Below are 144,077 nucleotides of genomic sequence, written 5' to 3'. Positions count from 1 at the left end.
TAATACCTATTTTAGTAAATTATTGACAAATGTATGAAAATTACAGTACTGAATAATTTCAACGTGTAACTACTGAAAATCAAAATATGTGATGACATTTCACAATCTGTATTAAACTATCATAAATGTTCAACTTCACTGTATTTTTGAAATATATAAACTACTTCATGCAGTAACACACTGCTTAGAATTGGTTTTAATATACCTACTGGCAACTGAATAACAAGTTATACTGGTCAACACATGACATCCAGTCAAATATCAAACATTGGTCCCAGTCGGAACAAATCTCGTGCTGCCAAGAATACCAGTCAGTCGTGTTGTCTGCATCACACCATTGCATTTTGGGACACGTGATATTGCCTAGAAGACTATGCATCGTCTTCACTTCCTGCAGTAATGCATTATGGGTACCTTCGTCGCATGCTTTTGAGCTATCTATCAAACATTCGTATGTTTCTTCTAGTTTGCTGAAAATATAAGATAAAATTTAATGGCTGCCTTCGGTTAAGTTACACCAATATAAGTTGACAAGGTGGGCAAAATGCATTGCATAACCTTTTTAAGGCTGAACAATCTGACTTCATTTTCATTAATAGCATTAATCAGTACCCGGTGTCCATGCTTACTTAAAGATAAAAACTTCATACCCACAGATGTCGGAGTTTTCTGTTGAGAAGTAAGTAAAGGCTCCGAAATCTTCTAAGCACATGTTAGCCTTATTGACATCGCATGATCTATGAGCATCAGGTCGTGAAACAGAACATAGGGCCTGGTGTATATTATCGAAATAGACTATGGCGTCCGATATGACTGTCTGTCGTCTGGTAGAGCATGATGCTGCTCTGTATGTCCAAAGGTCCTTGAAAGGTGGATATGTCCTAGAAATAAACAATTAGATAAAATCTGAAAAACAACTAAGCAATCAAAAGTTATGCAAACGATATGAGCATTGTTTATTATTATCATTTGATCCGCGTATCGCTTGAGTGTTTGTTTCTATTTTATTTACTTTGCTCTACTGTTTTAGAAAACTGGTAATACGATGACCAATTGAAAAAAAGGTAAAAATAAAACTTGTAGAAGCAAAGCAGAAACACCACAAATTGATACTGTATTGGAATGATATAGCTGACCAAGTGCGTCACATCATAGGCGTAACCAGGATTTTTTGGAGGGGGGTGCGAGTTGACAAGGGGGGTAGGTGTGGGAGGGGGTAACCCCCTCCCGCAGGTGGGGGTATGGGGGGCCTCCCCCAGAAAATTTTTAAATTAAGAAGTCATTTCGTGCGATTTGGCGTGTATTTGAAAGTTTACTGATGGGTAGATATGTGACTCATTTTGCGCTTTTTTTCTGTGAATGTACATAATGTCTTTTAAGTTCACGCAGGTGTGGGTATTGGGGCGGCCCCCAGAAAATGTTTAAATTTAGAAGTCATTTCTTGCGATTTGGCGTGTATTTGAAAGCTTATTGATGGGTAGATATGTGACTCATTTTTTCGCTTTTTTTCTGTGAATAGTACATAATGTCTTTTAAGTTCCCGCAGGTGGGGGTATGGGGGGGCCTCCCCCAGAAAATTTTTAAATTAAGAACTCATTTCGTGCGATTTGGCGTGTATTTGAAAGCTTACTGATGGGTAGATATGTGACTTATTTTTTTCGCTTTTTTTTTCTGTGAATAGTACATAATGTCTTTTAAGTTCAGATCAGTAAGTTAATTTAAAAAAAAAAATATTTGACAGATGTGATGTGCATAGAATAAGGTCATTGTTGTTTATGAAACAAAGTTTACATCGTACCATCTATTACAAATGAATGTAAACTTAAACTGTTATTTTTATATATTTCATTCCACTATTGTGAAAAGGTATAAATCTATACATAATCATTTTTGCATAAAAGTAATCCTCTGGGTTTTCTAAACATCATATAATAAGATACAAAGAATAATTACATGTATTTGACACAGCTGAGAATATTTGGCAAGTAATGCCTACTTTTCATTTGGCCTGCAATGTGTCTTTGGAGCCCGTAGACTGCCCGTATCCTCCTTTCCGTGCAGGAGGCGGCAGAACAATTTTTGTTCACGGGCTCCGCAGCCTCTACGATTTTGCTTAGTGAAAAGTTATACAAATTAGAAAATTCGAAAGCCCGTAACACGTAGACGTGTTGCAGATGGCATTGCAAATCCCTGCACGGGCATCTCTAGGAGGCCTTGCGCTGATCGTGCAGCCAACGCGCGATTTTTCGTGGATATGTTGCCCAAACGAAATCGTACAGAGATTGTAGACTCGTGGGACCTTTGCACGGCCCTCGCACAGCCGCAAGGTTGTCGCTAGCTGCCCGTGCGGTACCCATGAAAACGCACGAATACTAAGCAATCATCGTTCGGCAACCCTACAGCGGCCACATCATCCACATTTTTTCAGATGGTTATATATAAATGGCAATCTCCGACATGTTTTCATTATTTGTCGGAGAAATGATAGTTTTCCTAAGACTCAGAGCGGCATACCTGCGGTTGCAGTTGAGGCAGGTCAGGAGAAGAGAGCAGATGATTACAGGCCTGGTCGTTCTTGATGAGCAACAGGCCCGACAGAGGCACAGGAAGAGGACGGTATGCGTGAAACCCTTGCTGCTGAGCCGGGCCACCCTCGGACACTTGGACATCCTGATGCAGGAGTTGATGCCGGAATCCTATGGGGACTTCTAAGCTTACCTCATAATCGAGCCTACCATGTTTCGGGAGATGGTAGACAGACTGACCCCCAGAATTTCTAAGCACGTAGACTGCCGTCCAGGCTTTTACCTTGTATCTTCTTCGCGCAGCCTCTTCATGCACGGAAGCAGTACGGCCTTCGTACGATTTCCATACATAGAACCAGTACAAAAATGGCACGATGCTTGTATATAATGTGAACACATACGCCGTAGCCCATAGCCATCTACGATGCCCAAAAATCCGCAAGGAATTATCGCGCGCCGCCCGGGTTAAATGTGAATTAGGTGTCAGCTATAGAAAGAAAAGAAATAACGCACGACAAAATAAATTTTCTGTTTTAGCAGCTGTAGCATGACACTGTATTTTTCTTACAATATATCTACAATTAAAAAAATATACTGGAAGCAAAAGGCACAGCTGTAAAATTTGATTTCATATGCAGTTCATGTAAAAATTACAAAATAACTTATGTTAGATTTATTTCTCATCAGGTTAGTTGATAGATACATCCAACCTTCTGTAAAATCGCCAGATTCAACATTGAAACGTTAGATCTAGGTAAAAAGCTGCCGGTGCTCAATCCATTGATTTTTGAGATATAGACGGTAATCAACAGACTTTTTATAAAGGTTACAGCGTCAGTATTAGTAAATATCTGTAAATTGGCGAGCGTAGCGAGCCGAAAAAAATCAAAGACTGGGCTTTCAAGGGTATTTTGGTGTTATGAAAAATGCAAGCTTTGCCGAAAAAGGGGGGTGCGATCGCACCCGTCGCACCCCCCCTGGTTACGCCCTTGCACATACAAAAAGATCCGCATATCTAAATATGGAACAATATTAAGGCAAAAATTGCATATTGCCTTCTTGCGTACACGTGTCTCTGTCTGACAAGTTGACTGCTTGATTTTGACATTCGGAATCCCATCTTGCATTCTTACATGTACATGCCTTTATTTGATATTCAGTTTGATTTGATTTTGCCTGCTTCATATATTCGTCTCGCTTTCGGACATGCTGTAATCTGATATACTACTTCATCATACTGACTAGTGGTTCCGTACATCTTGCCTTCTTGGACCGTCAATGTTGTATACTTATTAACGAAGATAACATCTAGCTATCGGACATGCTGTAATCTGACATACTACTTCATCATACTCAACTAGTGGTTACTTACATCGTGCCTTCTTCGAGCGTCAATGGTGTATACTTTTTGGGTGAAAACAACTTAAGCGGTTCCTTAACTATGTGATTGCAAGGAGCTGGGTTGTGAAATAATTTCAGTGCATTCTTAAATTCTTGTTCAGGTGGAGATAACCCCTTTTACGGAAACACACGAACTGTACCGAGAGTGTTTAAGACTACACGTCCGTAACCGCACTAAACACCAATATTTCTATTTGAATCCAAGTAAAATGAGTATATTTTCCGAGACTCTACCTTTAATCGATATATAAATAGCGCGCTATAAATAGCCTACAGAACAGAATTATGTCATCATCTGAGTACTAGTCAAAATAATTACACGTTCATACATGTATATTGTTTTATATTTGTGACGCTGACGGCAATCTAAATTGGGATATTGCCCATATGAAAAATATCACAGTATTTCCTAGATCGCGTCAAATTAGTTGACCTCCGTTGCTTATTCAAAGAGACATGATATTGAACATTTTGAGAAATGTGAGTACACTTTTAGCTTATAATTCAGTTAATTTCAAATGTAAACAAACGTTTGACCTCACCCAACCTATTGTCATGATATGGGCTGATTAAACACAAATATTCATTACATTTTCTGGAGAGTTTACGTAGGGGAGGCGTGGCAAGCCCGATCCAGTGCTAGATAACCCGTCCTACCTCCTTCCCTCTCCCATCACCTTCCTCCACTTGGGTTGCAGAGTTTCAGACGAAATTCCGAAAAAGATTTGTGCAAAATATTTAAGTGTATGTTCGTTTGCAACGCCATTTTTCAGAGTAACAGCGGACAGTTAACCTAACCAGTTCCTGGATTCTGTACCAGTACAAACCTGTTCTCCACAAGTAACTGCCAACTTCCCCACATGAATCAGAAATGGGGACGAATGATATCAGACACGTCATTTATCAAATCGTCACGGAGAACATACGCCCCGCCTGGGATCGAACTCAAAAACCCAAAATCATAGATTTGTGCTATGATCCCTACTATAAGTATGAACTAAATGATGAGTTTTTGGGAGAAACTGCTTGATTTGAAAGAATATGACTTTTTCTTATCTGAAACCTGCCATGAATATCTGTCAAATTTCTTTGTGCCTTTGAATTTTGGTGTTTGCAGTACCTGATAGCCTATGTATTTTACAGGATTTTTTTCTTCTTCAAGCACTGTGGTCAGCATTTGTCTCACGTGAACTGTGGAGACATTTGGATATTGTACCTGAAAGTTCATCACAAAGTGCGGGTGTTTTTGATATCTACAAGGTGTGTATGTTTTATATAAATATGTTAAAGCCTTTAGATAATTCTTAAAAGAACGAACGTTCTAAGCATTTTGCATTCGTTAAGTATGCGTTGTTAAATATTGCTTTAATGACATTTTTAAACAGCATTTAGTTTTATTATGGAGAAAAAAACTAAAAATGGCCGTACTGAAGGATAATAACATCAAAATATCATTTTATACCCCCGCTTCGAAACGGACGTATTATGTGATCACTAAAGTTGTCCGCTTTCTAACTTGAGCAGTTCTTATCCAACGTTACAGTGTATCTTGGTATCATAACTCGGTAAAGTTTGACAGTCAGCTGGATTATCCCAGTGTCTGTTGTATCACGCCGATGGTTTACTTAATTAAACTAAACTAAAAAAAAAATCTGACAGACTGATGTAAACTGTTACTTAGGTACTTTTTATCCAATGTTCACCAACCTTGCCACAATGTTAATGAGCATAAAATCTCAGACAAATTCGATAACCTAATAATACTCTAAGGCACTCTGAATAATAGCCCTTTAACAAGAAAATCGCAATATTGGCAGTGTCCCTCGTTTATCATATCCAATCTTAATCAAACTTAGGCATAATGTTTAGGGGCATGTTATATTGGCCAAGTTCAATAACAAACAAATAGTCCTCGAGCTCTGGAATCCGTCAACATTTAGAAAACTGACAACTAGTCTGCTGAATAGGAATAGTACTCAAAAAGTCAAAAGTAATGTTTTGTGACGGTGTATATTGTGACAGTTTGGCTCTCATGTTTAACTAGTATTGAGAAAATAAAAATGATTAACCAATGAAACATTTTAATGTTAATGAAAAAAAATGTACAGCTTAATTTCTTCTATTTGTATCACATTTCAGTTCTAGCGCCACAAGTTTCTATATATCTTATTCACTAAAGAGTGTTTTTGTGAAACAAAATCTTCTGAAATATGAACGGCGTCACTGTGGAAGTGTTTTTTTAATGAAATCACTTTCTAACTTTCGAAAAAAAAATGAAATAAAGCTGGAGGCATGTAACTTTAATTACTATTTTCTTGCTTCTGTACCGGTTCTTGCTGTTCTTCGTTTCTTAACATGAACTGTATTAGAAGAGCCCGCATGCATTTTCTAACTTTCGAAAAAATAGAATAAAGCTAGGTCTGTATTAAATTTATTCACTCAACGGTGTTTCTGGTTCTGTACCGGTACTTAATGTTCTCTGCTCCTAACATAACTGAATTAAAGTAGAGGCTTAATGACTATATGTGATACAACACACCGAAGTCACTATATCAGGTATAAAGGAATCAGTTCGGCAAAACATGTTCTTTATGATATGAGTTCCGTATTACCATGTCCCATTTATTCTTTTTATTCCTCCAATGAAATGAATCTTCATATACACCATCAGCATGAAGTGGACATTTGCATATTATCGAGACTTCTATGTCCGGTTATTTATTCTGGAGTTATTGCCAATGTGAGGGAGACTTTTAAGTTTGTCCTTTTTCAGTATGAAGACATGTTAGTTTTTTAAACTTGTGTTGTCGCTTTCTGATTAACTCTCCTTCCTGTTATTTTCTTCAGAGCAGACGGCAACAGAATTGGGAGGTTACCCAAATCTAAAGATGTTGAGGAGTACAAGAAACAACAAAAAAAGCTATGAAAAACAAATGAAATAAAAACAACGTGAAAATTATATTGAATCATGGCCCTGGGTTCCAGACCGTTCGACAACAACGAAAAAAAAGGATTTTTTAGCTCACCAGAGCACAAAGTGCTTAAGGTGAGCTATGTGAATGACCGGCGTCCGTCGGCGTGCGTCTTGCGTAAACATTTGCCTTGTGAACACTCTAGAGGCCACGTTTATGACCCAATCTTTATGAAACTTGGTCAGAATGTTAGTCTTGATGATCTCTAGTCAAGTTTGAAAGTGGGTTATGTGGGTCAAAAACTGGGTCAGTAGGTTTTAGATCAAAGAAAATGCTTGTGAACACTCTAGAGACCACACTTTTGACCCAATCTTTATGAAAATTTGTCAGAATGTTAGTCTTGATAATCTCTAGTCAAGTTTGAAACTGGTCATGTGGAGTTAAAACCTAGGTCAGTAGGTTAGATCAAATAAAACGCTTGTTAACACTCTAGAGACCACATTTTTAACCCAATTTTTTTATAAAACTTGGTCAGAATGTTAGTCCCTTGATGATCTCTAGTCAAGTTTGAAACTGAATCATGTGGATCAAAAACTAATCCCCAGGTCAGATCAAAGAAAAGCAACATTTGTGTACCAATGTTTTTGAAACTTGGTCAGAATGTTAGTCTTGATTATCTTAGTCAAGATTGAATCTGGTCATGTTAGATAAAAATATAGGTCAGTATGTCAGATCAATGGAAAACCTTGTGAACACTCTAGAGACCACATTTATGACCCAATCTTTATGAAACTTTGTTAGAAGTTAGTCTTGATGATCTCTAGGTCAATTTCGGTCAAGATCATGTTGGATCATAAACTAGGTCACCTGTCAAATCAAATGAAAAGTTTGTGAACACTCTAAAGGCCACAGTTGTGTCCCAAATTTATGAAACATAGTCAGAAAGTTTGACCTGATGATTTCTAGGTCAAATTTGAATCTAGGGCATGTGGGGTCAAAAACTATAAACGACAGTGTCTACTTGTAGTAGGGAGCACAATGCCTAACTTTATAGTGCTGCCTCACTGGAATATCACACCGTATACACGTGGGATGATACCCCACCCAGTCACATTATACTGACACCGGGCTGACCAGTCCTAGCACTATCCTCTTAATGCTGAAACGCCTAGCGAGAAAGCTTCTAGTACTGTTTTTTACGTCTTTGGTATGACGCGCTGGGATTGAACCCACGACCTCCCGCACTCAAAGCGGACCTCTACCACTAGGCTACCGAGGCGGTAGGCCACAGTTGTAACTTAATCTTTATGAAACTGGGTCGAATGTTTGTCTTAATCATTTCTAGGTCAAGGTCGAATCTGGGTCATGTGGGGTCAAAAACTAGGTCACCCGTCAAATCAAAGGAAAAGCTTGTGAAATCTCTAGAGGCCACAGTTGTAACCAAATCTTAATGAAATTTAATCAATATGTTTGTGACGATCTTTAGGTCAAGTTCAACTCCTGTCATGTGGGTCAAAAACTAGGTCAGTAGGCCAGATAAATTCTTTTGAGTGATATATAGGGCCATGGCCCTCTTGTTTTTGCTAGATATCTGGAAATTAATGCTATGTTTCTGAAAAATGCTTTGAAACTTAATTCTGACAGACTATCATGAAAACATGTGAGAAATAGTTGTTTTTACTAATTTTACGATGAAAATCGAAAAGCGTTTGTTACGCTTTACTCAATGTAAAGAAAAGTATTTTTGGAGGTCAGTGCCTTCAATTTTATAAAAGACAATTCAACACACATTTCTGTCGGGATCTAACTTTATGTGATGGACCTTTTTATCTCCGAGACTCGGACAAAGTATATGATACGCGAAAAAGGTTCTGCAATGTTGCTTAAATGAGCATGCATATCTTTAACAGTCTGCAAATAAAAGATAGATTTTAAGAAGTTATTCATTTATATCATACTGTATAACAATAGATTTATGCTATGTCATTTTCAAAGAGAATTTATATGTGTTTCCTTTTATTTGTTAACTATCTGTTTTTGTTGGCATAATAAACAATTATGAATATAAAAATATAAAGATGACGTATTTCCTTAACTTTTTGTTTCATCAAATCTAGAATCTGGTAGTATGAAGTAATCGAGAACAAACTTTACCTTCTGAATAGATGAATTACAAGGAAAAGACAATTGAAACTCCAGATTCTTTAATCTTAAATGTGTACTTAAAGTTCCCAGATGCATGTACAAAAGTGGAAACATTATCAAGTGAATGAAGCCTTGTGCAATAACGCCTTCACGATGTCTTTTAAGTTATTTGTTTGTAGGTTCCAAAACTGCTCACTAGAGCTACGCAGGCCATTGCTAGTTGACATTTTTTAATCCCCCACCATGGTGGTGGCGGGGTTTGGGGCTGTGCGGCTATAGGAATGATCTCCGTCCGTCAGTCCGTCCGTAACAATCGTGTCCGCTCATTATTACTTAAACCCTTTGAAGGATTTTCATGAAATTTGGGTCAATTGATCACCTCATCAAGACGATGTGCAGAACTCATGTCAGCAATGTCGGCTCAAGATCAAGGTCACAACTCTTAAGATCAAGTTTTTGAGCCTTCCGTTTTGTGTCCGCTCTGTATCTACTTAACAACTTGAAGGATTTTAATATGACTTGGCTGTAATATTCACCTTATCAATACGATGTGCAGAATTCAAAATTCAACAGTGCCAGCTCAAGGTCAAGGTCACAACTAAAATGTTCAATATCCTGTCCCTTCCTTTTCTGCTAAGCCACTTGAAGGATTTTCTTGCAATGTAGCCAAGTGTTCACCTTATTGAGATAATTCGCAAAACCCATGGGTCAACCATTCATGTTCAAGGTCAAGGTTATTATAAAAATACTTGATATTCAATACTATCAACCTTTTCACTACCCATAGCACGGTGGGGGATATAACTGTCTTTCAGACTGCTTCAATGAAAAGCGGAAGGAGATATCGAATTCCATCCGTCAGATAATGTTACCTCAAAAACCATAAATTCGTCTTAAATAGTTTTAGAAACTTCATACATATTAGCTGTTTTGTCTGAACGATTAATTTGCAACAAATATAGGGAATTTAAAGAAAGTACATGTAATGAGGGAAAGTCTAACCACGAGAACCAGAACTCTCTTGAATAATGTGTGAATTTTGTCCTTGTTTCCCGTTTAATACTTTCGACATCTAAAGGCATTCAAGAAAGTACGTGAGGAAGTACAAAGCGTAAGAACTAATCTCTTATTAGTTTTTAATTATCTCCCTTATTGTACTCTAGTTATTTTTCAACTAATGTGAAAAATCGTTTTAACATTCCGCTGAAGCCATAACATTCTTGAATCATATCCCGTCGCTGTACTTTTACATAATTTTTCATTTGTTGAATAAATAATAACAAGACTCCTTACACACTGATAAATAGTGAAAAAAGAAATTTACAGAGTTAAAGACCCTAGCTTGAAATGTTTCAAAATGATTACTCCCCTCCCCCTTCCCGTAAAATCACTAAACTTTTATTTTAATGCCATATGACAACTACTTTTTAGTGGGGGGGAATACCACACTCCCCGCCAGGCAATATCTCGAGCACGGGCGGTCGCTTACCAGTCTTAGGTAATCTGGACGGCTACCTCATATGACGATCCGAGTGGGTCTCGAACATACAATGTTATGAGGCCATTGATTTATGTATAGAGAGAAATTGTATGTAGACACAAGCATTTCCATTCCATATATAGCCCATTTATCATCAAGACCTTTCAATTTTTGAGACAATAGACTATACATGTACATTTTAATGACGGTTTCATATTTAATATTAACCATTTACAAACCTAAGTTAATGTTAACGTATACCTGTAATGTGAACCAAATAACTAAATCTTCGCTCTTTTTAGATGTGACAAACGCCGACAAGCCTTCAATAGTTCATTACCAGATGTTTAATCCTTATGTTCATTTTCCATAATGTTTATCTTGTTTTAGAACTAAAAAGAAACCGGGAAAAAAAACTAAAAAAAAAAACTAAAAAAAAAATAATGAGTCGTCAGCTCGGTTCGAACTCGCAATATATAGCTTACAAGGCGGGCATTGCATCCACTACACCATGATGTAAAAGCTATTTATAGATTGCGAAATAAAGATATATAACATGATTAACAATTTAAAGGGCGGCTTTCAATGATGAAAAAAGAGTTTTATGGATCTGTTATAAACTTTTAATTCTACTTTTAGAGAACGGGAAAAAGACTTATAACATACAAGAATCTTTATTTTATGCAATAAAATAACATGTGTACAGGCTTGATGATACACCGAACTTTTCAAACTTGATTAATGGACGCCTCGACAAATCAAACAGGTTTAAAGGTCCGGTTACCGGACACGTAGCCACGATACGCAGTGTCGTATTTTTCCGTGGTTTAGCGGAAGCTCCCGAGCACGAAGCGCCCTCTGGTGCGAGAACGTGACATGCTACATTGCATGCTGCGTTATGCTATGTTGTATTCGGCTTAGTGACATGTGAAGTGCAAAGGTAGAAAAAAAGGTAGAAAAAATCGCAATACGTAAGCGCATCCGCCAAAAAATCGCAATACGTAAGCGCATCCGCCAAAGTTTCAAATGTTTCATCCACACAATGCAGGAACCAATTTATTTCTTATCGTTTGCAAATATACAACACAAACGCATGCATAATGCACGATGTAAGTTTACCACCTGCCAATGCATCGAATGCTGCATGTCACATTACATCATGTCCACATGTTGAACAATTCTCCTCTTTGGCGATCTTATCAGTACATCTACGGCACATATTCTGATAAGCCACCAGACAGCGCAACTGATAAATCCTATTCCTAAACTTACATTGATTTATATAGGAAAATGATACATTTACCATAGAAAATGTCATAAATTACACATTTCTATTTATTCTATCATACCATCCCTGATATTTCCTTAAAAAACAATTCAATACCTTTACGATGGTATATTTTTCTTCAAAATAAGTCAATATTTGGTTGCTTCTAAATTTGTTTGAAAAAAGTCTCTCGAATTCAATATACTCCCTATATATATTTGGCAGAATTACACGATAACCCTATTTTTACTGATTATTTTTGATGGAAATATTAAAGTTAAATTTCCATCCCTGATATATTTGGAAAGTTCCCGCCATGCACATTCTAGACATATACTTTATTATAAAATAAGTTATTTCTTTCTTGCTTCTAAATTAGTTTAAAAACAGAGTTTCAACGCTTTCTGTATACTGACAAAAACGTGCTAAGTTTTACGATAAGATAGAGCCGTATCGGAATAGGAATACATGATTGTATACTTATTTAACAGGGTTTAGCATGATTTTTAGGTGCGTTCCGTCTGACAAATGTTCTTTTAAAAGTTTTTTTCTTTTTGAAGTTTTCATGGCATTTTCCTTTGAAAATACTGAGATATGTTTTTAAAAATTCGAAAATAAAAGTGAAAGCAGCTCTGTAGTTGCATTACAGTAATAACCAAAATATTAATGCAATATATTTATTATGACTTATTTTGACAAAATGACTGGGTGTTTCAGTAAATTAGTTTATTTAAACTTTATTTAATTAATTTATTTATTAAATTTAAATTTAAAGTGTCATTTTGGTCAGGTAGCATCCTGTTTCTTGTATACATGTATATCATCGTGGCACGGGGCAGCGTATTGTATTGACAAAATATTATCATTATAAATTTTATGGTCATATGCCTTAAATCAATGTACGCAGAAATTAAATTATGTTAATTATATTCTAAAGGGACACGTATGTTGCCATCCGAATCACGGCATGTATGAATGAAAGGTATAACATCGTGACACGTGCCGATGTATGACATAAGTATTTGAATTTAAATGCGTGATTTATGTCAAAGTAGCGGATTCTATCAGTGAATTAGAATTAAAAGAAAACTGACAAGATATTGGCTATGATTTGTAGGGTTTTTTTATACGCACCTTGTAAAATGTCCCAATAATTAAATGGAATAACCAATTGTAAAAAAACTTCGCAAAGAAAGAGTTGAAATGTTCCTACATTTTTCGAAATCTAAATGGCTATAATTTTTGACAATGTAGTACTAAACTTAAATGCCTTTCAAAGAATTAATATGAGATTACAAAATTGACAGCAGTATTCTAGTGCGTGCCGTTTTACGCCAAAACGATGTTTATCTCTTAATTAGATGTAATTAACAGTGGACAGATGCACATGTGTTTCATAATGAATGGGGAATCGACAACTAATAATTACCACCTGTGTTCATTTGGGCCAACATTTTAGGTTTTATTATTTTTTTCATGTTTTACCCTTTATTAAAAATAATAAGTAACAAGGAAAGAAAATAATTCTCAAATTAAACTATATAATATAATTACGTATTGTCCGTAAGTATTGACCTGGCACTCATGAATATTCCGTATGTTTTCGTAAATAAATTTTCGGTGTCAAAACCTAAACAATGATATAACTATTGAAATGCTAATTATATACCATCATGTATCATGCGGACAAAGCGGTTTGCCACTAACCGCAGGGTAGTGTGTTCGAGTCATCTGTCTGACAAATTTTTTTTATATATATTTTCTTTTAAAGACGGAAAACGTGTCACACTTATCATGATTTATCAACGAAAAACTCTACTATGGTGACCATTCTTCTACGTACGTAAAACCGTTCTACAAAATGTCGTTAAAAATCTTCAGGACCGGGCAAACATTCATAAATAATATAACTATAGATACAAATACAAGCACAAGGAATTATATTTTATGTTTCATCGTAAAAAGCATTAAAAACAGCAAATTTTAATGTGTGTCCATAACATAAAGTTTGTCAGTAATTAAGTTTTAAAGCAATTTGAAGAAGAAAATGAAAAACCCGCCAGTGAAATGACCACGGAAGAATTTAAAACAAGACTGAAATCACTAGGAATCACTACAAAAGTTACTCCGCAAAGCTACTGATGCTTATTGATAAGTGTGTGTTAAGATGATGCAAAGATAAGGACTCCGAAAATAAGGGGAATGGTGTTGGAGATGATACATTATAAACAGATGTGCAGATATTGTATATAATGTACCTAATTCAATATTATCAAATTTCATAAGAACTCTATGTTTTATCATAGCTGCATGCGTACATTTAAAACAGGGTATAGCCATTCATCCATACATCATACACATGTATACTTTGATTTGTTTGAATACCAATACATGATATTATTAAAAGATGTGCAATGAAATTATTGAATAAATTTGGTAAACTTGATAGATCTATCCGCTTATCATTCAGTCTGAAGAATACATCAGTTATTCCAAAACAATCTGATTTCTGATCTGATAATAAATACTATCACAAAACATATCACTATCTTTTATTGAAATGTTTCCTCTCGTACAGTTTAAATACTTTTGTTGGATTAAAATTTCAGATCAGAAATCTATAAATCTATAAAACGAATAAATTTCTAATGAAACACTTGCGTATTAGGTGCGAAAAAATATCCATTGTTTCGTGCAAAGCACAGAAAATAAATTGCTAAACTATTTTGTTTAAAGAAAAACATCAGTCACAACATTCACATTCCGAATAAAGAATGCTATTCATTTATATTAATTGAATGTATATAGACAATCAAGCATGTAAGAGATGATGTCTTTTACTTGATCACTGTTTGAGATAAGAGTTATCAAAGCTCTAAGGGGAGAAAACGCTAATAGCGAAACTGACTTAATCGTAGTATTTGCACACTTCCTTCCCCTGATAAGTGAGGAAAATTTCTCAGTATGAAAAACAAGATAAATATTGTAGACTTATGCAGAAGGTCACATGTAACTATACTAGTATGATATAGAGATATGGGCATATAAGAATGCAAGATGCATTTTCAAATGTCAAAATGTTGATGCCACTGTGTAAAATAATGGCTTACATGAGTACGAAAGCAACATACAATTTTTGCCTTAATATTGTTCCATATCTAAAATATAGCAATATGGGTATACTGTACATGTACCATATTATTACCTGACATTATTGATTTGTTGTTTAAATACTTAGTAAGTTATAACTGAAAAAAATAATCATAAGTTTGCGAAAGTAGGTTTTAGTTCACGACTATAGTATTGCTAAAATGATAACAATCAAATGAAGAAGTCGATGATGATGATGATGATGACGATGATGATGATGATGGTGATGATGATGATAGTGATAGTGATTGTGGTAGTAATAATGATAAAAACGAAGTTGTCGACGATAATGATTGACTAATAAATAGTTTCGCACTTCAGTTAATAAACTTTCTGAAATTTCATGACTTCTCAAAATAAAACACGAGCTCCGCCTACGGGTGTCATCGCTCGTCTGCAACTGCTGGGCAGTATGTAAGAAAAGTGTTATAGTACAGAATTTCTAAGTACAAAAAGGGCCGTAATTCTGGCAAAATGCAGGTCAGAGTTATGGTTCTTGGCCTGCATGGTAATCTAATGCTGATTAACAAGTGTGCAAACTTTCAAAGCTGTATCTTTTATAGTTTTTGAGAAAAGGTGGACCTGAGCAAAAATTTTAACTAAGAAACTCAAATTTTCGAAGTACAAAAAGAGCCATAATTCTGACAAAATGCATATTAGAGCTATGGGTTTTTGGCCTACTAAGTGATCTAATGATGATTAACAAGTGTACAAAGCTGTAGCTCTTATAGTTTTTGAGAAAAAGGTGGACCTAAACAAATATTTTAACCAAGAAACTAAAATTTCTAAGTACAAAAAGGGCCATACTTTTGACAAATTGCATATCAGAGCTATGGTTCTTGGTCTACTAAGTGATCTAATGATGATTAACAAGTGTACAAAGTTTCAAAGCTGTAGCTTTTATAGTTATTGAGAAAAGGTGGACCTAAACAAACATTTTAACCAAGAAACTTAAATTTCCAAGTACAAAAAAGGCCATATTAATTTTGACAAAATGCATATCAGAGCTATGGTTCTTGGCCTACTAAGTGATCTAACGATGATTAACAAGTGTGCAAAGTTTCACAGCTGTAGCTCTGATGGTTTTTGAGAAAAAGTGGACCTAAACAAAAGTTTTAACCAACGCTGACGCCGATGATCAAGTGATGACAATACCTCGTAGATTTTTTTCAAAAATCAGATGAGCTAAAAATATATTGTCATGACAACACCTTGTTTCCTTATAAACGATTAAAGTTACCGATATTCGACGAGAAAGGAAAATCTTTAATCTACCTGCAGACAACCTCCTGGTCTTTTAAGCTCATGAAGGGGAAATTACTGTAAAACTCTATACTCAGAGTTACTGTCCCTGCCGTCTCACTTAGATTACATTCCTCTGATTCTGAAAGAATTTTTTTTAACAGCAACATGTAAGAAATATAATTATAATAACAACGATTTGGACTTCAACGAGTAGAGCCAAATAGTGACATATATCTCTCGCTATAAATGTGCTATCTTAGTAAACATGAACAATTAGCTTGATCGCATATACGTAGTTGAATATCTCCATTAACTTAGTATCAGAGTGACCGAGCATTCTGTAATTATTACCAAAGAATTCGAACGTAATACTGGTGAATGATCAGTACCAGATCAAGCGTTCTACAATTACCAAAAAAAGGCGTATTATATACTGTTGGCAGATCTCAACCAAATCGAGCGTTCTGCAGTCACCAAAGTATGCGTACCTGATACTGCTGACAGATCTACACCAGTTCCGGTATTGTTGCACATAGTTTGCTGCATAATGGAATAGAAATCATCTACTTCTTGCATATATAAGGTTGCTAAACTTGGTAAAGATTGATCTGCTAAACACTGGCGGTACAATGATGTCACTGTACAAATAATCGTGTTGAAATCTGGGTAAACAGAAAAGTACTCTAAAAGGTTATTTACTTCACAGACACTGTTTGACAAGAAACCGGTCTCCATAATATAGTATCGAGTTACAATCTGTATTCGATTTCTTTTGCTGTGAAACTCTATTTGGAAAACTGGTTATTTCTTTTTTTAAAGCCATTTTTCAAAATATACCTGTATTCTTATTCAGTCTTGTCTTGGCTACTTGCCCAACATTTTTTAAAGTTTACTTAAACAAATAAAAGTTAAAAAGGTATTGGAATGACACATACAGATAATGTCACGGCTCTCAATGATCTCATATAGAGGTAAAATTCAGTAGCGCACCTTAACATCAAAGAAGTTTCAGAGGCCCAAAACTGTTGGTATAAACAACGGTAAAACACTAAACTGCTTCTTAAATTTCAGATTTTGTTGAAATTGTCAAGTCTCAATCATAGCATCAACCTACGTTTATGTGGAGAATTTTTGCCTAACTGGTATTGGTAATTTGAATGATTTTAAAACCTTGGTGTACAAATATAATAAATATAGTAAAATGGATATTCTTGTCTATACTAAACTATTACCTGAGTAAGCTAGTATGCCATTAAATATGTTGTATCCATATTGCATTTTACATTGGCTGACACCTAAATACATATCGTCATCAAGCAATGTTAGATTATGGGTGCAATTATTCAACAACCACTCCATGTAAAACTGAGCTGGAACTTTCTGTACAGAGTTACATGCGTGCAAATGATCTTTAAAACATGAATAGATATTGTTCTGCTCTCTGAAAATAAAGGAAATGCAATATAACCTGAACAGATCTGCCATAGATGTATATGTTTATATTGTTTAAATTCGAATAAATTATATAGTAAATGTATTAAACTGTTGTTTGAAGTATACAATATATACGTATGCGTTGTAAAAAAATATCTGTAACGTATTCAATATATCAATGAAAATATCTTTAATCTTGGTATAAAAAGTTGAATATTTGAGCAGCCATATGTTGTTTAAGGTAGTGGACCGATAGTGGCAATCGACCAGTTACATATTCTCTGTATGCAATTTCGGCATTCTGTTTAAAATTTACGGAAAGTTATGTGGGCGTTGAGCTATATTAATGTCTGAAGAATGCCGAATTGCTTTCCAAGAATGCATTATCAACAGGGTAACATATAGGAAACAAAACGTAAGAAGATTTATGTATGCAAGTTCAAACTTCGTACATATCTATTTAATGCGAGCAAAATGCTACTACAGCTTATATGCCTTGGAAAGTTTTATTTTGTAGTGTTTGACTCTAAACAAACAATATAAAATTTCAACAACTGTGTTCAGTACTTACTGACAACGATCTTCGAGCTCATAAGCGTACATGATACACTCGTGAACAGCATTTGCCGAATCACAAGTATGGTGCTCGATATTACAGGCTTCCTGGGAACCAGACGCACCAAGCTGGCTGCACTCAAACCCAACAAGCTCTTCAACCTCCTGTGTAAGCTGCCTCACTCTGGATAGGTTGCTTGTTAAACAAGCCCCAGTATGGTACTGAGCACATGCCAACATGTCATATGCTACCCTGTAGTGACAACAAAATAGACAGTCAATGATATTTTGTACAGATATGCTACAAAATTGATAACTACGTTTATGTAAAGAGCTCGTTCAAGTATCACATCTGCATGGGCACACTAAATATCAGAAGTACCAGACCAACAGCAGACCTGAAATACCGATAAGTCATAAGCTTGTATCAACACAAGCTAGCACACACCATGATGTCAAGTTTTGCTACAGCCATTACTTTCTGTTCATGCTATGTACGAATGATTCTAGTATACACCACTGATATTATATGTCAAAATCTGTCTTTTCGTTTTCAGATATTTGTATTTAAAAGTATATACTTTACATACGAGCACACGGTTTGCCAAGATGACCTCATCAAATTGACATCAACAGTCAGTTTACTCAACAAGACCGTGTCCACACATCTCTCTGCCGTGTCAACTTCACATACAGGATTCTGATTAGCCACTGCTGTAACCCACTTACAGTCAAAGGTATCGTTGTTTAAACAAGTATCGGACAATTTATCAAGACTAATACTAATGACTTGTTGCCACGTCAACAAACTTTCAACGCTGGTTGCCATAGAGATTCTTTCAGCAGCCGCTGTTTTTAATGTTGCATTGTACATACTGAAATAAATAATCATTAATTAACCATCATAACATTCTACCTTTTCTCTAGGGTTTCGCATCTACAGTCACAGAATTACAAATGTTAAAATATTTAGTTAAGGTTACGGAGTATTAACATCTCAAGTCAATAGCATTTAGAACTGATACAGAATACAGACAAGGCCTTTTGTATTATATTGAAAATGTACAACAGTACTGTCGCTTTTCAGCTCTTTGTATATATTTTACGCTCTACATGTATGCTTTCATAAATAAATACTGCATTGCAACTCACTAAATTACTTAATTTTCACTTAATCTTTATATACAAATGTTGAAAACTGTAGCAACTTTAAATTGGAAATGTTTGATAAATCCAGCAAAGCGTACATTAGATTATAAAGCAAACCTGCACATGTCGTTAACTGAAGTCCATTCATTAACTGTCAAAGCAGCCAAATATACTGGAGCGACCAGGTCACGAGGTAAACCGGAAGTCATTCCTCCAGCTATTGTTCCGGTTCCACAATAAGCAGCGGAGAACTGATAAAGCTGCATAAATCCATCAGACAGCGATTGTGGGATGGCGTTTACGTCACAGAGCTCTGTATGGTTAGACGCACATGCTAACGAGGACTTCACACCGCTTAAGTATAAATAAAAAGTGGTCAAATATATTTTAAAGCAGAACACCCTTTTTACATGGTCCGCAGTAAATGAGCATGCAGGGTATTGTCGAAAAAGAACAAGGTATTAAAAGAAGCTAACAAAGACGAGGACTAAACATAAATCTAAATTAAATTGTTGTCCTCTCTGTATTTGCCTAACATTTATAATGACGTTCTACTAGCATGTAGATACATTTTACTCTACTTTGAAATATTGTTCTTCGTCATCAAGATGTTATGTAATGAGGTTATTTATTCATATTGAAAAATGTTTCAGATATATTTTGTATCATTTCAATTACAGCTGTAGACAAAATTGAAGATAAATGGATTGTTGAGAATGTTCAACTACACGTTGAAACTATCGAAGAACGTTAAAAACGACCTGTTTAGACACAGAAGAGCATGTTGCCATCTAACATCACCAACACCCTGCTGAAGTTAGATGGAACGCTTACCTTTACATCAGTTTTCTTACCTGCAAATCAAGTTTGACTCAATTTCTATGGCAACTGGGTAATCGATTATTCTCATACCATCCTCTATACACTGGCTGGCGATGTCAAACCTACATGACCTTTCTGAACACCAAAGGTCAGAGGTCAACTGTATCTCATCCGCTACCAAGGCAACCAAATACCTTTGGAGACCAGTACATCGTTCTTGTACCGGAGAAAGGCAGTTAAGTGCAAGTGATGTTTGCCTGAAATTGTTTGAAAATTATCAAAGCATTACTCACTGGCGACACTTTCATGCATATATTTTTTCTATAAAAATATTTATATAATGCTTCTGTCAAAAGAGAATTTATAGACAAGTGGTAGTATACAAACTTCTCACAAACGATAAAACATAAGTATATCGACAATGGAACATCAAAGTCACAAATTAAAATCTATAGAAAGTTAAAAAAAAAGAGCTAAAATCTCATTTATCTTTGGTATCTGTTTTGAACAAACATTTAAACAGAACTGTCAGTCTGATGAAACGTTTTCTTACCTGCATATATCGCCAATGTGGCCAGAAGTTAATACTACCATAAAATCTTTTATACATGACTTAGCTTCATCGACATCACACATCTGTGACTCTCCATCTGAAACAAAAGATATAGCAATCATATCCATAGAAAGATACTTTGAAAGCATTGAACGCAACCAAGTTATTTTGGAGTTAAGTTTTACGCATTCATGAATCAAAGTTAACAGAAATTTAACATGGTCATGGGCTGTTAAGTTTTGTCTGAATAGTTCGCAGAGAGTAACTGCCAATAGCAAAGCTGAGAGCAAAATAGAGAGGGAATAGTCATCTACTTTTAATGTGATCTAGAGTAAAAGGTTTAGAAGATCGGACTAATCACTACTTAATGTCGTTTATCTGTTTTGTTTAAATGTTCCTTTAAATAAATTTTCCGACATTTTTGTGTCATAAAAAAAGAAATCGGTCATTTGATATGTAAACGAAGAGTAACATGTGTTTAAGTAAAAAAAACTATACCCTTACTGTTTTTGCAGGACTTTTCATGCAGTCTATTCAGGAGTGGTATATATGGACTAACTACAGATGATAAGACAGGACCAATGTGACTTCTGCAGTTTGTATAATGTTCTATATCACACGGATGTTCAGATGTAAGATTGCTGGAATAAAACAGAAGAATGTTCAATAACTTCAAAGTTCACAATGAATACAGGAAGAGAGAATATATTCGCTAAGCTAAAAGCAGTTTTTTTTTACCATTCTTACTGATAATGTTTGAAAGTCCACAGCACAGTTTTACCTTGCCATACGTACTTTTCATTTTCGATAAATTCTCATGTGTACATTTAGCATGCATGAATGATAATGTTTCTTTGATGATAACGAAATAATAAACTGTTCAGCCTGCAAAGAGTGCAGTCAATTCTCCCACGTTGTATATTATATAATTATTCTAAGCTACCAAAATTCTTACCTGCAATGCCTTGGTCCTGTACCTTCAAAGGCGGCGTCTACGTACTCTTGAAGGCAGCGCTTCCATTCCGTTTTATTGCAAGTGTTAACAGCGTCTGGATTCAGAAGATAACATGTAAACAATATATTAATGTTTTAGAAACGTTCTATCATGAAAGATGTTTTATTCAAAGTTTAATGAAGTACTCATTTTTTAATAATCGGTCACCTAGGTTTTGGGAATATTCTCTAAAACGAATACATAGACACGATAAACAATTATATAAAGGGTGTGTTGTAAATTCGTTCCTATTCGTTTTGTTACCCTAATAAACTGAATAGTGTCGAATGGATTCTGCTGCACATCTTGCATTTATACTGTAATACCTGTTTGGTATACAAGAATGTTATCAAATACAAATTGGCATGTAGACCGTAAGCTAGATTTCACATTTAAAAAGTGTGTCAAGTTTGGATAATGCCATTTCGGAAAAAAATCAAACTGTTGAATATTTTACAGGCTAGCTTTAACATTTCGTTACTGATATTGATTGAACTTTCTCATTTTCGGATGAACATATCTATAAGCTACTTAAGCCAGAATCATGAAATTATTTAAGTGACCAGTATATGTAAATTGTATAATTAAGTGGATGGGGGGAGTGAAAATATTTGCCTTTTCGAAATTGGGTGATTTCAAAATATGTATGTTTTATAGAAAAAGAATCCAGTTTGTCCGGAAATTATAATATTTCTATTCAATTTTCTAAATCTGATATGTGTTCTTGTTTGAATGTTTGAATTACAGCGGCACTTGCCTACTCATTTGAAAATAAAGCCTATGGTGAAAATATGAACGAACTTTTTAAACACCCTTTACCTATACAATCACTGTCTAATCCTGATTTTTTCGTGAATTGAAGCTATATTCTGCAAGTTTCAGAAATTAACTTTACATTTAATAAGGTCGATTTTATGAGAAAAAAATGTATTTTCCAAATGTAACTATCTGGAAAATTTAAAAATGTATCTAGAAATTTTATAAAATGTTTACATGGAAATATTGCATTTATCCTAACGCAGACATTTTGGAAGTTTTATAACAATCAATTTACAAATAATGTCAAAATTATATTTTCTAAAAATGGTGTCAAATATGTCTGAAAATTCAAATCATTTTGAATACTTAGAAAAATCACATGACTACGGTGTCCCGTTAGTGCCATCATCGCATATTTTGAGCTTGAAACAACGAAAGAACGGTGAAGATGTTGAACAGTCAAAATAAGGAAACTACAGTGACGAAAGTCAAAACCATGATGATGAAATCACGAAACTACTATGCCCCTGTGATAACTTGATGTTTACAAACATGACTATAAATATATTAAAATGAAACATAGGGAATTATACATTTTTCTAATATTTTAAAATCTAAATATTTCTAATTTCTGTACCAATTACAAATTAGCTCAGAGGTAAAGCATACTGTCCATGTGAAACAGATCTTTTTCCGTGTGGGTTCGAAACCCGGCATCGACATTTATTTTTTATTTCATTTATGCATAAACAATTTTGATTCCTTCATGTGCTCTGTGACAACACGACAGAGCCGATATGTCAGATGAGAAAGGTTTAGCATCATATCAAAGATGATATTTATTAAATGCATGCACTTAAACGAATAATGAACATAATCGCAAAACGGTTTTCTTATGTCCAATTGTTATCTGTATTTTACTCGACTGAGCTATGTTTCAGTATATAAGTGCATTTTATTTGACCTGGCGGGGCGGAGTTAATCTCTGGCTTATGCAAATTATGGTAATCTAAAAATAACTAGCAAAATAGGTAGAGCTACAGAGGTAACAGTGTAAGGTAGATGGCCAGTGAATAAGAAATCAGGTTGCCGAATATACTACATACCCTGCACAATAATGCAGTGGACCGTCGCGAAACCACGCCCCGCCAGGTCGATTAAAATGTACAATACTAACTGGACAGTTAAAATGAAACAAATACTAATAAAAACTTGTCAACTAATGTGCAAGCATTATGAACTTTCATTTTATCAGTTTTCATTAAACAGACTCGTCCTCGCGTTTCGGCGGGAATCATGTTATCACTGGGGATTAGTACGTTGCTGAAAAGCCGAAACAACGAAACCATAATTGTGAAATGTCGAAATTATTTCGTATTTTCATCATCATAGCATAATATCCCGTTAAAATAACTACAACTGTACGGGATCGGCTATTCCGGTATTATTCGGGTATTTCCGGCGTTTACCAAACTCGAAGTTAATAATTGCATGATGCTTAATTTAAGTTTTATCAATAAAAAATCTAATGAATTAATTATGATACATCTTTATTTATTTTCGGGATCAAGTAATTTAGATGCTTTTCAGCATTTTAACATTTTGGCTTAAATAGCACAGTTCAATTAAAAAAAAAAGATACACATAAAGTTTAATAAGGATCTGTTCATTTCAACTTCAAGATTAAAGAATAGCTGAGTTCCGTCTCGTCAGATATCAGAAGAATTTTCAGAATCTCCTTTCAAAGGTATTTTTAAACATCTTTTTCATAGATTGGCGCGATAAATATTTAGGGAAAAGGCGTGCTACAGTGTATTAAATTATTTACCAAACTCAAAACTACGATTATGAAAGAATTCAAAAGTACGATGGTGAAAAGTCGAAAGTATGATAGTGAAAAGTTGAAACTATACGATGATGAAAGTGGAAACAACGAAACCATGATAATGAAAAGTCGAAACAACGAAAGAAAACACGACGGTTTAAAATCAAAAGTACGATGAAGAAGGTACGAAATAATTTCGACTTGTCACAATCGTAGTTTCGTTGTTTCGACTTTTCATTGTGGCCAGCTTCTTCAGTAGCCGTTAAACCTTCAACATGTTTGAACATTTTTCTCCTTTAAATTCAACGGGCGTTGGCATTTATGGTTTAACTATTTTTAATGTGCTTCTTACAGTCTGACTAACACTTGTATGATCCGAATGTAGAATGTTTGCTAAAAGTATATATTCGTTTACTGTACCGTACACTTGTAAATCCAATAATTAATACACGGTAAAGTTTCAATATTTACTTTCTTTTCTGAATTGGGTCTAAAGGTCTTTTTGTCGGACGCCCTGTTATAAAACCATATGGGGATTACACACAGAAATCTAAAACTCGCTAGAGTTTAAAACATTCGTGATTGTTTTAAGAATTAAATGAATGCACAAATCTTGAACCAAAATTTAAAAAAAAGATGGTTTAAATTATGTGCAATTCATGTTGCAAACATATAGTAACTTCGGCTAAAATAATGATATACACCCGTATTCCTAAGACGTTTGCTTGCTTAGTCAAATAATTAACGAAAGAAACATGTATATGGAATTAACAGAATTAACAAATTCTATAGTATACTGTCAGACCTGTGTTCAGCAGACGACCAAGAGAGATGAAACAATGTGGCTGCAAAAGGTGGGCGGCTGTTAAAGACAAGTTAAACGTAACACAAAATGTTAATTTGGGAAAATATGTGACTGATTGCTTAAGGCAAGTGGCTGTTTAATATAGGTGGCCGCTAAGAGAGGTTCGGCTGTATATATGCGGAGTGTTGTAAATTTGTAAACAGGCGAGCAAAGTATATTCTTTCAACTGATTTCAAAAAAAATTAATTTCAAACGGTCATGCACGCATTAGCGCCAAATTTTGGGTTACACCAATTTATTACACATGAAAAGAAAATTTATATACGCAATGTCAATATATAGTCGTAAAACTTTAATCAATATTAGCCGCTAAAATGTTTTCATTTTAGATATCATAAAAGCATTAGATGCAAAAATCAAAACTGCGTGAAATTAAGTAATTGAAATGACCTGGTCAGTGATTGTTGAAATAGAAAAAAATAAGTGCCCTTGCATTTTAGAATATATTCTGTCTGTGTATTTTACCAAAAGGTCTTTTTGTTATTCGTAAAATAAGCGAAAAGAGATTTATATATATACAGACACCCATTCGAGAAGACCTGAACGCACTGTAGACGTTTTGCTTTCAAAACAATTATTTCAATGTTTTCAGGATTAATTCGCCTGTGCGAACTTAGTGTGCAGTCGGTATGTTAATAAGATTACCTTTATCCAATCTGATCTTTGCACTTAGTGGTAGAAGAAAAAGTTTTAATGTGTTTTGACTTTGAATACAGTTGTGTATTTTCTCATTTTTAAGGTACTGGACCCGTAAGTGCGTGCATTCGACAATTTCCGTTTGATTATGTTTACCCTCTGTGTGATTTCGGCATGTCCCGGCTGGAACGGAAAGCTACGTGTTTCTTTGAGCTACAGCGACGGCCAAAGAATATCGAAATAGGATACAGAAGTTACATAATTTGCCAACTATTGTTATGTGTCCACTATTATATTTTAATACTGTCATAAGATTCTTTGATTATCAAACTGTTTTCCTTACGTGTTATCACTGTGTTCCTAGCTTTGCAGTGTTCTCAATTTTATATGATTCGTTGTAATATCTTCTTTAGGCTATTTTTGTTATTTCAAGTATTTCATTTCATGCAGAATTTTTTCTTAAGTAATCAAACGCTTTCTGGTACTTTCACACGCTTTTGATTATTATTATTATTATTATTATCGTCATCATTATTACTACTATACCTTGATCTGTGATGTTTTATTCTATTCAAATGGATTTTGTCTAGCTTCGTGTCATCCACGATGAAAATTTTACCACAAAAGTCTTCAATGTTTTTGTTTTTATTTTAACTAATTCTCTAAAGTCAAAACCTATTGAGTCACCAGTCATTGAATGTTAATGAAAGCGAAATACGGAAAAGTTTTGATTTCTGTCAGTATTTATTTGTTTGTGAAATACAACTTGTGTTTTATATGAAGGTAATACTCGGTGTCACTGAAATCTACTTATATATGCACTTTATCAACTTGAAGCTTAATAACTGGTAATTCTTTAAAATCTTACCTGAATTTGCTTCGGCTATATTCAGAAATGTCCCAAAAAGCACAAAAATTGAGAAATTAAATATCTTCATTTCACCAATGTTTTCCTATAATTTTATTATCTTTATTTTCTATTTTATTCCTGTTTATTTCTCATTTTTGTTAATTCACACGGTAGAGATGAACTGATATTCCTTTACGTTAATACGTAAGACATCTTCTGTTTGTAATACGCCCTGCAAAAATTCTACTAGTTGACATTTGTGCTTAAAAATAGCACAGGCGTGACCGAACGGGTAGATCTTTAAATTGACATAATATTTGAAATTATACATTCATGATATTTTATCCGTTCAATGTCCAATATTGTAGTAGTTTTACTGTCACGATTTTTACTAAACAATTACTTTTCCTATTTTAATTGGGATAAACGGACGAGAAATAATTTCTGTGGTCAATGTATAGAGGTCTGTGCTGACCTAGTCGTTTAAAGATATTGTTTTGATAGAGCTGGTTACATAAAATTGCCAAATATAAAAGCAAGTTTTTTTGGCAATATATATGTTGGTAAAATATAATGTAAGCCTTATATAGTATTAGTAACGACAGAAATTACAAGTAGCCCTGAATATATGCAGGTTGACTGTGTTGGTCTTTTTCTCATTTTTATACCAGTTACTTTTTTAATTGTCCGTACGTCCATAAGAATGGCATAAAACGCCGTCTAATTACAAAGTACTGCAAACGAAATGATATTCCAGTGATATAGTGCTCTTCACGATTAGTTTGCCACATCTAGAAATTCCGCAAACTTAACTACCTTTTCATGTAAAATCGCTAATTTTCATTGGGGACTAATTTTGCGGGACATGTTCTTTTTTAGGGAGTCAGCGGCGCAGTGGTTAACAGTTTGCACTATTATGCCAACGATCTAGGTTCGACTGTAGGTCGCGGCTGATATACATGTTTAGTGATAGTTCGTCTACTTAAACAAGTTCTGCTTCCAGCAGTATCGGCTTAAACTGGATGCTTGGGCGGAGGAGATAAAGTTGACACATGTCGTGTTATCGAGATAAGTTGTTCGATCCAGTCCAGTTTGGGACTTCCGCCGACTAACCAAGCTCAGCATAAAAACTTTCCCATTACCAACATCTGTTCTTATAGTAGGAGTTTCCATTGGTGAGAAATGGACCGTAACAAAAGGAAATTGAGAGTTGTCTTCGAAAGAAAAAATTTCATACTTCAAAATTCAAAACGTGGAATGGATTTCACACTTCCTACCTTCAAGTGCTTTTTTTTTTTAATTCTGTGAAACGTGAATCTGTGAGTTATTTATTTATTTATGAAATGATAAACTGCACGATTTCACACTTCGCAACTTCACGATTTTTTTCATGTCATGAAACATGAAATCCTTAAAGAATGAAATGAAACACACTGCATGACTTGAAGTATGACATTGTGGATGCCACGATTTCTTGAAAATTCACGAAATGTGAAATCGAGAAGGATGAACTCACAAACTTAATGGTTTCACACTTCACGACTTGTAAAACTTTCAGAAAGCGATTTCAGTTTGAAACCGTGATTTTTTTTTTATTTCACGCTTTTAAAAAAAAAACAATGAACGTGAAATAGTGAAGTAAGAAATCATGAACTTCATGATTCATACTTGACGACTTCACCATTTCTAAACCTTCATAAACATGAACTCGGGAAATATGAAAAAATAACAGTGCATGACCTCACACTTCACGACTTTCATATTGCACGATTTCGAGTTTTCAAAATTTGTAACGTAGCACTTGTTCTGTGTACCTGAAGCACGTCTTGAACACAACACATTACAACAGTTCTAACATTTATTTTCTACGAAGAACAATGCACAGTAACTTATAAATGTTCAGTCTAATTTCATGAATATAATCAAAGTTCAATAAGTCTTTTAAAACAGTTCTGTTTACTGATCTATTTAACAACATTTCTTAATTATAAATATATTTCAAACTAGCTCTTAACAATGCTTATTAAGTTTCAGCTCATGAGAGCGGGAACAAGTCCCTTAGTCCGCCGCTTGGGCAGTCTCTCCCCTGATCACAGAGTGTATTGAGTTTATAAAGGATTATACAGGAAAACATAGCAGACACATTATCTAATTTCCCGATCACTTAAGGATACCTACAAGTTCAACAAGCCTTAAGCTACTGAAGATTGTCAAATCTTGTCTGACTTGTCCATTTATGAAATGTACAGTTTTCATCTTCTATAATTTTTTAAAATCTTAAACTTCTGAAAGAAATACCCGAAATAAAATACAAAACACCTGAGCATTACACTACAAATTCCTTCCTTTCTTCACGAAAAACAAACAATTAAAAAAAAGGTTGAAATGTCTGAATGATCAAAATAAACAGTAAAATTATAAAAGTCTAAGAAATCCAACTAATATGGACTATAAAGTTATATATTGGGGAATTGAATAATGTGTCAATATAACAGGGCACACCAATCAAGGAGACAGGAGATGTTCCTTTAATTGTTCGTTCCCTTGCATACATCAATGAAATCAAATAAACAGGAATCCCTACTTGTTTAGGTTTCAGAAATTAAATCATATGATAGATTAACATAGCTTAAACATACAAATAAGTTATATCTTGAACACAGAATTCATCATAAAAGTTACACAGTAAACATCATTTCATATGTGTATGTAACATTCATTATTCGATATAGTCCTATTCACAGTCACACATTTGTAGTAATGAAATTCATTTCCATTCTTCATATTTAGAATGTGCCACTTTGCGTAGGGATTCCATTTAATGTCTGTGTTTTCACGGATATTCTGAATCAATAGGTAGAAATACATCAAATTCTGAAATTAGAAAGCACAATTAAAATTCTGTTTATCATTGCGTGAAATTCAGATATGCGAAAGCATATTAATTTGTATTCTAACACATTTTGTTCTGTCCGATAACATGTTTTGTAGTATCCTTTCTATTAAAATAAACATTCTTTGATATTATATTAAGATGCATGAATATGTGATTTCTTAATCATAAGCAATGTACTAGTCTAGGATGAAAATCTTCAATTGATAAAATACAACAACTTGTTTAAAAAAAAAAAAGTGATAAAAGAAATAAAGTTAAACAAATGCAATGAGAAATTTTCCATTGGTGTTCCCAGTTGTCTGGCGGAATTGACATCTATTGCACATAACCATTGATTCGGCCATAGTTTGACGTTAAACGACCATGGTATCAGCAGACGGTGGTTCTCAACCCGTAGCGTCTTAAACAAGTCCACTGCCATCGTTCATCGTTTTGTCAAACGATATCCACCAAAGGAGATATTATCATGATCGTTGATCGCCAAAACTTCATCGTACCATATCCAACTCGAAAGTCGTGGTTTCATTCCTCTGTGTACTAAAATGTTCTAAAGATCTGCGATTTAATGTCATGTAACTTTCTGTTGTTTCAGCTTGCCATTCGATAATATGCATTTGATTTAATTATTATGCTACTGTGCATGCTAAGTCCATTCACTGCGTTTTAATTTGAATAAAATAATTTCATAGTAAGAAATTCAGTGAAATATCTCTCCTTTTCTATCAATTTTTAATGTGAATGTTTCGTTTAAATACCACTGTTTAATCTGAATAGCCAAGTTCTTATTATTTCGTAGAAAGTCACTGTTAACGAATGTTGTCTTAGAACTGTCTTTATTTCTAAATCCTTTACCGGAATATTCGCATGAACATGTGAGCATAAGCTATCAAGCCTTTTTAATCTTCATAGTTCTTAATATTAAGTACAAGCTTGTATAAATTTCTGTAAAGTCTATAGTCTAACAAACGGACAAAATCAGTATTTCACACAAGAGAAGAAACGCTAGCAAAACGTCAAATATTATACCGTATGACACCTTAAATAGAAATAAACAAATTTGCAAGCAAACAAAACACATACTGAAATCAATATTTACACAAATTAATGACAATAATCAGTTATGCTTCTACATGCATAACAATGATGGAGTACAACATCTCTTTTACTTCGCGAACAGCTGAATATTTATACCCATGAATGACCACAAACTGTTATTTTCAATATAAACAGTCTACATACTGAACCTAGTACAGTGGCGATTTTAACATTCATACATAATCCCTGAGTCTTTTGTATTAAATCAACTCTACACCTAAAGGGATTTTTATATTATATCACAACACATCGTCTTCTCTAGACGCGGTTGACAAGCCTGCCTTGAGGCTACAAAACAAATATATCAATTCAGCTTTATAATTAATTTAAATACTCAAATCAATATAACTGTACTCCGATGAATTTATATACAAAACAATGAAAATTAATAATCTAATAGTCAATAAAATTGCTCCCCAAAAGTGCCTTAAATAAACGTGTACTTAAACGTTCAACCCGTGCGAAAGCACAGCATCTCTATAGTTTTAATTACTAGTATCCATATCGAAAATGGACACATTATAGAGGATACACCATTTAATATTATTAAAATGGTTTCAAGGAACTTAAGCTTCCATAGCTTTTCTTTTACAATTACAATATAATAATGCACCATTGGTATCAATAAAATGACTATTTACAAAATGAAATATGCATAAACAACAAAAAAATAGGATCTTTATATCATACAAATATATACATTTGAGGTTCCCTTGCGTTTCTTTTATCATTTTGCTATTTTCAGCATTTTTCAGCTAAATAATCGTATCCTAATAAAATTTCTCCATGATTCCTTACGAATCTCAGCTGAATATAAAAGTTTGTTATGTACATTTTTGTTTAATTTCATCTCAAACTCTAAATGATGAATAAGTTTAATTTCTTGTTTTTAAAACCGAAAAAGCTTGTATTTTGTAAGAACTGTGTATGAAAATAAAGGTCTTACTGTTAGCGGCATCACATCATTATCGGCGTGTCATGGTATAGTGGTGGCACTTGCACATTGATCTCGCGACAACCCATTGTAGAAGTCCGTCATCCTGTCTGCGGCGCCATAAAAGTGCTTGTAACGTAGCACTTGTTCTGTGTACCTGAAGCACGTCTTGAACACAACACATTACAACAGTTCTAACATTTATTTTCTACGAAGAACAATGCACAGTAACTTATAAATGTTCAGTCTAATTTCATGAATATAATCAAAGTTCAATAAGTCTTTTAAAACAGTTCTGTTTACTGATCTATTTAACAACATTTCTTAATTATAAATATATTTCAAACTAGCTCTTAACAATGCTTATTAAGTTTCAGCTCATGAGAGCGGGAACAAGTCCCTTAGTCCGCCGCATGGGCAGTCTCTCCCCTGATCACAGAGTGTATTGAGTTTATAAAGGATTATACAGGAAAACATAGCAGACACATTATCTAATTTCCCGATCACTTAAGGATACCTACAAGTTCAACAAGCCTTAAGCTACTGAAGATTGTCAAATCTTGTCTGACTTGTCAATTTATGAAATGTACAGTTTTCATCTTCTATAATTTTTTAAAATCTTAAACTTCTGAAAGAAATACCCGAAATAAAATACAAAACACCTGAGCATTACACTACAAATTTTTTAAAAAAAAAAGTCGTATAGCATGAAAGCGCGAACTTCAAGATTTCATACTAAGTCTTGACGATTTCAAACGTGATGCTTTCAAGTTTTATAAAATTTAAAAAAAAACATGAAGTTCTGAAGTGTGAACTCGTGAAGTACATGATATCATACTTCACACTTTCCCATTTTATGAAATTTTAAACAATGTGTGAAATCTTGGACTCAATGATTTCATACATCACGTTTTCAAATTTCGCTATTTCACTGTTTATGAAATTCTTAAAAGTCGTAAAGTTGCGAAACCTGGAATAGTGAAATTCCTGAGCCTATACTTCACGTTTTTGAAAAAATCGTGAAGTGTGACAACGTGACGTTCATATTTTCACATCTCATGGAAAAGGTCGGGAAGTCGTGATGTGTGAAATCGTGAAATTCATGATTTGATACTTCACAATTTTCAAGATTTAAGTAGCAAAGTGTGATATGAAGACACCAGCGGTCTTTCGTACCTGGCAGTTTAAGTTTGCGACTTGGGCAAAACTGTTTTTCAAGTAATGTGTGAATGTGTATTTCAAATAAATATTTTTATGAAGCAATATCTTTCACTATTTAAATGTTCAAATCTATCCTTTCTTACTTTCAATCCAGGTTATAAACTAGAATACAGTATAGGACGAATCGTGACACACACACAATGCAGTACTTTCCGATGCTATGATGCGTGTTCTATGTAGAAAGCATGTAATCATATGACATTTTTGAAATAGGTGTAATGCACCATCCTTAAAAGCGAATTTTACTTTTCTGATCATTTTATTTGTAATATACAGTTGCAGTTTAATTAAACCGTATTCTATTGCTTTGATTTTAAATTAATTAACCCTTATCATGCTGGACAAGATTGATTCTACCTTTGCGATCAGTGTAGATCATGGTCAGCCATTCAGTCAGTATCTTTTTTGTATGCACCCGTTTTAACAGTTAATGGTACTATCCAAATTGAAAGATGGACAAGTTCACTATAGAAATTTAGCAGGGAAAGGGTTAACACTTGGCGATACATATTAAAATAGTAAAACCGACTAAATACGACACAGACATACATGCAGCCAATTTACTTAAATAGGGGAGGTTAAAACTAGGGTTTAACTTTTTGTACTCGTTTAACTAAGTAGTGCATAAAATTGAGGCGGAGAAGGTTAAAACCAGGGTTTAACTTTTTTTCTTTTTTCAATCATGATCGTTTAACTAAGCAGTGAAATGGGGAAATGCCATTTACAAAAATAAAAGTATGTTAATGTCTATAAAAGTCATGTTCGTGTTATAGAAATTACTGCCTGGTTAATTTTATTAATCTAGTCGAAATTTCGAGATATTTTCGAGAAGCTAACTCGATATTTCGAAAATTCTAGCTTGAAATTTCGGGTTACTAACTTAAAAGGATTTTAAAGGATTAAAGTATTTAAAATTACCAAAACAACACATTCTTTACTAGTTTCGACTTTTATGTCCTCATCAGAAATAACAACGTACAATACAAAAGACGTCACGAAATTTCGAGTTAATAATTAACAAACACATGTCACTAATGGTCTTCCGTATGATGTGTAGTGCGGACCTTTCTGTACCCAATAACAAAGAGAAAAACGAAACTTTGAACAATTAAAAATAAATGTAATCAAATCTTCTAATAAATACTAATATGATTGATATATCTATTTATGTAAGGATTTCATTGAAATTTTAATTAAACCCTTTTGCAGTAGGAAACAATAAAAAAGTAGAAAAGTTTTGCAAACATTTGAAATTTAACTTGTCTTTTCGGTGCAAGTTTTTTTTTCTTAACAAGCCATCTTAAAACTGTACATCTGGTTTAAAATATAACACAAGTCATTCGTTATTAGTAATAAACTTAGGTATGTTAGGTTAAAATCGGGGTTTAACGTGACTATAATGATTCATCCGTTATATTTAGATATTAAACAAGTGCATTCAATTTACAAATGAATAAAAATGAAAAAGAAAACTTTAAATAGTATGTCTTCTAATGATTAAGATTTAATAAGAGGAATGGCATAAAATAGGTCAAAGCGAGACAAAGTTGTAAGACTTAACCAAAAATGTCTTAAACCAAGATTAACTTGTTATAATAATTTTAAAATTTTTAGACAATATTTACCATACACTTAACAAATAAGACATCACTTACGCACTCTATATTTTAAAAAGACTTAAAACAGATTTAATTATTCGTTTCTGTAACAATTAAATTTCAGTTCAACACAAAATCACATCTTGTAACGTGCAATAACCCATTTGTCAAGTAAATCGTCATGATTTTTAGGAGATTTACTCTCAGAACCTTTGTCGGACTATTACATCTCTGACCACTGCTTTGTTAGTTGTAACATTGAACAGTGCCGTCCTCCCTTGATCAGGAAAGAAATCAAATCTCAAAATTGGAAATCTGTATCCAGTGACATATTACAAGCAGAATTCGGGCAATTAAACAACATTGTAGTGAACTCGTCCAATGTCAATGGTCTTGTGTCTGAGTTCACTAGAATCACGTCAGACATTGTTCAAATATATATGCCCCTATAAAGGAAAGAACTATTCTCTGTAGACCAACAGTTCCTTGGTACTCAGGATACCTAAAACAGCTGAAACAATACAAACGATCAACAGAGAAAATCTTTATGAATGACAAATCTGACATGTCGAAGAAAGTATATAGTGGTGCAAGAAACATATGTAGTGCTGAACCTTCTAGGGCCAAGGATGAGTACTACCAGAACAAGATTGGAGAAGCAGAAGTAAACATCAAAAAGCTATACGCTGTTACATCAGATTTACGGGGAGGTCGAAGAACAATCCGCTCCCATTACACACAAGTGCAGTATCTTTGGCAAATGACTTCCTGCGATACTTTGCCGATAAAATAATCAAGTTGAGAAATGATCTTGACAGTATACCAGTTGAAACACCCAGCAATGGTAATTCTTCCTACTCGAATCCACCTGTGATTATGAATACATTTACTGCGTTCACACCACTTTCCGAAAACGATATTTTGAAACTTGTATATGCCTCAAAATCTACAACTTGTGAACTTGATGTGATTCCAACTAAAAAATTAAAGGAGCATTTTTCACAACTTGCTCCTGTTGTGACAGAAATTGTAAATCGATCACTGCTATCTGGTGTGTATCCTGAGGAATGGAAAAGTGCTGTGATAAAACCTTTGTTGAAGAAGAAAGGTCTCCCACTTGAACTGCAAAACTATCGCCCGGTGTCAAATTTAACATTCCTCTCCAAAATTCTTGAAAAAGCTGCACTAAACCAAATCAATAAGCATATTGAAGCTAACAATCTCCTCCTAGCTTACCAAAGTGCCTATAGAAAATATAACGGGGTTGAAACATCAATGGTCAAAATGTATAATGATCTTTTGGAAACCATAGATAAAAATCAAGTAACAATCGTGGTCATGTTCGACTTGAGTGCAGCGTTCGATACCATCGATATCCCGATACTGATTAAAATCCTTCAAGATGAATGTGGTATACATAGCACTCCCTTGAAATGGATAGAATCTTATCTCACGAACAGAACAATGAAAGTTTTAGTCGAACAGTCAGCTCTGACACGGAGTCACTGAGGTTTGGTGTCCCGCAGGGTTCTTGTGCCGGACCGGTGATCTTTACCCTGTATATATCGGCTCTCAACCGAGTGGTGCAGAAATATCGAGAAATAATGGATACGCGGATGACCACAAGATTGCGTTAAAAATTCAAGCGGGAAATTCTCAAAATGAGACAACTGTTCTTCAACAACTCGACAGTTGTCTAAATGAAATCATAAAATGGATGACAACCTTCAAACTGAAAATGAATCAGTCTAAAACTGAAATAATTATGTATGGAATCAGACAACAGTTAGCGAAATTGAACATCACTAGTGTAAACGTTGGTGGGTGTAATGTAAAATGCGTCGATCATGTCAGAGACCTGGGTGTAACCATGACCAACACACTCAACTTTGACCATCACATCCAGAAAAAGTGTCAGATAGTTCATGTACAGTTACGAAACCTTAGAGCTATAACACCTCACACAAAAGTCAACTGAATCATTAGTGCATGGATTGGGTCATTCCCACATTGACTTCTGCAACAGTTTATATACCGACATTCCAGCTTACCAAATCAACAAACTACAGCGAGTCCAAAATCATGCCGCTAGAGTAGTCATGAATGCTTCCTTTGAACAACCAAGTGCTGAACTTCTGAAAGAATTACACTGGCTTCTAGTTAAGGCTGGAGTCATGTTCAAAGTCCTAATAATAGTCTTCCGTGTCATCAATGGTACAGCTCCAGTATATCTGAGGGAAATATTTGTACCTGCTCGACAACGGTACAGACTACGCTCACAAAGTGACACTAACTTTAACACCCCTAGACAGCGAACAAAATTAGCAGACAGATCTATGGCCGTCGTTGGTCCCAAATCGTGGAACGATCTACCTAGCTATCTGAAAGACATTCAGTCTGAAGCCAGCTTTAGATCAAAACTGAAAACACATTTGTTTAGTCAGTTTCATGAACAATGAGTATACTCTGTTAAAATACAAAATATCAGTAGTGGTATAAAATAGTATTTACACATGTCTTAATCTCTAAATCTAAGTTCTAGAATCCTGTTCATATTTTGAATGTATATATTTTAAATGTGTGACAGCAGGGACCCCAACTAGATCATGAAGATGTGTGCAGTGGAGTAAGAATTCAATTTTTCTTCAGTGAATGTGAAATGATAATAATTAATATTATATAGATGATAATAAGTATTACTTTAATGTTATAATAATGATAACAATAATAATAATGATAATTATTATTATTATTATTTTATTACATAAAAAAGGATGATTAAAGATAGGTAATAATATTTAAAATAATAATGATAATAAAACACAAGTGAAAAAGTTCACGAGTTTTTTTGTGCTGACAAACAATTTTTTTCTAATTGGAAACTGGTTTTTTTGTATTCATGTAATCAACATTATTTGAACTTAAAATTATTGTGTTCCATCTATACTGAATTTTCATTTTCAGTATGTTGTCAAAAGTGACATTTTCACGCGTTGCTTTGTAACTTTGAAATGCACATACTGTTTTCAATTTTTAGACAAATGTTATTTACAGTGTTCTGCAAGCTTTAGATGAGTGAAAGTCACAATTTTCTGAAATATCACAATTCAATTCTCCAGACAGACTTTGAAAAAAATAAAAACTTGCATATTTCTTTAAGTAAGTTTATCATTATTTTATTATTGTGAAAATAAGTTTCTGATTATCTGATTATTGTGTTTGATCAACAAATATTTTTCTTTACACAGAAATGCAAAAAAAAAAAAAACTAGTATAACTTTAAAAGTTATCAATTATATATCAGTTTAAGATAAATTAATTTGTTTCCCCTTCTCACTAATTGAAACACTTGTTAATTGGAACCATACTGTGATGGTGATTAGCCCCCAACTGTGCTAGTGAAGACAGAAATCCCTTGGCCCACTGCCAAAATCTAGGCCTTAAAGGCCTAGATTTTGGCAGTGGGCCAAGGGATTTTTGTCTTCACCAGCACAGTTGGGGGCTAATCACCATCACAGTATGGTTCCAATAAGCAAGGGTCATTGTTTATTGGAGAGTCAGTCTACCGTACAAGTGTATCAATTAGTGAGAAGGGGAAACAATGTAGTTTATTTTAAATTAATGAATAATTGATAACTTATAATACACTATATTTTTTTGTGGCATTTCTATGTAAAGACAAATATTTGTTGATCAAACACAATAAATTAATATGAAATTTATTTTCACAATAATGAAACAATGAGAAACCTACTTAAAGAAATATGCAAGTTTTTATTTTTTTCAAATTCTGTCTGGAGAATTGTGATATTTCAGAAAAATGTGACTTTCACTCCTCTAAAGCTTGCAGAACACTGTAAATAACATTTGTCTTAAACTTAAACAGAATGCGCATTTCAAAGTTAAAAGCAAAGCATGAAAAAAGTCACTTTTGGCAACATACTGAAAATGAAAATTGAGTATAGATGGAACACAATAATCTTATATTCAAAAAATGTTGATTTCATGAATACAAGAAAATCAATTTCCGATTCGAAAAATATTGTTTGTCAGCACAAAGAACTCATGAAGTTTTCACTATACCTGTGTTTTATTATCATTATTATTTTCAATATTATTACTGTATCTTTTATCATCCTATATGTAATATATTAATAATAATAATAATAATGATTATGATGATGATTATTATTATTATAACATTAAAGTAATAGTTATTATCAACTATATAATATCAAAATAATAATTATTATTATTCTCTTTCCACATTCACTGAGGAAAAATAAATTTCTTTCAACTCCACTGCACACATCTTCATGGTCTAGTTGGGGTCCCTGCTGTGCTAATTGCCCTTTAATCAGTTACTGTTACATAATCGCTGATAAGCAGCAGATAAGATGGGAGTTGTATATTGGATTTGGGGGGGGGGGGACACTTATATACTAGTGAATTAGCCTTAAGTATGTTATCATTATAAATCAAAAAATATTATTTTTTCAATTCACGAGAAATAATCTTAATCACGAACTTCATGGTGGGCCTGCGTGTAATTGCTCTAATTTTCCCTTACAACGCTATAGCAGCAGTTGGGAGTGTATATGTTGGTGGGGGGCTAATATATGACTAGCCTTAAGCCAATTTGGCAGTGGCAGGTTTGTTCACCAGACTGGCTATCACATCACAGTATGGTTCCAATAAACAAGGGTCAATGTTTATTGGAGAGTCAGTCTACCTTACAAGTGTATCAATTAGTGAGAAGGGGAAACAATGTAATTTATTTTAAACTGATATATAATTGATAACTTTTAAAGTTATACTAGTTGTTTTGTTTTTTTCTTTTTGCATTTCTATGTAAAGAAAAATATTTGTTGATCAAACACAAAAATAAGATAATCAGAAACATATTTTCACAATAATGAAATAATGATAAACTTACATAAAGAAATACGCAAGTTTTTATTTTTTCAAAGTTTGTCTGGAGAATTGTGATATTTCAGAAAAATGTGACTTTCACTCATCTAAAGCTTGCAGAATACTGTAAATAACATTTGTCTAAAATTGAAATGTGCATTTCAAACTTACAAAGCAAAGCATGAAAAAGGTCACTTTTGGCAACATACTGAAAATGAAAATTGAGTATAGATGGAACACAATAATTTTAAGTTCAAATAATGTTGATTACGTGAATACAAGAAACCCAGTTTCCAATTAGAAAAATATTGTTTGTCAGCACAAAGAACTCATGAAGCTTTCACTATGCTTGTGTTTTGTGTTTTATTATCATTATTATTTTCAATATTATTACTGTATCTTTAATCATCCTTTAAGTAATATAATGATAATAATAATAATAATAATTATGATTAATCTTATTATTATTATTATCATTATTATAACATTAAAGTAATAGTTATTATCATCTATATAATATTAAAATAATAATTAATATTATTATTATTCCACATTCACTGAAGAAAAATTAATTTCTTTCAACTCCGCTGCACACAGCTTCATGGTCTAGTTGGGGTCCCTGCTGTGCTAATTGCTCTCTTATCAGTTACGGTTACATAATCGCTGATAAGCAGCAGATAAGATGGGAATTGTATATTGGATTTGGGGGGGGGGGGGGGGGCACTTATATAGTAGTGAATCTAGGCCTTTAACACTTTCAGTTGCTATTGTGACTATATACTATGGAAGCTTTTGAGGGTCATTTAAAATTAATACTTAAATTGATTCTTAATATTAAATAATTAAAACTTCACCGTTTCCAAAAGGCAGTTACATAAATTGGCGCTTTAGCGGCAACTGTAAGGGATATTAAAGAAATCGTTTATTTAGAAGTTGACTACCATTGATTTGGACTATCCAGTAAAACTGACATTTTTATCAGGAGTTGTGCTATCGCCATTACCGTAGGAGAACCGGAACATAAGCCCGGAACTGATCAAATGTTACTTTCATGGAGGCTTGGAGTATACAAAAAGAGTTTTACATTTTTATTTTTGTTAACCGTGCAAAAGTGTCCTTAAGTACTTAAGCATTTAAACCAATAAATGTCGTTTAAAAACACAAAAAAGTATTAACGTTTGCCCTGATATGTTTTGCAATGTGCAAGACGTAGCGCAGCTGCGGCTTCCGTGCAACCTGATCAGTGCCTATACTGTTGAACTATTCAATCCATGACGTTTAGAACAAAACTTTAAGAGAATTTGCGTTGGACAGCGAACTGTGTAGACCACGGATGGATGCACAGACGGACGGACAACACGACTTCTATATTTCTCAAACTTTGTCAGCCGTACAAGTCAGGAGAGCAGATATCATTAATTATCATCATAAAGTTACCATTTGTGTTTCCTACTCTCTTTTTTTTCTTCTGTTTGGTCCGTATATCCTGCACAAAACTCTCCTCGGTCTTCAAAATTAATGTTTGATTCTGTAATGATAAATTATGAATATCACACTGTTATTGATTGTATACAAGTAGGAGCCGGGGCTTATTATGTACAGACATGAAAAAGGGTAGTGATCTGGAACGTCCGAAACCACATACAAAATAACAAAGAAATTCGCGCACATTTAAAGTTTTGTAAGTTTAAGGTTTTCAAACAACATAAAAAGTTTAACGGGTCACTCGTAACGGGTCAATGAAAATGGCAGTTTTTGAAACTATATATCAAGTTGTAAGTGCTACACACTTGGGATATTTTTGGTAATATTTATTTTATTTTTTTATTCTCAACTATATAATATACCCCAATATAATCGTAGCGTTGAAAACCGTATGAAGCCTACATAAAACAAACTCATTTTACCTGGACAATATTGTTCTGCATATTGTCCGTGCACGTACCATTTGAAAACTGTTGCCAGATGCATGTGCCCGCTTCTTGTGTTCATTTCACTTAGTATATGATATTCAAATATTAAGTTTTGATTATCTATTGTCAATAATCAACTTTAATGTATTTAACTTAAAAGGCCCTATAGGGATTCCATAATACACTAATAGTCTGTTGTAGAATGTATCTCTGACGTCTAACTTTTTGAATAACAAAAGAGGTGAAAATATACATATTTATTCAACATCTGGATGAGTTGCCCTCCTGCTTCGAAATATGATAAAAATTGCAAAGGCTTATTAAATGTGTCACTTTCTAAAATGCCATACCCGAATACACAGTCTAATGTAAGAGACTGTCCGAAATAAATATAATTTATTTATTAATTCGTATTTTGTGACTTCTTCAAAATAAGTTGAGACATTAAACAAATATACTTATGTGATTGCATTTACTGATCGGTGTGGTGAGCAATACATACAAGGGGATAAACTTCGAGGCGACCGACGTTTTACCTACAGCTTTTTGTCTTCCCTTGCTACGAACCGATTGAAGACAGCGAAATCATCGAAAATGTGGAAAAGTTGATAGTTTGTTGGCTTGTTTTTATTTTTTTTTAAATCTACACAAGACGTATCAAGAAATTTGTGAGTACGTTACTTTCAATGAAATAAAGAAGACACACACAAATCACACTCGGGTTACCTAGTGTGCAAATGCGTAGTCATAGTAACATCCTGATAAAATAACAGCGTTTATGTACATAACACATGTAACTGAAAACACCCGGGTGGTGGTATCAAACGCGGAAGTTTGTCCAGTGTGATTTCGGTGACCCTCCCATACTGAATCAATTGGATGGTGTTAGACATAATTGTCGTGTTAAAGCGTTTCAATAAAGCGTTTTTTAAAAAAGAGTAAAGAGATTTCAATAAAAACTAAATTTTGAAGAAACTTGTTTTGTACATGTAATAACATTTAATTTTTATTAATGCGCGTTGTGAATTTTGCATGACACGAATTACCACAGATGATTACTAGTAATGACAAAAATATTTAAAACAATTAAAAACGAAAATGGCTATTTTGCGATTTTTACCACAAAATTGACCATTGATCTTTCATATTAGCTTTTCCTTTTTTATTTCTTTTATATAAACCCTGTATTGCTGACTTTCCCTGACATACATACAATAAAATGAAGTAGCACCTGCGACTAAAACAAGATTAATTCAATTAAACATTGAACTTTGACCTGCAGTTATCAAGGATGACCTTAACATTTGTTGACTGAGTAGCATGTTACAATTAAGTAAATAATGATCAGTAATGTAAACTAACAAATAAAGATATAAAAATAAACTGATAATGTCTTTTTGTGACCTTTACACAAATTTGACATTTGACCTTAAATTACGTGTTATACCTTGATTAATTTTTAATGAACTAATTGTTGACATTATTTATCTCACAACTTATCAAACAGTGACAAAATTGAAGATGTGAATTTTATTATACCCCCTAATATTCTGGAAGCTGTTATAACCACCCATTTAACATTTACTTGCACATACAGCTTGGCCAAGTGAAATATGATTTATATATACTATATATATACAAGATATAAAATATTCTTTCTATTTCTGTATAAACTTTTTGGCCTCATGTTCATGGGCCTTTGAACCAAGGATTTTTATCTACATTATTTCTATAAGAGGCCAAGTAATAGCAATAATTATCCTTAATATGCACGCCAATATGAGCCGCGCCATGAGAAAACCAACATAGTGGCTTTGCGGCCAGCATGGGTCCAGACCAGCGCGCAGTCTGGTCAGGATCCATGCTGTTCGTTTTCAAAGCCTATAGCAATTAGGGAAACCGTTAGCGAACAGTATGGATCCGCAGTCTGGTCTGGATCCATGCTGGTCGCAAAGCCACTATGTTGATTTTCCCATGGCTTGGCTCATATACTTTTACATCATCGAAACTGTAATGCTTTATATGTATGGGTATATCTCCTGTTCAAAGGGTCTCGAATCGGGTCGAAAACTATAAAAAAATATTGCCGATATATGAGTTTGTACAGTGCCTGATTATATTTATAAACTGGCCGACCCTCTTGTGCTATTTAAGGCACCCGGTCTGGGTTCCTCAATGTAGCCAACCTATACCATAATTATATAGTACAGGTGTAAAGTTATATCAATGTTTTGAGGCTATAATCAGGTGGAAAACCTTCCAGACATGATCGAAATAGTGTACAAAATGCGAAATGTGAAGTGTGAAATGTTACATGTGAAGCGTGAAGTGTGAAATGCAAAATATGAAGTATGAAGTGAAGTGTAAAATATGAAGTGCAAAATGTAGTGTGAAGAAATTCGATGTGTGAATTGTGAAATTTAAAGTGTAAAATGTGAAATGTGAAGTTTAAAATGTGAATGAATATCAAGTGCGAAGTTCGAAGCGTGAAATGTAAACTATGAAGTATGAAGTTTGAAACATGAAATACGTAGTATATTCAGTCATGATTCTCTTTAAGCTGTAACCTGATAAGCCCAAGTTGTCTCTCTGATAGCAGACGGCTAGATGATAGTTAGTTAACATTAAGAGCTGTGAGTATACGCATTGTATTGTTAGATATTAAAGTGACCATATAACATTGCTGGCTTCTTTCATCTGTTCCAAAGATATTACAAAATATGATGTGAAAACTTTGAAGTCCCTACCAGTCATTCGTAGTGCATTTTCGAGATAAAACTCCACTTCAATACGGTGCATACTTAACAACGTATGTTTCCGGTGTATTGAGATGCAATAAAGCAACAAGGATGTATTCTATCAAATCATGGCTAAGTGTAATTATGTTGTTTTGTCACACGAAGTATTCAGTTGGTAAGTAGATAATTGAAACTTTGGATAATAACTGTAAGTGTTTATTTTATCTATTTCTTTTTCGGAAAAAGTTATGTTTTACGACAAAAGTTTAAGAAATATGGCGACTTTTAAGTGTCAGAGGCGGAAAAGGAACCAATTAACATGTGCTCCCCAATTTGTTGTATTTTTTTTAAAAAAAATTTCGAGTCAAACACACACGTGTAGCTACACTTAAGATTTAAAAACGCCTCATAATATGATCCAAACAAGCGCTTTTGTATGTTGTTACAAATATGCATAAGACATATGGATAATAAGGTTGTATTTTCCTGTGCTGCACGAAGCGTGACTGACGGTCTTGAAGCTCGTAATTGGATAGCTCGATATCCTATTCTGATAAATTCGAATATACATCGTTTTTGTCGTCAGTTTCGAATTTCATATATCCATTTGAGCCGTGCCATGGGAAAACCAACATAGTGGCTTTGCGACCAGCATGGATCCAGACCAGCCTGCGCATCCGCGCAGTCTGGTCAGGTTCCATGCTGTTCGCTAACAGTTTCTCCAATTCCAATAGGCTTTAAAAGCGAACAGCATGGAGCCTGACCATTTACCCTGATGTCCCCTGAATGCCCCCTATACAGTGTTCATTTGTTTCAAGGTTTATTTACCTAGATGTCTCCTACACAGTGTTGAATTGTTTCACGGTTCATTTACCCGCATGTCCCCTTTACAGTGTTGAATTGTTTCATATTTCCAGGTGACAGTTTTGAAGAACGAGCCATTTCAGCAGTGTCACTTGTCGAAAGAAATTTACATATCAACGCCTGCATTCAGAATGCATCAACAAAAGCAAAGCAGTTTTATCCAACAGGTACTAGATATTATGCCGTGTTATGGATCAGCATGTATTCAAGGGACTGTTTTATAAATAAAGACTTGTTGCCAAAAGATAAGGAAAACAGGTTTCCGTACCGGTTGAATAAAGAATTAAGGTGTCAGAACTTTAGTCAAAGGGATCCACACATCCGAAGTATATTCATCACTGTTTCAAACATAATTAATGATGCTTTGGCTATATTTTTCTCGCAGCCATATAATCAGCTCTTCCGTGGGGTAGCCATGGACTGGCCATATGCTGACAGAACCAAGTTTGTTGAAGAGGGTTTCTTCAGCTGTTCTACCGATGTCAATCCAGCGCTTAATTTTGCCAGTGGAAACATTCTCTTAATCATTAAAGAATTGCGAGGTGTGTACATAGCTGATTATGTACAAGAAAAGTTTGCCTACCAGAAAGAAGTGCTAGGAACTACTGTTAAAATGTTTCTGATAGAAGGAAAAGTTTCAGACGAGGCGGAGATAAACACGACTATGTCTAAATTACCTGTTAATAGGGCTCTCCATCCGAATAACCCAAAGGAAATTATGTATGTTCGTCAGGTATATTCACCGTCTAGAGAAGAGATAGACGCTGTGATAAAAGAGCAGGACACCCTGAACGAGGCGTATTGTTCGGCTGCATGTCGTGTTAACTCTGTCATGTTACATATCTGTAGTCTTCTGGCTTTACTACATGCAATATCAGCAGTGTAATCATGTGGGCCATATAAAAGGTCGTTATAAGGCCTAAAAAGATGTTTGTTTCTGGTATCCCGACCTACCCTAATGTTTGGCCCGACCTAAATGTTTTTATGGCCTTGGAGAATTTTATTTTCAGCTTTTTAACAAAAAGTTGCAAAACTGCACTTTTTATGCTTTAAACATGGTCAGTGATGTTAGAAATCAACTTACTGATGCTCTAAAGGCATAACCCTCTTATTTATATTCATTTTTTGACACAAAAATAATTTCCGAAAAGTCTCACTTAATAAAAAAAAGTAAAAAAAAATCCGACCTACCTACCCTAAATGTTTTTAGCATGTTACCGGAAAGAAAGATTTGTTTAGGACTAAAGATAAAGCAAATAACTTCCTTACTTTAACAATGTCAATTGCTTCGCTTCAAAATCATGCCGGCCAGATAAGGAAGTTAAATTAGCTTGCTTTTATAGTATCCGATACTAAAATTTACGGAAACGTTTATGGGCCTCGCAATGTCGCGTTAGATAACGCAAATATCGACATATTTTCGCGAGAAATCAACATATTATCACAACAAAGCGATATATTTTATTGACTTATTGCATTCATTTTTTCAATGTTTAATAATTTTTCTCGAGATCCGCGTAAGCTATAAAGATATCTCGACATAGTATGACGATATAAAACGCCCCTTTCTTGATTTACTAAAGTTCTCGTAATATATTCTAGCATAAAACTGCTGTTCTTGTCACTTTTGGGGGTGTATTAACAAGAGAGAAGACGTGTGTTAACAGAGAGATTTTCGCGCTCACGTGCTGTTATAACACCTTTTTATATATGCGCGTTCCGTGGCAAAGCGTAAACGTATTACGGCTCCAAACGAATAATTCAAATGGAAATGACGTCAACGTGAAAAAACAACTCAGATATTCCCGCGCATTTCATGGAAATTTAACCCTAAGACTGCCAGAGGGCCACTTTTGTGGCCCGGCTAATGCACTAAAATTGCCAGAGGGCTACTTTTGTGGCCCGAAACCTGCTTAGTTTAGGATCGATATGGAACGTTTAATTCAGTATCTTATTGCTAAAAAGAAGGTTTGATGAAATGTAAATACTTGTTATTTTGTACACTTACTAACGTCATTTGCGCCGTGACGTCGTCTACGTGATGTTTCCCGCCGTAAATTTTCAATTACGTTGGTAATTGAATTTGTTTGTACAGTTTTATCTGATACTGTATTTCTATAAAAAATGCGTGGAAAGAAAATTTTCGATACACTGGGCCCTCGTTTTGCATGAAATACATAATGGTTAACGTATGTAATTTGTATGATATATATTGTACGAAATGAATTTATCCTTCGTTCTGAATGGGCTTTGTGCTAATGCAGACAGTTTACTGAGCTTCATCATTGAATCTAGACAATGAAGTTTGTATAAATATGGTATATTTTCTACCCTGCAATTGTATAGCACACGTGTGAACGTTTCAGTTTGCTCAGTATAAAAGCATTTTTTCTTGTATGTTCGTTGTCTCGTTACTTTTCTCCGTCCAGGAAAGACAATTCACTTGTTTCTATCTTCGATTACTGTTTAACTCCCCTTTCGGAAATTATCAACAGACGCACAGTCAGTGAAAGAGAAAGATTTTTGCAGGGAGATTGAAATAGTTAAAATATACGATAAAGTAGAGGATAGTAAAATTTGGTTGATAACACACTTCGTTACAACTAATTGCATGTATGTTGGCATACTACCTGCTTGAAAGATTCAAGCTTGAGCAGAACAATACGACGAGAGTATTTGGAAAAAGGAAAATTTATAATAATTGGAATGTATGTGGGAAGACGTTACACACGTGAACATTTATAACACTATAAGTTAACTTTTCCAAAATGGAGAACATATGGATGGAAGTGTTTCCACCGGAAAAGATGAGAATAATCGAAAACATTTGCCAGATCGTTATGTCTAGCCTGTTTGTTTAACGCCGTTTTTAACAGTAAAATCAGTCATGTAACGGCGGGCAGTTAACCTAACCAGTGTTCCTGGATTCTGTACCATGTCAAACCTGTTCTCCGCAAGTAACTACCAACTTCCCCACATGAATTATCAGAGGTGGAGGACTAATGATTTCAGACACAATGTCGTTTATCAAATAGTCACGGAGAACATGCGCCCCGCCCGAGGATCGAACTCGCGATCCAGCGGTCCGTAGACCAACGCTCTTACCTACTGAGCTAAGCGGGCGGGCTGTAGTTTATTTCATGTTCATTTTCGTAATGAATTTGATGAGAAAAATTGTGACAGAGACGAAGAAGTAACACATTGATATTATGTTGAATCATTCTGTTATGGATTGTAACCAGTACCCCGATTATCTGCGCATAGGGTTTGTGACAATATTGGGAAGAATAGTGGGGAAGGGGGGGGGGGGGGGGCAGTACACAGCAAAATAGGTAACAACATAACGAAACATCGGTTAATTACGACTTCTCATTCCCCGAATTCCCTCATCTTTAACACTTGATAATTGATTAGCGAATTTGGTAACATCGAAAAACTCGTGAAATAAGGAATGACAATTTTAGCAAATAAGTAATGAGTTCTAACGTAAGTTTCTGTTTGAATTCCGTCGACCATTACATTAAAATTAAATTAAAATCATGATTATAAGAGTATAAATGAGGGGAAAATAAACTTTGTAATGTAGGCAAACACAATGTTTTAACGACTTTTAAACCACATAACAAATTATTTCCAATACACACACGCACACACATTTACTCGTTGTGTATCAAAAATATTCAAAATTTTGATAAAATTGGTTGTGAGTTTATGCAATGATTAAAAACCGACACTTATATAGAGCAGATGGTTAAAAAATGCAGATTGTCTAATGAGTTTTTGAACGCTTGTGATAATATACTGTCTATACTAGTATGCGGCACATTTGATTCGTACACATGCCCAGGCTTCGGCACACAGGCGCTATTCAAATATTCATTGGACAGACTAATAATAAATCAGAACTGAAAGGATTCATTTCCGTTATACATGGGACTGATCAATAAGCCAGCCAGAGTACTTCTTAGTTTGGAAATATGTTTACCCGCACCATAATCCAAAACGTTTTGAAATATCTACATTTTGTAACCGTTGAATAAGACACCTTATTAAGCAGTTTCTGTCCTGTTCTATATTGTGACAGTTTTTTTTCACACCCATAAGATTAGCCCGTGAACTTTTGAAAATATACTGACGAGATAAAGAAACGCCTCATTGAAATTTGGCGTTATTTTTTTCCTAACGCTTTTAATTGTTGTGAAATATAGTAAATCTACTTAGACCACGATAATCCGTAAATAGCCAATCGCAAAGCAGACTTGTACCCGTCTATATTTCATATACAACGGTAGCGTTGTATATATATCGGGGGGAAACTTGGGCAAAAAACGCGTGAATTTCGTGTCAGTTTACCATCTAACAATACAGGCTAACGCCGGAGTTAAATGACCTTGCAACATTCTTACCAGTTATCAATGGGATAAAAAATAAGATTGACTTGGAGGTAAATTCAGTTGATAACGTCTAAATATTAATATCGTAAAAATGTCCCCATGTTATTGGATATCAATAAAAGGGTTCACATGACTGAAATACAATACTGGAATAACTATACCTATAATAATAAAAATCAAATTGAATTACAAGAAACTCCATATTTGTAGTGTAGAACCAACTGGGTAAATACGTAATTTACACATTCACTGAAACGTTTCCAACAGTTGTAACTTTTTATGTTCACTTGTTATAAAATAGATATGTTAGCACGATCCTTACATTTGCAAATAACTGGATCCAGTTATTTGAAACTTAAACAGGCGATGCAGCTAACGGTCGATTAACTTTATTAGTACATTTCGACAGTTTAGAAAACTTAGAAAAACAAATGTACTTGTTAAGGATATAAACACTAAATAATTTTTACAGTAAAACTAAAACATTGTATTTAATTTAGTGTTTCCCACCCACCAAAACTAGTATCTTGAATAGACATTTAACAGGCGGTTAGTTTAACAGCTTAATGCAGGGGTCGTGGGTTTGAGCATCATTGGGGCCACGACCATGACTTCTCATATGGTACCAGTACTGATTTTCCCAGGAAATGGACTCGAGAGTGGTTACAATAAGCTTAAAGCTTTCATCACAATCGCGCTAAACAAATTAGTATATTAAACTAAACTAAACTAAACTAAAGTAACAGCCCGTTAAAGTTTCGAACAACTGGGCCCTGTTAGAAAGTAGCACAACTACATCATTCTTACAAGAAAGGCACGATATAAACTACGAGCATCTACGCACTAACTATATCGTGATAAACAAAATAAATAAATAAACACCGACACTGGTTCCTGTTTTTATAAGAACAAAAAAAAATGAATATAACCATAATTATTTTGTCACTTTATACCGATTGTTGAAAAGTGATTTCTAATAGAATCTGATAATTTGTATGTGATTATGTATATTACCAGTAAGCACTAGTCCATACTTAAAATACCAGATTACTTCAAACAACAGTATTTTTTTTTGTATCCAACATGTTTACGTCCGATTTGCTGTCAGCCTTTTTTGCAGTTTCGGAACCTGGCTATCTTCTTGAATCAACGTATCTACCATCGTGTTTTGCCAACATGCAAACTCCTCACAAAAAGTAATTGTTCAGCACTTCAGTTTTGAGTATTTTTGAGAAATCCATATTTAACTGTTTAGCATTTGCGATTGCAAATGACTCAAAGTGTTAATGAACGTCAAATTTTAGTAAATCCGGTATTTGAGTAAAACTGAATTTATACAAAATATCCTGCATTCTTTCATATGCCCTACTGACAAATAAGCGCTAACGGTACAAAGATAATATCAGTCTTATAAAAACACGTTTATCCTAATTTCTATAGAACGCGTGGGACAGTTTTCAATAATTGCAGTTTTTATGTCACGTGGTCTAAGTCGGATAGACAACTCGTGCCGTTGTCTACGGGATATATACAACTCGCTTTGCTCGTTGTATATATCCCGTAGACAACGGCACGAGTTGTCTATCCTATACATGTACTCTGACCGAAAAACACATTGAACAAAAACTCGCGCGATTTCATTCAGCCAATTGTTCACTTCTTGTACCTGGTCATGATTTTCTCGTGCAGTCCGTGCATGTAAACCATGTGGTTTGATTGAACGATTTTTGCACATGTACATGTGTAATACGACACACAACCATATTTTCAGCTATTCTCTGAAAAAAACATTAGTTTTCGTAATGCCGAGGCTGAATTCTGAAGAGAGGGCTCAGGTTTTGGCTATGCTTGAATGTGGGCGAACGCAGGAACAAGTTGCTAGACGTTTTAACGTCTCTCGTTCGACAATTGTGCGTCTTATTCGACGTGTTAGAGACACGGGAACATCTATCGATAGACCACGTTCAGGTAGACCGCGTGTAACGTCAGTACGACAGGATAATTATATACGTCAACGTCATTTACGTGACAGATTTGTGACGGCGCAATCTACGTCACGTATAGTTGTAGGTAACCGTGGACGTCCAATTAGTCGACATACAGTGAGAAATCGACTCAGAGAACGCCGAATTACCTGTCGTAGGCCCTGCCGCGGTCTAATTTTAACGTTACGCCACCGTCACCAACGTCTTATTTGGGCCCGCAACCATCGCGGCCAGCGTTGGCAGAACGTAGTGTTCAGTGACGAGTCGCATTTCAACTTGTGGAACGCCGACGGACGTATCCGTGTCTATAGACGACGCCATGAACGCTACGCAAACAATTGCGTTTTGGAGCACAATCGTTACGGTGGAGGTGGAGTAATGATGTGGGCAGCAATCAGCCATAGGTTTAAATCCCAACTCATCGTTTGCCAAGGTAATCTCACAGCCAGGCGTTACATCGACCAGATATTACGTCATGTAGTTGTCCCTTTATTCCGTCAACGTCAAGGATTAGTCTATCAGCACGACAACGCGCGACCTCACGTTGCACGCGTCACCAGGGACTTTCTACAGGCTAGAAACATTAATGTTTTACCTTTGCCGGCGTGTTCACCGGACTGCAATCCGATTGAACACGCGTGGGATTATCTCGGACGGCGGTTACGCCAACGTCAACCCCAGCCAGCAAACGTCCGGGAACTGGTAGCAGCGCTGCACCAGGAGTGGGCCAGAATCCCACGGTATCTGTTACGCAACTGGTGCGGCTCTATGAGACGTCGCCTTGCTGCTATGGTTGCTAGCAGAGGTGGGCACACGCGCTACTGATTTTTCTAATGCAATTTCTCTGACCGGGCTATTAAAATTCAAGATTTAAGCATAATGCGACAATGAAATGATTTCTTATTGACCATAAATTCTTGTAAAGCATCTAATTTGCGAATGGAATTGTTCTTTTCTAATTTTGAATCACGGTTAACGAAAAATTGTATACCGAGTTTGAATGAGGCGTTTCTTTATCTCGTCAGTGTATTTCTAACGGGAACATTACGTCAAATAGTATGATGCCAAATGCAATCAAAAGCGTACAGCTACAAAATAAAGAATCAAAATTTACGAAAAATGGTGCGTTTTTGCATTGCATTCAAGGAGAATAACAAAACAAAACAAAAAAGTAAAAATGTTGAGTACATTTCACGCCGACAACTTAGGTATTAACCAGAAACCCATGGTCATAACCAAATATAATAAATACATAGGAGGTGCTGGCCTCAATGATATGCTTTCAACTTCTTATTCTGATCAACGAAAAACATTGAAAATGAGGGAAAGGGTATTTTTATCTGCTTCACAGATTTACTATTAACGCTTAAATTTCATATAAACAGAATACTGACCGTCCATAAAGTAGGCTAAAATTCATCGAAGGAGTTGTCAATTCGCTTTCTTATGAACATCTTTGAACCAGACGACACTTTGTTCCTCGGGGTGAGGAAATGCTTGAAGAGAGGGAAACAGGAAGAAGGCACCGTTTGCTCGAGGCGCAGGGTCGGACGACGGCACCGAGCATGATTCTCGTGCACAGTTTGCAGAAAAGAAGTTATCCTATGTGTGCTCACCGCCACAGATGCGTCGAGGCTTACTTATTCCTTACCATAGGAACACACTGAGAGTCCCTTAAATATTTGTTTTAAATTATACATTCTACGTTTGCAAACATATTTGTTTACGTTTTTACTGATGTCACGACATCGAATCCCTTTTCACTGGAAGATCACACTGTAATTTTATGGCATCGTTGCAGCTGCGTCAACGGCACTGTCGTCCGTTCCTAGTATCAGCAGTTGAGGTAGAACGTATTCATTTATTAGGTTTTCCACATTTTATGCTAGAATAGCTTTAGCGCATGTTCATTTCGTGATATAACATCTTCAGAATCCCTACGGGCTCGGGCACCAAACAATCCCTAGGGATTCTGCAAAGGTTATAACACGAAAAACATGCGTTATCCCTACATAGTAATTGTGAGGTGACAGATAGCAGACAGTGTTACAAACACATTGGTCCGTCAAATGCAATGCTACAGATATTTTATATATATATAGGTTTCTTGGTGTTCATTTATGAAATCCATAAAAATAGAAAAAAAAAATTCAAAGAATTGCTTCTCTTTCACAACATCTGACGGACGTCTGTTGTGAAAGTAAAACTGTGGATATTTTACTGTGAGGTTGCTTTCTTTTTTAATTTTCTTTATCTGTTTAATTTGTTTGCTGTTGCTGTTTTGGAAAAGAATATGCACTCAGAAAATATTTATAAAAATGTGTTATGTGCTAGTGATATGTTATTTGTTCACAGACAAACCAAACTGTGTATGTAATTATTCTCTGCTTCATACCATCTGTCAACGAGTAGCATTAAAGCACTTACAAATTGCCGTAAACCAGAAATAAATTTTTAGTCTTGCTATAACTAGAAGCTTTACCGAGTCCCTTTATAGAAAGGCAAATGATCCGCCGAGTGAATAGTTGGTGCCTAAGTACTCGTAAACTGCCTATACACAGTGAATCTGCATTTTATTCTGGAATTACTATACGTTTTTATTTTATATTTATGTTCATTGTTTACTCTGCTTGACAGTCCGCCCGCTTAGCTCAGTAGGGAGAGCGCAGATCTACGGAACGCGGGGTCGTGAGTTCGAGCCCTGGGCGAGGCGTATGTTCTCCGTGACGATTTGATAAAAGACACTGTGTCTTAAATCATTCGTCCTCCACCTCTGATTCATGTGGGGAAGTTGGCAGCTACTTGCGGAGAACAGGTTTGTACTGATACAGAATCCAGGAACACTGGTTAGGTTAACTGCCCGCCGTTACATAACTGAAATACTGTTTAAAAACGGCGTTAAACCCAAAACAAACAAACAAAACTCTGCTTGACGAGACCCAAGATCCACGCATACATACTGAATCCTTAATCCAACCCCACCTTTCTTACGCCCCTGGTCACTGTCATTGAAGTGACTTTGTTTACATATAGTCGGGTTAAGTCGAGAACTTGCGTTAGAAAATCAAGAATGGGATGGTTTATATCGACATAATATGTCGAGATATCATTACAGCTTACGCGGATCTCGAGTAAAAATGATTAAACATTGAAAAAAGGAATGCAACATGTCAATAAGATATATCGACTTGTCGTGATAATAATGTTGATTTCTCGCGAAAATATTTCGAAATTTGCGTTATCTAACACGACATTGCGAGGCCCATAAACGTTTCCGTAGAAATTAGAGCTTTGTCACGGCATATTATCCTATGGTGGCATATTTCTGCCATGAGATAGCTAGCTATCGCGATACTTTAAAAATTATCTTGATAAAGCGAAGTTTTCGAAAAAGAATTTCTCAATAGTGGAAGGTTTCCTGGAAATATTATTGCGATAATTTACATTATTTTCTCGATACCTTTTGTGTTAGTGCCCTACGGAAACATTAATGGGCCTCGCAATGTCGTGTAAGATAACGCAAATATCGACATATTTTCGCGAGAAATCAACATATTATCACAACAAGTCGTTATATTTTATTGACATATTGCATTCACTTTTTCAATGTTTAATCATTTTTTCTCGAGATCCGCGTAAGCTGTAATGATATCTCGACATATTATGTCGATATAAACCATCCATTTCTTGATTTTCTAACGCAAGTTCTCGATTTAACCCGACTATATGTATACAAAGTCACTTCAATGACAGTGAGCAGGGGTGTAGGAAAGGTGTGTTTGGTTAGGATTCAGTATGTATGCGTGGATCAGGGTCTCGTCAAGCAGATTATACGGATACACAACGAACATAAACATAAAATAAAATCGTATAGTATCTCTAGAAAAAAAATGCGGATTCACTGTATAGGCAGTTTACGAGTACTTAGGCACCAAATTTTCACTCGGCGGATCATTTGCCTTTCTATAAAGGGACTCGGCAGAGCTGCTAGTAATAGCAAGACTAAAAAATTATTTCTGGTTTACGGCAATTTGTAAGTGCCTTAAGGCTACTCGTTGACAGATAGTATGAAGCAGAGAATAACTTCATACACAGTTTGGATTGTCTGTGAACAAATAACATATCACTAGCACATAGCACATTTTTATAAATCTTTTCTGAGTGCATGTTCTTTCAAAAAAAGCAACAACTAACAAATTAAACAGATAAAGAAAATTAGAAGAAAAAAAAACAGTCTCACAGTAAAATATCCACAGTTTTACTTTCACAACAGAAGTCCGTCAAGTGTTGTGAAAGTGAAACAATTCTTTGATTTTTTTCTTCTATTTTTATGGATTTCCTAAATGAACACCAAGACACTTTTATATTAAATAACAAAAATGTTTTTCATAAAGTAGATCTAGGTTAAACATGGATTTCGTAATAAAAAGTAAATATTCAAATTAAAAAAAAAAATATAATGATTATGTTTTATGAATGTATTTTATTAAAGAACATTCGAAAATAACAACACTTTCTTAAACTAAAAATATAAACAAGTTTTAATATTTTTATGAAGTACATCTAGAATATAGTCGAATTTCTTTAAAAAGGTGATTAAGGGAAATAAATAAATAAAATGTTGAGTTTTTTATGAAGTAGATTAAGACTGCTTGGGTTTCCTAAAATATCTGTTGCATTGCATTTGACGGACCAATGTGTTTGTAAGGCTATCTGCTATCTATGTCATCTCACATGGATTAGGAACTTACATACTATAAGTGGTCAGCTTGAATAGTGTATACTTTTTCATCGATAATTTTTGCATGTTTTATTCATGACAGGAAATATGGAACATGTTTTTTTGTGTGTATATTCATATATCTTTTGTATGTTGTCAGAATTCAAAGGAATTATGGTAACGTTACTGTTGTTTTTAGGAACCGCTTTTTTAACACATCGCGCTCCCAAAAATTGCAAACTAAGTGCTGATTTATAGTTGTAAAAGTACAGTCTAACCTGCCCTACGGTCACTTTATATTGGCGGTAAGCCAGGCTTCTAGGAACAGGGTCAGTGCAACAATTTCCGAAATAATGTCCAAAATTGCGTTTATTCTACTGATTATACTTTCAGCTAGTTCATTTGTCTTACTAGCATGGTGTTGGAAATGTCCACCCAATATGAAAATACTTCGTACGGGCCTGTAAACCCAAATTTCATATTTCAAAAGAGAGCAATTACTATATATTACGAGAACTCACTTTAGTAAATCAAGAAAAGGTCGTTTCATATCGACATAATATGTAGGTTTCTCCTTCTCCTTCCCATCACGTAGCTTTCTTCTCTATCTCACTCCCAGCCTGTAGCTTTATCCTTCTCCTTTCCATCAGGTAACTTTCTCTATCTCATTCCCTGTAGCTTTCTCCTTCCCATCACGTAGCTTTCTCTATCTCACTCCCTGTAGCTTTCTCCTCATCACGTAGCTTTCTTTATCTCACTGCCAACCTGTAGCTTTCTCCGTCTTCTTCCCATCATGTAGCTTTCTCTATCTCACTCCCTGTAGCTTTCTCCTTCTCGTCACGTGGCTTTCTCTATCTTACTGCCAACCTGTATCTATCTCCTTCTCATTCCCATCACGTAGCATTCTTTATCTCACTTCCAACCAGTAGCTTTCTCCTTCTCCATCCCATCACGTAGCTTTCTCTATCTCACTCCCAACCCGTAGCTTTCTTTTTCTCCTTTCCATCATTTAGCTTTCTTTATCACCTTCCCATCATGTAGCTTTCTTTATCACCTTCCCATCACGTAGCTTTCTTTATCACCTTGCCATCATGTAGCTTTCTCGTATTCCTCTTACTTCTAATTTTCAAGGGAACTGGCCCAATGTTCAGAAATATATCAGTATGAATGGAACTTGCGCACGTTGACAAGACATTCATGCACCTGTTTTAGGGTGATAGCCTTTTATGTTTTACAGAATATTCAATACCAAAATCCGGAAAACAACCTTTGGACTAATTTGGCACAGGTAACAAATATTTTACACTGCTTTGATCTAAGCAGAAATTAGGACAGACAAAGCTTTGCGAGTACATTAGTACGAAAAATGACCAGGATGGGAAGGAGAAGGAGAAACCTACATATTATGTCGATATGAACATTTACCATTCAAGTATTTATCAACGCTACCCAGATGCACAAATGTACTAGTATCACAAGTACGGGATTTGTTGTTGGATAAAGATCAAATTCCTATGGTATTGTTCCCAATTTGCTTTTCTTCTTTTTTTTTGCACAATATATCCTGTCTTGTGATAAGTATGGAGCTGGACATTATATAAAATCAGAAATATCAAGACTTTTGCTGTGTCATTTGACCTTATCATCTGCAAGGGAAATACATGTATTAAGACTTTTACATTTACCATTCAAGTATGTGAATACACTTCACATGCCCTCCTGTACCAACAAAATCAAATTCTTTCAGTTTGTTATCGTGTTCTGTGTAGTTTTAGCCATTCATTTATGACCAAAGAATAGATGTTAGAAGTTCAAATATCTTACACGGTATGCTATGTCCCGTAGACAGATAAATATTTTTTACATACCAGAAGGGGATTCCTGGTGATTTCACCGGTGCTGGAAAACTCCTTCTTACACCCCGGAACTTTCGTGCCGTAAATGACGTATAACGAACTACATCTGCGTTGTAGATTTGTGTAGTAATAATTATGTTTTACGTAAAACCAGGAAGGTCTAATACTAATAGTATCAGTTGTTCCAAGTAAAACGGGATAAAAATCAAATACCTTGATAGTTTCTTTTAGTTCCATATAACATATTTCTCGATTCAAAAAACGTCATTAAACGAAAAAAACATAACGTTTCACAGCAGATAATAAAACAATACCGGAACTATTTCGATGTTTTCGTCTATGTAACGTCATGACGTACTTCCTGTTTACGAACGTAAAGTTCTCGCGCTTTGTTACTACGCTATTATTAGAAAAAAGTGCTGTAAGAAAAGCATTTGTTTGAATTTATTTTTACTTTTATTTGTCGATATGGCATGCAAGAAAAATATTCAATCACTGGTGGTAGGTACACTGTTTAAGCGGTAACTCGGCGAGCCTCGTTTCCGCCAAATATTCCCATCTGCCCCTACAACTAGTCAAAGAATCTTATAAAATTTTTGCTATCTGACTGAACACAGAGCAAAACCGAAACACTCGTATTTTTGGGAAAGGAAATACAGCTTTAATATCATTTGTGTCATCAAGTTATCCCTTTTGTTATCAAGGTAGATTGTTGCAGGATTTATGCACCTCGCAATATAAGATATTGATGTTATTGAGAGAAAAATATCGAGTGTATTTCACCTACTTATAAATAAAAACTTTACATGGTATATATCATATTGTGTTATCCATTAAGCGTCTATAGTAGAAAGTTCATACAAAATATGTGATTTTTATTGCGTAGGATTTTACTATGCACGTGTTTTCCTGCGTTTCATACACTGTCTCTCAATGTTCTGATAGAGTTTCGTTATTGCTACATTCAATTCGCTCTGTGTGTTGTATTGTCAGTTATTTCCGCATTCACTTTCACCACGTTCCATTTCCTCCATCTTCATGTAGGCGTCTCCATACGCTTCACCAGTCTGGCAAGCCAAGGTGGTGAATCTGTAAATATTCGTCATACATAATATACACTTTGTGACTGGCAAAAAATCTTAAATGATAATCGAGAGAGTTTTAGCCAATTTTATAGGGAATCGATCCTACCGATTTTCGTCGCTTCGAAGTCGGGATCGATCCCTCTACAGTAACATGCGATATACCGAATGTGATATATACTTTCGAATTTAAAAATTTGTACTTCCAACACGTGCACAGAGCGTCTGACTTCGGACTTTTGGAAGAATACGCTTTTTCCTTGTGACATAACTTTTGCGTCTTGCACATCAGTACAAATATAGGCAGTGCTGTTTTTTATTCCAAAATCTACCTTTAAATTGATAGGGAATCGATCCTGCGCGAAACGACGAAAATCGGGATCGATCCCTCTACGGTAACATTCCATATACCGGATGAGATATTTATTATCGAAAAATGTGTCCTTCTATTTCTCATTAAACAATCGAGCATTTTCATCATTTTTTTTCAATAGTTGAAAGTGCGGATGGAAATATGTAACTCTCGGGTAACTGTTTTGCGGTAATGAGGCCCGGTTGAAGATGCGAATGAAAATATATGGATCTCGGGTAACTGTTTAGGCGGTATCGAGGCTCTGAGAGCCATATATTTCAATCCACACCAATTAATGGTAGATTCTTCTTCCTGCATACCGTATTCTTCAATTAAATATAACGAATGATTTCCTTTTAAGTACTATTCCATCGTAGTAGCGTATGAATTTACGCATTCATTCATAAATTACAGTATGTGAGTCATCTTAAACCCAGAGGGTAAGTTCACATCGGAGCTCTAGGGAAGGGTAGGCTGTTGTGTAAATGATATTTACCCCCAACAGTAAAGTAACTGACCAATCAAAAATTGGGCCGTGGAAATATGTAAAACTTTTTTCCCTGCACATTAAGCGCTGTGATAAAAGAAGGAACCAGTAAACCCTACCTCGCCATGGAGTTTGCGGAGTTCAGGTCTTCAACAGGGAAGGTACGATGGTGTACTAACTTATACCGTTCAAGCGGATTATCGAGTACAGAGTCAGTGTCTACTCTACCCTAGAGCTTCGATTTGAACTTACCCCGAAGTGTATGACAAGTTTTTCCAGCACCGGCAAACCTGTCTGGTATGCAAGAAGTTTCTTTCCAGCACCGACAAAAACACGGGAAAATCCTGTCCAGCATGCAAGAAAAGGCATTGCGTTGCGCATAACATGTGCGACTTCTCTAATTTTAGAAATAAAAGTTCACGTACTGAGCTGTTACAATGTAACTATAATGTGAGCCTAAAGATCTACTTTTTACTCTTAACTCGGCTTTCCCTCTACTATGGAAACACGTGTGCAACTGTGAATAATCATTGAAAAAAATGTGAACGTTACTTTTCTATATTTCAAAAAGAGCCATGAAAGGAAAATTAATCACAAAAAAAAAACAAAAAAAAAACAAAACATTGTACGATAAAGATGAATGTAGAAACTGTGTTCCGTCGTTCATTAAAAAAAAAAAATTGAAAATGTCCTAATTATCCTAATAGTATTCAATACCTAAACACATCATAGTTTAAAAGTTCTTTTGTTTTCATATCGACATCGTTTCAAATATTATAGGTAAAACTATATTTTTATTTGTTTGTCTGTACTTGAGTGCGCGTTGTATGCGTCGTTTGCATTCATTTTTTTTTCAACACCGGCAATGATTATAATATCTTAATTAACTAATTATAACACACACATTTATATATATTTAGTATTATTTACATACTTGATTGGAAGTCTAGTGTATTTTTATCACGTCGGTACCGTACGAGGAATGTCTCGAACAGTCGCACACTTATTTATACAGTTCAAATTATTTGAATATTGATTCAGTCTCCTTCAAAATATGAAGTATAATCATATTATATTAAAAATGCAATAAAATGTTGTTTGGTTTTTAAAGTTAGATCGACATAATTGTATGTCATGTGGCGACTCTCTAGAACCATTGACCTTCCGTTTGCCAGCCGGATGCTTCCTCACATATAATAATTCAACACCCTAACGAACCAGCGACGGTGAAGGACAAGTGATTCGAAGTCAGTGACCTTAATCACTCTGCCAATGAGACCCCTAAACACAATTTAATAGGGTCTAACTGTAAAAATATTCTAGATTCAGATTAATGTAAACATTACCCAAGCTGAAGGCACCTTAACAACAAAACCTTGCAAAGTATTACTTTATTTCAGGATCACGATTATTTCTATATCTGTAAAATATTCATCACAATTTTATGAAAGGGATAGGTTTCAAGTTTGTTAAACTGTCGAGACATTTCAAAGGCAGTGCACGACACTTTGGGAAGTTCCTTACACAGAGCGTGAAACGGACTTTTTTAGTAAAATATTAATGCCTCTAGTTTGATTCAATAGAACTTTGTGCGACTTTTTTTAGGAAATATCTTAGTTTTTAAATGGTTTGCTAGGCTGAACAAGTACTATCATCATAATATTTAGTAATTTGTTCAATGTATTTCGATTTACTGAATTAAAAACATTTCAATTGAATATTTCTTCTCGTAAAACCTGCGTTGTAGTCATTTTATCACGTTTCTTCGGTCAGTCGTATAGCACCCAAACCAACGATAAGTATTTATTATTTCGGCGGGAACTTTTGTTACGTTAACGTCTTTAAAGTGACGTCAACTCGAAAATTACGTCATAATATGCCAGTAAGATTGTTATGTTTTCATTTCCATAGAAACAATAGTATGTATATCTGCTTGGAAAATAATAACATTGACATCAAATAAACGGCGTAAATGTTCAGTTCAGATCGGCCCAAATCGGCCCTTGGCACTCAACGTAGTAAATAACATCGGCCCAAAATCGGCCCTTGGCACAGAAGTGGTTAAAAAGCTGCAAAAATCTTTGAAGATTTATGTAATGCGTCATATGCGTTTTAGTATCAAATACTTATGTTTTATAGGAAATAATGCGCGACTTTAGAAGCGCAATATTATTCCGCGAAACTGGTCATTTACTTGACATGTGTGCAGAAAAACCCACCGTGAGGAGTAATCTTGAAACTGGTGCATATATCAGAGCTCTTTGACATCAGAAACATTTGTATAAACTCTAGTGCACGTTGAATTATGCACAATGCGGTGTGAAAAATGTGTAAACGATATCCATTAAATAGATGTTTGTGACTTACGTTTATATCATTGTATAGACCTTTTTACACAGAGCTATTTGCTTAGCAACGGGAAACAATTTCCGCGCATGCGCACTCTACGTAGGGCTAAAAGACATGACTGCACAATATAAATTACGTTAGAGATATATTGTATTTTGATCTATCCGATCAATAATGAGTTTGTTTTATAGTAAATATCCACCGAAAGACAAAGGAAAATATATAGATCTTTGCAAACCCACAGCTTTAACTAATTTGCATTATTATTAAATACACGTTTCTATTCCCCGTTAAGTTACACTGGTACCGGAAACGTCAATATGTTTCCATATACTGACGCCTGAATTTCATATCGGGTGCGTGACGTATTTCAGTATCTGTTCTTGCACTATTTGTTTCTATTTAGTTCAGTATTGTCAATCCTATTCAGACTATTGAACAAATTTATGATATTTACATTATATTTATACGTGTAGATGTGTATGTAATAAAAAGTTTATTATCTTTGCATCGGGAAATATGCCCGATACAAAGTTAATAACCTATAAGTATTGATGATTTTGGATTAATGGACTATTCATTCGGCAATTTTGATCTCGACAAATTTAGGTTAAGAAAAATGAAAAAAAAAAGAAGATATTTTCCATGAATTTATGAAGTAATAACAAAGATTTTGTTTTATTTCCTAACGTGATCTCCCATAACTTACCACGTGTCGCAATTAGCTTATATGAAACTTGAAATATAATTAAAAGTTGCATTCATTCATTCAGTATTCAAAAAAAAAAAATGATCATCATCATCATCATCATCTTAAAATTGTTATTTTTATTTTAATTGTTTCTTCGAATTCTAAAGTTTTTTTTATTTGACATTATCAAAGGGGTTCGAATGGTGAATGCAGCGGTCAGATTCAATAGAGAGGGGGCGGGTAGCGTGGAGGGGTGTTCTACACTTATTCTTTCTCTGTTCTATTCTTTGCGGAATTCAAGTTTATCATAATTATTTTATTAAATCACGGATAATGACTTCTTGCACGATACATTTTCGATATGAAAATGATCTAGCATGTAAACATTAGAAATAAAAAAATAGAGATTTATATCAGGTATTTTCCTTCCGTGTGTAGTTACAGTCCTTGATTTGATTAATATCTTACGAATTGAGATGTTTTGTAACAGTTACACTTTCATCGTTTTAAAAGGAAATGTCCATTAAAGTTCCAAAGTATATTCTTATAGATTTTGAAATTTGATTCACAAAACAGCTCTGCCACGTGATATAATTAATCTGAGTGCGTTCTTTTAATGGCATTGATGACCGAAGGCATTAATGTATATCACATCAAAGCCATTTTATTCGCTTCAGTAACTTTTATGGTCCGCTCTAATTAGGGGACACTCTCGAATTAACTTACAGTCTTGATTACCCAGGTGACCTAAGTGTTATCATGTCAATTGCATAATAGTTACGCAATGATTTTCGGTATATCAGCAACTTCAGTGGCATGGAGCCGCGACTCCAAAAGTATGTAGATGTCATTTAAGGCGAAGAAAAATATATATAACACCTATTTGAAGTTGTGGAAAAAATAGATATAATGAAAATTATGAATTTTTTAAGTGTAAGTTTTATATTTGTAAGATGTTTGGAAGACTGGAAATGCTTGTTCTTTTCTGACGAAAATAAGAATAAAGCAGGCTTTTCAGGTAAGATATGATTAATTAACATGCATGTCTTTAATTAAGAAATAATTGATAGCAAAAGAGTGCTTTAACACTATTTATGCACGATGGGTGGTTATACGTCGGACGTAATAATTTCACGAGGGCGTAGTCCGAGTGAAATTATTTGAACGACGTATTACCATCCGAGTGTATAAATAGTGTTAAAACACGCTTGTACTATAAATTATTTCGATTCTAATATGCCCTTAATCTAAAACAGTGATAAGATATAGAAGCGCTCTTTTTTGGTCGCAACAAAAACGTTGACGTCACCGCACGTTAATGTGACGTCATTCTAGCGTAAGAGTGTTTTAACAGAGGCAAGCATAATTATTAGAATCAAAGTATACTGTATAATAAATTACTTGACTGAAATTATCTTTATAATGGCAAAACACTTCGTAATATACTGTTAATTTTATGTAGGTTTTCTTATTGTAGAGAGTTCTTTTGCCACACTTAAAGAACGCATGCCTGTTAAAATCAAATTAGCGTAGCAACCAACAGCTTGTGTAAAGAAATCTATTATCAGCATGATAAGATACCAGTTGCGGGTTGTTTTATTATTATTTTTTTTTTACTATTGGGGAGTCATTATTCAGCATTTTTTTACGATTTGAAAATACCTGGACTTTAGCACGATAGGTCAGCTTTTCATCTACGAAAAACTATTTGCACTCGGAAAAAAAACACAAATTCCATAGGAGTCCGTAACGGAGCAAGGGTATATGGGGATCATTGGAACTTCGTCAAACCGTTCAAAAGGTCATTTTTGATTTTGTCTTAAAATGTCATCATATGCCTCGGATGAAAGATATTTTCGTATATGAGAGCTGCAGACCTAGACATTTTGGAAATATATTCAAAATGAATTTCGTTAATAGATGTTGATTCTACGAGACGCTAATATGTTTTATTGAGTTACAGGTGAGGAAAGGAAATCTAACAAAAATATACGTCAGTTTGCGAGTTGCATTTAAGTTTCCCGTCCAGACAGTCGCACACTGGGTAACATCATATTTGAAAATTTGGTGATGGTTAATGGGTTTTATGTTGCCCTTTGTGCATAATATACCTGTTTATTTTTCATGGACCCCTGTTCCAGTAGAGAGGTCGCGACGTGAACAGGATTTTAGTATTTAGTCGTGCGCTAGTTGTTTCCCTTTGTATTCTGAACGCTATTTGTAATGAAAAAAGCGTGAACTTCGTTGTTGGATTTGCCACGTTTGTATGGCCATTTCCACTGGCACCAGAACAGAAAGAAAATGCCTCTGTACATGTTATACTTTACCCCTAGGTATAGACTAGCTCCTAGACTATGATATATCTTTTTACATTTTTATGATTGAATGCAGTGAACTGAGCCAGTCTATATCCTATGTCCAATATGATAATTTCAACATCAGTCCTGTGTGAAAATCTCTAAAATAGACTGGCTTTTGTCTCTATGAAATTGAATTTGTCAAAAAAGGAAAAAATATAGAAATACAGTTATTATCAGTCTAGTGACTAGTCTACCCTAGATATTATTAAGAACCATGGTCATGAACGGGAAAATATACTGACCCGTTTCAATCGCGCATTTCATACCTGCAGTTCGGTAAATGTGTACTGTGGATATCAAACAAGTGGTATTTATCTTCCATTGTGTACCGGTCACATTTCTTCAATACATCTTATCTTAGAAAAACAACGCGTAGTTTATAGTTATTTCAACGTTACGCAAAAACTTGCTTGAACTTCCCTGTTGAAGTTCCGTTCTAGATTACAAAACCATTCTGATATGTAAATCAATCGTCATTTTACTACACGTGTTTTGCTTAAATGTGAAAATGCAGCATAAATGTATAAAATGAATAAAATAAACAGAACAGATGCAGACCAATGTACGTTTTCAAATTAAAGATCATATACAAGATGAATTTCATTCATCATTTCGAGTTTTAGTGTAAAATTTTGATTTTTTTTAAATTCTGATTTTGTTTGTTTACATATCGCCAAACATGTGCACACTGCCGTGACCTCTAGACCGGATGTTCATTAGGGAAGGTCAAGCAAGTTTTTTTCTGTAACGTTGACGAAAGCATAAAATATGTTGATAATCTCAGCAATATGGAATATTGAGACAATGTGACTGGTGCCCGATGGAAGATAAATTATCGCTTGTTCATTATACTAGGTACCCATTCACCGAACTACGCGTTTAAGTTGAGAATTGTACGATTGAAACGGGTCAGTATATTTTCCCGTTCATGACCATTGTTCTTATAGAATACCTAGGGGAAAGGTATAACATGTACAGAGGCATTTTCTTTCTGTTCTGGTGCCAGTGGCCATTTCAATCCTCGCCAGCAATGGAACAACATAGACTTTCACTGAATTTATCTTGCATATAAGCTATGATTGCGTGGTATTCATTTAGTATATGTAGAAGTTGTTTACTACAAGATTTAGAGAATGCAAGTTGATTCCGTCGTGAGAAGTTATCCACAACCTCAAGGAATATGATTGATAGGTCTATAAACATCTTCAGAATAAGGGTGTGGACCAAGCAGCTAGCGTGGCTTTTTGGAATGGTTATGGTCAAGGTGCATCTTCATTGACGGCAGCTCTTAGACACAAATGAATGGTGAACCGGGTGAGTCGTATTCTTTAATCATATTCATTAAATTCAATTCAGTGATAGAAAGAATCTAAGTAATATTGTAAGAATGATTGAAAATGCGATCAAATTGTAGTCAACAGGTCAATGGTTAGCTCCAAGAGGGAACTGTAGGCCAGGTGCTAAAAAATGTAATGTCCTATTTGCGCCATATGTATATGGGCAGAGATATGTACCATAAGTACCATTAGATTGGGCGTGCACATAATGTCTGGTCTGCCAGTGCTGTTGAAAGTGCTGCTTGCATGTTTAATTTGAACACAAGTAATATTTTTATATTGTGAAAGCAAGTGTAAACATTCAAATATTTATTGATTATTTTCCATTCTTTAGCCCGTTTTATTTTATCTTTATTTTATTTTTACAAGTTCACGCACCCGGCTAGCTCAGTTGATAAGAAAAAAATATATATATGGGCAAATTATTAATGGGGCGCTGTGAGTTGTTTTTCGTTCTTCATAAGTTTTCACAGCGGCGCTGTGGGCTAAAGCATTGAGCTATTGTACACTTTATTGTACCTTTTGGTGTAATGACTGAAATGTCAGCATGAATGCTCGGTTGCGGATTTGTTTTCCATATGTTATTTTAGCTTAAAACGGGGGAAAAATATATATATACTGCTGCCCAGTACGACAGTACGTAATGATAAATATATAGGCTGATTATAAGCGTGTAAGCGTGCGTTAGCAGGGATATAAATCAGCACGGCCCTGTAGCCCTTGGCCCCTAAATTGTAAAATGTTGTATAAAATGCCCATATACCAAGTGTGTAACATTTATTTTGGACAATCTGGGCCCCTGGATAAATATAGCTAGTTTATATCCCTGGTTTGGCAGAAAACTTTCTTCTTAATCTGTACAGCTATGTACTTCTGTTGTGGGGGCACAAGTACATGCTTTATATTGGTTTAGGGGTATAATAATAACCCTTGACTGCTAGAGGGAGCCTTGACAATAAAAAATGTCGGCTAGTTGTCGTCTGCGACGGCGGCCTTTGACAGGCCTGCACTTATATACTTCAAGGTAAAGTAAGCTTCTCATCGGCCGTCCCCAACGTCGAGAGTTGCAAAGTAAAAAAAAAATGTCTTTGCTAAACCTCTAACAACCAGGGTCCCACCAAAGAGGACCCCCTTGAAGAGTATCCGTCTGTTTGGTCAGTGCAGGTCTGTGATTGGGATATAACTATATACGCAGTAAGTGTACTGTATCCTTTTGTCCTTTGAACAAGTAGGTTTTAGTTAAAAATAGCAAAATTCGTACAAGAAAATTTTGTTTATAGCTAATTTGAGTTCCGCACATAAGGGCATGGCAGTTTGGATTCATGTTTAATCGGTATTTTTGCATGATTCGGGCATAGTATCTTGACCTGTCCAGTTAGCATTCAAGTGCATTGTCATAGGTAGTTTTAATGTTCAGCTCTTTCATTACTGTTCGTGCTAATTTAAGGAAAATACTTCCAGAGCAACATGAAAAGTTAAAATTGTAAAACAAATTGTGGTTGTTATATGGTATCAGAAATGATATGGGTTACTACACTTCCATGGTACGCATGTCTGACAGCCAGATCGTATCTTCCAGCCACCTTACAGGTCCTTTTCTTTTCGTGAGTTTTGTTTTCCAAGGAGTATCACATATAAGATCATAACCATCCGCTGTGCTGCTGTTTCATTCATATTTTTCAGCGGCATTGGCTAAATAATTGCCATGACAGATTCCATCGACTGGCACAACGGTTCACAAATTTCTTACTGTCGCCATGTTTCCAGTGATTGTCTATATGGGTTGTACACCTGTGGTGTTGATGTACGTCCGATCAAAAATCTAGATGAGCATTCATTTAACAGGATGATTCGTATCTGCAGCCATTTATTGCAGTGAAACATCTCTATTTTAGAAGAGGCAAGTATCTTATATACATGTTTATATACAAATAAACAACCAAATGGTAATAACTGTCTAGGTCGGATCGCCCCTGATATATACATTTTATTTATTTAGCTGTTAAATGAAACATTATCATGACCATTTTTCTAATCACATTAAAGGGGCTTGCCTCCATGAGGACACCAAAATGCTTTAATTTTGTAAAATTGGAAATATTTATGAGAAACATAAACGTATGTTTAAAATCTACTTTGAACGCTTATAGAATATTAAATAATTTTTACCCCCTTTTTTTCTACATCACATTTAAATTGCTCTGCTATCGTTTATGTTTATTTCTCTGTATGTTTAACATGCTTAACAAATGTTCCACAAATGCGGCACATTTACATTATCAATAATGAAAGTACATTCTCGTGTTTAAAAAAATAATAATAGTAAAAATTGAGGGGTGTCACTTTAAAACAGACGTTTACATTTATACACGGTAGAATTCGACCATTTTGTTCGGATGAGTTAGGTCCATGCTTTGGAGAATAAATTTTTAAATATCGTCAAATCATAGAAAGTAATAATTGTTTTACACGAAAATTAGATGTAGCATATAAAACATTTTTCATTCTACAAATCCATTGTCAATTTACTTATATTTATAAATATATGGAATTTCGAAAAGGGCCTGTGTGAGGGGGCCACACTTTGGTCATTTCAGCGCCTTTAAAACCTCATCATTGTTTAAAAAAATGTTACATGTCTTCGTTTGGTGCATTTGCAACAATGTACGAGCGCTTAATATTTACAAAACTAGGTTAAATATCGTTTCTGACTATTGTTTAATTTTATTTATGTCCAAATGGCATTAATTTTTGCAGGGGGACAAATCTTTTAGAATATTTAAGTATCCAATTCTACGGGATAAAAAATGGATTTGACAGATGGGTTGTTTATAGGGATGTTGTTTTTCTAATATACTGCTAAACCTTAAACGAATTTCTACTTTGATATGATATAACGCTCATGCCTATATTTATGGAAACTGTTTATAACTTTAGCGTGAATCAGAAATCTTTGCTGCTGCTGTTCATCTATTTTTCAGGTTCCTGCATAGTAGATCTGTTTCAGAACATAGAATACGCCATAAGGGAACATGACAATAACAGAAAGTGGTATTCCCACAAACCACACACAGCTATGTAGTGACTGGTTAATAATTTGGTCATGTAATAAAGTTTACGATCATTCTTTGAGAGGATGTATCAATAAAGTTTACGATCATTCTTTGAGAGAATGTACCAATAAAGTTTGCGATCATTCTTTGAGAGGATGTATCAAAATAATGACTCATGGATTATGTGAGATTATTGCTATGAGAACTACTTTAGAAATGAAATGGAATACACATACGTTCAGGCACTTTAGTGCTAGTGCTGTTAGTAAATGTTGTTCGTAAATGTTATGTTGAACGTCAGAAACTCAAACTGATATATCTGTTTATTTACATGTTAACGTTATTATTTGTCGCGGCTTTATAACGTTTTCATTGAATATTGATTCTAATTTGAAATGCACGAAGGGAGTAAAAGAGTACCAAGGCCATATGCATTAATTTTAAAGTAATAGTATTACTCGGAAGTAATATTTTAATTCAGAATGGTATCAAGTAAATTGAATAAGTGTTCTGTGTAGTGAAGGAAATAGCCTATTAGCCTTGGTTAAGGGTACGCCACTTTGAAAGGCTGTCGACCACCGACCATGGTTTATATTTGTTCGAGGAAAATGTAATGAGCCTAACCAGCGTTGGCAGAAGCCTTGTCATATTTTGTCGGCGTATAGGTCTTAATTGTGGGTCTGCACTTGTGTTTTAATGAATGCTTACGATCTCTCGGCCGAAATTGGCTAGAAGCCACTAAATAATTCGGTCGGGGACTGAGGGCCAAGGCATTTGTAGAATACTGTTTAAATATGAGTTCATTATAACTAGTCGGGTGTGCTGTCTAAGTCACTGTTTCATTGCCTGACGTCGAAGGTGCACCTCAATTTGTGTCATTAGATGACGTCATAGGTTGAAGGCAGTAGGATTCGGTAGTCTGGCGACTCGACGTGATATCAGTTTTTCAGTTACTTTACTCAATGGCTGGTGGCTGGTCTGCTATAGACATCTGGGTCGCATGTTTTACTCGCCCCCACTATACGTGAATTTTCATTTGACTGTACATGCCTTCGTTTCACAGTGCGGACCTATCTTCAGGACCTTAGTTGCATAAGTGGTCAGTGTCATGAGTAAAGTGTATCAATATTATTTGTATGTCTCTGTCCCCTGCATCTTTCCATCATACGGTGCATTTAATTATGACAAACACTGTTATTTCAAATTAATTCATAACACTTTTATATAAAGTGTATATAAAATGCACTTACATGTACTTTGGTGTCCTTCTGCTCCCACAAGTTTGCAAAGTTAGGCATGGCAATTATACGAAATAGTTACAGAAAAATGATAATCATAGAGTATTGATATATATTTTTAGCATGCTTTAATTCGTTCCGTTTTTCAGTATTTCGAGGAATAGTCTGAGCATTTGAATGTGTTAGACATTGGCTACGGAAACACGTTTCCTCGTGTCCTAGTTCAAATCGGGGAAGGTTTTTTTTTCGTGGGCGGCTCGTATTCCGTTTGAGAAATATACAATCGAATTTGTTCAACGTGACAAAATGTAGCGGCTTTAACTGTTTTATTTAATATACAGATTCGATTGTGGCACGCATATTAATTGATTTGACGGCATCTCGTATAGCATTTGTACATACTTGAATAACATTTACATTTTGATGCCGTATGTTTGCTTTTCTATTATCAGAATGTAAAATTGTTGATTACTGGTTTCTGTTATAAGCAAGATACTTTTGTTATCTAGTAACTTTATGTACAGTTAGTATTTTCCCAATTTTGCAGCCATCGCTGGGGATAATTGTTCTTTCAATTGATTCAAATTTTATCTTATTTATTTAATGTATTTTGTTTGTACCTTTGCAGTGTCGCTAGGGCAAACGAAATTAGGTTATTTTCAATATACATCTTTAGCTGTTTGTATAGTATTGTGCATTTTAAACATTATCTCACCTTACCAGTTGCCATGAGAAATCTTTCAATAAAGTCGCCGCCTTTTCCCTAAACTGTGTTGTAGTTTTCATTTATACTGATAATTTAGTTGAAGTGGGTATGACAGACGTGTATGGTCGGACGCTAACTCATCGGCCAACGAAATGATGATATTATCTGTCATTAAAAAAATTATTCTTGTTTTCTTTTAAAATGACTGATGATTTTGCGTCTTGCTAATGGCTGCTGTCATTCCCTGTTATATACGGTCCATTGAGAAAATAAATGCAACAGTCAGACTTGAACACGCAGTAAGCATTGAAACAAGTGTTTGAAGAGCTGTTATATATCTTGTAATATAATCACATGTATATAGTATACCATGCGAATATGGTAATCGACTGTACATAAAATTCATAAAGACAATTTATGAGTTAATGTAATGCGTAACGTAATACATAACTTAGACATTATAATGATAATTTAATGCATTACATCGGAAACATATGGTAGTATGATGTATATGTCTGGGATCATTGATGGAAGGCAATGAGACGAAGTATGGAGGTGTTAAAACATAACTCAGTCTTTTATAATTATTGATTAATCTCCTTTTTTTCTCCTCCCCTTTTCTGTACTTATTTTACAACTTTTTCTTTAACTTTCTAACTACGGAATATACATTTTAAAACATAACCTGTTAAATGATGAAAATGAGATGGAATGCAGTGTTGTACATCAGGCTTAACTCTGTCTTGAATACTTCTAAATTAATCTTGATTTTTGCGCAAAATATCTTCCCATATAGTCGATATAATGCTTGAACTCATAAAAGATAAAAGGTAAGGATAGATTTCCAGAAAGCACAGAGCACCCCAAACACAGCCATAGCGCCATGCTTCACAAAGTAGGCCCACACCAAAAAGAAGCTGTAACTGCAAAATGTTGTAGATGGGTTAAAACTGGGTCAGAAATAGCAAGCCTTTTGCTGGGTCTTCTGCAAGAGGAATACTGAAAGTTTTACATTTGCCATTAAAATTAGCTCAAAATGCAGTGCCTTTTTATACCATCAAAATCAAATTCCTTTAATTTGTGATCAGATGTGTTCTATGTAGTTTTAGCCTTTTATAAGCAATGAATAAATGTTAGAATATCAAATATCTTACACGGTATTATGTTTGCCATATGAGGACGGATCAATACATAATTTGAGTGTCTGACTGAAAACAAAGCAAACTCTAGATTGCCTACAGAAACAATTTAATATATATTAAATGATATGGAGGAAAAAGTATCGACTATATTTCACCTTTTTATAAATAAAAACTTTACATAAAATGACATGTGTCATCTATTCGATGTCTGTATTAGACATTCAATAGAAAACACATATGTGTGATTTTATATTTTAGGTTTTTATCATTCGTGGGTTTCCCAGGATTTTATATATTGTCTCTTGTAAATGTTCTGATAAAGTTTATTTATGTCCACTTTCTCGTCGTCATATTGCTTTCCAATCTACTTCTTTCCACATTCACTTTCACCACGTTCCATTTTCTCCATCTTCATGTAAGCGTCTCCATACTCTTCACCAGTCTTACAAGCCCAGGTGATGAATCTGTAAATATTTACCCCACATAGTACACAGTTTTTGACTGGCAAATCATATTAAGATAAGCACTTTATATAATGACATCACAAAGTTCACAGATCTATTAAATAAAGACTGGTTAAATATGGCACAAACTTCGGACCGCAGAATTATGCAAGTTTTGTTTTAGCAAGGTATGAGCAATACAAATAATTATTCGTTCTATCTTCCATGATGCTATTACACATTATTAAAGTCAGTCTATTTTTTCATTTTTTCGTTCTTACAATCATACCTGAATTATTTTTTTTACAAGACGGCATAATGTGCATTAAAAATACTTAAGCATTTTATATCGGCGTAATTCAAACCCAGTTTGGTAATTTATCACTTTTACCTTCATAAAAATTTCGAAGTCAATACCTTTAATTCATTGCTAACAAAGAAACGATACTATCAAAGTCGTAGTAAAATTAGAAACAAAATAACCACCTACCTAAGGAAGACTTCAGCGTATTTTCGCGGTTCGTTATTCATCATGTTAATTGCAAAGTCCTGTTGCTCACGTTCACTCATGTTTTCAAGCTGCATTCCAAGGCTCTGCATCATAGCATCATCAGTCTTCTATAAAACATGAATATTTAAGATATAGTATACCTCATCAATATTCATGAGCAATAAGGCCATTTTGATTGTTCAATGGAATAGTAAGTGCTACATGTATATGGACTATGTTTTTACTGTAAGAATCGATGGCATAGTATATTTGAGCCGTGCCATGAGAAAACCAACATAGTGGGTATGCGACCAGCAAGGATCCAGACCAGGCTCCATGCTGTTCGCTAACGGTTTCTCTAATTGTAATAGGCTTTGAAAGCGAACAGCATGGATCCTGACCAGACTGCGCGGATGCGCAGGCTGGTCTGGATCCTTGCTGGTCGCATACCCACTATGTTGGTTTTCTCATGGCACGGCTCATTTTAATTTCTACTTCTAAGTTAAAGTTCTTACTGCTCCAGTTTGTGAATTAAAAGAATTAGAACCACTTTACCCTTTCACTTGGATGATTGTAAGAGGTGACCAAAAGGTGCTTACACTTGGTCTGGCTGTATCTCAATTATTCCAGCAGGTATAGAAGTTTTGATTCTATACCTCATATTATATTTCGATCTAAGAATATGTGACTAAGTCCTGCTACATGCAGTGTAACCAGTACTGTGTTTGTGCCCCAGAGAAAACGAAAAATCAAACAACTTACTGCGGGTATGTCATCGGGTAAACTGGTGAACGGATATACATTAACTTGGCTCAACTTGCTGGTTGTATTCATATAGTAGAATAATTTGTGGTGTTTATATGGTGTTTTGTATGATTGTAGTACAGTTTAGTATAGCATGCGTGAACTGGTGTAACACTTCGACATTTGTTACAGCCAAAAGTGCTTAATGTCGAAAAATGAATAGTTTTGTAATTGTTTTATATATGTAGGACAGAGCTATGAAATGAAGAATCAAGAAATCGAAGGAGGGGAGCATACGTGACTGACCACAGAGTCTTAATGCTGAAGAAGTCACACCACAGCCTCTGTCCGACTTAGCTTGTTTAAGTTGTTACCTATTTTAGCTCGATATACGTCCGTGTGTTAATAACGACATTCATAGTAAACAGGCTGATATGTACACTCCGCGGGAATATACATTACTAACAATTTTGAAAAATGTTTGAACATTAGGGTATATACTTAATTGCTGAAGTGCCTCTTGCACAGATGTATAAATGTGGTGTGCAACACAAGGAAAAAGAACTAACTTGCCACACTTCACTTCCGTTTCTCCTGTAAAACTCATATTCGGCAGCCATCATGAAACACATGGCTTCCATAGCTTGTGTAAACTCAGACTGCTTCTCCTGAAACGTAATAATAAGTATTTTGAGGAAAAAACAATACACAAGAAAACCTAAATGTTATCTGTTTGACATATATCTGTACATTTGTTGATAACTATAATTCTGGTTAAAGTTTGTTTGAATGGGCCTTTTCTCTTGAATGTAGCGGGCCGGAACACACGAGGCTCAATAGGTCTGACAATATTTACTCGAGTCATCATCCTAGATTAAGATACTGATATAATAACAACTCTGTTGTATAATTCCGAGACAAATGAAAAGTATGAAATCATCCGCCACCATGGCCAGTTTACCTTGAAGTCCGAGTACATCATCATCATATCGGCCATTTCTAACATCATCTTCTGTTTCATCAGATCTTCCACACCTTGCATTTGCTCCTCGTTCATTTGGTTATCTCGGTTACCCTGGCCGCCGCGGTTTTGCCTGAAGTGGAAATAACGACTCTGTGTGATAAGCATTACAAGTAGTTCATGTAATTTAAGATACACTATTCATTAACATTAATCTTCAACCGTTGAAGTTTTCACTATTTAATTTTGAAATGTCGTATTCTATTCAACAGTACACTGTAAAATCATTTAATTTCGTGGGCATGAAATTTCGTGGTTTTGGTCGAAACGGCAATTTCGTGGGGATATGAATTCGTGGATTTAAACTTTTGAACATAAAATGAATTGGAATTTTACGTGTTCGTTGGATTAAATTTCGTGGATTGACCCAACCACGAAATCCACGAAAATTAGTCCTCCACGAATATTAATGATTTCACATCAGTCACTCTTGTTCGTCCTTGCTTTTAACGTTATCATATTCCAAAACCCCTGTCTTTAAAGTTAAGTTTTATTACATTGACACATGACAAATTTGTACCTAAAGCTCAATTTTATTACTTAGATGCTAAATTGGCGATGGCGCTACATATAGTTTAGACATGTCTATCTACCAGTCTAATCAACTTACAGAAGATTCTGTAGAAGAAGCAACATCACTCCTCCCATTATGCCTTGCTGTCCGCCCATTCCACGACCCATCTGCTGTCCTCTACCGCCCATCTGACCACCCATGTTACCACCCATCTGCTGTCCCATATTTCCGCCCATGTTTCCTCCCATGTTGCCGCCCATATTTCCAGAAAGAAGGCCCATCTAGAGAGTTCAAAATCATACTGATGAATTAAGATAAGCATATAACTCGGAATACAACACTCTCTGTACACACAAGAAATCAGCTTTGATTGTGAAGTTTTAGATAAGACAGTAGACCCCGTGATAACAATATGCAAGTTACTTTTGCTCCGTGGGTCATTTTTGGCATTTCCGGCCTTTACGGAAAGTCATGCGCGCGTTGAGAACATAAATGTCCGAAGAATACCGAACTGCCTAAAGAGAATACGTAATCACACGGAAATTCCCGAGTGTCATTAAGGGTCTACTACCTTAAACTTAAGTGTTTCTATGAAAGAAATATAAAAACAACTGATGGAAAAATTAATGGATAAGTAATCATTAAAACAAGCGTTCTATCCACATTTAGTAAATGAGTTGCGTAGTGTCAACGACTTTTGCTATTAACATACCAGCTGTCCCATGCCACCCATCATTCCATTGTTGCCCATCTGACCCATGCTTCCCATGTAATTGCTTTGCATTCCATGGCCCATGTTGCCACCCATCATATTGCCACCATGGGCGCTTACAAAGGCCAACAGGCCCACGAGAACTGCAGCGGTCAGCATTCTGGATCCAAGTTATCTGAAGATGGATAAACATTTATTAGTTCATTCGGTACGGTTAGAGTACGTGTATCAAGGTGACCAACCCATTTGACTTTTCGATATCGTACACAGGTGGAAAATCGCTCGATTCCAAAAACAGTTTTTTAGCTCGACTATTCGAAGAATAGTCTAGCTATTCTACTCACCCTGGCGTCGGCGTCGGCGTCGGCGTCGGCGTCGGCGTCGGCGTCACACCTTGGTTAAGTTTTTGCATGCAAGTACATACAGCCATCAATTAAAGGCATATAGCTTTGAAACTTATTTTTTCTTTTTCTAGGTCAATTACCAACCTCTCTGGGTCAAGTCCCATAACTCTGACATGTATTTTGAGCAAATTATGCCCCCTTTTGGACTTAGAAAATTTTGGTTAAAGTTTTACATGCAAGTTACTATCTCCAAAACTAATGCAGATATTGATTTGAAACTTCACATGTGTCTTCGGGGTTATAAAACTAGTTGATAGCAGCAAGTCCCATAACTCTGACTTTCATTTTGGCCAAATTATGCCCCCTTTTGGACTTAGAAAATTCTGGTTAAAGTTTTGCGTGCAAGTACATACAGCTATTTCTAAAAGGCATGTAGATTTGAAACTTATTTTTTCTTTTTCTAGATCAATTACCAACCTCACTGGGTCAAGACCCATAACTCTGACATGTATTTTGAGCAAATTATGCCCCCTTTTAGACTTAGAAAATTTTGGTTAAAGTTTTACATGCAAGTTACTATCTCCAAAACTAATGCAGATATTGATTTGAAACTTCATTATGTGTCTTCGGGGTTATAAATCTAGTTGATAGCAGCAGGTCCCATAACTCTGACCTTCATTTTGGCCAAATTATGCCCCCTTTTGGACTTAGAAAATTCTGGTTAAAGTTTTGCGTGCAAGTACATACAGCTATTTCTAAAAGGCATATAGATTTGAAACTTATTTTTTCTTTTTCTAGATCAATTACCAACCTCACTGGGTCAAGTCCCATAACTCTGACATGTTTTTTGAGCAAATTATGCCCCTTTTAGACAGAAAATTTTGGTTAAAGTTTTACATGCAAGTTATTATCTCCAAAACTAATGCAGATATTGATTTGAAACTTCACATGTGTCTTCGGGGTTATAAAACTAGTTGATAGCAGCAAGTCCCATAACTCTGACCTTCATTTTGGCCAAATTATGTCCCCTTTTGGACTTAGCAAATTCTGGTTAAAGTTTTGCGTGCAAGTACATACAGCTATTACTAAAAGGCATATAGATTTGAAACTTATTTTTTCTTTTTCTAGATCAATTACTAACCTCACTGGATCAAGTCCTATAACTCTGACATGTATTTTGGGCAAATTATGCCCCCTTTTGGATATTGAAAATTCTGGTTAAAGTTTTACATGCAAGTTTCTAACTCCAAAACTAATGCAGATATTGAATTGAAACTTCACATGTGCCTTCGGGGTTATAAAACTAGTTGATAGCAGCAAGTCCCATAACTGATATGCATTTTGGTCAAATTATTCCCCCTTCTGAACTTAGAACTCTTTTGATATTTAACCTTTTGGGGTAATATTTTCCTGCTTCTGGGACAATATTTCGAATAGTCGAGCTTGGCTGTCTTACGGACAGCTCTTGTTTTTCTTATTATTTCCTTATTACATGACAGATTTTAATAAAATGAAAAGCGTCGAAGACAAGAAAATGGTTGCTTCCCTTGCCTTGAAGCGCCTGCCAGACATTTCTTAATTCTTTCCGAAACACTTCGCGTGTTTGAAAACAGTATTTATAAAGTCTAGCAAAAAACACACTCGTTTTTCTGACTTTGACGCTTTTTATTTTATTAAAATCCATCTACGTAAACAAAAATGTTACATGAATTGAGAGATTTTCCCCGTGTGTACGGTACTGAACAATCACATGGGCTGACTTGGACCATCTGGTTGATTTCCCATTAGACTTACCTAGTCCGTCAGTAAAATTTGCTCAAATTTAACAAGTTTGCCACAATGATATAACTGCAGAATAAGATGTTTTATGTGCATTTAGTAAATACACAATACAACTTCTTTGTTCAACAAAAAATAAAGATATCTAATCCTTATCATGCTGGACATGATAGATTCTGCCTTCGCGACCTGTGCAGATCATGATCAGCCTGCACATCCGTGCAGTCTGACCATGACCTGCACTGTTCGCCATTCAGTCAGTATCTTTTTGGAATGCAACCCTTTTAACAGCTAATGGTATTGTCCATATTGAAAGATGGACAGGTTCATTATAGAAATTTAGCAGGGTAAGGGTTAAACGTCCGGAATCAAATGAGCGGCTCAGTTATAGACACGCCTGCCGTTTATATAGCTTCGACCTTTGGCACACTGATCAATATTTCGTGTAAAAATAAAATTCGCTGCAACAAAACAAAGTTGTTCCGTATGAGGCTAATATATTTTCTCTTTTAATTTGATAAAATTACTCAAAGTTAACAATATAAAGGAACATGACTGTAATGATTTCGTTTTAACCTTGTGTATTATTACCGAACGAATGTTTTTAAAGAACATTAACATTTTTTAATCAATATTTATCGGATACAATAACAATTTTTTGACTGTTGAACAAATGTTGTTCTTCGTATTAACAGATAACAGATTAAATAAATATATTGAATTTATATGTTTATATTAATGCACACATGATAAAATGTTTCATTTTATGCAACGGCAGTCAGCTGACCGTGTTCCTGTCCTCTGTACTTGTACTGACTTGTTCTTGGGGGTACATGACAAAATGCTTTAATAGAACAATATCTTCTAATGGATGTTTACTTTGATCTGAAGTCCACTGGTCCTACACTGTGTAAATAAAACTTAATTCATGCATATACTTTTCATAATTATTAAAAGTTGAAATGTCTTGAGCTTTTATTGTTAACTGACCTTCCTAAACAAATTCAAACTTTCGCATATGAATGCAAAGCGTTTTAACAAATAAATACACAGATTTGTTACGACAGAGTTCGTGACCAAGTTGGACAATATTTACCACCTTCATTTTGTAGGTGTCCCAAATTTTAAACCGGTCAATATTTGGTATTTTCTCTATTGCGTATTCTGAAATTAATTTACAAAATTTTACATTGATGCGCAGTGGACCGTTGCAGGCGGCCATGCCGCTTAGTTATGAAACAAGTTCGGGAGATATTGTTCATCCTATAGGCATCATCCGAAAAGTAATAAATATAAACTTGTTACTATTCTAAAAGTACATTTACTGACATAATAAATAAATTGCAGAAACAGAACTATTTGACTACGCGTATTCGTTTATTCAAAAACAGAGGAACACATATCGTATAAAAATAGTCCATGAATTTTGAGAGACAAATTCTGTAGAATATCATTTTTGTTCGTTATGACCAACATATTGAACTTTCAATTTTTCCAATAATCGGTATTATCGATTTTTGACACATTAAATAAAGAAGGATAAATTCGATTTATTCGTTATATCTTTTAAATTGTTTAAAAAAAACGAATTTGCTTCGGCGGCAATCGTTGATTTAATCTTTCCTCTAAATGATGATATAATTTTAAAAATTGTAAGTTTATTATTTCACTTACCTTTTGAACCATTTATGTTACCACCCTTTATTTTCCATTGAAGTCAATAGTAAAAGTCTAATTTTGGACAAAATTTAGGGTCATTTTCATTAATATATCGCTCAAAATAAGGAAAACGGAAAAAATAATTGTTTTTGCTTCGGTGCTGTTGCAAAGAAAAATTAGTGCTTGACTCAACTGTGAATAAATAAAATTAATATTTTCATTATTTCGCTTACCTTTTGCGCTTTTTATACAATCACTATTACTTTTAAAATTGAGACTCGGATCGGCTCGGAAATTTCCGAAGTTTCCCGAATGCGAGAGGTAATATCTAAGCAGACGACTCGTTTAATTAAACCTGTACACTTTGTGATCTAAAGATAAATGTCTATGTCCGAGTCATTTAATGTTTTAGATCATCATTATTTATCAGTTTTTAGCTCTCTTTTTTTTATAGACTGATTTAAACTTGTTGAAACAAAACATCTTATCATCACATATTTCGGCTGAAAGAAGGAACAATAGATATACACAGGATTTTTAGTGAAAAAAATACACCTACAAGGATGAAGTTGTGTGTTCTTAAAAGAAAGAGTCACTTTGATTATTTTATTTGTTTTCTTTAGACCTTCAAAATATCGTTCATGGATATATAATTATATTTGAACCGTTTCATTAGCATGTTCACATGTACATTAGAATCTCCACAACTAGAGAGATAAAAAAAATGAAAATGTGTATAGCAGACATCTATTTAAATTATCAATTATAAACCAAAGAGCAATAAAATGATATAATATAATAATGTAATATAATACTGTATTTTATAGTTCTTTGTTTAAACAAACTATTCTTGCTTTCCGAATCGGGCGTATAATTATATATCTGATGAATTTTAAGATGTTGTGTAAATTATCCACTTCTCAAACAACATAATTGACAAATCAATAATTTTTCATTTCCAATAAATTGTTTTGTCAAAATTGTTGAAATATTTAGATATTCCAAACAGGTACAATAAATCAAACACAATTTTGCGTACGCACTGTTACTTAATTAGTGATCCATTGCTTGTTACTTTTATTACCTTTTGCGGAAATAATCTAGGAACCATATTAGGGGGTAATAAATTGTAATGATGGGGACTGATAGCGGGTATTTTGCACCTTTATGACACTGTACGCAATACACAAGTTTCGTTGAAAGAAAGGAAACATTTAATTGCAGCAGTAAAATAAAAATCCATAAAATAGTGATAGTAATGTTTTATTTACTTAAACAAATTATGCTTTTCACCGGCTACTTCAATTTTAGAGTTTAATAATACCTCGCAACGAATATATATTCTTTAATAATATGCTGATGTTAAAATATATAATGCGAAGTAACATAATCCAAAGAACTAAAAATACATTTATTTTTATAGCTCTTTGCATAATCCTACTGCAAAGGAGTAAATGACATAATTATGTCAAATCTAAAGTCACTGGCTCCCATATTTAGGCTAAAACTGATCTTTCTTTAAGGTAGTAGATGTGTAATAGAGTACCTCCTTTTTGAAGAGTATTCAATTCCTACCATAAACCCACATTTACTGCAATTCTCATGGGGGCGTAGGTTCAAGCCCTATTGGGACCAAATTTTTTTCCCCATATTTTCGATTTTTTCTAGTAAGTTTTTACTTCTTTCAAGACTTATGATAGATTTATTGTACAAAAATGAAAAAAAAAATATTGCTAAGCGATTTCTTGCTGTTCGAAGTGAATTTACTACTTAAACAGAAGGGGTAGAGTTACACATCTGTAAAAATATTGAGTTACATGTGGTAAAAGTTCTTTATTTTGCTTCCACTCTTTAGATTACATATCGTGGAAGAAATTTAGGTAGGTTTTACATCTGTCCCAAGGTAATTTTTGAATGAAGTAAGCAAAATTCAAAACAGAAACAAAGGATTCGACCTTATTTTTTCAACGTTGAAATTAGAATTCTGTATCATTAAATCCGTTTACTTCAGGAACACTATATAAAATGATATCCACATTTTTATTTTGTGTTTAATAATTGTTTAACTATAGTTTGATGATTCTTTTATTAAAATTAATGGTAAAATGAGTTCTCTGCAAACATTTTATATAGCGGCCATCACTTTGAAATTTTTCTCTACTTGAGCTAGAGGAGATACCACAAGTTATACAAAATTTAGAAAAAACGGCATGGTAAAAGTTGTTTAAAATTTGCAATACATTGCAAAACACGGTCATCTTTAAGAATATACCAAGCAAATGCCGTTTTGTAAACATTGCTATTACACCTCCACTACCTTAAATGTGAATATATGATGAACATATAAAGACGAGTTTTTGTTTCTTGACTATCTTAAAAATGTCAAAAAAGTATTATGATTATAAGGAAGTTTACCTCCGGTATCGCGTTACAAACGCCTTTCAATTCTAAATGCAACTTATTCTTACATGTTTCCATAACTTATGAAAAAAAGAATAGTAATTTTCTGATATATATGAAAAGATTCTCTTTTTTTTTTAATTTCGCACAATCTGGATTTAATCATCTCATAATCATACCTACGCATATTGTTATAGAAATAAATGTGGAAGGAACGAATAAATCTATCGGCATATAATTATTGCTTTTTATATCCTTTTTTGACACTTTAATTAAAACATGAAAAAGAAAGCGTTTAAACCAACGGTATAATCAATAAATGATGAAACTGATTTTATTGTATGCAAAAAGCTAAAACCTTAATTTTTCAACGCAGACAGTTTATGCATGTGCTTTTATCAATTAAAAAGAGAAAAAGAAGAATTATTCAAGTTAGTTTTCATAGAATAAAATGCGTTTTATACAAATAACGAAAAAGAAGGAGGTAGATAACGTGTTTTTAATAATTTAATATCTATAGTTATTTTAGTTATAGCATAAAGAGAGAAAGAGAGAAACGTGGCTTCGCCTACATATTTACTGATGTTTTTCTACCACCAGTAAAACAACTGTCCTATTGAGATATAGCTTAAGGCAATAAATATCGATTTTATTGAAAACATGGTTTATGGACCCCGCTAAATTTCGGAGATGGACGTAAATGTACGGAAGATAACGATCAAAGTTACAGATTATCGATTTTTTCAGCAAGGCTTACCAGCGGCCGCGTTTAGTACAGAAAGTTCGATATGATTAAAAACTAGTGAACCAGTTCAGCAAAGCCTAAATATCGCAAACGAACACCATGCAAAATTGTCTGTAGGGCCGTAAAGTTGCGGTAAATATCGCCGTTGTGTATACGTATACTTTCGCACATGTAGGTGACACATCCCATAGTAATGGGTGCAAAGAAAGAGCCGAACTGCGGATAGTTTTGCGAGAATGCGCTTGATTGAATTTCTAGAAATGCTCGTAAATGAAGGCTGGTTGTTATATTTCATAGTTACGTGTATATCTTTTCCTTTATTTTCCTAAATGAATTCATCACTACAATTATCTTACATTTTAAAAGCTATCAAGGTTAGTCATAACTTTTATCAGTCCCTAGTTGGTGGGATCATATGATTTGCCTCCCGTCCGTTAGTCCGTCAGTCTATAGGTCAACAAATTTGGATCCTGCGATTACTTTAAAAGAACAAGAAACTTGTTGATAGACGAAAAATGGAGAATATGTACCCCTCTCTATTCTGTTACTTTGGCAAAAAGAAGAGGTTGCTAAGGCAACAAATAATAAAAAAAAATGACCAAAAGGTGGATTTTGCGATAACTTAAAAAGTGCATGAGGTTCTTTCATAAAATTTGGTAAATATGCAGACAGCTAATTTGTCCGTCCGTCAGCTAATTTTCTTTCCTTTGTAGTCAAAATCGTTGACTCTGTCATAACCTCAAAATAACAAGACAATTTTCGAAAGCAATAATTATTTATAACATCCCTTTGTCCGCCTGTTTTCTGTCAATCCGTCAATCACAAAAGATAGATGGGTCTGTTGTTAACTTTCAAAGTACAATATTTTTTTCAATGAAGCCTGGCTTATTGGTGATAGGTTATTTCAACTTATTTGGAGAGTATGAAATTTCTTTATGAAAATGTGTTTCGACCTATTGCAGCAAATACGACAAATGCCCCTTCAAATACCGGTAGTAGACTTTTATTGTTTGCCAATTGCCGTATCTATAAATGTAAGTTGACGTGTATACATTTAAGCGAATAACAAAAATTTAATTTATACTTCTAAACATGTCTTTCCCTGAACGTTTTGAAAGACTCGAGCTTGTAAAAATGGATTATTTCTGATCAGAGGTGCCTGAGGATTGCTGACAGTTGGTAAGTACTTATTGAAAGGTATTAAATAAATTTCTCATATTGAACAGTAAATATTTTGCTGAATATAAAATCACCATAGCCTAAAGACATAAACACTAGCTCTAGTTGGGGCTGTTGTCCTTGTTATTTTTTTAATGAATTAATTCCTCCAGTTTATAGTTTATCTATGGCTCATATGAGGCATAAAATACATATATTACAAATCAATGCACATCCATTCACAAATTGAATTATAAGAGACAAGAAAATAAAAACCCTAGGAAGATAATAAAGAAATGAAAATTTTTCCTAATAAAACTAAGACAATCATTTCATTTTGTATTTTACAAGTGTTTATAGAACTTAAAGGTACCATGAACCACTTAGCATTCCAACAGTTGGGATAAACCAGTGTAGAAGTTAATCCATCATCACCATCATTTTTATCATTAACTAAACACTATCATTCTTTATATTTCGTATTGTGTTTTAATCCTTTGTGTTATCGCAATCAGGAAAAAAAATCTATAATTAAAAAAATCAAATGTTTGCATTACATTTTTAAAAACACATAGGCAAATTACTTTGTTTGTTTTCAAACAAAATATATATATTAGATATTAACAATAATACATGTGTAGAGAAAGACTTACCTTCACTCTTTGCAGGTTAAGTAAGAAATGTCGCTCAGTACCTAAATAGTACATACAGCGGTCCTTGGAGACTGCATAGCAACGCTTTAACCCGACCACAACTTGTTCAAAAGAGGTTGTGGGATCAAGTCACGAAAGACTCAGTAAATATTTGGTTTTCTGAAGGAGTCATGAATGTTTAGAAAAGTCGCTGAATGAAATTAAATTTGCAAATACGATTCAATAAATCGTGATGTTTGGTTTTGGTATTACGGTCAGTCCCAAATATTGGCACTAGCATATCAAAATTATATAATAATAACACTTCTTGCTTCGCTGACGTTTAATAAAGTTACTTGAAAATAAAATGAAAGCATATATTTTATATATCCCTTTAAAGCATAATATTTAATGTATCCCTTTATGAATATATTTTATGTATCCCTTTAAGGCATATATTGTATACTAGTATATCCTTTTAACTTTAAGATATTTTAATAAAATAGTAGATTGGGAGCTTTCTCTATGTTTGATTAATGAAATATTAACAATACATAGAACTGAAATAGAAATGTTCATTTAAAGGTCCATTACTAAAACCCGAGCGAGTATTATATCAGTTGTTCCAGATTATATGAAAACCAGAGTTTGTAGCTGAAACTTCCTATTTACTGAAAATATGGCCCACTGCATCGGCTCTGACCAAATAGTCATGAATATGTTCAAGAATAACTAACAAATAAATAAAAAATGTTGCCTATGTCAAACCGAAAGTATGCTTTCCGACTGCTTACGAACCCGTCAAGCATCTTCGGACTTTTTCGGAAGAATCCTCCGAAACGAGGCTATAATTTATTATATCATATGCCCAAACGATAACGTGATTTTTACAAACTTAGCACATGAATTTCAACAATTTTGTAACTCACAAAAACTTCATGAAAATCATTCTTATAATAAAGGTAATATACGGCGATACTACAAGTTTTCATAAGGACAATTCAGACCCTTCCCGAATAAAAGTGTTTTTACAACTTCGTCTGTAAACTTTTTCAGTTAATCTCTTTTCAGTATAATTTTTAGAATATAAATGAGTAACTGTCTTACACTGCAGAAACAAAGTATGATTGAAATTTACCTAAATACACTTATTTATGTACACATGGCTACATTAATTTAATAAGATTTTAGACATTAAACACATTGTCTTGGCCTAATATATGTCACTGTCAATTTTAAATTTAGATTTTGTACATCTCATATTTTTCGTGCAAGTCGTGCCTAATTACCATCATGGAAATACAGATTTTGTTGCGCGTCTTAAATGGATATTCGTTTGAAACAATTTTAAAATCACGTGATCCCGAAGAATTTCCGACCGATTACGGAAAAGCGATAAACACGGAAGTAGGACAAAAATGACCCCTTCCCCCCCCCCCCCCCCCCCATGTCAGTCTAAGAAAATACAGAAACAATCATTTGTTTCTCTGTACATGTGTTGATTTCAAGGGAATATTGCACGGCTATCGTAATGTTTAGTACTATATTTCAAAATGTGTAGTCTTTTTTTAAGATTTATGTCTATTCATTTGTCTTTATTTTGCACCTTTAAATACCAAAATAATACAATAATATCTTAAAACTTTATACAAACATCTCCATTTTATAAAACATGAAAATTAGTGCTTACTTGTCTTAATATAGTAATACTTCTTTCTTTCACTATTGACGAACCAGTTAATTTTCAGAGCAAAAAAAAAGATGTCGAAAGGTCATAAAACAAGAAAAAATTCACGACGGCACATGCATGTATATTTGTTTTTTCATAAGGCCTAAAACATTGTTTGTTTTCGGTATCCCGACCTACCCTAAATTTTTGGCCCAACAGTAAATGTTTTTATGGCCTTTTAACAAAAAGTTGCAAAACTACACTTTTTATACTTTAAACATGGCCAGTGATGTTAGAAATCAATTTACTGATGCTCTAAAGGCATAAACCGCTTATTTGTATTCATTTTTGGCAGAAAAATAATTTCCGAAAAGTCCAACTTGATAAAAAAAATCCGCCCCCCTTCCCCCCAAAAATACTGACCTACCTACCTACATTTTTGGAACATGTTAAGGGGAAACAAACAATCTTTTTTAGGCCTAATATCATATTTTACAACGGTTCTAATAACTTGAATCATTTGAGATTAATTAAGAGGACTTGAAGATATCTTTAGTCAATGAGTGAATTAACTGTCCGGTTCACCTTTATCGTAACAATGTTTTTTCATTTCTGTTTACATATAAGACAGCTCCATTGATATATCACTCTTAAGAATCTAAGGTTGGAAAAGGGAACTGTTTTAATTTCCAAACTTGTTTTGAATTTATCGTTTAAAACGATTTGACTAGAGATTTTTTCTACTGTAAATATCAGATATTTCGGACATTATACAAAAAGGTTGAAATTTCAATTTTGATTTAGTTATAAAACGTTGATGATATATTGATTTGCATAGAAGCAAACTGCCCTTGTAAAAAGTTTGTAAAATCAAAACAAATATCGAAAACTTTTTTCATAGGTCAAATTTTATATAGGGAAACATACATTTTAGCCAAAAAATTGACAGTATAAAACTTATCTTCAAGAAGTTCATACCACTGCCCGTAGAGAGCTTTAGACTCATGTGAAGCTTATACATGGATGCGACATACAGATTTGATGCATAGTTTTTTGTGTGTGTTTTTTTTTAATCAACAGTTTCTGGATATTTGAATTTTTATATTGCAATTTTGTCAGAAATATGGAAATTACCTTTGTTGCTAAGTATCATGACTGTATCACTGACACAGCGTACAGACATTCCTTATTGACATACATTAAATCAACGGATATCAAAGCAGCTCTGTCCCTTTGGCTGATGCATTAAATAAAACACAGAACAACCTATACCTTGTACAAAACAACAACATGTACGGTGAAGAGAAAACAACTTGCCAAATGCACAAAATAATATAACTTCCCAAATATTACATAACAATGTATAAATTGTACAGAGAAACTTGTATATTCACAGCATGGCTTCAATATGCCAAAGAAGGGGTAGATTTGTGCAATTTCCTGTAGTCGGAAAAATTCGGATCACTCTACAGCCTTGCTGATTCTTTACAGTAAGAGTTTATTAATTTCATGTACTTTGGGATGTTACTCTGTTAAAATTGCTAAATATGTATATGTTGTTCACATATCGACACACTTAACAATATCAACGAATATTCATAATTGTTTGCAAGAAATTGGAGAAAATATACAAACATTTGAATAAATAATGACAGTAGCTTTGGATTGATATTCTAACATAATCAAATAGATCTGGGCCGATTTATCTTCTGCTCTGTGTATTAAAAACGTGACTAAATGGCTGAATCTGCATTTTAAAAGAGTCTGACATAAAGGGAAGTTTTTACATCCACAATAATTGTATAAAGAAATTCAATAATCTAATGAAGTACTGCTGGGTCTTGTCCACCTGTGATTTCCACGTCTCAGAATGTGAATAAACAAAGCCCAAACTGCTGATTAACATTTGCAAACTGGAATTATGTTTTCAGAACAACCTTGCACCGATCTCTTTCTCGTACAGTTTTCAGGATGTGGTCGTAGATAGACACACATGCTGCGATCCGTAATGATAATATCATCCTCAGGTTGTACGTGTGGCCAAGCTTCATTTCCCGTATCTTTTCCTTCTTGATTCCACTGTCCGGTCCAGTAACCCGATGCTAAAATACAAGTTATTAGAAAGTTATTAGTTAAAGCGGCCATACTTGTTCTTAGCGTTCTTGAAAACGTTTAAAGAATGTCCTTGCGTTAAAGTGGCCTTTGACTGAAACATTAGAACATAGGTAGGCCTATCCTGGTTTCGAAAGGCCCGCCTTTGAATTGTAACGAAATCCGCGGTAACATTTATTCAGTTCATGATATTGGTGTTCTTGCTATAACTGCGAACTGTCTACCGCATTCGAAACTTTGCCCTTATTCAATTCAATAATCGGTTGCCAATTTTTAATACTCATAAATCTATTCATTAAGTGATGAAATTGCCTGGAGAATCAGTTCAGTCTAACATTTATATATTTACGAGTTGTCTGTCTGAAATACAGTGCGTATTCTGACAATTGAATATAAAACGAATACAAAACCCTGTATTCTACCATTGGATACAAAAACATAACAAATGGTGGGACTACTTGCTTTCGTCGTGACATCAAATATGACGTCAGAAATAACGTAATGATGGCGCCTCGACTTTCGGGATCATTGATTTCAATTCATTTAGATTTAAAGATTGAATACTGCTTAAGCCGGTGTTAGGTGGTCGTGGGCAGTGTTGCTTTTTCCATTACTGCCCATGAACAGACTTAATCAAACCGAGTCTGCAATTTTCACTATTTGCCTTGTTCTCGGTGCTTCCGAGGGATCTACTTTCCAGATTTTATTTACTTCACAACAGCGGGTGTTAAGTGCTGTGTGGCGGCCGTAAAAAGTCGCCCCGACTTCATCTCAGTGTTGTTATATTTTCTGGTCCTTCGGGATCATTGATTTCAACTCATTTAGATTTGAAGATTGAATACTGTTAAGCCGGTGCTAAGGGGCGTGGGCAGTGTTGCTTTTTCCATTACTGCCCATGAACAGACTTAATCAAACCGAGTCTGCAATTTTCACTATTTGCCTTGTTCTCGGTGCTTCCGAGGGATCTACTTTCCAGATTTTATTTCCATTCGTCATAAATCTCACCGTTTCAAAAAAGCTTTTAAAGAATTTTATAGTAAATTCAGGCTAATATAACTCTTGGAAAGGTACAGATGGTAAATTATAATCAAATTAACTGTTTCTACAATTTTAAACACATGACGGACCGCAGCAGAATTACTCCTGTACGTGGTCGGATATTTCTTATCAAAGAAAAATGAAATAAAATTATTTTGATAACCATGGTGAAAAACATTACCTTTACCCAGATTCAAATTCATGTACTTTTGCAAATCTTTACATTCGCTGGAACTCTCAATTTCAAGCATCTTTAAATGAACTGTCCAATGACAAAAATCCTGAAATGAGAAAAACACAAATGTCGAGATAAATGCCATAATCAATATAGACGGCTTGATGAATGAAGATAACGCATTCCCACCATCTCCCAGGCATATTCCTCACCCTTTTGCAGATTTTATCAACACGTCCCCATCACCTTACCATATGGTTTAAGAATTTTTAAAATTACACACGAAGCATAAAGTAAAAGGTAGAATTTTTCAATTTGATATTTATCCCCCTTTACACTCAAATTATCTAAACACAGTGATATTCTTTAGCAAACTAAAGGCGAGAGGTTTGTCAGCCTTAACAGAATTGAGCAGAATGGATTTGTCAGAGGAGATGACCTGTGTCGTAATATATGTTTCCAATACTTTTATTTCAAATTTAAATTAAAGTGTATTCGGATGTTCTTCATTTTTCAAGTATTACGTCTACAACTTTACCCTTCTGAAAGTACAGCAGTAAATTTTCATTTTGTCGTAGCCTTTTGCTTTTGTATGGAAAAAAAGGTTATTGTTGTATAAACAATTTTGGCGTACCGATATCAGGTTAGTGACCACCAATTATTTTCCCATAGGCTTCCATTGTAACGTTATGACGCGTACGACCTTCCATAAATCGAAACATATATCTACAAGTCTTTTACCAAAATAAAGATAAATAAGTAGATAAATAAATAAAACTAACTTTTATAATCAAAACTGAATCGATTCGACTATACGATTTTTCACTGGATCTAACTATATTTTAAATAAACACCAGGCAATGTATTTTTATCGGAAGGATAATTATAGTTGAACGTGTGGGGGGGGGGGGGGGGGGGGGGGTTCTTTGCTGTTCAATCTAGATATTTAAAAAATCGATTTTCTGGTACTCATGGAAAGCAAACCATTTATTTTTACTGTAAAGAATGTGAATATAAGGACTGAATGCGTCTTCGTGCGGGCGGGTATAACATTAGGACTTCTTGCAAATATTTTAATTTTCAAATAAGAGCCGTTTAGGTTATTTGCGTTGATTTGTCCAGTGCTTCCCTTGGTAGTTTTGCTTTGTATGATGTCTATCCCTGCATGTTACATTGGGTATCACAAAAGTTCTCAGTTATGTAAATTCAGGTTAGATTTTTTTTTCAGCAAACGTCGTCTAAGAACGAATTCATGACGTGGACTAACCCATGCCACGTGACTTACGTTTGCAAATCGGATTACTTGATAACGCATCATAGATAATTTATCAATATTAAAGATTTATGCAACACTCTGCCTCAATTTGTTTCACTCAGCTGATTGTGCAAAGCTGAGTGAAATGTCAGACAAAGTGTTATCCTTAATGACGATGTTTACATTTTTAAATCTCTGTGAAATTTGTTATGTATAAACAATTGATTCACCGACTTGTATGGCGAATGTGAAAGTGCGCAATTAATGGAATATCCATCCATAAATAACAAACCACCAGGACGGAATATCCATCCATAAATAACAAACCACCAGGACAGGAATTTGGTAAACTTACCATTTGAAATTGACTTAGAGGTTAGGTGACTCTTAACCCCAAAAAAATGCCAATGTTCCAACAAAAGGGAATTAATGAAATTCTGAAACTTTAAATCTTAAAAAAGAAAAAGGTCCGAACGACGGCGACCGTTTCTTTTATCAAGGTAACAAGTACATGGTCTTGACTAGTAGTCTTAACTCATCACTTCTGCATAAGACACAATTGTATCTAGTTTTGTGCCGCCCACCGAAAAAGTACATTTTTATTACGTACCACCGCTTCCGAGAACGACATTCCGTCTTCGTAAAATATATACAATCGACTATTTATTATTTTCTTGTATATTTTTGAACAGTTCGTCGAGAAAGGGTCGCTTCTTCCTTTGATATCTGAAAGGAAATATGTGTACAATTGTTAATAGTTAACTATTCTGTTGTATTTCGATGTAACAATGTTAAAGACCCAAGACAAAATAAGTGTGTTCTTTTTTGTTTCCATGGTAGTAATTATACAAGCATTGCAGGGGAAGATGAACCTTATACTGGATGGTATACATGTTTTGTAACAGTATCAGAATAATGCGTTTCGTTAATTTCACAAGTTGATCGTCATGAATCTTTGATATTGAAAGTCACATGAATGGAAATTGAGGTAAACGCCACATTTGTAGTTAAAAGCGTAAGAGTAGTTCGAGTTGTAATACCTGGTTATGACAGTATGATTTGTATATGTGACTCAGTCATTAGAAAAAAACAACCTTTTCCTGTTCAATGTAGTAGTGACCTCTGTATCTTGCTCTAGGTATAAGGCTGTCGCTTGGTGATTGAAGCTGTTGCATAGACATTAAAACAGAAAGGTAAAACTGCTGCATACTATCATACGGACATGGAAAACGGAAAGAAAAGGCTGATGCATGGACATTGAAAACAGAATTGTAAAACTGTCGCATGGGCAAATAATTGTAAAATGAAGAGCAGTCATCATGGAAAAGAGATACTTAACTCAGTAACTTCGTTATGGTCTAATAAAGGGATAGAGGAGACAACTTTTTTTTGAAAAACGAAGAACAGTACTCTTACTTTTGAGTTTCGAAACTGCTAAATGATGACATTGGTCGTTACCTTTTTCGTATATTGTATTCTTGCATCCATTTAAGTTCGTTACTGTTTTACAAGTATTGTCGCCGCCGTGTCCATTTTCTTCATTTAATTCAGCATTTCCCTTAGATATCTTGAATAAAACAAAGTTATTGTCCTTAAATGATGCTTTGTAATAGTAAATGATATACAGTCTATAACAGCAAGCACATTAAAGGAAACATTCTGATTTAGAACATGTAGTAACAAATATATGTCTGTACTACCAAATAATTATAATTATCATTTCTTTATAGTATCAATTATGTTTCCATAGACAAACCAGCGTTACTGCATACTGTGAAACTTTTTTTTTTGTACAATGTAGTTCATATACTGAACATACGGCTAAAATACACTACAAAATTTGAAGGGGTTTTCTATTAACTAATGTTCCTTCGTTCATTAGTCGTCAAAACACGGACGATACTAGTTAGTGACTTTGCTAACAATGTTGAAGACATTAACCTTTAGCCTGCTGGCGACCAGTGATCATTGTCTGCTCTTTTTGCTTTTCAGTCAGTAATTTTTAAGTCAACACACCTTCAAATAATAAATGGTATTGCCCAAATTGAATGATGGACCAGTCCATTTCAGAAATTTAGCAGGCTAAGGGTTAAATAAAATCGATAGGATGATCCTTTGGAAGAAGTAACATCGATTACTTCTGTTCATGGGAGATAATTTAATGTCCGGCAACCCTTTCTTCCAGTAGTATCAACATGAGAAAGAAAATTAATAAAATGTGAAATACCCCTCATACCCGCTAACACCAGATTCAATTGAATTATATTATGCAAAAATATTCTGTGGGCTCCATGATCCCTAATGACCAGAAAATATAACACTGTGTCCAAGTACGGGAAGATATTTTACTGTTGTGTACTTAAAGAACTTAAAGACTGCTATAATTGAGATACTAGATAAAATCTATAAAATGTATGCATAGAAATAAAAACGCCTAGAAAACGTTGTAAGTGGTACAAGTGACTGTTCATTTCTTATGGTCTGGTGGATTTTTTACTGTTATAATAATTGTTAATTTGACAGTACCCATTCTTAAAAAAAGGACGGGGTTTCTGTTTAAACCTTAATTATACCGAAAAATGTTTTACGAAATTCTATGTAAATAGTAAAACTATGCATATTAGCAAAACATAAAGACGCGAAATCACAATATCCTGTGAAATATAAATTTAAACGGTACCGTTCACTATGTTGTAAAAACGACTGTTCAAATCAAACTTTCTGTATGTCTTATTTGATTGGAAGAAAAAGAATGATGTACCTACGGTATCGATAAATTTTTGAGCATAAATCGTGGCTAGCACAACTGCAGCTCCAATAACGAAACTGATCAAAATAATAGCTGCAGTTTTCACCCTCGACCATCCGTGAACTTCATGCCAGACCGACGACGGCATAGTTGATATTCTGCGTATCATCTTATTCCCCTTACGAGTACGTCTAGGAACTGCGGTATCTATGCTGTCTCTATCTTTTTGTGACATAGCATCATTTGCATAAATCACATGCTTTTGATTGTTTGATTTCAGCTCCTGTTTTCCTTTTAACACTGTTGATGTCACTGTAAAATCCAAAGGTCCGCATCTGTCGTTTAGCGGCCTGCTTTGATCGTGAACAACGCCATGGTTGGAATATGAGACGTCTTTAGACAGATTGGTATAATCACCGTATCGGTCACTTTGTGCGGCATCTAAGGTTTCAAAGTCGGTCTCACAGAAAGTCGACTCAGAAAAATTCGATACAACTGTTGCTCTGTTCACGTACAGCTCAGAATTCGGCATACTGTCAAATTCAATCCTCGCGTTTATATAATGTGTGTTAGCCATTTCAAAAAATCATAAAGCATATATATGAAATACACAAAACGGCAATAAAATAATCAGATAAGACGACTAGTCATGAGTATTAATCACAACTTTACTCATTTCCTCGGTCAGTCATATTTTTTATTCTCGTTAGATTTCATAAGTACCGGAAATGAGATGCTTCAGTACAAAGACTTGCACGGAAATTCATGGTCATGCAGCTGAAACCTATCTCCTATTTTCATTTCTTTATTTATAATATCCAGATTTCATCATCGTAATATCGACTTACAAATTGTGTGGGTAAGGCTAAAGTATTGGTAGTAAAGATATGGGAAAAAATGACCCTGACTTAGAAAATACATTTTATTATTTAATGAGCCTGACTTTGAAAACACGTTTAATCATTTATACGTTCTTTCCTTCAGTTATATGATTGGCAATACCACAGACAAATAATTTAACAGTCCGTGCGTACAACCTTGAACAAAAGTTACAATATGCATGTGTCTTTTAATATATAGTGTTGAGTCTGATTATATTTTTTTCACAAAGCTAATAAAAAGTGAATCGAAGTGAAGTGCATAAAATTATCAATACGTGGTTAAGAGATATACCGTGGAAAAGTGCGAATTGAAAAGTGAAAATGACAAAAATGAAATGATGATTCAATGTGATTTTTGCGATGGTTGGTTTAATCCTCGTTGTGTTGACGTTGACGGAGACGAGGCTAGTAATTTGTCATCTTGGAACTGTACTGGGTGTATAAACATTATGACCGAGAACCTTCTCTATCAAGAAACGGTAAGAAAGAGCAAAAAAAAGAGAGAACTAAAATGTATAATATAATAGGGTGTAACGATATATTGAAATTTACTGTATCAAAATATATAAGTATGACGATACAGTTATCATATCGTAGGCCTGTTTCACAATACTAAAACGATACAGTAAAACAGGGGAAAAAATGAATGTAAAAATCTATATGATCTGTTTTAAATTAAGTAACTTGACACAAATTTTCTGGTGCTATGGAAATGAATTTGTAAAAAATGAAAAATCTTTGTCTATGATAGGGCGTTTGTAATTATTTACTTGCTGGACATGCGACTAAATGTTCAGAGAAAAAATAGATGTGTAAACAGTCATTAAAAATTAGATTACTAAAATTTCTCTTTTTTTGCGTGATTGCTACAGGTCTGCCAGCCTTTCAAAGACGAATAGCACCAAAAAAGGGACGGGGACAAGACTTCCTGGTTTCTAATATTGATGAGAAAGTTTTAGATGAAAAAGTGAAAACAAAACGTCATCGGATAGAAGGGTACAATCTTTTTCGAGAAGGCAAAGTCTCAAAGCTAAGTTGTGTGACATCAGAATCAGGGAAGTACATATACTTCAAGGCTGTAGCTATACCCTCAATGAAAGACAAGGACTATCATGTTCATAGGTGCCTAAAAATGGTGGAACTACAATGAAATGGGCAACGTGTACGTGTCCAGCTGGTAATGATGGCGAATGCATTCTATAACTACAAATTTGAAATGTGCATATCTACTATAATATCCGTGACTGTATTACATAAAAAATGTAAATATCATAACTTAATTATAGTTGACAATTATTTAAGCGGAAAACACCACTTTTTATTTTATGCCTAATGTTGACAGTTATTCTGTTACAACAACTAGTGCAGTATCAAGTGAAGCAAAGTAATTTTTAACAAAGTCTGATGTTTATTCATTTTAGCTGACAGTTTCTACAGCAAGATATTGGCCTTTTGATATTTGATACTGATAGTCCTGTCACAAAACAAAATACATGATATTATGCAGTCATTGTGATACATGTGCATATTACTTTTTAAATAATACCAGTGAAATTAACAGTCCAGATCTTTTCTAACATTGGACACAGAGATATTGGTACAGTGTTGCGAAGTATGTCGAACTATTTTCACTTTCCTGACTGCTCGTTCCACATGAACACGCACGGCGGCTATATTCTTTGCTGCCACAAGCTGCTGGGAGGTGAACTGAGCTTGGTTTTCAAGAAAGGGTGGGTCATTAGAGATAAATTCCTCTCTTTCAAGTCATCGCCAATGCCAAAACTTTCATCAGCTGTGACAGAATCACCCTCTTCTAGAATATCATAAAGTCCACAATGCCGTACAATTTGTTTTGTCACTGCACCTACCAGCATACAGATTTGAAATGAAGGTTATCTGACCACTATATGCATGATGTTTGTATGAACTAATAGTTCTCTTTGGCACACAGACGCGGATGGCTGCTCTATAAAATTTTCAGTACAGTTGATAATGACTCTGGATAGTCTGTTTTGAATGAGATGGGCATTGTTGTTGTTGTTTTTACATGTTCACGATTTGGCCATATTGGGAGACATCTCAATCTATCATACAAAAAAAAGCATCCATGTATTCACTATCTTAGAAATATGCCCTTCTGACAAATGGTACAAGTCACCAATTACTTTCTCTGGAAGTCCTTTCCGCAGTCTTATCAATGTGAGGAAAAGTTCTTCCAAAGGCAACAGAGATCTTGGTGGTCCCCTTTTCGACACAAACTCGTATGGCTTTCCTTGTGATGTATTTTCTGACCCAACATAGTATAGGAAATTACATTCCGGCTGTGGCGATGGATTAGCTTCAATGTCTTGAAGACTGTCATCAATTGTAGGCGCACTTGAATTGCTAGTGTCTAAGTTCATAGGTTTATTATTCATCTCGACATCTTCAATGACAGACTCCATATTGTCACTTGGTCCCGCATACGAATGGTCTATCATAAATGTACTGCTAGATACACATTTTTTCACATCGCTTTATGTTAGTTTTGGTGTCTTGTCTCTGAAAAGCTTGCGACGTGGTCCTTTTCGATTAACCCATGAAAACAGCGTAGGTACAGAATCTTTTTTCATTCGCCTGCGTACTTGCCCTGGCACAGGAATTCCAAAGCAGCTGCCGTCAAAATGGACTGAACATATTCCGGTGTGCTTATTTAAGTTAAAATCCTTAGAAATGTCTCTACATATGTTGCTTTAGATTATCGTCTTTCGGAAATGAATGAAAAGAAATGCTCTCTGTTGTGTTTGTTCTCGTGTCGTTGGTGCATAATGGCACACAGCAATGATGAAACATCTGAAAATAAAAGTGTTTTCTTTAAATGAAGCAAACATTCTTAGTGAAAAGGTGTAGGGATATGTCATAATGCTTACTGGTTCATTATATGTTAAATCTTAATTATTCCCACTGCTTCCGGCTATTTTATTCAAAAGTGTGCCGCCTTTTATGCTAGAAACACGTTTGTTTACATTACCCCACTCACTTGCTCAATACAGAACATAATGAATAACCCCATTGGCCGCCATTTTGTTTTTCAACCACCTGCTGACCGCTAGGTGGCACTAAACAGGAAAGTCGCGAATTTGTTTTTGCTTGTTTGTTTTGGGTTTAACGCCGTTTTTCAACAGTATTTCAGTCATGTAACGGCAGGCAGTTAACCTAACCAGTATTCCTGGATTCTGTACCAGTGCAAACCTGTTCTCCGCAAGTAACTGCCAACTTCTTCCCTACATGAATCAGAGGTGGAGGACTAATGATTTCAGACACAATGTCGTTTATCAAATAGTCACGGAGAACATACGCCCCGCCCGAGGATCGAACTCGCGACCCCGAGATCCGTAGACCAACGCTCTTACCTATTGAGCTAATCGGGCGGGCTCGCGAATTTGTTTTCCTTCTGTTTTCTGTTGTGGGAACAGGGAGTGATAGTATCAATTTTATAACGAGTAGGGAAGCATTAAGATGCTATTAAATCACAAAACTTTTTACTTCATTATAATTATGAAAGGTTAAAATTTGTGCTCATATGTGGATAAATTATGTGGCATAAAAAATATAAAAAAGTTATTACACTTAAAAAATCATTTCCTATATATATCTACAGTAGCAAAATCAATCGGATCGAGAAATCGATAACGCCGATGGCGTATTTTCAAGGGAAACAATTTCATCGATAAGCCAGCGATTTTGGCTATGAAAGCTGGCAATGCATAGGTTGAAATGGGCTTGTCTGACAAAGTTTCGGGAAGATTGAACAAAAAAGTAGCCTCTAGTGTGTATACAAGCCTTTCCTTTGATTTGACCTGATGACCTAGTTTTTTACCCAACGTGACCGAGATTCTTAACCGTCCAAGACTTCATGATAACAAACATTCTGACCAAGTTTTATGAAGGTATGATTAAAAGTGGCTCCTAGACTGTTAAAAAGTTTATTCTTTAATTTGATCTGGTGACCTAGTTTTCGACCCCACGTGACCCAGATAAAACTTCTTCCGAGATTTCATGCAGACAGACATTCAAACCAAGTTTCATGTACATCTTATAAAACATGCAGCCCCTGTTGCATACACAAGGTTTTCCTTTGATTTTAACAGGTGACCTAGTTTTTGAACAAAAATGACCCAGATTCTAATTTGGGCTAAAGATCATCAAGATAAACATTTTTGCCAAGCTTCATGAAGATGGGGTCATAAACGTGGCCTTTAGAGTGTTATCAAGCTTTTCCTTTGATTTGACTGGATGACCTAGTTTTTGACCCCACATAACCCAGATTCAAACTTGATCTAGAAGTCATCAAGACAAACATTTCTACCAGTTCTCATGAGTTTCCAACTTGTGGACACTAGAGTGTTAACAAGATTTTCCCTGATCTGACCTAGTTTTCGAGTTTTTAATTTGACGAGATCATCAAGACAAACATTCTGACCAAGTTTCATAAAGATTGAGTCACAACTGTAGCCTCTAGAGAGTTCAAAAGCTTTTCCTTTGATTTGACCGGGTGACCTAGTTTTTGATCCCACATAACCCAGATTTGAACTTGATATAGAAATCATCAAGACAAATCTAGCCTAGTGACCTAGTTTTTAACCCCACATAACACAGTTTCAAACTTGACCAGGTCCTAGAGAACATCAAGACAAATATTTCAGCATTCTCCTTTCTTTTTTTCTGTTTTTAAAGGACGAAAAATGCTGAAACCATATCGGACATGGAACCATGCCCCAACCCCATAGTGAACAACGTCACAGTTACAAATAATGGAGTACAAAATCTTCTTGACAATGTCAGAATAATTTACATTTTATATATTGCTAACGTAACACATGAGCACAGATAGTACTTGACTCCTTTTTCATTCTATCATTGCTATATTTACAGTTAAACCACTGTAAATAATAGGATTTGGGTCATTTATGGCTGATGTTTTAATAACGGTAATGTCGGAATCCCAGCATCACACATTACGTTATATACAATAGTTAAATTGTCAATGAATGAATTAACTGTTTGGTTCACCTTTTCCGTAACATCGTTTTTTCTTGATTTCTGTTTCCTTATAAGACAGCTCCATTGAAAATTCACTCTAAAGAATCCAACGTTGGAAAAGGGAACTTTTTTAATTTCCAAACTTGTTTTGAATTTATCGTTTAAACCGATTTGACAGAGAATTTTCTACTGTACATGTCAGGCATTTCGGACAATATAAAAAAAAGTTTGAAATTTCAATTTTGATTTATTTGTGGGTGGATTGTTATAAAACTTTGATGATATAGTAATTACCATAGAAGCAAACTGCCTTTGTAAAAGTTTTGTAAAATCAAAACCAATAACGAAAACTTTTTCACAGGCCAAATTTTATATAGGGAAACATATATTTTAGCCATAAAATTGACAGTATAAAAATTATCTTGAAGAAATTCATACCACTGCTCGTAGAGAGCTTTATAGACTCATGTGCAGCTTATACATGGATGCGACATTTAACGAAAAACCCTGTCACAGATTTGATGCATAGTTTTCTTTGAAAACAGTTTCTGGGTATTTTAAGTTTTATATTGCAATTTTGTCAGAAATGTGGAAATTACCTTTATTGCTAAATATCATGACTGTATCACTGACACAGCGTACAGACATTTCTTAATAACTAAGATTAAATCAACGGATTTCAAAGCAGCTCTGGAACGCATCAACTGCCTCCTCGGCTGATGCCAAAAATGCATTAAATATAACACATAACAACTTATAATTTGAAGAACAAATTATACCTTGTACAAAACAACCTGTAAGGTGAAGAGAACAACTTGCCAAATGCACAAAATAACTTCCCAAACATTACATAACAATATATAAATTATACAGAGAAATTTGTATAATTCACACGTCAAGGAATGGGTAGATTTCTGCGATCTCATGCAGTCCACTCCATGACCTTGCTGATTCCATACAGTAAGCGTTTATTTATTTCATGTAGTTTAGAATGTCACTTTAGTAAAATTTCTAAATATGTATACTAGTATGTTATTTGAATATTGACACTGTTAACAATATCAACGAATATTCGTAAATGGTTGCAAAAAAATCGGAGAAAATATACAAACATTTTAATAAATAATGACAGTAGCTATGGACTGATATTCTAACATAATCGAGTAGATCTGGGCCGTTTTATCCACTGCTCTGAGTATTTAAAGCGTGACTAACCCTTAGAAAATAAATGGCTGAGTCAACATTTTAAAAGAGTATATCTGGGCTAAACAGAAGTGTTCACATCCACCTAATTGACAATAATTGTATAAAGAAAGTCAATAATCTAATGAAGTACTGCTGGGTCGTGTCCACTTATGATTGTCATGTAAACGATGCCCGATCTGCTGTTGACTAACATTTACAAACTGGAATTTTGTTTTCAGAACAATCTGGCATCGACTTCCGTCTCGGACAGTTTTCAGAATGTGGCCGTAGATAGACACACATGCTGCGATCCGTAATAATAATATCATCCCCGGGTTGTACGTGTGGCCATGTTTTATTTCCCGTATCTTTTCCCTCTTGATTCCACTGTCCGGTCCAGTAACCCGACGCTTAAAGACAAGTTATTAGAAATGTAAGTTATCAAATAAAGCGGCCAAACTCGTTCTTAAAATCGTTTAAAGAATGCCCTAGTGTTAAGTGGTCTTTAATTGAAAACTTAGAGCAAATATATCCTGGTTTATTATTATTTCGAAAGGTCCGCTTTTGAATTGTGAACGAAATTCGCGGTAACATTTTATTCAGTGCACGATGTTAGTGTTCTTGCTAATGCTAAGTGTCCACCTCATTCGAAAATTTTCGCTTATTTAATTTAATAATTGGCTACCATTTTTAATATTCCACAGAATCTCTTCATTAAATGATGAAATTCGCAAGAGATCCAGTTCAGTTCAACACTCAATTAAGTTTCATTTAGACATCTACGAGTTGTCTGTCTGAAATAGAGTACGTATTTACGATCGAATATAAAACGTATAAAAAGCCCGGTATTCTACCATCGGATACGGAATTATAACCGATGGTGGGACTACTTGCTCAAATATAACGTCAGAAATAACGTAATGATGGCGTTCCATGCGTTATAAAGTTCACCATTTCAAAGGAGCTTTTAAAGAATAATGTAGGTAGTAAAGCATGGCTTTAGAAATTTAGAAAAGGTATAGATAGTAAATGAGTCATTAAACAAAACCTTGATTCCACTCTTGCGGATGTTTCAAGGACAGATCGCACTCGGCACGAGTGCTTGGTAAGATCCGAGCCCGGCGAAATAAATTCGAGCAAGGTACTTTCATCAACAAATCATAAACAATCTAAAGAATGTTTAAGGTTCAGTTAGATATTTATTTTTCAAAAGAAATTTTAATCAAGTCAACTTTTTCTACAATCTTAAACACATGACGGACCGCAGTAAAATTGCTCCTGTACCTTACCGGATATTTCTGATCAAAGAAAAAGGAAATAAAGACAATTTTGAAAATGATGATGAAAAACATTTACCTTTACCCAGATTCAAATTCATGTACTTTTGTAAATCTTTACATTCGCTGGAACTCTCAATTTCAAGCATCTTTAAGCGAACTGTCCAATGACAAAAATCCTGAAATGAGAAAAAGCAAATGTCGAGATAAATGCCTTAATCAATATAGACGGCTTGATGAATGAAGATAACGCATTCCCACCCCGTCCCGGCATACTCCTCACCCTTTTCTAGATTTTACCAACGCGTCCCCACCACCGTACCATATGGTTTAAGAAAACTCAAAAATTACACAATTAGAACATAAAGTAAAAGGTATAATTTTTCAATTTGGTATTTATCACATTTTACACTCATATTATCTAAACACAGTGATATTTTTAGCAAACTGAAAGGGAGAGGTTTGTCAGCCTAAATAGAATTGAGCAGAATGGATTTTGTCAGATGAGATAACATGTGTTTGTTACTATATGTTTGCATTATACCTTTATTTCAGATTTACATTAAAGTCTATTCGAATGTTCTTTCATTTTCAAGTATAGCGTTTACAGCTTTACCCGTCTGAAAGTAAAGCAGTAAATTTTCATTTTGTCGTAGTCTATTTATTCTGTATGGAATCCCGGTGCGACATGCTTCTTGCTTTTTGCTTTTTGCGTTTTGCTATATGCGTTTTGCTTTTTGCACCGGGATTCCATATTATGCAGTTATGTACATGTTAGAAAATACTACACCCAAAACGCAAAAAGCAACACGCAAAAAGTAAAAACCATGAAGCAAAACACAAAACACAAACAGCAAAAAGCAAGACTCAAGACGCAAAAATACCAAAAGTCAAAACCCAAAAAGAATAAAACATTGTATAGGGATTTCGTAAAATGCAGCCGATCTCATTGCTATAGAAATTCAAAATACTACCAATTATATATATTTTAAAAATGCTTAACGTTGATGTCTTGTGTTGTTATACTTTTTGGTCCTTCACAAGTCTTTCACCAAAATTTAAAGATAAAAAAATAAGTAAATAAATAAATAAATTATAGCTTAAACTAACTTTTATGATCAAAACTGAATCGATTCGACTATACGATTTTTCACTGAATCTAATGATATTTTAAATAAACACCAGGAAATGTATTTTTATCGGAAAGATAATTACAGATGAACGTGGTCGGGGGTTTCTTTGCTGTTCAATCTAGATGTTTAAAAGATCGACATCCTGACATATATTTTGATTTTCTGGTACTCATGGAAAGCAAACCACTTATTTTTGTTAGCAAGCTACTCTAAAAATGTGAATATAAGGATTAAATCTATTTTTGTGCGTGTATACGGCGGGTATAAACAACATTAGGACTACTTGCAAATCATTTGAGCCGTGCCATGAGAAAACCAACATAGTGGGTTTGCGACCAGCATGGACCCAGACCAGCCTGCGCATCGATCCGCGCAGTCTGGTCAGGATCCATGCTGTTCGCTAACGGTTTAGGATTTAAAAGCGAACAGCATGGATCCTGACCAGACTGCGCGGATGCGCAGGCTGGTCTGGATCCATGCTGGTCGCAAACCCACTATGTTGGTTTTCTCGTGGCACGGCTCATTTAATTTTCAAATAAGTGCCGTTTAGGTTATTTGCGTTGATTTTTCCAATGCTTCCCTTGTGTGTTTTGCTTGGTATGACGTCTCAACCAAAGTTTTCAATTATGTTTATTCAGGTGAGATTAAGGTCTTCTAGGTAGAGAAGTGTCTTCCAAACCACTGCTGTAATTATTTGAAACAAAAATTGCATCCATACGAAACCTTTGTGAAAAATTAAAAGAGAACAATTTAAAATTATGAAAGTGTGGTGTTGCTATTTTAAAAATGTTAGATAGATGATAGAATAACACAAATGATATGAAAACCTCATAAACTTCTTGTCTTATTACAATTCGCCGACATATTTCTTGTTATCTCTAACCACAAATTTATTGTTCTCCGGAAATTAAACTTGTCCAAGGAGCAGAAGTGAAAATAAATTTGTCTAAATTGAAGCAATCGAGACAATATCCTTTATGCCATTAAGAGTCAAGGAAATGGGAAATTGTCCTCCTTTTAGAAAGTGAATCTCTGTGAAATTTGTTATGTATAAACAAATGTTTCATCGACTTGTATGGCGAATATGTAAGTGCGCTATTAATGGAATATATAGTCATAAATAACAAACCACCAGGACAGTAATTTGGCAAACTTACCATTTGAAATTGACATAGAAACTTGAATGTTAAATGACTGTATACCAAAAATAAATGCCACTGTTCCAACGAAAGGAAATTAATGAAATTCTGAAACTTTAAATCTTAAAAAAGAAAAAGGTCCGAACAACAGTGACCGTTTCTTTTATCAGGGTAACAAGTACATGGTCGTGACTAGTAGTCTTAAGTCATCACTTCTCCATAACACACAATTGTATCTAGTTTTGCGCCGCCCACCGGAAATTTACATTTTTTATTACGTACCACTGCTTTCGAGAATGAAATTCCGTCTTCGTAAAATATATACAATCGACTGTATATTATTTTCTTGTATACTTTTGAACAGTTCGTCGAGAAATGGTCGCTTCTTCCTTTGATATCTGAAAAGAAATATGTGTACAATTGTTAATAGTTAACTGTTCTGTTGTATTTCGGTGTTACCTCTAGGCAAAACAATGTTGAAGACCCAAGACAAAATAAGTGTGTTCTTTTGTGTTTCCATGGTAGCAATTGTACCAGCATTGCAGGGGAAGATGAACCTTAAACAGGATGGTATAAATGTTTTGTAACAGTATCGGAACAATGCGTTTCTTTAAATTCACAAGTTGATCGTCAAGAATCTTTACTATTGAAAGTCACATGAATGGAAATGGAAGTAAACGCCACTTTTGTAGTGGAAAGTGTAAGTGTAGTTCGAGTAGTAATACCTGGTAACATCAGTATAATTTGCATATGTGCCTGAGTCAGTAGAAACAACCCTTTTTCTGTGCCATTTAAGTGGGATATTGTTTATGCTAAGTATAGTAGTGAACTCTGTATCTCGCACTAGGCATAAGGCTGTCGCTTGTTCATCGAAGCTGGTGCATAGACATTTGAAACAGAAAGGTAAAACTGCCGCATAGACATTGAAAACGGAAAGGTAAAACTGCCCCATAGACATTGAAAACGGAAAGGTAAAACTGCAACATAGACATTGAAAACGGAAAGGTAAAACTGCCGCATAGACATTGAAAACGGAAAGGTAAAACTGCCGCATAGACATTGAAAACGAAAGGTAAAACTGCTACATAGACATTGAAAACGGAAAGGTAAAACTGTCGCATAGACAATGAAAATGGAAAGGTAAAACTGCCATATAGACATTGAAAACGGAGAGGTAGAACTGCAGCATAAACATTGAAAACAGAAAGGTAGAAATGCAGCATAAACATTGAAAACGGAAAGGTAAAACTGCCGCATAGACATTGAAAACAGAAAGGTAAAACTGCAGCATAAACATTGAAAACAGAAAGGTAGAAATGCAGCATAAACATTGAAAACGGAAAGGTAAAACTGCCGCATAGACATTGAAAACAGAAAGGTAGAACTGCAACATAAACATAAAACTGAAAACGGAAATGTAAAAACTGTCGTACGGGCATTGAAAATGGAAAGAAAAGGCTGTCGCGAGGACATTAAAACAGATTGGTAATTGTAAAATGAAGAGCATTCATCATGGAAAAGAGATACTTAACTCAGTATCTTTGTTATGGTCTTGATGAAGGAGTCAACTTGTTTTTGGAATGGGAGAACAGTACTCTTACTTTTGAGTTTCGAAACTGCTAAATGATGACATGTGACATTGGTCGTTACCTTTTTCGTTCACTGTATTCTTGCATCCATTTAGGTTCGTTACTATTTTACAAGTATTGTCGCCGCCGTGTCCATTTTCTCCATTTGTTTCAGCTTTCCCCTTAGATATCTTGAATAAAAAAGTAATTGTCCTTAAATGATACTTTGTCATAGTAAATGATATACAATCTATAACGGCAGGCACATTAAAGGAAACATTCTGATTTAGTACATGTAGTAACAAATATATGTCTGTACTACCAAATAACTATAATTATCATTTCTTTATAGTATCAATTATGTTTCCATAGACAAACCAGCGTTACTGCATACTATGAAAACATTTTTGTACAATGTAGTCTATATATTGACCTGACAGCTGATATACACTACAAAAGTTGAAGGGGTTGTGTATTTACTAATGTCACTTCGCTCATTACTCGTTAAAACACGGACGATACTAGTTAGTTACATTACTAACAATTTTGAAGACATTAACCTTTAGAAATAATTAGTCTGCTGACGACAAGTGATTCTGCCTTTGCGACCAATGCAGGCTGATCATGGTCTGCACTGTTCGCTTTTCAGTTAGTAAATTTTCAGTGAATACTTCTTCAAATAATAAATGGTATTGCCTAAATTGAATGATGGACCAGTCCATTTTAGAAATTTAGCAGGCTGAGGGTTAAATAAAATCGATAAGATGATCCTTTGGAAGAATAGAATGCAACTATGTAACATCGATTACTTCAGTTTCCGTTCGGTATGTTGTAAAAACGACTGTTCGCGAATCAAAATTAATTATCTTTATGTCTAATTTGATTGAAAGAAAAGAATGATGTACCTACGGCATCGATAATGTTTTTAGCATAAACCGTGGCTAGCACAACTGCAGCTCCAATAACGAAACTGATCAAAATAAATGCTGCAGTTTTCACCCTCGACCATCCGTGAACTTCGTGCCCGACTGACGACGGCATAGTTGATATTCCGTTCTTATTCCCCTTACGAGTACGTCTAGGAACTGGGGGAGCTACGCTGTCTCTGTCGTTTTCTAACGTAGCCTCATTTGCATAAATCAAAGGCCCGCCTCTGTCGTTTAGCGGCCTGGTTTGATCGTGAACAACGCCTTGGTTGGAATATGAGACATCTTCTGACAGATTGATATAATCATCTAAGATGTCAAATTCGCTATCAGGCTAAGAAAAATTCGATGCAACTGATGCCCTGCTATCGTACTGTTCAGAATTCGGCATATTGTTAAGTTCAATCCTCGTGTTTATATAATCTAGGTTAGCCATTTCAAAAGTCATAAACAATTTACATGAAATACACAAAACGACATTAAAATCATCAGCTAACGCGACTAGTTATGAGTTTTAATCACAAGTTTACTCAATTCCACGGTTACACATTTTTTTATTCGCTAGATTTCATATGTACTGGAAATTAAGTGCATCAGTACAAAGGCTTTCACGGAAATTTATGGTCATGCACAGCTGAAACCTATCTCCTATTTTCATTTCTTTATTTATAATATCCTGATCATCGTAATATCGACTTACAAATTGTGTGGGTAAGGTTAAAGTATTGGGAGTAAAGATATGGGAAAATGAGCCTGACTTTGAAAACACGTTTAATTATTTATACGTTCTTTTCCTTCAGTTAAATTATCTTAAATCATGCATTTGTATCTATGAAGCTTTGGTGTAGAAATAAAATAACAAGTACACTCATTTGTGATTCCATGAAAGGTGTAGGACAAACACATTTTTGAGCAAAATAAATGATTTATTCAAGATCAACGAGGCGTATGTTCGCCCTGACAATCTGATTACAGACACTGTGTCCGAAACCCCTGATTCATGTTTTAGGTTGAAACGGGCTTGTATATTTTCCCAGCGTTAGAGTATGATATGTACAAAAGAATTTTCTTTCTGGCTGATGGCATTGCCCTTAAAACTTGTTAGGTTAACTGCCTGTCGTTACAAAACTGAAGTAAAGTTGAAACAGGCGCTAACCAGAAACACAAACTATTTAAATATAAGCACCAACTGAATTTTCCGTTGAGTACCATGAACATCGTTGCGTTGGCGTTAACTAGTAAAAATAGTTTATTGAAAGTATTTTATAATTGCCCATACCTATTGTCTGTCGGTCTGTGTAATGTTGACAGGATCACTTAAATCATTGAATGGTATATGACAACTGATAACAAGAATACTTAACCTTTCTTACTCCGCACTTAATTTGTTTTTATTATTATAATTATCATTTCCGTCATATTTCAATGATCATTTTATTTAACGACAACAATCGGATGTAATTTTTTAAACCTTGTCAGTTACTTGTACCAGGTCATACTATTATATTCTTAAACTGATACTCTTAAACAATCATGTAAAAATACATTTTGCTTTGCTGGCTTTAACATTATTTCAGCACTAGGTGTAACTGATGATTATGAAGGGACCGGACTTTGTACTACTCTCAAAAAACTATTCATTTATTTGCATATGCATAGGAGCAAGGGGCCGGTGGCCAATTTTGAGAGTAGGGGCAGCATATGACTTGTTAAGTGTTGTACAATTTTGACTATCTCCGCTAGCAAAAGCCTCTAATCCATGCAATATATTCGGAATTAGTGACGCTTGTCAGAATCTTGCAACTAATGCCATCAGTGAAAGGACATTTTCGGCATTCGGGAGAAACAAAACCTATTTAAGGAGTAGTACGTCACAGGCTAGGCTTAACAGTCTCGTGACAATGCATGTGCACAAATACAAAGTAGGTACACTCGGAGTAAAAGAAGTTGCACAAACGAGTTCAGAGCTGCGAACGCAAAACGCAGATTTGTATTTGATAAATTTTAGTGTCTAATCATGCTCAGGATAGTGTGATGCTGAAAGAAAACAGGCATCAAAGATATGTATTAAGAATGTAGATATTGTTTATACATGTATGTAATAGAATAACTGTAATATAGATAAATGCATAAAAACTCATCATATCTCGCAAAACCCCCCAACGAGAGGGGGGCGAGGGGACGTCTCCCCTCTCGTGCCTTCGGCATACGCAGAACGCCGCTGGGGTTCCATCATGACCGTACCACTTCCAAAAAGACGGCTACGGCCTCAGAATATCTATATGATATACGCAAGTAAAAAGAAGCAAATAAGTAGCTTGTTAAAAGTAAAAACAGTATGGCAGCGAGATTATAGTGAAAGAGGGTCAATATGACTGCCACCTATACTTAACTGTTCAAGTGTTGGTAAGGACGGGGTAATCAGGTGGGGGGCTGTTCCAGTGATAAACGGTCCATGGAAAAAGAGATAATTTGTAGTTATCTGTTAAAGCTGGGATTAATCTTAACTCAGCAGATGGACATGTTGGGAGGCTGTCCCTAATTGGGTGAAGTTACCTTCTATGGGGATGGCAACTAGTTCATGGTCATGGAGAGCCTACAGTCAATACGACGAAGATCCAGTCAGCGCCAATTTAGTGACTGCCCTTAACATCTCTGTAACACTGGATGTGCGTCTGAAGTCAGACATGACCCAGCGCGCAGATCTTTGAAAAGAGTCCTATTGTTCAATTTGAGTTTGGATGTGGTGAGACCAGCTTTCAGATGCATATCAAGTTGTGGCCGAACTACGGTCTGATAAGCCATGGCCTTATAGTTTGACATTTCTTCGGAGGAGTCCAAGAGTTTGGTTTGCCTTCTTTGTTGACCTATTGATGTGCTCGTTCCATCACAGGTCATTTGACATATCCACGTCCAGGGATCTGGCTGATGTGACTGATTCTAGAATTGTTCCATGAATGGTGTATTTTGTTGGTATAGGATGTTTCCTTAGTACTAATGGCGTGGACAAATTGACTTTCGGACGGGTTAAATTCCATGTCCCGATCCAGCCCCCACTTTTCTAATATATTTAAGTCATTTTGAAGTGTCTTTGATTTATTTATAATTGTAAGGGTCATATAGACATTGGCAGTGTCATCTGCAATAGGCAAACTTGATTGGACGTCTTGTGGGAGGTCATTTATATTTCTTTCTTTCTTTCTTCCATTAAGACTTCGATCAAGACTGATCATTACGTCATGCGGGTGGCAAGTTAACAGTCAGAAAAGTTGATAAAACTACCCATGTATAATACAATTTATAAAAGAAGTAATTTTGAAGCCGAAATCGCTCGGACAGCCTGATTACATGTTTAAAAAGGGTAGATGACACAGCCTGCTAAAACTATTTACAAGGCTATACTATTTTACATTGACATAATGGCCTTCTTAAAGGAGTCCACTGTGTCAATGGAGACAGTTGACTCAGACAGCACATTCCAGGCTGGTATTAACCTAAGGAAAAAAAGAATACTTGAAACAGTCTGTGAGTGGAGAAGGTCTATGGTATTGAAAGGGGTGATTGTGTCTGGTTCTAAGTGACCTACTTGTAATCGGGGTCAAGTACCTATCCTTGTCAATATAAACTAAGTTATTATGTATTTTTATAGAAAAAGGTTAGACTTGAGACCTCACTTCTATGCTCTAGACTATCCAGATCTTATTCAGTCAACATGTCACCCACATGACTAGACCTACGCCACCTCATACATGCCCATCTTGCCGCAGTGCGCTGCACCTTTTCAATCCTCTGCACATTATGCTTGGTGTACGGATTCCATACCGGAGACGCATACTCAATTCGGAGCCTGACTAAAGTTCTGTATGCCATAATTCTTGTCCTCTGTGGGGCAAAGGAAAGGTTACGGCGTATGAAATCCAGTATTCTAGTGACCTTGCTAGACACATTGTCTGTGTTTGGATCAATGAATGTTACACCTACATACTTAGCAGTCAACTGCTTCCAGGACTTGACCATGAAGCAAGTAATTATGTTCAATAAGGTTAACCTGTCTATGTATGGAAATTCTCATAACCTCGCATTTGGCTACATTAAATTTTATTAACCATGTTAGCTCCCACTACTGCAGTTTGTTCAAGTCATCTTGTAGGATCAGACAATCTGAGTAAGAATGGATATCATGATACAACACACAGTCGTCAGCAAGGAGACGCACTATTGATGTGATACCTTCAGGTAGGTCGTTAATAAATAAGAGAACTAGCACTGGCCCAAACACTGAGCCTTGGGAACACCAGATCTATACTCGTATGGGGGCTGGGTCAGACTCTGCACCATCGAGGACTACCACCTGTGACCTATTGTTTAACCAAGATTCAGTCCATTTAAGGGTGGTACCCCATATACCATAAAAGTTTAACATGTGCACGAGTCTCTTATGAGGCACCTTATCAAAGGCCTTAGCAAAATCTATGATTAATATGTCGATCAGTTTGAACATGTTTCCTGGTTTTGCTACTATCCAAGTTACGGGCTAGATCATGGACAAATTGTACTAGTTGAGTCTCACAAGACCTTTTTTCACGGAAACCATGTTGGAAGTTTAACAAGATATTGGACATAGAAACGTGTTTCATTAAGTTGCTAACAATTATGTGCTCAAGGAACTTACATGAAATACATGTGAGGGAGACCGGTCTGTAATTGATAGGGTACGTTGTACTTATCGCCCTTCTTAAAAATAGGAGCTACTGAGGCATTACGCCAGTTGCTAGGGGTTTTGTAATGTTTTTGTATTATTTCATTCCGGGATTTCGCTAACGTGAGATAATAAACAAGAAAGACACAGATGTGAGCTATTCAAGTTTTATCTAAGAACTGCCTTTATGGCGGGAATTATATGTTTATATTGCAGAGCTGGTCAGTGATGCATTCATAGAAATATTCTGATAACTTAAGGTCAAGGTTCACAGGTTGAATTTAGAAATAGAAATTTACCAATTGTTACATTTCCTTCTTTTTGAAATTAAAGACAATTAATCAAATTTTATATTTTAGTTTAGACCAGCATCTGAATATAGCGTAGATATGAAATAACATTAGCAGTATACAAATAAAACACTATGTTTAACAGTTCCTCAAAGATCGATGTCCTGATAATCAATGAATTAACTGTGTAACTAAACCGTTTATGTATCTTCATACTGTAAATTATTCTTATGCACATTCCATCTATTTGCTATCAGTAATCCAATTCTCGTTAGCATACTGTCTGTTCGGTTTTATATCTCTACCTGATCGTGTTACATAAGGGGCCTGGGAATGTAGCCTAGGTAGGCTGGGAACATTTGAATGGTCAGCATTTTCTGTGGAGGTTCCACAAGGGTTATTTATTTTCAGTGGAAAATTTTGAAGTTCCAGCTAAAATATTTGGCGCGAATTCTGTGATATCTGGAAATCTTTCCTTGGTCTAATTCAATACTCGCCTATTACGGCGATAAATAGTTCCATCTTGAGTTTGCACTGAGTAAGAGTGGTCATCGTGTTTTTAAATAACTTTGGCGGGTTTCCAGATCTTTCCCATTTGAACTCGTACATACTCATTTATTTGAAGTGGGGCTAAGGGCTTTGTTTGTCTGTCATAATAACCTTTTTGTTTCTTTTTAGCCTTTTGTATTTTATTGCGAACTTCTTCTGGGTTGATTGTTTTTGGTTCAAGCTGTTTATTTGTTATAGGTAAGATAGATCTTGTTCTTCTTCCCATCAACAACTGACAAGGGGAATACCCACAATCTAATGGGGTATTTCTATATTCTAGTATAGCTATGTAAGGGTCTTTCTTACTTTCCTTAGCTTTTTGGAATAAACACTTGACAATGGACACAGTTTTTTCTGCTAATCCATTACTAGCAGGATGAAGAGGGCTTGATGTCTGGTGCGAAAATCCCCACTCCTTTGCAGAATCGGCAAATAGTGCTGATGACAGCTGCAGACCATTATCGTTTACCAGTTTTTCGCAAATTCCGTAACGAGCAAAATGGACTTTTAACTTCCTAATGATAGTGATAATTTGGGTATTTGGAACGGTATCAACTTCAAAGAACCTGCTGTAATAATCTGTTGTAACCAAATAGTCATTTCCATCAAAAGAAAATAAGTCAACAGCAATGTTTTGCCATGGCCTTTGTGGTATTTCATTGGGCGTTAATGGTTCTTTTGTATTAGAACGTCTATATTTGTTACATATTGGGCATTCTAACACAAAGTTAGTAATTTGTTGGGTCATTCCGGCCCAAAACATAACATCTCTTGCTCTTGATATACATTTCTGTGTACCCATGTGACCTTGGTGAACTGATTCAATCATTTCTTGTCTAACTGGCTTTGGGATAATTAATGTTTGCCCTCTAAAGATAAAATCATCTGCAACTGAGAGTTCATCCCTATGATTCCAAAATTCTATAACACTCTCGTGACACTCAGCGCGGGAAACCGGCCAACCTTAAAGAATAGCCTGTTTCAACATTTGCATCTGGGGATCTTGGTCAGTGGAAATTTTCAATGACTCAATTCTTCGGTCAGTGATAAACAGACTTTGCAAAACTGTGTGTACATGCAAATCAAGGCCATCTATTTCTGATGTTTCAGATACGGGCTGCCTTAAAAGCAAATCACTAATCAGAATATCTTTTCCGCTTATGTGGCGAATTTCAATGTCGTACTTTGACAATTGCAACATCATTCGTTGCAAACGGGGTGGGGCTGCAGCCAATGGTTTTTTCATGATTGATGCTAAGGGCTTGCAGTCTGAATGACAAATCACGTGTCTACCATAAACATACTGGTGGAATCGCTTGCATCCAAATAGAAAGGCTAACATTTCTTTTTCGATTTGGGCATAACCAGTCTCAGTTTGTGTCATAGTTTTAGATGCAAATGCCAATGGGCGGCCATCTTGCATAATGGCTGCACCAATACCATATTTGGAAGCGTCGCATTGAAGGGTAACCTGCTTCTTGTGGTCGAAATAAGCTAGAACGGGGCTTTTGGTAATTACTTGCTTCATGTGCTCAAACGCCTCCGTTTGGGCTCGATCCCATATAAATTCCACATCTGTTTTAAGAAGACGCGCATCGGGCTTATAACCTCTGCTAAATTTGGGGCAAATTTCTGTAGATAATTGACCATACCGAGCACATTTTCAAGTTCTGCCCGATTCTTTGGGATACCTAATTTGGTGACAGCCTCAATTTTCTTCGGATCTGCTTTCAAGCCGGAAGATGTAATGAGGTGACCAAAAAAATGGCACCTCATTGACACCAATTACACATTTTTCGGGGTTGAACCTTATCCCGTTCACACGCGCACGTTCGAGTACGCGACGTAGGTTTTCGTCATGCTCTTGTCTTGAGCGCCCACTTATCAACAAATCATCAACAATTGTTGTGATGCCTGATAGTCCTTCAAGGATTTCATGAATCTTGCGTTGGAAAATATCCTGGGAACTTTTTATGCCAAAAGGGAGTCTTAAGAATCTATAACGACCAAATATGGAAGAGAAACTATAAGGTACGAAGATTCGTCCTCAAGTTTTACACTCCAATATGCATGGGTTATGTCAAGTATACTAATTTTAAAATACTTAGAACCGGCAAGACGTGTAGTAACATCTTCCAGTGTTGGCATAGGGTAATGTGGTCTCATTATTGCCTCATTTAGGGCCTTTGGGTCAAGACAAATGCTAATTTTTCCAGTTTTAGGCTTCTCAACAACGACAAGAGAGTTGACAAAATCTGTAGGCTCAGTAACCTTCTTAATTATCTCAAGATCCATACGTTTTAATTCTGCTTTAAGTCGTGTCCTTAAAGCCTCAGGGACGCGTCTCGGGGGATTAACCACGGTTACAGCATTATGTTTCAAGTGTAATGTGCATGTTCCAGGGAGTAGTCCTACACCCTGGAATAAATCCTTAAATTCCGTTTTAACCTGCTCTGTGGTCATTGCATTGCCTGTATTTACCACGGAATATGTTAACTGTACGAGTTTAAGGTCAAGTGAGGTCTGTAGACTAATTAATGGGGGTGCACTACAATCTACAATATAGAACAGTGATTGTGTAGTGATACCGTTGTAAGACATTGCATTCTTATCTTACCTACTACAGGTAACTCATTTCCAGTGTAAGATGATAGTTTGCTGTCTGGGGGTAACAACGGGGCACTATAATCAAGGCTTTGGAATGTATCCAAGGGAATGATATTTACTTGAGAACCTGTGTCAAGTTTGAATTTTATAGGGGAACAGGAGGGGCCAACATGTAGGGTGACAAATGCACGATCAGGATGAGAAGAATTGTTTACCGTGTCAACGTAAAAATCCTGGGTATCTTCATCATTGTAATCCAAGCTATCACATCCGTTAGCACTGTCCTCATATTGAATGTCGTAAACTTTCTTTGATCTACACACAGATGAAAAGTGATTCAACTTTCCACACGCGTAACATTCTGCTCCCTGAGCTGGGCACACATTTCCAGTTTTATGCTGTGTATGTCGATATTTGCCGCATTTACTTGTGTCCTGGCGATTGTTCGAACCTCTTGCGGGTTTTTGCTGGTAATACTGCGGATGTTTTTGTCGCTGGATTTCCGGCCTTCTCTGACTTCGATTAACGTGATGTATGTCTTGGTATCTTGACATGGTTTGTAATTGTTGTACTGAGTATTCGTGATTTTGCGCTATTTGAATGGCTTTGATAGCGGAAGGTCAGCACACACGTTAATTAATTTTTCTCTTATTTTCGATGAACTTTTCCCGAAAACGATTCGGTCTCTGATCATCTCGTCACTGTTTGTAAAGTTACAGTCTGTTGCGTTCAATCTTAGTTTTGTAACGTAAGCGTCAATAGTGTCGTTTCCTTGAACGAGGTTGTTGAATTTATATCTCGCAAATATGGGGTTTAAAGAAGGCTGAACATGCGCCTTAAACCTCTCGTAAAGGAAGTCCAACTTTTTTCTGTTCTCTGCTGATATGTCTCTTCCTTTATCACCAATCCATATAAGCAAATACGACACTTTCTCTTGTTCCGATTTTGCCTTCAACGGACCAGAAAACATTAACTCCACATGTCTTTGGAATTTTTCCCATTGTCCCGGGAGATTGCTGGAAGTTAATTACAGGTGAACTTAATCCTGTTAATTCCATATTTCAAGTTTCCAAATTTTCTGACACCATGTAATGTTTTTGTAATATTTCATTCCGGGATTTCGCTAACGTGAGATAATAAACAAGAAAGACACAGATGTGAGCTATTCAAGTTTTATCTAAGAACTGCCTTTATGGCGGGAATTATATGTATATATTGCAGAGCTGGTCAATGATGCATTCATGGAAATATTCTGAATAACTTAAGGTCAAGGTTCACAGGTTAAATTTAGAACTTCTTTGATAGAAATTTACCAATTGTTACAGGTTTGACCTGTGCACAATGAGTGATATACTGAGTATAATAACTTAAATACCCCATTACTCTCAACATGTATGTCTGACATAGATGGGTACTTACTAGGTCCCATGTGGGGCATTTTTACGTTATTTTCGATAGGGTAGGCAGAATAAAACTGTTTATTTGTCTTTATTGTCTATTTTAAGGATACCATTATCCCTAAGCGATGTTATAATATAATACCTTAATTAGAGCCACTTTTAAAATTATTAACATATGACCAGATTTTTTAATTATTACTTCTGTCACCTTCTTGGGACGGGACCACTTCATCAAAAATGTTATTAACATATCTATAATGGGCATCCTTTATGACCTTTTGTACATGGGATCTCATTTCCTTAAATTTGTCATATATCATGTGTGGGTCCTTGCTCTTACAGGCCTTCTTAAAGAGACGATATAGGCTTGGAAAATGAGGATTCCGAGCATAGATCCCTGGGCTAACATGATCATTTTATAAAATATCGACAATTTCAACAGCTTCCGTTTCCGTCAAAAGTACGAAAACAATTGAGTGCGAAGTGTTATCGGAACGACCTCGAAGATGGCAGCTACGCGTAAAATTTTCACAAATTTGCCAGGTAGCTTAGAATCCGGTGCTTCTATTACATTCTGTAGGGCATGCTTATTATGGAAATACAAGCGCATATATGTGTAATGTTAGCATACTATATGTAACAAGGAAAAATGGTTTTGCCTCGTTTGAAACCAGTTTTCGCGACCTAGGTTATTCTGTAGAAATTCTGTATTGGTGATGAAATGCCTTTTATGAGACTGTTGGATATAATAAAAAGCAATAAAAAAGCACTGTATGAGTGATGGAATTGTATTTAAGCATATTTTTTTTCAAAGATGGTTAATTAATAGCGTGTGAACCAGCGGTCGTGCCGATAATTTTCCTTGTCCGCCAACTGTCGTGCTGATTATTTTCCTTATTCACACGACAGTCATGGCGATAATTTTTGTTATTCGCACGATGATCATGCATGGAAAATAATGTGGATTGTTTTTGTTATTGTCAATATTGACTGTACTGGTTGGAAAGCACTACTGCCACTAGCCCCGTTAAGACCGAAAGTTGTTTTGTAAACACAGGTGAGGTATCATCATAAAACCTATCATTATACAGCCTTGTATAACAGAGGTTTGTTGTAGACATACAGAACAAACATCTAAATGATCCAGAAGAAACAGCTGCGTGAATAACGCCAAAATAAAGCGTAAAGTTTTCCCTGCTTATCAGATTTCCATAAAGTACTGATTATTTGACAATTTTATCTTGCACCTATTGGCATTATGTTGAGTCACTTACACAGGCTTTATTGAAATCAGAACGTAATATGAAAGATAATACCATGGCATTAAGGTATGATAACTAACTATTAATATCTTACAGGAACTGGCCTCCAGATCGATTAACAACAACAAAATACTTTCTTTAGATATCTGGGAATTAATGCTAGTTTCTTAACCTTTAGCCTGCTGCCGGCAAGTGATTCAGCTTTTGCGACCAGTGCAGACCAAGATCAGCCTGCACATCAGTGCAGTCTGATCATGGTCTGCACTGTTCGCAATTCAGACAGTAAATTGTCACTGAACACCCCTTCGAAAATTAAATGGTATTGCCCAAAATAAATGATGGACCGGTCCATTTTAGATATTTAGCAGGCTAAGAATGTTTTGAAACTTAATTGCTGACCGACTATATGAAAACACATGAGAATTAGTTGTTTTTACTTTTTTTACGATGAAAATAGAAAAACGTTTGAAACGCTTTTTTAAGTTTTAACTCGAGGTAAACTGCCTCGTTTATAAATATCTATATATAACGCGCATTAAACACTAAGTCCTACATAGCGGTATTGGTTAAGACAACGTAAAACTTCTTTATTGCTGCGGCGGTCCAAGTTCGATTCCCGACGCAGTTGTCTTATTTTTCTTGATTAGGCATTTTTAAAATAGTTTAGAAACAAAAACTCATATTCTAATGTTCATAATATGACCAAACTTTAACTTGAAAGAAAGATCATTTTTTAGCCAAGATGTGGAGGTCAGTGCCTCTAAACAATAAACGTGATCCTATAATAGCTAGTTTTTTTGTCGAGCCCGCTTGCGGCGAGTCGGTGTATGAGAGTGCATCCATCCGTGTGTGCCATCTGTCCGATTTTGTCCGGACCATAACTTTGACATGCATGGACCAATCTTGTTTATATTTGGCATGAATGTTTACCCCAATGAGAAGGAGTATCATGCAAAAACCCATGCTCCTATCTCAAAGGTCAATGTCATAGTTGGGGGTCAAAGGTCAAATTGAAGTTTGTTCACTTCTTCATGCATGGTGGAATTTTGATGTAACTTGGCATGAATGTTCACTATTATGAGACGGAGTGTCTTTTGCAAGAACCAGGTCCCTAGGTCTAAGGTCAAGGTCACACTTAGAGGCCAAAGGTGCTGGTGGGCTCGACATTCTGCCTGTGGGCATGCAGAATGTATTTCTAGTTTAACTAAGATATACTTTACACCTAAAATAGAAAGGCAACTGAAACACTTTGTCTGCAATATTTTGTCCACCATTGCATTTGTGACCTGAGCAAGGTACTCTTCATTAATCCCCCGCTACGAGTGATGGGGGGGTTAAAGGAATGGTCTCCTTCCTTCCGTCTTCTGTCCTTCTGTAACATTTTGTGTCCGCTCTGTTTCTCCTAAACCCCTTGATGGATTTTCATGAAACTTGGGTCAAATGATCACCTCATCAAGACAATATGCAGAATTTATGAGTCAGCCATGTTGGCGCAAGGTCAAGGTCACAACTCAAGGTCAAAGGTATGAGCCTTCCATTTGTGTCTGCTCTGTATCTCCAAAACCCCTCGAAGAATTTTCATGAAACTTAGATCAAATGATCACCTCATCAAAACAATGTGCAGAACCCTTGAGACAGCCATGTCGAGTCAAGGTCACAACTTAAGGTTAAAGGTTTTAGCTCTGTATCTCCTAAACCCCTTGATTGATTTTCATGAAACTTTGGTCAAATGATCACCTCATCAAGACGATGTGCAGAATTCATGAGTCAACTATGTCGGCTCAAGGTCAAGGTCACAACTCAAGGTCAAAGGTTTGCGCCTTCCATTTTGTGTCCGCTCTGTATATTCGAAACCCCTTGAAGGATTTTCATGAAACTTGGGTCAAATGATCACCGCATCAAGATGATGTGCAGAACTCATGAGTCAGTCATGTTGGCTCAAGGTCAAAATTTGAGTCATTCATTTTGTGTCCGCTCTGTATCTCCAAAACCCCTTGAAGAATTTTCATGAAACTTGGGTCAAATGATCACCTCATCAAGATGATGTGCAGAACTCATGAGTCAGCCATGTTGGCTCAAGGTCAAAGGTTTGAGCCATTCATTTTGTGTACCCTCTGTATTTCTTAAACCCCTTGAAGGATTTTCAGATTCATTGATGTCGTCATACATGGACTATAAAATATACTTAACAACGTCAATGCTTCCACTTAATACCATCAACCCTTCCGCTATCCATAATAGCAGTGGAGGATAAAGCTGTCTTTTAGACAGCCCTGTTTTGAAAACAAGTAGTCGGTATAGAATCGTTATTTATTGACCTTTTCTGTGACTTTAAACCTTCTAAGGTATGTTTTTTGTGAACTTTGTTGAAAATGGTTATATTTATAACGTACATGTGATAAATTCAGAATCCCAAAACCAGCTACAGTTTGGGTCTCAGATCTGGAGTTTTTTAACAAAATAAATTTAAGCATGCGGATCGTAATTTAGAGACAAAATCCAAAATTTTTATTTTATTTTCTATTCTACTTTAAATATATACACTTCAAGAACCTGAAAGGATACAATATACTAATATTTATTTATTTATTTATTTGATTTTACGGCACACCAACACAGTATAGGTTAAATGGCGCCAAACAGGACTACAAGTTTTGGTTTCACATCTCATTTACATCAAAATAAAAACATGAGGTATGGAATCAAAATTTGCATACCTGCTGGAATCACAGAGTTACAGCAAAACCAAGTGTTAAGACCCTATTAGTCGCCTCTTATGATCATGCAAGGGTAAAGCAGTGGTTCCAATTCTTTTCATACATAGATCGTCCCAGAACCACATCGGGACAATATACTAATATAGTATGTTAACAACTTTTTACAAGTAGCATATTCACTTTCAAGTTTTATTATATCTCCCACCACACAGTGGTGTGGGAGACATATTGATTTACTCTCGTCTGTCTGTGTGTCTGTCAGTCTGTCACAAATCTTGTCTGTGCTCTAAGTCAAACAATTCTCATCTTATCTTCACCAAACTTGAACAAAATGTATTTGCCAATATATCCTCAGCCAAGTTCGATATCTAGCCAAATCAGCCCAGGCACTTCGGAATTATTGCCCTTGAATTACCGAAAATACTGATGCCAATGATACATGGTTGACTCATACATAATGGAAAAGAAATGCCTATCTAAATGATTAGGCAGTTGTGGGAGACATGCGCTTTTCTCAAAAGCAGCTCTAGTTGGTAGACATTCAAATGAATTACAAATTTGAAGTTATCTCCTAGTGAAATTTGGAGAATTTCTTTTTCAAGATTTTTTCCTAAGTTGCTGATACTTGACAATCCTTGCAAAAATAGAATAACTTTTAATTTGTCATATTAAACTTTTGTTTACACTTACCTTGAAGTTCATCTGACCCCCATGTTTTTTTAGAATAATTTCATGAGTATGACATTAACAACTATTGCGATGTAAATTTGAGACAGTGGCAGGGTATGTAATTTTGTCAAAAGTTTGGGCAGTACACAATTTATTACTGATTTTACTTTGTCAAATGATCGACGAGAGCATTTAAAAATAATTAGCCTACGTTTTCTTGAATTAGGTATGAAACGTAAGCTGCTTTCTAAGTAGGTAAAATTTATTTCCTGTAGATAGCGCTGCACATTGTTGTTCTCACAAAACACAATTTATTACCGATTTTACTTTGTCATGTGAACAATAACTTAAGAGAACTTCAATCTATGTGTCACATCTGCTACATTGATAGCTGTCATATATGACAATGTATTACATTACTGCTAAGCTTTCGATGCGCTGAATATTTCAAAATGCTCTGAAAATGAAGAAAACTGTTGCAAGGACACACTTATGGATTGCATTGTCAAAATAATAATGTATAGTTTGCTTCACAATTTTGGTAGGAAACATGGGTTAAGGTATATACATTTAGTGCAAAAGATATATAAATAATGGATATTGGTTTAAGTAAGAATAGGTTGTAGCCAAGGAAACCTGCAGGTTTTTTGGTAATAAGAAAAACCTCCTGAAAACATGGTACTGCTACATAAAAGGAATTTATATAAACTTCGAAATTCCAAGTACCAAAACTGAAGGAAAATAGGTTTCTATCTTGTTCTGTAAACAATGAAACACTCGCAACTGATATATCTGGCTTGTAAAGATTTTTATTATATACCTATATAAATTCTGTAAAAAATCGGCTTGTATTTCACAACAAAATATGATCAAACAGACAAAATTCCGTATTGTACCTTTTAAATTCCGTATTGTACCTTCCGTATTGTATGTTGCCGGACTATTTTCATTAATTAATATGCATGACCCGACACATTTCTATAAATAGCGCACATAAAAACTTCACTAAGTGCCATTAATATCGATAAACATTGAAGATTTCGTTCAAGAACAAAACAAGAATCAAAATGGTAAAGGTATATAATAAAAGGGTCATTATAACAGTAGCTAGATCTGGGACTTTGTATTCGGCTCTCATGGATTTTGCAAGGTCGGATCACACTCGGCGCTTGCGCGCCTTGTGAGATCCCGGATCTGGCAAAATCCACTCGAGCTGAATACTGCATCCCAGATCAAGCTACTGTTATAATAACCTTATTTTATCATACAAAATCTTAGATGGTCGAAAATAGGTTGTTTGGGGATATACCTGTAGAACTTAAGTTTTACAAGGAAAAGAAAATGCATGTTAAAAATTTGTTATTTAAGGTTTGGCAAAGACAGTTGGGCTGAGGTCTATATATACAACCACCAGACCCAACCTAATGTTGTCAAAAACTACAAAGGTCATCTGCCAAGGATTCACAGGAAAGCAAGGAACATTTCACAGTCAACAGGCCATAGAGTATGGGACAAAGATGGTTGGTGGAGTTTCTCCTGGGAAAGGAGGTCAGAAACATCTCGGTCTGCCTGTGTTTAACTCAGTGTTAGAGGTAAGAATATAAATGTTCGATATCTTGCGCCCAAGCAAGTGGCTGCTTAATGTAGGTAATTTATAGAATGAATGACCATTTTGGGATGGGAGATACTGGCTGCTTATGACAGGTTGACTGCTTAATAGAGATGACTGCTAAAGCAGGTTTTATTTGGTAAGATCAACCTCTGCAAAGCCATGGCCTTTATGTGCAGTTGGTCCATATTCATCCAACAATTATACTGAAATTTTTGAAATCAGTAAAGAAACTAGTGGTGTTCAAAGTCAGATGGTCTGTAGCACAGATTCACCTGTCTTGTGAGTTGTGACTCTTGTCAACCTGTTTTGTTAGCATCATTTAAGGTGAATGAAGTAATATTTATTAAAAATGTATATAATATACATGTATTATAATTTGCTATATGGTAATTCAAGGATTTACATATTAAAAACATTAGTGTGAACTTTCCGCCTGAAGTAAAAAAGCCAATAAAGACAGTAAAATCATGTGAACAACAATACATATGTATTTTGTATTTACATTGTCTAGACTGTATTGATCATCATGTATGTTTTTTTCCCAAGGCTAAAGAGGCAACGGATTGTGATGCAACAGTTATTTATGTCCCGCCGAGATTTGCTGCAGCTGCCATCACAGAAGCAATAGACGCTGAAATCCCACTGATAGTTGTTATCACAGAAGGTAATGTTTGCTGCTTCAAGGCAAATCCCACTGATAGTTGTTATCACAGAAGGTAATGATTGCTGCTTCAAGGCAAATCCCACTGATAGTTGTTATCACAGAAGGTAATCTTTGCTGCTTCTAGGCAAATCCCACTGATAGTTGTTATCACAGAAGGTAATGTTTGCTGCTTCAAGGCAAATCCCACTGATAGTTGTTATCACAGAAGGTAATTTTGCTGCTTCAAGCAAATCCCACTGATAGCTGTTATCACAGAAGGTAATTTTGCTGCTTCTAGGAAAATCTAGGCCTAAAATCCAAATAATGGTCATTATAACAGAAAGTAATGAAATTCTTAATAACAGAGAGTAATATAAACTGCTTCAAGGCATATCAGGGATTTTTTTCCTGCATAAACTGACTCCAGTAAAAAGAGTCTGTGCCCTGCTGAAAAAGTAGGCTTTTTTCTGCAATGGAAGGCAAAAGTTTCCCAAATTTAGTTGACAAAAAAATACATGTAAGGGTATGTCATTTCTAAAAATTGCATCTGAAAACCATAGTACAGACATAATCTTTTAAGAGAAACATATTCAAACATACCAAATTTTTTGGCTGTAGACCACAACGCAGTGCACTACATACCTTGTGAGGGCGTCGATGATAAAATTTAGCGGTTTACAAACTTTACATTAAATACAGTTTATAAACATCCTGCAAACTAGAGGACTAGTTCACAACTATAAATATTAGGATATAGATGATGCAAAGGCAGATGTTTTGTATTATTGAAATAATATAGGTTAAAATTGATATATTGATTGACCTGAATAGCCTACAAGAAATCAGAGGTATCTAATTCCGTCTGCTTCGGGTTGGTCTTCATGTTGGCTATTGAAAAATATAATATTTTTTTTCTTTTTCAAGTCTTACAAACTAACTAAATATTATTATTTATATAATAAATATTAAACTATTAGCACCAGATCTACAAAGTGTCATCCCCAAAGCCCTTGAGAATCACACCTGCTGCTCCACCCTCATCTATTAGTAATATTGTGTCAGTTTCTTTTTTTTTTCCCAGATCTGTAATTTACGAGGTATTTTTAGCTCACCTGAGCCAAAGGCTCGTGGTGAGCTTTTGTGACCGCTCCATGTCAGTCGTCCGTCGTGGGTCCATCTGACAACAATTTCTAAAAAAGTCTTCTTCTTGAAAACCACTGGGCAGAATTATACCAAACTTCACAGGAATGATCCTTGGGTGGCCCACTTTCAAAATTATTTAAAGAATTGAAATCCGTATAAACTCTGGTTGCCACGGCAACCGAAAGGAAAAACTTTAAAAATCTTCTTGTCAATAACCGCAAGGCATAGAGCCTTGGTATTTGGCATGAGACATAATCTAATAGTCCTCTATGAAGATTTTTCAAATTGTGCCCTTGGGGTGAAAAGAGGACCTGTCCCAGGGGTCATAAGTTATACAATATAGGAAAAAAGTTTAAAAATCTTTTTGTCTAAAACCCCAAGACCTAGGCCTTTGATATTTGGTATGTAGCATTGCCTTGTGGTTTTCTACCAAAATTGTTCAAATTATAACCCTTGGGTGAAAAGAGGCCCTGCCCAAGGGGGTCTCGAGTTCTACATAGACTTGTATAGGAAAACACTTTAAAAGTCTTCTTGCCTGAAACTGCAAGGCCTAGGCTTTTGATATTTGGTAATGTAGCATTGCTATTTGGTCCTCCACCAAAATTGTTCAAAATATGCCCCTAGGGTGAAAAGAGACCCTGCCCTGGGGGTCCCAAATTTAACATAGACATATAGGGGGGAAAAAATCTTCTTGTCAGAAAGTTCAAGGTCTAGGCCTTTGATATTTGGTATGTAGCATTGCCTAGTGGATCTTTAACAAGATTGTTCAAATTATACCCCTGGGGTGAATAGAGGCCCCGCTCTGGAGGTCACTTGTTATATGAGTTATATAGGAATACATACTTCATCAGATCATATTTCCTAGACTGTTTCATTATAATTACCTGATGACCCCAAGCTATTAAGGGGTCACTTGACTGTGACCTTGACCTACTGACCTACTTTCTTGTTTTTAGCTCACCAGAGCACAAAGTGCTCAAGGTGAGCTATTGTGACACGTCATTGTCCGGCATCCGTCGGCGTGCGTCATGCTTCAGCATTTGCCTAGGCCACATTTGTGACCCAATCTTTATGAAACTTGGTCAGAATGTTTGTCTTGATGATTTCTAGGTCTAGTTTGAAACTGGGTCATGTAGGGTCAAAAAGTAGGTCACCTGGTCAAATCAAAGGAAAAGCTTGTTTTTAGCTCACCAGAGCACAAAGTGCTCAAGGTGAGCTATTGCAACCAGTCATTGTCCGGCGTCCGTCGACGTCCGTCATGCGTCAACATTTGCCTTTTGAACACACTAGAGGCCACATTTGTGACCCAATCTTTATGAAACTTGGTCAGAATGTTAGTCTTGATGATCTCTAGGTCAGGTTCGAAACTGGGTCAGGTGGGGTCAAAAACTATGTCACATGGTCAAATCAAAGGAAAAGTGTGTGAACACTCTAAAGGCAACAGTTGTGACCCAATCTTTATGAAACTTGGTCAGAATGTTTGTCTTGATGATCTCTAGGTCATATTCGAAACTGGGTCATGTGGGGTCAAAATCTAGGTCAGTAGGCCAGATGAACTCTGGTGAGCGATATAGGGCCATCATGGCCCTCTTGTTTAAGATACAGCCTTAAAATTTAGATGACATGTACAGTTTTGCACACCGATCTCAAAACTGACTTTCAGTGACCATGAGTGTGATCTACTGACCTACTTTCTAATATTCAAGCATCAGTGTGCCATTTTAAACATGTAGCTCATATTACTCATGTGAGCGATTCAGGGTCATCATGATCCTCCTGTTTCCCATTTTACCAGAACTGATACCATCCCCAAAATCTGGAAAAAAAATCCATGCATTTATAATATTGTCATAAAATCCCATGGATAGGCATTATTACAGAAGGTTAAGATATGCTGCTACAAGGCACATTATTGGTCTTAAATCCAACTGATAGTCTTTATAACAGAAATTAACCATTACCAAGCTGGACACGATTGATTCTGCCTTTGCGACCAGTGCAGATCATGATCAGCATCCATGCAGTCTGATCTTTTCTGCACTGTTTGCCATTTAGGCAGTATCTTGGTATGCACCCCTTTTAACAGTTAATGGTACTGTCCAAATTGAAAGATAGACCAGTCCATTTTAGAAATTTAGCAGGGTTAATATACTAGTATGTTTTTGCAAGACATTTACTCATACTTTGAGCAGCCCTATGTATTTAATATGCAGGTGGTTACTTAAATTAATTCCTTAAATTTGTAATTTTGATTTTCCTTTCTTCCACACAGATTTATTCTAATCAGTGTTGAGTACTTTTTAATCCACTGCCACGAGTGGTGGGGGGGTTATAGGAATGGTCTCTGTCCGTTCGTAATATTTCGTGTCCGCTCTGTATCTCCTAAACCCCTTGAAGGATTTTCATGAAACTTGGGTCAAATGATCACCTCATCAAGATGATGTGCAGAACTTACGAGTCAGTCATGTCGGCTCAAAGTCAAGGTCACAACTCCAGGTCAAAAGTTTGAGCCTTCCGTTTCATGTCCCCTCTGTATCTCCTAAAGCCTTTGAAAGATAATCATGAAACTTTGTTCAAATGATCACCGCATCAAGACAATGTGCAGAACCCATGAGTCAGCCATGTCGGTGCAAGGTCAAGGTCACAACTCGAAGCCAAAGGTTTGAGCCGTCCTTTTCTTGTCCACTCTGTATCTCCTAAACCCCTTGAAGGATAATCATGAAACTTTGGTCAAATGATTACCTCATGAAGACGATGTTCAGAACTCAGGAGTCAGCCATGTCGGGTCAAGGTCACAACTCTGGGTCAAATGTTTTAGCCTTCCATTTCATGCCTGCTTTGTATCTCCTAAACCCCTTGAATGAATTTCACGAAACATTGGTCAATTGATCATCATTAAGACGATGTGCAGAACTCACAAGTCAGCCATGTCGGCTTAAGGTCAAGGTCACAACTCTGGGTCAAATGTTTGAGCCTTCCATTTTGTGTCAGCTCTGTATCTCTTAAACCCCTTGAAGGATTTTCATGAAACCTTGGTCAATTGATCACCTCATCAAGATGATGTACAGAACCCATGAGTCAGCCATGTTGGCTCAAGGTTAAGGTCACAACTCATGGTCAAGTGTTTGAGCCTTTCATTTTATGTCTGCTTTGTATCACCTTAACCCTTTGAAGGATTTTAATATGACCTGGCTGTAATATTCCCCTTGTCAAGACAATGTGCAGAATTCAAAATTCACCCCTGCCAGCTTAAGGTCAAGGTCACAACTCAAATGTTTAATGGTTCCACCCAATCCCATCAACCCTTTCACTACCCATAACAGTGGCGGGGATATAGCTGTCTTTCAGACTGCCTTGTAATTAGTGAATAAGATGGTTGAATCAGCAAATGGTGACTGTTGAAATAGGAAATGTTCAAAGTGCATGATTTCTATGCATTACATTGGGGAAATGCATGTTATTCCTATGACAGTGTGACATGTAAACAGTCGAAGCCAGTCAGGCAATGGGGCCTTTGGAATGCACAGCCCATAGTTTCATGTTAGGAAACACATTTTACTGTAAATATTTTGTTATGTCTTGCATTTGTTTTACTGTTTACTGGTAATTTGAAGTAACACAATGTCAGACGATGATTGATTAAATGTGGGCATAAAAGAACATACACGTTTGGTTGTTTAGACTGTATTTATTCTTTACATTTCATGTATGCAGGTATACCGCAACAGGACATGGTGCGAGTCAAACATAAATTGATTCGTCAGAATAAATCAAGAATGCTTGGACCAAACTGTCCTGGAATTATCAAGGTACATATTTATATTTAGGGCCTTACAATGAAAATATATGAGACAGTTTCATTTGATATTAATTTGTTTCAACTTTAACCCTTGTCATATTGGACACGATTGATTCTGCTTTTTCGACCAGTGTAGATCATGATCAGCCTGCACATCTGTGCAGTCTGATTGTGATCTGCACTGTTTGTCATTCAGTCAGTATCTTTTTGATAAGCACCCCTTCTAACAGTTAATGGTACTGTCCAGATTGAATGATGGACTAGTTCATTATAGAAATTTAGCATGGTAAGGGTTAAATTTCACTTTGTGAAAGAAATTAATTTTAAATTTTATGGAAGCACATAAATAGGTATGAATTATTGGTTTACAAGATACATGATGATAAATTACATGTATATAACTTTTATAATGTCTTTGAATATTTAAAATATGATGTAGTTGGATTTTTGTTTTACAGCCTGGAGAATGTAAGATTGGCATTATGCCAGGACATATCCACCAGAAGGGTAAAATAGGTAGGTAACTGTTTATTCTTTTAAAGGAATTTCTTGTAAATCATTAGAAATTAATTGAAATTGTAAAGCAAACAATAACTCAGCACAACTTTTCGGAAGTCAGTTTTAGCTCACCTAACCATATGTTGATGGTCAACACTCAGCAGTACTGTAAGTACAGGTGGATGGTCTGAAGTTTTTATTTCAACTTAAATATTTATTATGCTTATGATTTTGAGGACAAAGGTCAAGGTCACAGTGACCCGGAACAGTTAAACGGTTTCCGGATGATAACTCAAGAACGCTTGGGCCAAGGATCATGTAAATTGATAGGATGGTTGGTCATGAGCAGCAGATGACCCCTATTGATTTTGAAGTCAGTAGGTCAAGGTTACAGTGACCCAGAACAGTTAAACAGTTTCTGGGTGATAACTCGAGAACTCTTGGGCCTAGGATTATGAAAGTTGGGAGGAGGATTGATCATGACCAGCAGATGACCCCTATTGATTTTGTGGTCAGTAGGTCAAAGGCCAAGGTCACAGTGACCTGGAACAGTTAAGCTTGGGCCTATGATCACAGAACTTGATAGCTAGGTTGGTTATGATCAGCAGATGACCCCTATTGATTTTGAGGTCAAAGGTCAAGGTCACAGTGACCAGGAACAGTAAAACAGTTTCCGGAGGATAACTCATGAACACTGGGGCCTAAGATCATGAAATTTGATAGGGAGGTTGGTTGTGACCAGCAGATGGCCCCTTTTGATTTTGAGGTCAGTAGACCAAAGGTCAAGGTCACATTTACCCGGAACAGTTAAACATTTTCCGGATGATAACTTGAGAACGCTTGGGCCTATGCTCACAAAACTTGATAGGGAAGTTGATCATGACCAGCAAATGACCCCTATTTATTTTGAGGTCAGTAGGCCAAAGGTCAAGGTCACATTGACCCAGAACAGTAGAACTTTTGTGTACAGTGCCCAGATAATTTGTGTTCCTTTTCAATTACTGAATGCATCAAGGGGGGCATTTCGTGTTCTATGAGCTCTTGTCTCCTCTGAAAATGCTGACTAGAGTTACACAAAACTTGGTCTGTAGCTACTGTGCAAGTGCCCCCGCTCAGGTTGTTTTCAAATGATTCCACTTGGTCCCTTTTTTGGGGGCCACCAGAGCTAGAAAATAGAAAAAAAGCTTTAACAACATCTTCTCATGAACTACTAGATAGATCTTTACCAATTTTAGTCTATATCATCCTGATATTGTCCTCTCTTAATACTGTTCAAATGATTCCGCTTAGCGAATTTTAGGGGCCAGCAGAGCTGAAAATAGAAGCACTTACAACAATTTCTCAAGAACCATGTGATGGATTTTCACTTAACTTGGTCTGTAGCATCCTTATGTTGTCCTCCAAGATCTGTTCTTCATTGTAATGATTCCGCTTTTAAGGGCTGCATTCTTCTCATTGACCACATCTTCACCAGTCATGGTCTTTAGCATCATTGTAAGGTCCATTCTCCAATTTGTTCAAACTGTTCCGCTAGGCCCCTTCTAAGGATCTCCAGAGCTAAAAACAGAAATCCCTTTAAATGACTTCTCAGGAAACACTTGATAGATCTTCACAGAACTTGGTCTGTAGTATCCTTATAATGTCGTTTCTCAGATATTTTCGAACAGATCAACATGGCTGCTTTTTATGCCCCCGAAGGGAGGCATATTAGTTTTCAACTGTCCATCCGTTCGTTAGTTCGTTGATAGTTCATCACAACATAAAATTTTTGCATGAAGGCACTTTACTCATGAACCACTGCACCCAGGACTTTCAAACTTCACATGCTGATAGTACTTATTGAGTACACGAACCCTACTGACGTTGGGTCAAAGGTCAAGGTCACAGGGGCCAATGTTAACTTTTTGCATGAAGGCACTTTACTCGCGAACCACTGCACCCAGGACCTTCAAACTTCACATGCTGATAGTACTTATTGAGTACACGAACCCTACTGACTTTGGGGTCACCAGGTCAAAGGTCAAGGTCACAGGGGCCAATGTTAACTTTTTGCATGAAGGCACTTTACTCTTGAACCACTGCACCCAGGACCTTCAAACTTCACGTGCTGATAGTACTTATTGAGTACACGACCCCTACTGACTTTGGGGTCACCAGGTCAAAGATAAGGTCACAGGAGCCAATGTTATCTTTTTGCATGAAGGCACTTTACTCGCGGACCACTGCACCCAGGACCTTCAAACTTCACATGCTAATAGTACTTAATGAGTACACGACCCCTATTGACTTTGGGGGTCACCAAGTCAAAGATCAAGGTCACAGGGGCTAATGTTAACTTTTTGCATGAAGGCACTTTACTCGCGAACCACTGCACCCAGGACCTTCAAACTTCACATGCTAATAGTACTTATTGAGTACACGACCCCTATTGACTTTGGGGTCACCAGATCAAAGGTCACCAGGTCAGAGGTCAAGGTGCTGCGAGGGCATTTGTCACCATTAGTGAGAGCTCTTGTTGGGTCTGCCAGAGCTAAAAGTAGAAAAAAAAATTGAACTGTTCTTCATGAATCACTGATTGGATTTTCATCAAAGTTGATTTGTAGTTTTTTTTGTAAAGACCTCTCTCTACTTCGTCTGGATGGAGGCACTTGGACCATTTAAGGGTTTACTGGAGCTAAAAAATAAAAAATCCTTTCAACAACTGTTTTTCTTTAACCACTTGATTGATCATCATGAACTTACAGCATCCTTTGATGGTCCTTTCTCAGTTTTGTTCAATTGGTTGTGCTTGGCCATTTTAGGGGCCACCAGAACTAAAAGTTGATTGTTGGCAGCTTCTGATTATGAACAATGTGATGGAATTCCAGCAAAACTTGATTCATAGAATCCTTTAAAGGTCCCCTTGGCACCAGAGCTGAAAATAGAAAAACCTTTGAAAAAAGTGTTTTCATCAACCAATTGATGTATCATCACCAAACTTAGACTGTAGCATCCTTATACTGTAGAAAGATTGGATAATTTTGAGTCACTTATTTTTTTTATGATTAGATAGGCAACAGACAAAATTATGACCTTAAGAATTCCTTCTTTAATGTTTGTTACACTGCACAATATATGAACAAGTTTTAACTGTCAGGGGTTTTTTTCACCTGGAGGGGAAGGGGCACAGGTCTGTGATTTGGAGAAAAAAACAGCTCGGTATTTGGACAAAGGGGAATAAAGAGACCTGATGTAAAGTAAATTTTGGGGGAAAACTGCATGATTTAAAAGAAATTTTCTGAGGGGAAGGGGCCTATTAACAGCCTCTATTCTAGACTGTACATGTTGTACGGTTTGCGAAAAAAGAAGTGCAACTAAAACCACCACAGATATTTCCCGATATAAAGTACCGTGAATAATCCATTATCAGTGGTATAAATTTTTCTCTGTTCACTGGGATTTAATCTGGTGGATTGAAACAACCATTGAATCTTTTCACAGTATGTAAAATACTGTTGAAACAGCCTGTTAGACTGTTTCAAACATTTAAAGAGCTTAATAAGGGCTTAACCTTCCTTTATTTTTACTGATGTTCTTATTGTAGGGATTGTGTCAAGATCTGGAACATTAACCTATGAAGCTGTTCATCAGACAACATTAGCAGGACTTGGTCAGACACTGTGTGTAGGTATTGGTGGTGACCCTTTCAATGGCACAAACTTCATTGACTGCCTCGAAGTTTTCTTGCAAGATGATAATACTGAAGGTAATAGCTAGAGCTTTTCTTGAAAGATCATACTGTATTTCAAAACTTTAGCATGAACATATGTAGCTGTTTATACACGAAGACATAGTCGTACAAATAGCTTTTCGGTGTAATATGTGCGCGCGTCCGTCCAGATTTGTTTGTCTGGACCATGCCTTTGACATGCATGGAGCAATCGTCTTTATATTCGGCATGAATGTTAACCTCAGTGAGAAGGAGTGTCATGCACAAACCCCAGGTTCCTATCTCAAAGGTCAAGGTCAACTCCCAGTCCTTTTGACAGCTGGCGGGCTCGACATGTTGCCCATGGGCATCTAGTCTGTATTGTTGACATACTAAAGTCTATTAAACTGTTCTGTTAAAATTTACTAAAAAATTTAGAGGGGCCTCCAGGGCCGAGTGGTTAAGGTCGTTGACTTCAAATCACTTGCCTTTCTAGGGCTGTTTTATTCTTCATTGTGTGGATTACTAGTCTGTGTTGTTGACATACTAAAGTCTGTTAAACTGTTCTGTTAAAATCTCAATATAAAAAATTACTAAAAATTTTTAGAGGGGCCTCCATGGTCGAGTGGTTAAGTTTGTTGACTTCAAATTACCTGCCTTTCTAGGGCTGTTGTATTCTTCATGTGTGGATTACTGAAGGTGGATGGTCCTACCAGGGTGCCGGCCCATTATGAAATAATGCACAGAGGGGCACCTGGGGTCTCTATCCACCATAAAGAAGCTGGGAAGTTGCCATATCACCTATAATTGGCTTGGTGTGAACTTAAATCAACAAAAAAAAATATAGAAGAAAAATTTCAGGAAGAAGATATGAATTGAAATTAGGGCTTGGACAATTTGAAAATTTTGAAACCGGTTAATCATTTGTATGAAATCGAATCGGCAGCCATATTGAAAATGCTGTTTTCTTTCCTGACGACCATATCAATGTACTTCCAGCAGCTGACTTCATTAGGAACTGACAGACTTTATCGTTTGCAAGCAGTGTGATAATTAATAAGTCATATTTTGGTGTATTTTAGATATATCGAGACAGGCAAATACAAGACTATTGATTATGTTGATTGATGTGTTTTAGCGGAAATATACTGCGGGTCTATTTGCTGGTCAAAGAAATGTATAGATAATTTGTGTTGTTTATTGTTTGAGAGTGATTAACGGTATTGCAAAATTGAAACCGGTTTCACCTAGTAATCGAATCAGATCCGATTAACCGAGTAATCGTCCCAGTCCTAATTGAAATTATGCAGTTATTACTTGTGTTCTGCTTTGTAGGAATTGTACTTATTGGTGAGATTGGAGGTCAAGCAGAGGAGAAAGCTTCAGAATATTTAAGAAATAATAACAGGGTATGTATCACTTAAGTTGGTATGTATCACTGTAGTTGGTATGTATCACTGAAGATGATATATTTATATAAAGACAAGCAAAATACTTCACTGTTGCTTATTAAGGTTGTATAGGATGAGCATCACTTATTTGATACATTGAGAGATATAGGTAAAAGGACATTATAAGGCCTTTGTGACCAAGTTGACTGGCTTTGAATCATTTGCCACTTACCACTGTGTGTTTGAAACCTCACTTGGGGCATGAATTCTTTCATGTGAGGAAGCATGCAGCTTACTGACAGAAGGTTATACCCAGGGGCCCTCCTGCGATGAAACTTTTCTTAGAGGGGTACCTTCCACTATCAAAAGCTGGAAAATCGCCAGTTGACCTGTAATTGTGCCAGTGTGTTGTTAAAACCCAACAAAAAAGGAAAGGCATCATAAGCAAATTCAACTTTTAGTTAAAAGATTGTATATCATAGTTTAGCAGTCAGAGAAACAGGTCATGGGCAAAGCCAGTATTGTTAAGCTTTCAATGTTTTAAAGGTATATTGCTGATAAAATTTGACTGAACTGGGCTTTAACAGCTTTTTTTGTACTTTCACTTTAGCATGGTAAGAGAATGATTAAGAATATTATAATAAAATGCAGAAACAAATGTCTGCGGAAATGTGTTCAGTTATTATCACAATAGAAAAGTTAAATTTCACTGCATGTTAACTGATATGTTGTTTATTAGATATTTAAAATGGAATTTACAAATGCTTTTTGAATGCTCTGATGTTTTACACACTGAGATACTACTACTGGTAGAAATACAAAAGTAATACCCTTCTAATGATGAAAGAAGAAAACTAAGGTGTAAGAGCAAACGAGGCCTGTTAGAAGCAAATATATTACTTTCACTCTTACTGTAGATTCTTTCTACAGTAGAGTAGCAGTTAGAAAATGGTGAGGACTGTGTTCATTAATTAAAATGTAATAGTTATGTTAATAACTGTCATTCAAGTATATGTTAACAGGGTCCGCATGCAAAACCAGTAGTTTCGTTTATTGCGGGTCTGACAGCACCCCCAGGTAGACGTATGGGTCATGCGGGTGCTATAATTGCTGGGGGTAAAGGTGGTGCAGAAGAGAAGATCGAAGCTCTCAAATCAGCTGATGTTAGCGTTACAATGTCACCAGCCCAGCTTGGATCTACTATGGTCGAGGTAGGTATATTACTGTATAACTGATTATGGAAAAAAAAGTTGTGTTCATTATCGTTTAAAATTGATATCACATCACATATCTAGCGTCATACAGACATTATTGAATTGCATCATATTGAAATGTATCCAAAATTAAGACTGTGTCTTTCTTGAGTTTTGGATATGTCTTTCCTAAAAGAATGTGATAGATTTATTTTCTCACAAATACACGTAAATTATCTGTATGTTAATTTTGGCATTGAAATCGCTAAACATTTGTCATTTTATATTGGAGGCTTGTACCTCCTGAGTCATCAAGCTTTAGGTCCACTGATTCCACTGGCTTTTGATAAAAAATCCTAAAGAGCTAAGCTATGCTGTTAGGGGCACTTGTATTTTTGTTTTAAGGTTGGTCTGCGTATATATAAAGTGTACCACTATGTTCTATTTACTGTGAAATCATTAACTCTTACCTAGTGTTATTTCTAGAGCGACGCAGCGGGGCGCCCCGCCCTGCCCTTTTTTACTGCCGCCACGCTGCCCGTAAAATGTGCCCTGTTGCCTTTGATCTTATGCTAAATCCCGCCAAATTCCCTGTTGACATGCCTCGACGATTTTTTGATCAGCAAATTACGTCACGGCGAGTGCACACAGGTAATGAGAATCAATGAAGTGTTAAAACAAATTGATAAAGAGTATGGATCCTGTGAAATGTCAAAAAAGCGTGCGTAAATGGCCAGCTGATTACCGAGCACGTGAAAAGTGCCCTAGATTTCTTTGGGCAAAATTTAAATTAGACCGTCGTTTAGTATAACAAGTATATATCAATGCCGTTTGATTCTACTGTAATTTAAACTAGAAAATGCACACATTTTAATGATTATCGAAAGTAAAAGAAAGTTTAGGATGTCCGTTCACGAGTCTTATTACTCCCGATGTCGTACGCAATTTTTCCATATTTCCTTCAAAAAAGCAGACAGTCGGTGTATTTTTTATGATGAGAAACATCAAAATATGTGGAACTATCTCTGGTTTACCCAAGTGGGTCATTTAAACTGAGTAAAAACTACTTTCAGACAACATTCCGAAAGTGTACCAGTATCCGGATAGTATATTTTGGATATGCGATTTAGTAAACTTTAACCTTACTGTAATAGCACTTTTCTGTTAATGAAATATTGATGAAAGACCTGATTAATACATTAGGACTTTTGATAATTATCAGTTAACAATGTGGCCTGAAACAGGCCTTTAACTATATTGTTTACAACATGATCTTGGTTTCAAGATTAAGCTTATATTAAGGCCCTCCACTATTTCACATTCATATGAATAAGTTGACATTCTTGGTGACTTTTTTAAGAGAAAGGCTTGAATGGTTTAACCTAAACTATAAAGTAAGTAAAAAGCCTTTGTAAACTTTGTAACTAGTTCTGGGAAGATTTAGCACTTTATTCTGTGACATTTCTTTTAAGTGTGCAATAAAGATAAATGGAATACATATTAACTATAGACATCTAGAAATGCAACTACTGCTATGGTAACTTTCACATCTAAAAGGGCACCCTGCCCCTTTCGGACAGCACCCTGCCCCTTTTTGGCAGCACCCTGCCCTTTTTGAGCTCTAGAAATAACACTAGTCTTACCATGCTAAATTTCTAAAATGGACTGGTTCGTCATTCAATTTGGGCAATACCATTTATTATTCTAAGGGGTGTTCACTGAAAATTTACTGAAAATACAGTGAATAGCGAACAGTGCAGACCATGCTCAGCCTGCACATATGTGCAGGCTGATTTTGGTCTGCACTGGTCACAAAGGCAGAATCACTTGCTGCCAGCAGGCTAAGTGTTAAATTCAATATTTGTGAGAGGCTAATTTTCATGATTGAGTCAATCCATGAAGTTAAATGCCAAAGAACATACAAAGTCCCATTAATTAAATGTTCAAAAATAGAAACACACAAATGCATATCCCCATTTAATAGCTGTTTTTGCTAAAATTGCAAAATATAATACACACGAAATTACATGGTTTCACAGTTAGTAGAGGTATTTTAACACCTGTAACTTACTTTAAGAAATCTTACCATTAATTTTCAGGCAATGAGTAAGAGGAGGAGGTGAAAAAGAAGTTATTTATAGTAACAAATTACAGATGAATTATTATTGTTTTTACTTGTTAATGAATTGCATGTAGACATGTTCTCAAAAAATTTGTAAAATCTGTAGATAAAATGCATATTCTAGAATTCACATTAGCTTCCTTTCTAGACTGCTTTTGTTTGTATGAAAATTATTATAGGTGAACTATTGTACAGTCTGTGACACATGATATTTTCTTTCAAGTATTTATTTTCTAGAGAAAAATTGGACACTGGAACTTTGTATTCTTCTAATACTTTAAACAGCCTATTTAAATCTAGTCTAACATTTTTATGTGATTGTACATATCTTTCCAGTGCTTTTTAAGGGTACGAAAAAAGATAGAAATAGGTGAAAATGTTAAACTGTACTGAAGTATTATAAGCTTATATGCTGAATAAACATTAATATAAACAGAATATAATATTGCAACAGAACCATTGAAAGACCAGGTGACAACACGCAGCACACTGGGTAGTTTGAACGATTTAATTAACCACCGGTTTCGGTCTTACAAAGACCTTCTTCAGGTTTTTAATATTATTATTATATAATTTAATATTCAGGAATATAATATTGTTTATTATATGACTTATGTCCATAGTTTGTGTAATTGACTGGTTATAATTCGGCAATAAATTTTGCAAGGCTGAGGTCAAAACTTGAAGAGAAAAATGTGAGAAATGATTTCTTATGACATGAAATAAATGGTTTGCCGGTCAATTTTCTAAACCATAGACCATATGACCTTGGGCTATTTACTGGCAAGCCATATATTAAGTGTGTTTTAGTTCAAGATATATTCTTTGACTCGTATGAAAATGCATCAATATGTTATGTATATTTACAGGTACTAGTATATACCTACTGACAAAAATGCATTCTGTAAATTTTGGTGTTTAAAATGTAAAGAATATTGATTTATGATTTCTGCCTGATGTGATAAATAATGAAAATAAATTGTAAGATACCTTAGCACTTGTTGCTTTTGTTTGAATTGATATTTGTGTTTGCCATCATGCAGGAGACCATCTTGTCTCAATTTTCAAATTAAATTTTCCAGTTTTGATGAAAATGTAATCTATTTTAGCTTGACTATTAGAATAGTGAGTAGAGTTATAGCACTCTCCCATTTGCTACTGTCTACATCCATGTCCTGATTGGGTAAAGTTTTGTTAGTAAGTTGTGATCTTAGTATCCAATAGTAGGAAGGGCTTGAAACTTCACACATTTGAGCCGTGCCATGAGAAAACCAACATAGTGGGTTTGCGACCAGCATGGATCCAGACCAGCCTGCGCATCCACGCAGTCTGGTCAGGCTCCATGTTGTTCGCTTTTAAAGCCTATTGGAATTGGAGAAACTGTTAGCGAACAGCATGGATCCTGACCAGACTGCGCGGATGCGCAGGCTGGTCTGGATCCATGCTGGTCGCAAAGCCACTATGTTGGTTTTCCCATGGCACGGCTCATTTGCTAACTGATGATCTCACATGCAGTGCACAGCTTCCATAACGTCTGGGTTTTTTTTTTGCTTTTACAAAGTTCCCCTTCTTGAAGTGTAATCTGTACTCTGAGTAATCATCGTAAAACAATTTATTTATTTATTTATTTGGGTTTTACGGCGCACCAACACAGTATAGGTTATATGGCGCCAAACAGGACTACAAATTTTGGTTTCACATATCATTTACATCGAAATGAAAATATGAGGTATGGAATCAAAATTTGCATACCTGCTGGAGTCACGGAGTTACAGCAAAACCAAGTGTTAAGACTCTATTAGTCGCCTCTTGCGATCATGCAAGGGTAAGGCAGTGGTTCCAATTCTTTTCATACATAGATCGCCCCAGAACCACATGGGGTTCATCGCAAAACAAGGAAGTTCTACTGCTGGAAATTGTTGCAGTTTTTAGCTCGACTATACGAAGTATGGAGAGCTGTCGTACTTGACCCTGCGTCTGTGTCCTGCCACGTCCGCACATTTGTTAAAATGTTGATGCATTTTCTCTATCTCTTTAATTACTCGATGGATGTTTTTTAAACTTAAGATAGTTATTCCTCATCATCACCCACATCATATAGCACAAGGGCCATAACTGTTGCACCAATATTTCATGAATTATCCCCCCTTTTTACTTAGAATTTCAGGTGGAAGTTTTGGTGCACTTTCACTCTATCTCAGTTATTACTTCATGGATCTGATTCCAACTTAAAATAGTTGTTCCACATTATCACTCACATCATATGACACAAGGACCATAACTCTTGCACCAGTATTTCTAGAATTTCAGATGGAAGTTTTGGTGCACTTTCACTCTATCTCAGTTATTTAAGAAATAATTTATAGCAAAAGAGTGCTTTAACACTATTTATGCACGATAGGCGGTTATACGTTGGGCGTAATAATTTCACGAGGTCTCGGCGTATTACCGCCCGAGTGTATATATAGTGTTAAAACACTCTTTCACTATAAATTATTTCAATTCTCATATGCCTTTAATCTAAAACAGTAGATAAATATAGTAGCGCTCTTTCTTGGTCGCAACAAAACCTTTGATGTCACCGCACGTTAACGTGACCTCATTCTAGCGTAACCGTGTTTTAACAGAGGCAAGTGTATTAGAATACTAAATGGATTTGATTCAAACTTAAAATAGTTGTTCCACATTATCACCCACATCATATGACACAAGGCCCATAACTCTGGTCTCAATTTATCATGAATTATAGCCCCCTTTTACGTAGAATTTAAGGTTAATTTTGATGCATTTTCACTCTATCTCTGTTATTACAGAGAGGATATAGTTGTTCCATATATTAATACCCACATCATTTGACACAAGGGTCATCACTGTTGCACCAGTATTCCGTGAGTTATGACCCGTTTTGCTTAGAATTTCAGTTTAATTTTGATGCTTTTTCACCATGTCCCATTTATACTTATTTAATGTTTTGATACACTTTTCTTTATTTCTCATATTACTTAATACTTTTGACACCAACTTAAGCTATTGTGCAATATCGTTCTCCACATTGGAGTCATTAAATACTCCAGTGACAGCTCCAGCTTCCTCGTATGTGCCCAGTTTCAGTATCCAGCATCGAAATAGTCGAGCAGCTAAAAGTAGTTGTAGAGACTTTTTGTTTCACTGTATTTAGATCTATACTCTAGAATTTGGGCATGACATAGCTAGAACGAACTCTAGCTCCACATATTATGAAGTACTTGAAGGATCCATTTTATTATTTACAAATTGGAGCATCTTCTGTATCTTGCACTATCCTCCTACTAACCTTACTAATAGTCTTCTGGAGGAGTCGCCTATACGGGTTTCCGGTGGAGACTATAAATAAGCTTACATACACTCAAAACAATCCTGGTGGCAGAGCGTCCGCTTCTAGTGTGAGTGGGTCATGGGTTCGATCCCTAGACGTGAATTGTACCAGTAGCTCCCTTGCTTGGCGCTCAGCATTAAAAGGGAAACTGACCTCTTCTCTTATACCCTCATGGCGATGGATTCTATCAAAAAGTTGTAGAACTTGTGTCACAATCGACCTAAAATAAATTAGTATAAACTAAGAACAAATGTGGCGTTCTATACGTCTCATGCTGGGAAATATCTTAGTCAATGTAGAGATGGTACCTAAAAGATTCAAATTCATCTTTATAGGTTTTTTTCATAGTGGAATGATAGCTAAGTGCACCAATTTTCTAAATATATTTATGGTTTTCCTCTTCTCCATGTCAAAAATAGAAATATTTGATATCTAAAAAATGACTTTCTCAAAATATCTGAAGCAAAATGGACAACTCTTGTATTGACCGTGTTTCAAAGATTTTAGGACTTCCCCAATTATAGTCTATATCAAAAGCTCCCACAGCTAAATAAAATCAATAGAGTATAAGGTAAGTTTACTCTACTTTCAACATTTTGAAAGAGCCTATACTGAACTTCCTTTTGTCTTTTAATAAAGTCAAATTCCAAGACTAGCCAAGAGTCTAAAACGCTTGAAAAAATTGAGTGAAAGAGAATGACATGCTCTTTATTATAAGCCTATCAAAATCATACCAAAAATGTACCTTAAAGAAGTTACTAAAGAGTTTATATTGTAAACAAACCCCTACACCATTTTACCATCAATATTTTCCACTCATGAATGCACTCAATTCAGGTGATAATTGTTGATATATTTGTAAATGAGAGGCCCCAACAAAAACATTTTTCAAGTTATGTAAACAATATAAGTTTTAAATCAATGTTGTCAACTTGATATCTGAAATTATCCGATTACTTTGTTTTCAACAATAAATAAAACACCTTTTAGTTTGTTTAGGGTAGTTGACCTGTAACGAAAATCAACAAATAGAGTAATCTCCATATGCTTTTTCAGCATTTATTCGGTTTTCAAGGAAAGCAAATGATCATGCTTGTTCCCTCCAGAGAATGTTTAAATTGAGAATTGCTTAAAATACATTACATAGAGACATTACCTGTCAGCTACCTTAACATGTAGTAATTACAACCACTACCTTAAAACATTGTAATTATATTTGACGACAATGAATTTTTGTGTTACCAATTTAACTTTTTTGTTATTTCCCATTGTTGGATATATACATTTTACATTTTGATATATAAATGTTGTGTATATCAATGTATCACCATTGAGAACAATAAATAAACAACTTTGGCTAAAAGATCAAAACTTAATAACGTTTCTTAATGTCGTTAATTTTCTTCAAAGGAATGTATGCATTATTCTATATAATCTTCATGCATTACTAAACTTTCTATCAGGGCCTCACTACAACTTACAAAATAACTGTCAGTGTAAGTCATGAGAAAAGCGTGCATATTGTATATTGAATACAAAGGGATTTAAACAAATGTAGGTCATATTTTGTCTGCCTGGTAAGTTGTTTGAAAAAGGACCTATCTGATTTTTCTTTCACTTTTGATCAATGTTGAATGTTGGCTTCAGTTTATTGATCAATTCAGAGTTGTCCCCCTTTGATTTATTTGGTTAGGTACCATCTCTAGTCAATGTATTGAAGATCCACCACAACCTAGTGACCTACTTTTTCCTTCCACGCGAACTTCGTGCAAATCATTCTGATAATACTGGTATAATACAGCTATTCTACAAGATGACAGGTGGACAATTAAGGCCTTCCCTGGGTTTCTGTTTTCGCAACTTCAACTGCAAACTTATCCAATTGATCTCTTTTCAGCTTAGTTTTAAAAACATAGAATAATAACTATCTTACATAGTGGAGCAGCTTAGTGTGAAAATCTAAGGAAATACTTCACTTGATGATACAAGTATGAAATTTACACCAAATGTTCATCATATGGCCCAGATTCAAAAATGATCGAGGGCCATCTAAAAATCATCCATTTTCAAGATGGCCTCCAAATTTCAAAATGGCTGCCAGAATTGAGGCATTTTTCATATAATCAGGATCTGTAAGTTTCTAAAATATCATATTTGTTGGGATGTAACATGTTTTTTCCTATCAATTTGTTCCCATAAGCTGATAGTTTTATTTTTAATGTTGCCTTTTCCAAAAATCGACCCATTTAAGAAGGTCGCCATCTTTAAAATGACCGCCAGACTTTTAGATAACGTTCTTATCATTGCCAAGTATAAGTCTTCTACTTTCAGTGCTATAACCATCGACTATTGATCAGATCCTGGTCCCAGATAAACCTGAAAGCATATTATTATGATACTGGCCTGTAATAAGCTAATATGGTTTATATTGACATCTCTTCTTTTCAATCTCTTCTCTGTTCTACCCTTCATTTCTTGCTTTGTTTCACTGAGAAACAGTATCAAAATCATGACAATACTGAACCATTGCTAATCAGCTGAAACAAAATCTGTGTAATGATTCTATAGAATGAACTACAAACACTACAAGGGCACACTGATATAGTTCATGATGTCATGTTACTCAGCATGGGGTCCAGTGACAACTTCAATACGTATATGTAGCAAAAAAAACCAAGTCGTATCCCATACAGCAAAATGTTAAAATATATATTGAAGGCGGTAAAAGGATAGTTCCTTGGCCTTCAAATTAAAAATATTACATACTTTGTATTAACAGATACCAAATTTGAATATATCATTGTAAGTTTAAGTGTTTAAGTATCTGTGCTTTTGTTTATGTTCTATTTCAAACTCTTGATAATGTTGAAAAGAATTTAATAGAAGACCTCCTAGACTATGGAATAGCTTTCTTAGATGCGTTGAAAATAAAACTAAACTATTTAGTTTTCGTGCGGATAGACCAAGACGTATCACTAATGGTGAAGAATACCCCCAGATATCAGCTTATTGTCAAAGTAACAGGGTTATTGAAAATATGATAAAATGTTTAGTATATTGTACAGGGAGAAAATGTACAAAGACGCACAAAAAATGGTGTGCAAAACTGTATAAGATCTCCATACTTCACTGCTGTACCTTAAAAAGTTCAAAACTGTACAAGTGGTTCGAATTTTATGGC

The 144,077-nt window shown here is 35.3% G+C and overlaps 5 protein-coding genes across 5 annotated transcripts; 2 read left to right on the top strand and 3 right to left on the bottom strand.

Moving 5' to 3' along the window:
* Positions 1 to 43,926: 43,926 nt before the first annotated feature.
* Positions 43,927 to 47,990, top strand: LOC123548040 (uncharacterized). The gene is made up of 2 exons (XM_045335271.2): positions 43,927 to 44,048; positions 44,791 to 47,990. The coding sequence occupies exons 1-2, from the start codon at positions 43,985 to 43,987 to the stop codon at positions 45,621 to 45,623; spliced, it is 897 nt and encodes a 298-aa protein (XP_045191206.2). The 5' UTR covers positions 43,927 to 43,984; the 3' UTR covers positions 45,624 to 47,990.
* A 24,582-nt stretch (positions 47,991 to 72,572) lies between these two features.
* Positions 72,573 to 76,969, bottom strand: LOC123548039 (N66 matrix protein-like). The gene is made up of 6 exons (XM_045335270.2): positions 76,414 to 76,969; positions 75,798 to 75,982; positions 75,128 to 75,260; positions 74,736 to 74,834; positions 73,423 to 73,550; positions 72,573 to 72,953 (listed from the first exon to the last, which is right to left on the bottom strand). Exons 1-6 carry the CDS (start codon positions 76,570 to 76,572, stop codon positions 72,854 to 72,856), a joined length of 804 nt encoding a protein of 267 aa, XP_045191205.2. The 5' UTR covers positions 76,573 to 76,969; the 3' UTR covers positions 72,573 to 72,853.
* Positions 76,970 to 88,120: 11,151 nt separating this feature from the next.
* LOC123547249 (uncharacterized) lies at positions 88,121 to 94,771 on the bottom strand. Its single transcript, XM_045334199.2, has 5 exons — positions 94,145 to 94,771; positions 92,838 to 92,946; positions 91,990 to 92,105; positions 90,131 to 90,230; positions 88,121 to 88,901 (listed from the first exon to the last, which is right to left on the bottom strand). The coding sequence occupies exons 1-5, from the start codon at positions 94,703 to 94,705 to the stop codon at positions 88,699 to 88,701; spliced, it is 1,089 nt and encodes a 362-aa protein (XP_045190134.2). The 5' UTR covers positions 94,706 to 94,771; the 3' UTR covers positions 88,121 to 88,698.
* Positions 94,772 to 100,512: 5,741 nt separating this feature from the next.
* On the bottom strand, positions 100,513 to 107,808 carry LOC123548036 (uncharacterized). The gene is made up of 5 exons (XM_045335267.2): positions 107,243 to 107,808; positions 106,416 to 106,524; positions 105,048 to 105,163; positions 102,573 to 102,672; positions 100,513 to 101,626 (listed from the first exon to the last, which is right to left on the bottom strand). Exons 1-5 carry the CDS (start codon positions 107,372 to 107,374, stop codon positions 101,424 to 101,426), a joined length of 660 nt encoding a protein of 219 aa, XP_045191202.2. The 5' UTR covers positions 107,375 to 107,808; the 3' UTR covers positions 100,513 to 101,423.
* A 9,397-nt stretch (positions 107,809 to 117,205) lies between these two features.
* On the top strand, positions 117,206 to 138,535 carry LOC123547248 (succinate--CoA ligase [ADP/GDP-forming] subunit alpha, mitochondrial-like). The gene is made up of 9 exons (XM_045334197.2): positions 117,206 to 117,347; positions 122,821 to 123,044; positions 123,611 to 123,728; positions 128,565 to 128,659; positions 129,108 to 129,165; positions 132,731 to 132,892; positions 134,171 to 134,244; positions 135,249 to 135,437; positions 137,519 to 138,535. Exons 1-9 carry the CDS (start codon positions 117,311 to 117,313, stop codon positions 137,540 to 137,542), a joined length of 981 nt encoding a protein of 326 aa, XP_045190132.2. The 5' UTR covers positions 117,206 to 117,310; the 3' UTR covers positions 137,543 to 138,535.
* The last annotated feature ends 5,542 nt before the right edge of the window (positions 138,536 to 144,077 follow it).

Source organism: Mercenaria mercenaria, chromosome 9 (genome assembly GCF_021730395.1).
Source record: "Mercenaria mercenaria strain notata chromosome 9, MADL_Memer_1, whole genome shotgun sequence".
Taxonomy (NCBI): domain Eukaryota; kingdom Metazoa; phylum Mollusca; class Bivalvia; order Venerida; family Veneridae; genus Mercenaria; species Mercenaria mercenaria.
Note: the sequence above shows the minus strand (reverse complement) of the source record. Positions and strands in the feature narration are given on the sequence as shown.

Excerpts from the sequence above, each read along its gene's own strand:
- LOC123548040 (XM_045335271.2), top strand. The coding sequence starts at position 43,985 with ATGTATTCTATCAAATCATGGCTAAGTGTAATTATGTTGTTTTGTCAC. Across the intron at positions 44,049-44,790 it reads TCACACGAAGTATTCAGTTG|GTGACAGTTTTGAAGAACGA; the intron begins GTAAGTAGATAA and ends TCATATTTCCAG.
- LOC123548036 (XM_045335267.2), bottom strand. The coding sequence starts at position 107,374 with ATGCCGTCGTCAGTCGGGCACGAAGTTCACGGATGGTCGAGGGTGAAA. Across the intron at positions 106,525-107,242 it reads CTAAAAACATTATCGATGCC|ATATCTAAGGGGAAAGCTGA; the intron begins GTAGGTACATCA and ends TTTTTATTCAAG. Across the intron at positions 102,673-105,047 it reads TTTCATTCTCGAAAGCAGTG|GATTTTTGTCATTGGACAGT; the intron begins GTACGTAATAAA and ends TTCTCATTTCAG.
- LOC123548039 (XM_045335270.2), bottom strand. The coding sequence starts at position 76,572 with ATGCTGACCGCTGCAGTTCTCGTGGGCCTGTTGGCCTTTGTAAGCGCC. Across the intron at positions 75,983-76,413 it reads TGGGTGGCATGGGACAGCTG|ATGGGCCTTCTTTCTGGAAA; the intron begins GTATGTTAATAG and ends TGAACTCTCTAG. Across the intron at positions 74,835-75,127 it reads TGATGTACTCGGACTTCAAG|GAGAAGCAGTCTGAGTTTAC; the intron begins GTAAACTGGCCA and ends ATTACGTTTCAG.
- LOC123547249 (XM_045334199.2), bottom strand. The coding sequence starts at position 94,705 with ATGGCTAACACACATTATATAAACGCGAGGATTGAATTTGACAGTATG. Across the intron at positions 90,231-91,989 it reads TGTCGTTCTCGGAAGCGGTG|GATTTTTGTCATTGGACAGT; the intron begins GTACGTAATAAA and ends TTCTCATTTCAG. Across the intron at positions 88,902-90,130 it reads GAATTTGAATCTGGGTAAAG|CATCGGGTTACTGGACCGGA; the intron begins GTAATGTTTTTC and ends CTTGTATTTTAG.
- LOC123547248 (XM_045334197.2), top strand. The coding sequence starts at position 117,311 with ATGGCAGCTACGCGTAAAATTTTCACAAATTTGCCAG. Across the intron at positions 128,660-129,107 it reads ACTGTCCTGGAATTATCAAG|CCTGGAGAATGTAAGATTGG; the intron begins GTACATATTTAT and ends TTTGTTTTACAG. Across the intron at positions 134,245-135,248 it reads ATTTAAGAAATAATAACAGG|GGTCCGCATGCAAAACCAGT; the intron begins GTATGTATCACT and ends ATATGTTAACAG.